Source organism: Plectropomus leopardus, chromosome 3 (assembly GCF_026936395.1).
Source record: "Plectropomus leopardus strain MGB_pleo_1.0 chromosome 3, ASM2693639v1, whole genome shotgun sequence".
NCBI lineage: Eukaryota > Metazoa > Chordata > Actinopteri > Perciformes > Serranidae > Plectropomus > Plectropomus leopardus.
In genome coordinates this window covers 17,092,738-17,236,569 of record NC_142178.1, presented here as the reverse complement: position 1 = coordinate 17,236,569, position 143,832 = coordinate 17,092,738, and the positions used below count along the sequence as shown (strand labels likewise).

At 39.5% G+C, this 143,832-nt stretch overlaps 9 protein-coding genes across 14 annotated transcripts; 5 read left to right on the top strand and 4 right to left on the bottom strand.

Annotated features, from left to right (window-relative positions):
• The first annotated feature begins 32,019 nt into the window (after positions 1 to 32,019).
• On the top strand, positions 32,020 to 34,869 carry lbx1b (ladybird homeobox 1b). Its single transcript, XM_042484287.2, has 2 exons — positions 32,020 to 33,084; positions 33,585 to 34,869. The coding sequence occupies exons 1-2, from the start codon at positions 32,757 to 32,759 to the stop codon at positions 34,070 to 34,072; spliced, it is 816 nt and encodes a 271-aa protein (XP_042340221.1). The 5' UTR covers positions 32,020 to 32,756; the 3' UTR covers positions 34,073 to 34,869.
• A 5,885-nt stretch (positions 34,870 to 40,754) lies between these two features.
• cenpk (centromere protein K) lies at positions 40,755 to 47,004 on the top strand (the record flags this gene model as incomplete). The annotated part of the gene is given in 11 exon segments (XM_042485805.2): positions 40,755 to 40,910; positions 40,912 to 40,944; positions 41,211 to 41,312; positions 41,399 to 41,455; positions 43,315 to 43,378; positions 43,698 to 43,744; positions 43,959 to 44,041; positions 44,153 to 44,251; positions 44,455 to 44,590; positions 44,682 to 44,735; positions 45,387 to 47,004. Coding segments are annotated over 11 exon segments (987 nt in total), but the record flags the coding sequence as incomplete, so codon positions are not given.
• Positions 47,005 to 47,659: 655 nt separating this feature from the next.
• Positions 47,660 to 59,387, top strand: LOC121942609 (stromal membrane-associated protein 1-like). The gene is made up of 10 exons (XM_042485864.2): positions 47,660 to 47,939; positions 48,413 to 48,546; positions 50,414 to 50,499; positions 50,619 to 50,694; positions 50,834 to 50,896; positions 51,002 to 51,077; positions 53,249 to 53,379; positions 54,674 to 54,890; positions 56,693 to 57,030; positions 58,717 to 59,387. The coding sequence occupies exons 1-10, from the start codon at positions 47,822 to 47,824 to the stop codon at positions 58,849 to 58,851; spliced, it is 1,374 nt and encodes a 457-aa protein (XP_042341798.1). The 5' UTR covers positions 47,660 to 47,821; the 3' UTR covers positions 58,852 to 59,387.
• A 4,302-nt stretch (positions 59,388 to 63,689) lies between these two features.
• On the top strand, positions 63,690 to 92,072 carry krt98 (keratin 98). The gene is made up of 8 exons (XM_088075768.1): positions 63,690 to 63,845; positions 88,317 to 88,700; positions 89,403 to 89,485; positions 89,634 to 89,790; positions 90,433 to 90,594; positions 90,736 to 90,861; positions 91,415 to 91,802; positions 91,925 to 92,072. Exons 2-7 carry the CDS (start codon positions 88,362 to 88,364, stop codon positions 91,637 to 91,639), a joined length of 1,092 nt encoding a protein of 363 aa, XP_087931894.1. The 5' UTR covers positions 63,690 to 63,845; positions 88,317 to 88,361; the 3' UTR covers positions 91,640 to 91,802; positions 91,925 to 92,072.
• LOC121941775 (keratin, type I cytoskeletal 19) lies at positions 67,985 to 71,136 on the bottom strand. The gene is made up of 8 exons (XM_042484643.2): positions 70,619 to 71,136; positions 70,118 to 70,200; positions 69,844 to 70,000; positions 69,583 to 69,744; positions 69,300 to 69,425; positions 68,485 to 68,705; positions 68,352 to 68,365; positions 67,985 to 68,249 (listed from the first exon to the last, which is right to left on the bottom strand). Exons 1-8 carry the CDS (start codon positions 71,042 to 71,044, stop codon positions 68,200 to 68,202), a joined length of 1,239 nt encoding a protein of 412 aa, XP_042340577.2. The 5' UTR covers positions 71,045 to 71,136; the 3' UTR covers positions 67,985 to 68,199.
• Positions 92,073 to 94,061: 1,989 nt separating the features above from the next.
• On the bottom strand, positions 94,062 to 96,439 carry krt15 (keratin 15). Its single transcript, XM_042484644.2, has 7 exons — positions 95,916 to 96,439; positions 95,569 to 95,651; positions 95,275 to 95,431; positions 94,989 to 95,150; positions 94,742 to 94,867; positions 94,408 to 94,625; positions 94,062 to 94,297 (listed from the first exon to the last, which is right to left on the bottom strand). Exons 1-7 carry the CDS (start codon positions 96,369 to 96,371, stop codon positions 94,180 to 94,182), a joined length of 1,320 nt encoding a protein of 439 aa, XP_042340578.2. The 5' UTR covers positions 96,372 to 96,439; the 3' UTR covers positions 94,062 to 94,179.
• Positions 96,440 to 102,225: 5,786 nt separating this feature from the next.
• On the bottom strand, positions 102,226 to 114,196 carry LOC121942033 (keratin, type I cytoskeletal 19-like). 5 transcript variants are annotated; one of them, XM_088075764.1, is made up of 12 exons: positions 114,047 to 114,196; positions 111,766 to 111,822; positions 109,485 to 109,541; positions 106,991 to 107,257; positions 106,266 to 106,394; positions 105,768 to 105,850; positions 105,378 to 105,534; positions 104,961 to 105,122; positions 104,706 to 104,831; positions 103,222 to 103,451; positions 103,026 to 103,060; positions 102,226 to 102,910 (listed from the first exon to the last, which is right to left on the bottom strand). In XM_088075764.1, exons 1-12 carry the CDS (start codon positions 114,125 to 114,127, stop codon positions 102,804 to 102,806), a joined length of 1,491 nt encoding a protein of 496 aa, XP_087931890.1. In that variant the 5' UTR covers positions 114,128 to 114,196; the 3' UTR covers positions 102,226 to 102,803. The 5 variants fall into 5 exon arrangements, with proteins under 5 accessions (XP_087931890.1, XP_087931891.1, XP_042341040.2 ...); XM_088075765.1 differs by lacking the exon at positions 109,485 to 109,541 and having other exon boundaries at positions 114,047 to 114,195; XM_042485106.2 differs by lacking the exon at positions 111,766 to 111,822 and having other exon boundaries at positions 114,047 to 114,195.
• Positions 114,197 to 118,039: 3,843 nt separating this feature from the next.
• LOC121942144 (uncharacterized) lies at positions 118,040 to 119,380 on the top strand. 2 transcript variants are annotated; one of them, XM_088075763.1, is made up of 3 exons: positions 118,040 to 118,388; positions 118,479 to 118,724; positions 118,880 to 119,380. In XM_088075763.1, exons 2-3 carry the CDS (start codon positions 118,481 to 118,483, stop codon positions 118,954 to 118,956), a joined length of 321 nt encoding a protein of 106 aa, XP_087931889.1. In that variant the 5' UTR covers positions 118,040 to 118,388; positions 118,479 to 118,480; the 3' UTR covers positions 118,957 to 119,380. The 2 variants fall into 2 exon arrangements, with proteins under 2 accessions (XP_087931889.1, XP_042341204.2); XM_042485270.2 differs by having other exon boundaries at positions 118,040 to 118,724.
• On the bottom strand, positions 119,125 to 143,275 carry hap1 (huntingtin associated protein 1; the record flags this gene model as incomplete). Its single annotated transcript, XM_042484483.2, has 15 exons — positions 119,125 to 120,991; positions 122,396 to 122,498; positions 122,743 to 122,931; positions 124,018 to 124,349; positions 124,511 to 124,729; positions 128,427 to 128,638; positions 130,021 to 130,095; positions 130,325 to 130,455; positions 130,545 to 130,623; positions 131,132 to 131,240; positions 131,792 to 131,886; positions 131,969 to 132,085; positions 132,264 to 132,340; positions 142,386 to 142,574; positions 142,963 to 143,275. Coding segments are annotated over 15 exons (2,631 nt in total), but the record flags the coding sequence as incomplete, so codon positions are not given.
• Positions 143,276 to 143,832: the final 557 nt, after the last annotated feature.

Genomic DNA, 143,832 nt, shown 5'->3' with positions numbered 1-143,832 from the left:
TTAAATAAATCTTGCAGAAAATTAAATTAAGCAGGTAGAAAAGAAATATACAAATAAACAACAGACTCTTTCTTTTTGCAATAGGGCTGGTGGTTAATGGGACCTGACTGTTTAGGCTATGGTCCTATAAAAAAGTTTAGTCTGACAAGGATTTAAGACAGTGTCCTGGTAACTGTGGATAATCAACAGGCCTCACTGTGAACATTTTTTTATTTGAACTGCTTTCCATAGTCCCTATTATTGTCTTAGTTTACGGGCAAAAAAACCTCAAAATGTGTTTACATAAAACCAAAGTTTTCTGCATGGATACATAAACCAGAATGAGAGAATGCATGAAAGTCTATTTGTAGATTGGGTAAACTGACCCTTTAAGGTTACACTGAAGCATTGTTTCACATTAGCTTTCATAAGTGCTGTGAAGTGTGTAAGAGTGTGTGCGAGAGTGAAAAAGAAAGTGCACCTTCTGACCTTCCACACTTTGACCTTCGACCTTAGACCTCTGCTGTAAATCTCGTGGTTTTCGGTCTTTTCATCGCGCATTACCACAAACCTCTGACCACTAACTTATGTGGAGTCCTCAGCACAAGCTGCTGAAAACCTGGCAGCTGCTGGCCTCCTGTGAAGGAGGACCCTCTCCATCATGGCGGTGACACCTTAACTGTCCTGCTCTCGCTCAGTGAGGAAGGCCCCCTGCTACCGTGCACACACCACACACGCAGCAGCACACACACTTTCTCTTGTGGTGGTGAAAGGACAAACACAATGACACAAAGTACGCTCTGTCACTTTCTTTTCTGACACAGGTGCAAATGTAAATGCGTGCATGTGTACTTCGGGTGCAAAAACACACACTTTCACAAACTGTTTCTGTTATTCACACAAACTGTCTTTGAATCTTAGTTCTCACACCTCACACTATCTAAACGAGCAACAGAAACAATTCTCCTTTTGACTCCCTTTTTCACATGCACACACACACGAATACACACACACTAGAGCTCACCCATTATGCCTTAATGTACTCTGGCCTGTCCCTGCAGGTGACCTGACCCTTACTGTCCTGTCTGTCAGAGAGAGAGGAGCCAATTCAGCCAGATGGCAGCGGAGCAGAATAGCTTCGAACAACAGGCCGAGTTAATGTGTAGCTTTAACCATTGTCTCCTCTGCCTGACAATGGAGCGAGCGGGGAGGGAGGAGCACTCGCTGGAGCTGCGGCTAAAGATGGACTCGGCATGTATTCTTGGAGGAGTTCATAAAAATGGAGCTAAAACCCACTTGATTCATCACTGTCTCATTTGGGCAGGAAAGCAAATGGACAAGAAGGAGGGGTGCACTGTGCTGGGGTGTTCAGTGGGGAGGTTTGAATGTGGAGTCAGCAGTGGAAAGGTGCAAAAACACCTCTGTTTATTTGTTTCCATGTTAGCTATTAAATCCATTCATCACATCTGAAATGTAAGAAGAAGTTTGTTTTTAAAGGTGCATGGAATACAATGCAATCAAATCTTCTAATTACGCTCCAACCGTCGAGTTAAATACAAAAAACAGAGATCAAAGTGCTTTCTTCCCTCAATAACCGCCGCAACAACGCCAGCTAACATCCCCATTGTCAGCCTCTGTTCCTTGGCACTATCACTTTCCTAAAGATGAGGGTAATTTTCTATGCAAATGGGCCGCCGTCATTGTCCCCGCCTCGTTAATCTGGGCCTGGGCTCCTTTGACAAACCCCTCTCTGATTGATGAGGCCCTGACAGCTCCAATGTGTGCGTGCATTTTCACAGATTGACATCATCATTAAGGAGCGAGAGCAGGGCCTGAATCACTGCAGATTTACCCCCACCACCACCACCACCACCAACACGTCCTCCCCTCCCACACACACACACCTCGCCTTAGCATACACACGCAAAGAGTTGATGCAGGAAGACACACAAAAGCAGCCCCACCATCCGTCTAACAGCTGAGGTTTCCCTTCTGTACCCACAGAGTCGGGGCAGGCGGCAGAATGCAAAGCCCTCACTCATTGGCTGCCTGAATCTGTCATGTTGAAGTTAATTGGTGTAGGCTTTAAGCAAATCTCCAGCAGCACCCCCCGAGTCACCGCGCCACTTGATGGGTGAGCCACTGTCATATGGCACCTATTGATTCACCCAGGGGATGAGATGACTCCCATAATGCTCGCTATGTCAGTGTCACCCTCTCACAGAGCGGCCAATAGCCTCTTCTCCTCCCCGTCCGTTGATGTAGATCCGAGACAAGAGTATTTTAAATCACGCTTTATTCATATTCATTCAATCTGGAGGGGATCTACAGGCTGGATTTTTAGTGTTTCAATCGGCTAAAGTCCATTTTGGAGTTCATTTGAAAATGGAAAAATCGTTACCTAATCCTATTGCTTTGGCCCCCAAGCTACAACATAAGAAACATGGCGTGTGCTGGCAGAGCAGAAAAAAAAAGACAAGAGACACAAACACTGACTGAGTGGAGGCAGCTGCAGATGAGCAAATAAAGCATTCAATATTTATGACTGAAATTAAAACCAGATAAAGATGTCACATATTACCGCGTCCCCGCCCTCCTCTCCTCCCCTCCCAGGCCTCTGGCCCTGACTCTGGTGCTCACAACTCTCTGCTCCCTCTCAGTGCGAGTGAAAGGGAAGCATTATTCCTTCCCAGCCCAATGTCTTCAAAGACAGTAATGAATGCAATGCAGTGACCCAGAAAATGGACTTTAGAGAAGGAGAGGGAGAAAAAAAAGCAATCTTGCGTTTGTGGCGGAGCATTATCACTTTACTCCCCTCCCCTCATCCTCTCCCCTCCCGGGCTGGTGTGTGCGTTTATATATATGCGTGTGTGTGTGTGTGTGTGTGTGTGTGTGTGTGTGTGTGTGCACCTGCCATTACATGTGTCTCCAAGGGCCTATGTGCCTGACTGTGTTCATGTGAATTTGTATGGGTGTGCACACTCTGATTGTGTGTGTGCATGCATATAAATATATATGTATGTGTGAGTGTATGTGTGTGTGTGTGTGTGTGTGTGTGTGTGTGTGTGTGTGTATGTGTGTGAGAGACGGTGGGTGAGCTCAAGTCTCCATCAAGAGGGAATGGGCACGGGCTGACAGGCAGGCCCATTGTGGGGTTAATTAAACACTTCAGGTTTAACACCCCGTCCCTGTCGTTAACCCAAACACTGGCTCATCACTCATTCCCGCCACACTTCAGTTAGAGAGCGGGTGGGGGGGGGGGGACAATGGAGATGTCACTGCGGGTGGGGGTGTGTTGGGTGACGTGAGGGTATCAGAGATGGTGAGTATCAGAAAGAGTCTTTTTAAGTGTTTTGGCAGGGATAATAAAAGGGTCCATTATAAACATGATCTGATACAACTAACCAGTGTGTAATTTACCTCGCAGGAAAACAACTGCCATAGAAGAAATCTGGCTGCGGTGTTTCATTAAAGAGCTGCTGTCCCAGATGTTTCATCAAACAAAGCCTCCAACACTTTACAAGGATTATAAGAGTGTGTGTAAGGTGTGATGTGATTCCTGTCTTAGTAATAGTTGTTCATAGTGATAGAAAATACAGATGGGTTACAGAGAGACTGTCATAGAAAGGTTTTGGGACGCCAGGAGTCACCAGAACAAACATAACCTAATACCACAGTTTATATGATAACTTACTAAAATGCAGATGCAAGGACTTGTGTGATATCTAATAAATTTGCGCCCTAAGAATGGCATTGTCATGTTACATTCCTAATGTTTTGTAACATACTTAATGTAAGGTTACTTAGGTTAGGTTTAGGCAAGTGAGGTTATGTTTGGTTGAGGAGGAGAAACATAGTGATAACGTAACTTAAAATAAGTTCACACAAGACAGAAACACCAGTCTCCTGGTGGATAATCCTTTGTTTAGGAAAAACAGCAGCGTGCAAAACTCTACTCAAGTCTTTAAAAATGTAAAAGAAAATATGCACAGCTGAGAGGAAAATCAGATATAGACAGCAGCACTCATATCAAATCACTTATTCATTCTGAGGGGAAAAAAATATGTGAAGTCTTACGAGTGCCGGTGTTCTTCCTCTTTTCTAAAGTCCTGTGTTGGTTTGACCCATCCATCACTCAAACCTGCCTCTTTAGGCGGACTTAAGCTCTTTATACTACTTTCTTCTTTAATCCCGTCAGCATGTCCTGTATGAAAATATCTAAATATGTTAAAGGCTTTGACAACCAATTTTTTCTCAATCAGCAAATGGATCAGCAATAGATTTTTTTTTGTCCTCACTCTTCTTAGAGGTTTGAAGTTCGTATGGTATTTCTGTGCACCAATTAGACTTAAGCATTTACTTAAACTTTTAATTAATATATGACGACAGTTTGGGGGTTGTTTAAATGTGCTTACAGGTTGCTGTTAATCAGATGTGATCAGACCACACCCAAACAATCTTGATGAAGCAATTTTTTATTTTATTTTATGTTAAACGCTTGATGGATATGACCTGATGATGTATAAAACTTTGATTGCTGCTTATTTAGTCACAAGTACTTAATCTAAAAAATATCATCTGAGAGTTTTACATTTTCAGGGGCTTTAATAGTTATTTATCAAGTTTTTTCTTACTTTAATAGGTCCCCTGTATCAAAATTACAGTTCAGTATAGTGTCACGAGGGTGGGAAGAAAAACTAGCATCAGCATTTTACTGTTCTTTATTTGTTATTGTCGTTGTTGGAGGTGTTTTTTTTTTGCTTTGTTTTTTTTTGTTGCTCATTTACAACATGATTAAAAACAATAAAAATGTATACAATAAGTATCTTACATTACACTCCACTGATTTCAACACATAAGATAAATGCATAGTAAAGCTGTGGTGACTCTGGTCATCTGTGGGAGAAAGTAACTCTGCCTGCAGTGTAATGGATCCTCACACCACTAGGTAGCAGTACTTAACACCTCTGACAGCTTAACCAGTCCACTCAGTTAGTCCAGAGCCATCCACATCAACCACTGAATAAATGAATGAGTTAAATTCATGAATGGAGGGATTTTTAAGGGTTTTAAGAGCCTCAAAGTGTTTATAATAACACTATCTTACTCAGCTACAAAAGCAGATACCATTAAATAAATGAAAAATTAATGAGGCAAAATTAGGTTGAAGTAATCTGATGTATTACTGTGGTTGTATGTTAACAGTTGCTATGAAAGCGCAAAAACTTAACATATCTTTAATGATTTGAGAGACTTAATCAGGTTCATAGACTGCAGATGACTGGATTTGTTGGATAAGTTGTCAGTCATGTTGCACATAACTTTACTGTGTCATTACTATTAATAATGTAAAACAAAATGATGCAAAGTAGAAAATAGGTGCCACTTTCTAAAGAGGGCATCCTTTATATAGCCTTATAAGCTTAAAGTATAACATTGTGGACATCAATAAATATTTTTGTATTATTGCTTTATAGATAAGTCATAAATAGGAAAAACTTTTGTTTTCATATTGTGAAATATGTTTATACAATTTGAATTGGGTATTAATGCAGTTAAAAATTTTGTTATTAAATAATTTCATAAATATGACATAAAATGGCTGTCCGAGGAAGCCTGCCGGAATAAGCTCTAAATTATTCCAGATCTTCCACACACCTTTATAAGTGGTCTAGTCTTCAAAACATGCTTTTCCTAACCATGCAACACAAAAGTAGGTTATCAGTGGCTTATAATTGATTATAATATATAATCTATAAAGGATTAGTAAATGATTTACAAACCGTTACTAAAGCTTTTGGTTACAATTTAGCTAGATTGTAAATTAGTCTTAATAGAAAGTGGTAGTCCATTAGGAATTGCATCTGCTATTGACATCTTAATGCACAGTATAACTATGCATTATTTGGGTTAGCAAAGAAGCGGTTAAGCTGCACAAAAGCTAGCTTCTTTTCCCCACCACGCATGTGAGATGAGGCTTTTTGCAGGTTTACAGGTTGTTCAACTGGTGAAGCCATAAAAAGTAAACTGGGGACTGTAAACAAGTAAATTAATCAACTGAGCCACATTTCAATGTTCTTTCTCGAGCATAATTAAAATTAGCTGGGCAGATGTTAGCAAAACAGGCTTACACGTCTAATTCTGGTATTCCCACAGATTCATTAATGATAGCACAGTTTTTGTTGCCATGTTGTCGTGCGTCTGTATTATCGTGCAGGTTTGGTGAGACGGAGCCCGCGCCCATGATGCAGTCTTTCCATTAGCCATTAGCCCATTAGCCCGTTAGCGCTCAGGCTGTTGGAACAGCTTGAATGTGTGATGCTAATGCTTCAAGGGATCCAACCCAAACTGGAGCCTTGGAAAAAGGCCAAACAGGAGGAGAAGTGCGACGACTTCCTGTACCTATCCTCCATCGCCTCCCCTCTCTCTCTCATATTATCACTTCACACTCTTCTCTCATTGTTTTGCCTTGTTTGTCTGCTGTGAATTCCTATAACATGCGGCGTGCTTTAGCATCTTTAAGCTACACTTTTCATTGGACGAGCAGCTCTGTTTCATCCCGGTGCCATATGTTAGTAAGCAAGACTAATGAACATGTCTATCCAAATGCGGTGGAGATATTTTTCTCCTTCAGTTCACTCGCCGTTGCCCACCGCAGTTTATCCCCGGTTTGTTTTCCAAGCATTTCTCATAAAAGTGATTTATCAAAAACACTTAATACCGAACTGCCGATGTTTCATCCTGAATGATTCCAAAGGCTGCTGAAGCTGGTGCTTTTTATGGCTCGGGCTGAAAAGGGTACCTCTCGGGGGCATGTTGTGTTAGCGTCTTGTAAAGTAGTAAGACACACACACATACTCTCTACCCCCATTGGTGTTGACTGGGGATGGGCGGTGGGGAAATGTCAGGAGGGATAGAGGTCATTGCCTTCCAAAGGGATAAACACACATTCCACATGGCTCCCTACTGCGTTATCATTTACTGCCCTATCGGACACGTTTTGCCGCCTCTGAATGTATTTATATTTATAAACATATTCTTTATTTATTTTCTCCGAGGCCACTGCGCGGAAGGAAATGATACTGAAATCTAACATTTGGAGAGCCATCGTGACTGCCAGGATGCAATTTGTGTTCTATCTCCGTGGAAAAAAGGGGGCCGTGATGCCCCGGGGCGGCCATTTCGTTCCCTGCAGTGACATTTTTAACAGGGTGCCTGCAGGACACTGGGGCGCAGCCTGAGCTACGCGCTCCTCGTCATGGCAGACGGCCTGTGCACTGCACCGTGGACGCACTGACTGTCTTTCTTTGGTTTGACTCAATATGCTGGACCAAAGTTGGTTTCGGAAAAGGCTACGGATGCAGTTTAGAATCTCTATGGGTTCAAAGGATTTACAGGTCGTTCTGTGTGTTACAGTGTGTGAGTGCATTATGAGTTTAGCGTGCTTGTTATAAAAGTGAGTTCTGTTCTCATTTTAATCATGCAATAGGGTCAAATCGCACGCCCTTTGACACTGCGTTTGATCTTGGCAGTTCGACGCTTCATTCGTTTTCTTTGTCACCGCTCCGCGTTTCCCAGCGTCTGTAAGCAGACCTCCATCAGCAGCCAGGAGACTTTAATGGCCACAGTTGCTTCTTTTCATTAACAATGATATATACCAGTTTTGTGTGAGTTCCCTGTTCCTGCCTATATTTATCAAAGCAACATTAGGAGTGTATCAGCATCAATTTGCCATCATGAAGCATGGAGCTGCATTCCACTCATGTGTGACCATTATACTAATGAGGTTAATGGTTCAGCTGTGCTTACCATAAGATGGATGCCCCCCAGTGGAACCTGCCCCTTTGTATGTGTGTGTGTGTGTGTGTGTGTGTGTGTGTGTGTGTGTGTGTGTGTGTGCATCTGTGAGCCTTGCTTTCGCGGTGCACAGAACGAGGAAGCGAGCGTTTAAAAGTTTTTATTCTTTCTTCGACAAACAGGTTCGTACATTTCATCTCCATCAACACCTCTCTTAGCTGGAGCCTCATTATCAGTCAGAGCTATGTATGGATCTCTCCGTCGTCCAGAATTATCTTTGAACTTTACAAACTAATGTGATGAACTAATGACTTCTTGTAGGCTATTACAAGAGGGCGAATTACTGGTGTCTATTTTTTGCTAATTACAAATGGTAAAACCAGTGAAGCCTTTTATAAGCTAGGATACTGTTTATGTCCTGCCACATGCTATTCAGTCTAAAAGTGAAACAACCCTCAGGATTGAGATTGCACCATTTCTTTAACAGATGGGATGCCCAAGCCATCTGTATTGAGTGTGTTTTTTTTTCTCTAGCATTTTAAATGTGTTTAGGTTGAGAAATGCTCTATCTGACTCCATAACAGTCTACCTGCTAACTCTTCCTCAGCTGCTTTAAAATAACACCAGGGACATTCAGAGATATGAGCCCCACAATTCAAACAAAGTGAGTGGAAAGTGATTAAACGAATAAACACCCTCGTTATTGATTTTAACGTCTCGACATAAACAATTACGAGGGCTCGGATTTGTTTGTTTTACTTTTGTTTCTAATTTCAATTTCTACATCCACAACGGTATCATGGGCCAATACTTATTTGCACACAACCCCAAAACCACAGTATTGCTTCTTAATTAGATTTACAGGATATTAAAAACACAGTAGGTGCTCCTAAACGATGATCATTGGAGACAGTGCTGAAATAGCAGGCTATCATACGTCTTTTTTATATTGCTAGTCGAACCGTAACAATATCTGTTTTTGTTTTTATAAATGTATTCAATTACCACCACCAATCTCCTGAAATATGAAAAATGTCAAATTAAGAGCGCAAATTTGGAATAACATGCTGCTGACTATTATCAATTTTATCATCTTCAGAATGGCGCTTTAATGAACAAAGCGAACAAAACGTTGGCCTCATTTACTGTTAATGCAGTCAAATGCTTTTTCTCAGTGGGTGCTGCCCAATAAGCTGAGGAGAGGAAGGGCATTGGGTCTCTGGAGGGGTACAACTTTAATTGGATGATCTGGAAGTCCTTTTTCCCAATTCCAAATGTAAACAAGGCGTGTCATGGCACATCTAACACCAAATGAAGAAACCTCCTAAAAAATGCCTTGCAGAAGTTTAACTGTTTTTATTTATTTATTTTTTATTTTTTGGTTTCTTTGTGTGGTGTAGGGGGATCACATATTAATGTATTGTGTGTGTTTATCTGGAAAATGGTAAAGCAGTAAAAGAACAAATTGAGGCAGGACTCTGCTCACTCTGAAATTCAAACCACAGGGTCAAATGTAACCCTAAATTTAGTGCTTGATGTTATCTTAGGAGAATAAGGGAGTAAATGTGAACAGGGCTGCATCTAATAATTATTATCAGTATTGATTTACCGAGTTGTTGTTAAGTCTATTAAATGCCTGAAATTTGTGAAATATGACCATCCAAAGATTTTCCATCTACAGTGGCATAAAGGGAAATGTTGTAAATCCTCTCACATAATTTGCTTCACAAATGACTTTAATTTGATAAATATACAACTAATCAATTAAGGACTGGTTGAAAAATCCATTTGTCTAAATGTTTTTTTGTTTGTTTGCTATGCATATATCATGATTTTTTTTTGTGGGAAGAAATGAACTGCTACATGAGCATTGTACTTTTGTGGATGCACAGAATTATTTTAAATTTATCATTAAAAAATGCAGTCTGTTTCTTATAAAAAAACTGTACAATAACAACAACATTTTATAATAATAATAATTATATGGGGGGGCGTTCTAAAATGGTCATGTTGGGCCTGCCCCATTGATATATCATTATGTCATAGATTTAAATGAACTTTGATAGTGTAAAAACATATTTAAAAATGTGATTATTTGGTAGGTTGCTTTAAAAGTAACATGAAGATGAATTAGCAATACCAATGCGAAATGTGAAAATATACAGTTCACAAATTGTGAACAAATTGTGAGTGGAATAAGGCATTTAGGAATATATATATGAATGAACATATAGGAATGAAAATCTTTACATTTTCAGACGTACATTATGGAAAACAATGTCCCTGTGATCAAAAACAGAAAAAAATCATTTAATCTCCAATGGCTAAAATTGTAAAAATGAATTTTGTTTGTTTTAAGCAGAAGTCGGTGGGGAAAAGGCTAGACAACAAATCTTCAAAGTTTACACTTTTTGACTTTTTTTAATGAATCCCACCGACACAAACTTCTGTGTTAGTGATTCATTAACTAAATTTGTACGACGTTACTGTTCTGTTATAACTTATCCACTTATGGCAGAAGAGACTTTAAAATCACAAAACCACAAACAGGAGAAAATGCTCTATAATCACTTAACTACCAGCTGCATGGGTAATTTTCTCCTGGAGGCATTTAACACCAATGATGCTGAAATTTAATTTGAGAAGGTTTTTTTGTTGTTGTTTGAGACTCAGACCTTGATTTGACTGAAAGCTTATTTGAGCTCGGCAGCCAAGAATGAAACTCAAATAAGGATGAGTGGAATGTAAATCACAGTCTCTCTTGACCTCTCAAGGTTTTACTAAAAAGTTTGCATCAGCTGGTATGCATCATCAAAGTGAATAGATTATAAAGCACTCCACACATATTACATTTTCCTGTAAAATACAAGCACTAAAACCCAAAGAACATTGCAAAAGAAGCTACGTGTTCAAAATACTCTGCTATAAAGTCAAAGCTCGATGCACGTGTACCTCTTGTGCAGCCTAAGATCTGCCAGCTTGCAGAAAAACACTGGTTCCACTAAGGATAACAACAAATGTCTCCTGTGCTGTTGTGTTGCTCTCCTCGTCTACATATGGGTGATAATATTGGGCCTTTAAGTTTGTTTCCCAGTGCCTCAGCGAATGTGTTGAGGAGCTGAGCTAAAGAGTGCTGAGGCAGTGAGTTAGCTTAGCCGACCCTTGGGCCTTTAAAGCTGCTGAGCACAGCACAGCACTTTGCACGCACACACATACACATACACACGGCCCTGATAGCACATAAAAAGTTTTCAACCCCTGAAAACACTCGTGTATGCACAGCTCCATCTCAGCTGAGTAATTTAACAAGACTTATATCAACGTCTCAAGGATGTGAAATATGCAATCGACAGACAACCAATTGTACAGGAAGAAAAGTGTTCCATAAAGTTCACGCTGGTGCCTGGTTTATTGGCTCTTTTAGGATCAGTGAAACTCATAGCCAATGGGAGCGCTGGAACACAGACGGCATATTAATTCATCGCTATTCGTTAGGACCTCCGCATGTGCTAAAGATGGTAATCTTAAGTAATTTGTTAGTGCTGCATCGGCGCTTTGACTTTTTAGAGAGCTACTTGACAGAAGCGTTAGCCCCTGGGCTCCCGTCTCAGGAAAAAAAAAACGATGCTCCAATTTGCAATTCATACACATTGGGGGAAATGTTTAATTCCATGGCCGTTATTCAACTCAGTTCATTAATTAAAGAAAAAACGCTACCATTCTCTTCCCTGCTTTCCCGCCATCTTTTTGATGAGCTTTCTTCAGGAGTAATTGAGTCCGTTAATTAGACAGAATTAGGCTCTAATTATTCCAAAGGCCCAGTGCCGGGGGAGAGAAGAAACCAAATGTGCCATATTTCACCGCCTCGCCACTCCAGCAGCTCTCACTGAATCCCCTTTAACTCTCTTTGATGTCCTCTACACCGCCGGTTTCACAGGAAATGGATTAGATATCAGGCCTCTTAATTCTGCCGCTCTGCTCAACAGGAGAGCTCTTTTGACATTTGTGCTCACTTCTGCCTGATTTCAAGCCTGTGCTGCAGTAAATGCATTTCATTACGACGGGGTGTTTTATTTTCTCCAGCTCAGTCTTTATGTTATATTAAAGGGGACGGGCATCCGTCTTGTTTATGTCCTCCCTCAGCCTCTCAGTCAGTGGCAGTCCTTTGCTATATCACATTTTTACGGCCTTACCTTTAAGCGGCTCTTTGTCACGCCGAGCCTTGGATTTAAAGATACTGAATTAATCCTTTGCAGCAATATTCAAAAGATAAGCCATCTATGTGTGTTGCATATCACCACTGCTGTAAGAAGACCTGGTGGCTCAGCTTAAAAAACTCTGCACTTAAGCATGATTGTAAAGCTCTTTTTGTACATTTTTTCATAAAGATTGGTGTCCTGCACGTGAAAATAAATTTATGCCCTCACAAACTTTAGGGGTCTTCAGTAGCCTCAAATACACATAACTTATTCTGAATGTTAACACCTGTCTTAGCAGCAAGGGTGTAGGGTTTATGTCAAATTAGGGGGGAAATATATGAAATGGGGTATTTGGGTTTCCTTCGCCAAAAATTTTGAGCATCAACTTAGTTTTCTCTAATTTGGTGTTTTTACAAAAAACGTACAAAAATGTGCATTTTTGCATCAATGTACAGTGTACATGTCTTTAATTTTGTCAAGGTAAAAGTCCACTGCTACTTTTATGTTTTTATTAGCTGAAAAATACCTATGTTCTAAATATTAAAAAGGACATGTCCCCCACAAATCTAGACAAATGGTGAGCTGTACATGCAAATTAAAAGACACACATGCAAATTCTTCAGTCTGCAGTAGCATAAAATACACATAACTTATTTTAAATGTTTACACCTGTCTTAGCAGCAAAGTTGTGCAACAAAAAAGAAGTCTCTTTTTCCAATTTGTGAAATTCAGACATTTTTGAAATCACACAGATAAAATCATAGTTTCTTTTGTTTTTGCATAACTTGTTCTAAATGTTTAGAACTGTCATAGCAGGAAACTTAGTCCAGACAGCTTAAAATGCCATCACGCAAGCTGTAAAGTCAGTCACCCTTTGCTCTAATGCAACTATTGATTTTCAACATCATAAATTGAAAGATACTAGAAAAACAAGACATTGCAATCTCTGCTCACTCTCCTCCCTCCTCCTTTCCTTCCTCCTGTGTTAATCTAGGCAATGCTTTATTAATGGTGTAATATTGCACTCCAGTTTCTACCCTTTCAGAGGCCAAACGGTAACAATGCAGCACTTTAACACCAAAACAACTAGGACACACACACAAACACACACAGGAGCAGCCCCGTACACAGCTGCTCTGCCTCTCATGCAGATGTTGAATTGGACAGACCACCCTGAAGCGCGGGGGCTGTACAGTACCACGAGTCACACTGTCGCCAAACCTGCAGTGATGGATCGGCCCACTCTCATGCCAACTACGACAAGTGAGAGATGGCTCGCTCCCATTGGTCCAACTCCAAGCGTTAATGGTTGTTCCCAGAATGTAGCATGAAAAGGCCCTTTAGCTGCTCTCATAAATATGGTAAAGAGGTAAAAAAAAAAAAAAATAAGACTGATCCATCACAGGAGTTATGAAGGTTGCACACACATGGGCTCCAATTATAAGCGCTGGTGATGTTGTAAAGAGGGAGAATACAATAAAAATAGTTGTTGGGTGAAATAAAATACAGTGTTTTATTTTGATAACTCAAGTTTTCTGATTCAAAAATGGTAGGATGCTTCCCCCAGAGCCAAAAGATTACAGTGAGGCTTGTATATCAGCCTTTTATAGTGCTTTGATCCAAGCTTTCCCTTATGTTCAAGGGTAAAACTGTCGCCCAGTATGAAAACAACCATAAACCAAGCATTGTTCAGAGGTATTTTCCTCTATTTTCTGATGCCAGATGCCGCATGTTATATGAAATGCCCCCGTCGTATTTTTCACGGTGACAGCGCCATAGCTTACTCTAAGGGGACTGGGGTTAGTTTATCCTCAACTGGTGTATTACTCTTTGAATGTCTCTAAGTTAAACTGCTGGTGACAGCTTATCAGTCAATGTAATGCACAATGCCTCTATGTGTGCGGAGCAGGGGAGTAATTCAATATCCCTATATGATTCAAGGCAAAAAGAGGGAAAAAAGAGATTTATGCCTCCAACGGTGGCAAGGGACGTTAATGTTGGCGGAGTCTGAACTTCCCGCAAGAAAAATCCATCCCAGGCATCAGTCTTCCATTTGTAATTTATTCTAATATTAAATTGTGTTTACCAGCAGAGACAAATGGAGAGCTCAAACACATGCAAATCTGGGGGAGAACAGGGATGGGAAAATAAGGACAGTAAATAATATTAATATTTTTACTTCTTTCTGTATTTGTGCTAGATGCTTTTTTTTTCTGTTTTGTCCGTTGAGATTTTGTTTGTATTTTAGGACTTTTCTTCACTGAGAGATTGAAAATACTATTTGTCTTTTCTCCAGGAAGGTGTCCCCTTTTTTTTCTTCTGTTTGTCCAATGTGTTCATTTGGTATTCTCTTTGTTTTTGCACCTCTGCGAGGCCACGCTCTTTCACAAGTGGCCCAGTCTCTTCTTTAACCATGAAATCCCACAGCCACGACCTCTGACCTGCGACTAAGCCCTTTCCCCAAGTTTTAGGGAGCGCTTCACTGTGGAGCTGTGTGTTCATAAGTTGGTGCATGCCTGCACAACTCCACATTTCTCCGTTTGTATGTTCTATGTCCTGTTGCATGTAATCGGATTCAAAACTTTGCACGTGTATCCACCAAAAACTGACTGCAGACTGAAATAGCACACACAGGGCGAATGCACATACCAACACAAGCACACCAGGCTTCTCCATCACTTCCAAACGTGAATTTCTGACATTTTTTTTCATCTGCTGCACCTCTGAGTTTACGAGCAGGGTCAAGATCGTTCGTCTCATTGGAATGACCTTCTCCCTTCTCACGATTTCTGACTCAGAGAGAGAAGCGATAAGAATGAGCTGCTCTTGTTTGAAAGTCTGCACCTGTTCCACAACATGTATAAACATAAAAGCCCGATTATCTATTTTTACATGCAACTTGTGCATAATTGGAATAGTAGTGCTAAACTAGATCATGCATAGGAGTTTTTTTACGTGAAGCATTCAATGAGTGTTACGCCCCACACTGGGGCGGCTCTATGAGGTGAGCAGCACTCCACCACTGACCCAAAATAATAACAATCACACTCAAACACCTTTAAAACAGCCAGAACAGGAGCGCTTCAGCAGCTCCTTCTCAGGCCAGGTGCACCTCGCTAACAGTGCACCTCTTTAGGCAATGCAGCACACCTGGACAGAGCTGCAGCAGAGAAAAGGGACAACATCAAGAACATCGTAGCTCATTTCTACAATTTGCTCACCAATGTTTTCTTATTTTTGCTCTCTCTTGGGTAAGAGAAATTTTTCAAGTGGTCAATAGCACCAAGATAAGAGACATCATCTTGTTTTCACAGTCCATAAATTGTTGCCCAGCACAAGGGAAAATGAGTTTTACATAAGGAAAATGTTCAGTCTTTTAAAATATATTTATTAATCATTTATTAATATTTACATTTATTGTAGCGAGGATTGAGTTTAGGACTGAGTGCCACAGGCAGACTGGGGAGATCAGAAAAGTATGCAGGGATGAACTAAGACATTGCCAGTTTTGGTTTTGTTTTGTTTTTTAGGGCATTTGTGTATGATATGATATGAAAAACCAAGGCAAGCTTAATCTTTCATTAAGTGGCTCCACAGCTAAGATAATACATTAAAAAGAAGGTAGGTGATCAAACAAGAATTATTAATATTAGTTTACAATTTTAAGTTAGGACATATTTTATATGTGATTGGATAAATCAGCTTCAGTGCCTTGGAAACACGAAACCCACAACAGCAGGATAAAGAAGTCAGTTTTAGGTACTCTGATGATGCAGCAAGACACACACACACACACACACACACACACACACACACACACACAAACACAACCCACCCAGTGAGTATGCAGGTGTTTGTAAGCACAGCAGCGTTAACTGTGTGGTTCCTCTCAGCAGCTGATGAAACACAGCCAGCCTCCACCTTCAAGAGTCAGTGATGAACTCCACGTAATCCGATTAGCTAGCTTCCCTTATCTAAACATCTACAAGTGTTACTGACTAAACTAATGCCACCTTATAGCCTGAGAAAAAACACCCAGGCTCAAGTTCTTTAAAGTGGCCATTGTCCATTTCCAGGCCATTTTAAATAATCGTGGTTAATACACATTTGCAAAGGACTTTTTGGAGAGCATGCCTGAAAGGAAAGCAGATACTCTCTTAATCCAGCTGCCACAGAAGCATCATTAATTCCCTTAATGAACCTGTAACCTGAGAAAACTTAACCTGTGAACTTGTCATCCTGAACACACATTTTGTGGTGAATCACAAAAAAACAGGCTTATCTCTCATTCGTAAGGAACTGGTGGCGGAGCGGCTTTGTTTTCCGGGGGATATGAGCGCGGTGCGGTCACGGCCATTAGTGAAGGCATTAGCAGAGTGGTGCAGCAAGGCCGCTTCCTGCCACGCAGGGTTACGGTGTCACGCCTTGAGCTCTGATTGAGTTACAGTCCAGAGAGAGAAGGTCACGGTGCCTCTCCAACACGGCTGCCACTCACATTTGCTCCGACTCCTGAGGTACAACAGTCTCATATGTGGAAATTACATACACACACACACACACACACACACACACACACACACACACCTTACAGTCCCTGAAGGAAACCTGAGGTCATTTGAAACTGGTGTATGTATACTCTGTTTGTTTGGAGGCTGTTTTACAATGGTGCCATGTTAAATCAGAGCAGAATATTGCAGGTTATCAAACCTTCATACATTGTGGATACTGGCTAAACGTGTCCATAGCATCAATTATCTACAGCTATCAAGTATCCAAAGTTGGCTTCAAATTAGATTTGTAGTCTCGTATACTTCTTTGATCAGATAGTACCAAACTACTACTGTACTCAAAACTACAATAAATCTTTGTTTGAATATCAAGCACTCACCGTTTTCAAACAGTAAAATAAGTGTTCAGCTCGCTCCTTCTTCAGTTACAATCAATTCAAACAGTGAACAGTAAAATTGCAATTTCCACAGAAACTTAAATTCCAATGTTTGTCTATATTCAACACTTGTTTTATCAAAAAATATTCCTAATGGCATGCTCATATCATATCACACCATATTTACAGATGCTAAGTGGGAAAAAACATTTTTGTCAGCCCTCATAATGGGTTAACATTATGTGCTGGAATGCTTGCTTGTTTTAAAAACGTATGTAACATTGTTAAGCAGTCGCAGGTTGTAGTTTTGCTACTTTTGTCACAAGACCAACAACTTAACATTACATCACGTAACATAAGTACTGTTGTGGTTTGTGTTTTTTGTGTTCGGCTTTTTGTGTTTTCTCTTTCCCTTCCCCTCCCTGTTCTGCTTCTCTCCCTGCAGTGTGTGTGACAGGAGGCGTGGCTGACACACTCTCACCTGAGTTGGCAACGAGGCACACCTGGTCTCAATCCTCAGCAATCAGCTCCTCCATAAAAGCCTGCTCTTCACCCTACTACCCTGCCAGATACCTCTGTCTCATTCGGGTAGCGCTCCTCAATGTTCTCCCCCCCCCCCACCACTGTTTTTTCCTGTGCATGCCTTTCAGTGTTTTCAGTGTTTTTGATGCTTACTTGAAGCATGTGTCTTTCCTGCTTTTGTTCCCACTGGACTTACCAGTGTTTTTCTGGCTTTTTTCAGTGTGCCTTGCTGCTTTGCCAGCCATGCTGTGCCTAGTACTTTCACCCGGGGACTCAATTGCTCAGTTTGCCGACATCTTCGCAATTCTTCACCAGTGCCAGCCTGCCCTCTGCCACCATTGCGTGCATATTTTTCTTTTTTAATAAAATAAATCATAACAAAATAACTTAAATCTGCTCCTTGTTTCTGTCTCTGCCATTTTGGGTCCAGAACACAAGAACCCACACATCAGTGTGATACATTACACAATAGAAGTACATGAAGTATGAAGTACTTTAAGTTAAAATAACTCAATGTTGACCTCTGGTTTTACACAGGACACAAACAGTGTTCTCATGGGTTAAAGTCTTGTGTTTGTTTAAACTTCCTACCACCCTAACTTATTTTTAAAACAAATTTTAAAAGGTAAAATATTGATATGACACCCTGCTGTTTTGTGATTAAAAAAAACCTACCAGTGACACAGTTCAGCTACAGTTTAACTTTGTGAAAATTATTAATGATGTTGCGAAGGAGCAAAGGCAAAAGTAGCATGATATTGGCGTGGCGTGTGATATTAACACTAAAGGTACCCTTTAGTCTTTATGAGACCCAACAGGCATTAAGCTAACTCCAATGTAAACCCTTCGGTGGCAATTTGATGCTGAGAGCAATTAATATAGCATTAAAAATAAAGAGTAAAAAACCATGTAGTCAGTTTAATTCACACGTTTATTTACGTCATTGAGCACTGACGTGTCACGTTACCTAACAAACATTCTTATTGTAACCCAAAACATGATCTTTTTTCTGTACCTTACCAGGTAGTTTTGTTGCTTCAATCTTATCACAATTGTTCCTCAATATTAACCTTGAAGTATTTTTCAGCTGTGCGTCACATAGAGATGCTAAAGGGCGCCGTGCGTTGCTATGAAATGCTGAGAGGCATGAAAAAGCATCAGTGTCTGACAACCTATGGGAATGAGAACGGGTTGGTGTTTTGGAAGGCGGTGAGAAACAATGTATTTTCATGACTTGTTTGTTGGCAAATGAATAGGTTAGACTGTTCTGGCGAAGGCCTCAACTTGTGCGGGACTTACATGTTCGAATAAAGAACAAGAACAACAGTTTATTCCACAGTCAAACAAACAAGGCATAAAGCATCTGCATCTGTTCACACAGAGAAGATGCAAATTCTCACACTTGTACAGCTGCACCTGCGCATGTGCACACACACAAATGCACACACACACACAATCAGATGATTGAGTTCTCTCCCCTTAATAAACCACTGATTCAGCATAAGTATAACCATTGATTGGTGACTTAATTCCCAATTCAAATTATCATCCTGGGTCCCTATCCAAGGTTGACATGAGCCTTGAGCTTTGGTGCGACTAAATTATACTCCACTCCCTGTTAGCCACCCCCATCCTCTCTCTCTCTTCTCTCTCTCTCTCTCTCTCTCTCTCTTTTCTCTCTGTTTCTCTTTCTCTCTCACACACACACACACACACACACACACACACACACACACACACACACACACACACAGACTCCCAGTTCCCCCATCTTTCTCCCCTGTATACCTCTCTCTCAGTGCAGCCCAGGTGCTGATACAAGCAGAAATCCTCCACGCCCCATCGCTCCCAGAACACATACACACTTACAGACACACACACATACAAAGTAAACACACACAAATACATACACACACCTCCTTTCACTACACCTCTTCGGAAAAGCCGAGGGGAGGCAGCATTCGTCTCCTCTCTATTTGCTGTGTTAGCATGGACGCAATATGAAACACAGGAACACTGTAGTTTTTGCTGTTGAGGGACGATGCTGCTGCATGCTGGCTGTGGTGTGTGTGTGTGTGTGTGTGTGTGTGTGGGAGGGAGAAAATAAGAGATTATCACTGTGATGCATTGGTGGCGGTAGTCTTAAGTCACCCAAGGTTGTGGCCCTTCTCTCTCAATGAGGATGTAGTGGCCAATAACGGCGCTTTGTCAGTCCAAAGATGGAGAGAGTTGAAGGAGACAGAGGAGAAAAGACGAGCAGAGGAAGAGTGAAAAGTAGTAAACAAGAGAAAGGAGGCAAAAAGAGGAAGAGGAGTGGATTGAGTCTGCTATTGTCTCTGCTTCATCAATATCCTCTTATATAAATGTCAGCTGTACCATTTCCCTCATCACTGTTTCACCACCCCACTGGCTTTATCCTCTAGTACAAGGGGAGGGACATCACTCTCTCTCGTCTCTCTTTATCGTTTTTCTCCCTCCCCACTCCCTAAATCGCTTTCTCCCTCCTTTTTTCCCGTCTTCTTCTGTTCTTCGTGTTCCTTTCCCTCCTTCTTCTTCTCTCCATGTGCCCTCTCTCTTTATCATTCTTTATCTCTCCTTCCTTCCCTCCCTCCCTCTTGTCTCTTTGCCTCTCATGGCGATGCGTCACTAGCCTGCCCCCATGAAACAAGTCAATTTTCTGCCAGCTCGGCGGATGAATAAATCTCCCTGGCTCTGCTCAGAGCGATGGGGATATTTATCTAAGTGGAGTGTGTCCTCCTCGGCTCAACGCCACCGACTTCTCGTCTAAGGCCCCCCTTTCTTTTTTTTTCTAAGGAGGAGAAGAAGGAGATGGAGGAGGCAAAGGGAAGGATGTTAGAGGTAAATGAAAGCACAAGGGAAAAGGGGAGAAGGTAGGTGATGAGAGGACAGACACAAAGATTATGGCTACTAGGGAGAGAATTAGGAGGTGAAAAATATGAAAAAGGTGGATGGAGGGGGAAATAAAGGAGCTGCCTCGAACAAAGCCTATAAAGCAGCGGCGCGGCGGAGGAGTGAGGCAGGGGCATTAGTCGAGCCTGCTCGGGTTTAAACGGCAGGAACAGGCACAGATCTGGATGAATGGCAGCCCTCTTCCTTCAGGCCACACTCATCTGTTGGGGAGAAAGAGAGAAGCAGGTTATTGGGCTTGCCTGTGCAAAACACGCTGCACTGTGAGACCAAAACAGAAAAAGAGAAAATCATGATTGATGGATGAGGATGTATTTTTCCCTCCTTAATAATAAAAAAGAGTGAGGCATGGCAGGCAGCAGCAGTAGAAAGCAGATGTTGTGTTGCACTGATTAGCAGGATAATCACTACGAGGTGAATCCGTCTGGGCTCGACTCGTGTGTCTTAAATTTTTAATGCAATGTTGTATTTTGCAGTGTAACAAGTCTGAAGATTTAAAAAGCTTTGGGCAGCAGCGGGGGTATTTGCAGGAAGGAGGGGGGTCATGCTAGCGACTTGCCACAGCATTAAAGCAAAGTAAATAGCTGTTGTGTCTCATTAACATTCATTTTTAAGGGGGACTGTTAGTATAATGAATGCCCAGGCTATCTTCTCCGGGTCCTCCTCCTCCTTCAATATTAAGAAGAGTGATACTATCTTTCACGCTAGATAAAGTGCAAGCAAATATTTCCTTTGCAATTAAAATGGTCAATTTTGCTTATGCACAACGGGCACCGTATAACACCGAGTTTTTGGACTTAATTACCCACAATAACAGCGTGATATATTGGGTATATGGTCCTTTGCTGGGAGAGCATGATACAAAACAAGAAGCTTTTAATAAACTCATAAAGACAAGCCCAGGCCCCATGGAGCATGTAATGTGTGAGTGTGTGTGGGAGTGTGCACTCTTTAATTTGTTTGCACACAAAGATGAGCACCTGCACACACACAAAAAGTCACAAAAAGGGATTTTTGATTCAGAAACTGGCTCTGTGTGCCATTTTTTATACCTTAGTGTCAATTTTAAACAATCCATTTTGAATTCTTGTGTAACCAACCAACACGGACATGTTTTTCAATTATGTCAGGGTTAAAGGTTGAAGACCCACCTCACCCCTCTCGCCTCAGGTTTTCTGTTGTTTATGTTCTCGCTAGTAGTTATTACCATTAATGCCTTTATGGAGGATGCCATCAAATCCTGTTTAAATTGGTAGTAAAATTAGTGCTGATTCTGTTGATTCTGTCAAGGCCAATACTGGATTAAGTCATTTTACACAAATCTGATTTCACATTAGAGAGAAGCTCCATGACTGTTTAAAGGGTCTTTTTTGCAAATTACAATAAGACAAATCTTTTTCATTTATTTCTCACCATGCAGATAATTTTTATCTCCAGGTTTTGAATTTTGAGTTTCTCATAAATTTCAGCCACCACACCAATAATTTTACGGTGTATGGAATTGCGTTTGTTGTGCTTAGAGCATTGACATTTTTCAGCAGCAGTGTGTCTTTTCAAAAACAATTCATGGACTTTAACGGCAACACCTTTAATTTGTACTACTTTAAAACAAGGAAACAGTCCCTGTGAAAACGTTGACGTTTTTTCAGTTGATTATCCAAAGTAACGAAGAAGAAAGGAAACTCTTTTTTAAAAAGAATCCACTGCATAAATATCAACAGTGAAGGAGGTGCGACTGCATTGGGGACCGTGGGGTGGGGGGCCTGTAAAGAGTTCGCCCTCCAATAATATGTTGGCAGAAATGGGGCCTTTGCCAGTAATTCAGAATATATAAAACATTTAAACATGTGACCATATTCAAAGAACTTACAAAAATTTAAAATGTTGCGATTTGCTATAAATTTCTCCTCAAAGGTGAACCATCTCTGTCATGGTTTTCATTTCATTTGGTAAAACAGACAGTAGCTATAATAAAATCTATTTTAAAAAATGATATGCTTATTCTACATAAACTAGCCTGTAAAAAAATATAAATAAACAATTAAAAAAAGCAATGTATCAAATTAAATAAATACTTTCTTATTTTTGTCATATACAAACATGCGATAATGACTGATGGATATTACACTATGTTGATTTTGTCCAATGGCAAGTCTCTATATGATCATGTGACAAGATGATACAATATATAAAAGCTAGTTCAGGCGCAAAAGCTGCTAATGATTACCAGGGGCCTTTCTATAATTTAAGGATATTTGGGCTTTATCCTGAGCCTCAGTGGTGGGTCCAGGGGGATCCTTCCCAAATTATGTCTTTTATTTGTTGTGTTTGTTTGTCTTTTATTTATATATTGATTTGTTTTCATGAACAAGCTCAATTTTTTGCTGTTTCAATTATTTTGGCTCCTTATTTATCCTTAAAATTGTTGTTTGTTTGTTTGTTTGTTTGTTTTACTTTCAAGATTAATTATGAATTATGATAAAATATTAGTAACTCTTAGTAACTAGAATACTTTACAAATAAATCGTATCATTAAAAACTAGAGATGGAAAAAAAGTTAAATGTATTTATTTATGTAAGCAGTTATGGAATGTAACTAATTAGATTCATTCAAGTACAAGTACCTTTTTGGCTGAAACACTGAATGTCCAGGCCTATAGATCTGATAATGAAGGCCCATCATAACAGCACACTGGGGCCCATCATATCTTATGTGACTGGAATGAACATTGTTGTTCAAGTTCCATTTACCTCCATTTTATTGGATTGCAGCGAATAGATCTAACATATATGAGAGACTCTAGAAATTACCCACAAGTAATAAAATATGTTTTTGTTATCTGGTTAAACTAAGCCTTTATTTTTTTACACATTAAGGGAAATTAAATGATTTATTATCAGCCAGACACAAGCAGGCAGGACATATGTTTCTCACACATGTTAAATGTTTAAGAAGGCACTATATGTTGCCACGTGTGATATTTATGTTGTCACTGCATTAGCATGATGAATGCAGACACTTTTCATTAGAGACAAATGAAAGCTATTCTGACACAATTATGGCAAAAACAATAACAGCGCAGTGTGAGCCACTCCATGATTGATAATACTGCAGGGGGGATTCAGTGGTGCTGGGCTTAACCAGGCTTTCCCTGAGGGGTTTTCCCTAGGCATTAGTCAGACAAATCCCTTTGTCAACCTCTCCACTTGCCATTTTTATTCATAAGCATTTGGCCCTAAGAAAGACATCAAACCAAGAATACAACGAGAGGTCAACATCGTCTTTGCGCAATGTTAACCTCTGCATTGATGAAGCTAATTCACATTTCCTCAGTTCAGCCTACGGGGGTTCAGAAAAGGAGGGGGAGGAGGAGCAGAGGGAGGCAGCAGGGTGTGTGTGTATGTGTAAATTCATGCATGTGTATGTGTGTGTGTGTGTGTGCTTGTGCCTCTCTGCGTGTCAGCGGCCACTTTGTAGTGAGTCTTCCTCTTGACCCAGGCCCCTCCACATGGGGTTTGCATTGATAGCGTTTGCTGAAAGGAGGGTAAAGTGAATGTTGTCCGGACTCATTGGAATGACAATAGGGGCATATGGTTGTGTGTGTGTGTCGTGGTATGGTCATGGCAGCCACCATATTCTTCTGTGCAGGGTTGCCAGGTGCTTCATGAACGGACCCACTGAGAGTCGACAAATCATACACAGACGCAATAGACTGGCCCGTGGCTCCTCTGTCCATCAGGGGGTTCTCTGTAGCTGTCTGTCTCTTTTTCTTTCTTTCACTGCTCTCTCCTCTCCAACATCAAAATCACACAACCAACCATAACAACTTAAAGGTTCACTTCATCCTTTCATCCCGGCGCTTGTTTTTAGTTTTTGTGTCTAAGTGACCAAGAGGAACAACAATTTTTGAAAAATTTCCAGTGTGAGATGCCTGTGGCTGGCAGGTGCAAAACAGGCTGCTATGTAACCACTCGGGGCGCGTTCACAACATCGTTTTACTTTCATAAAAGTGCTTGTTTTTGCCACTGACAGGCTCAGATTATTATCATAGGTGTCTGACAACATCCTACAGAGACAGACCTTTTGTTAGAGAGTGCAATACTCTTTGTCTAAACAGAATCCGCCCCAGACTTCGCTATCATCAAACCCACCATACTCGCTTCAAATAAACACTTATTTCATCATGTAAAACACTCTTTATTGCAGGTTGACAGAAACAAAATAAAAACGTACAAAAACGTTTCCACCGTTTCTCTTTCCACTGTTTCAACAATCACCAACTCTGGTTTGGTTTAAATAAACCCTTAAATCACACAGTAAAATTTTTTTAAAAAATGCTGCCTCCATTCATGCTGAAAATACTCTGTTTTTAAATGGAGTCTGGTGGAATTGGTGACAGAAATTTTTATTGTGTTTCAGGTTAAACAAAAAGGATTTCACTCTTTAACAAAATGGCCTATCCCTGTAGGGATCGCTTCCATAAGTTGTCAAACAATCTGAGCCTGTCAGTGGCAAAAAAGGACTCTATTTAAATATACAGTAATTTTAGTAATTTTAGCCTGTATAAAACCAAAATGAATTGAAATTAATAAATTAATCAATTTGAACCAAACCAGAGTTGGTGACTGATGGAACCGTGGAAATGCAAGGCAAGGTGGCTTTATTTGTATAGCTAATTTCATACAACCAGGCAATTCAAAGTGCTTTACATAGCAATAAAATATAAAACATAATAATAATAATAATAATAATAATAATAATAATAATAATAATAATGAATAATGTTTTTTTTATTATTTAAAATGAAGTTTAAAAAAGTTTGCAGTCATTACTGGGTAGAGCAGGCAGTATAAAAAGCTTTTTAGCTTTGACTTAAAAGTGCAAAGCGAGATGGCTTTTTTTTTTTTAATTTTTTGAGTCTAAATGCCGTGAGTCTACTGATTACAAAATTTGTTTATTAAATTGAGTCTGGAGGGGTACTGTTATTGTGATTTTGGGGGTGTTATTGGTCATACAAAAAGGATCTTACCCATTATCAAATAGGTCTATCTCTGTAGGGTCTTTTCTATAACCTTGGCAGATACTTATGATTATAATCTGAACCTGTCAGTGGCAAAACCAACTGCTTTTAGTTGACGTACATTAACATTGCAAACATGCCCTAGGTTTTTGCACTGCTGGTGCTATTCACTTGACACTGGACTAACTTTAAAGTTTTTGTTTCCATTTGTCACTTAAACACAAAAACATGAGCAAACAGGGCTTAAAAATACATAAGTTAACCTTTAACAATTAAAACACTTGATGATTATCACCATCCATTATCTGTCCTCTTAATCCGAGCCTTTTGCTTTGAACACTGTAAAAACACACACAGTGAACAAGAGAATAAAGATAACCTGATGTAGCAGCATCCCCTCCCACACAAAGCCACTTCTTCTGTCATGAATAGTCAGCTCCACCCTAATGACTATTCAATACAGTCTGCAGGCTGCAGATGAACGGCCAATCCACAGCAGCATCTGCTGCGGGCCTAACTCGCCAGACGCCAGCCTTGTAAGAGGGCCATTGGAGGCTAATTGAAAGACAGAGGCCATCTCTCAAAGACAGTGTTTGTGTATGTGTGTGTGTGTGTGTGTGTGTGTGTGTGTGTGTGTGTGTGTGTGTGTGTGTGTGTATGTGTGTGTGTGTGTGTGTGTGTGTGTGTTGGGAGGGGAGACCTGACAGAAAGAGGAGTGAGAGAAAGAAAAAAGGAAAGGGAGGAAAGTAATTGACAAAGGATGGAGAGAATGAAGAAGAGGGAGTGAGGAGGAGAAAGAGAGACATTCCTCTCCTCACAGGGAGAACAGCTGACCTGTCAGCATTTGTTCCCATGCGGCCATATTGGAAAAGCCCCTATGGGCATTGAATTAACACAACCCAAACCCACTTCATGTAATTAGAGTGGCCTGGTGGTCTTATCTTATTTTAAATACTTGTTTGAAATACATAAGCTGCTCTCTGTTTGTTTTTCTTTAAAGCAGACACATACCTCTACATAGCTGATGATCCTAAATGACTATATTTTGAGTTGATATCACAGGTTAGAAAATGAAGATAATTGCAGCCTGCAATCAACAGCAAGTAATAAGTAATAAAATCCAGTTTGATCTATAATTTTACATATGAGTAATCAACAGAAATGCAGCTGGTGTTTACACTTCTGAATGTGACAAATTGGATTTTCTGTTGTTTTTCACCTCAAGGTCTCTTTATTCTCTTTGCATCAGAAAAAAAAACAGCCTCCACAAACGAAAAACTAAAGGATTGCTGTCATAATTCTCCCCAGTTCTCCTCCGGCAGTTTTTATTACCAAAGGCAGTGAATAATCTTTTCCACTCTGGCCATCCCAAATAACACAATCCTTCAGCATCGCCGCTTACTGTGTTAGGGTGAAGTGTAGATGAGAAGGGAAGAACATTCAAATGAAGCACTATTTAGTGCTGTGCTGTGGCATTCATAGTGCAGAGGAGGGATTCATCAGCAGCCTGTGAATATAGAGAAGCAAAGGGGGGAAACTGTTCACTGAGGGCAGTGACTCCTGAACAGATTGTGAGAGGAAGAGCAAAAACGAGGTGAAACACGTTTTCAGAGACGGGTTAATGGTCAACACACTCATATCCGTTGGCCACATATGTGCCGTTTCAAAGTGTGCTTTCTGTAAATTAGGGGTGCTTATGTTCAGCCCGCGCCAACAACAAGTGTACAGGCCCCAAACCACACCAGTATGATCAGGGGCGTGCAGCCAGTCTGTTACTGGCTGGCAGAGGAGTGTGAGAGGAGCAACTGCTCCACCAGGTAACACACAGTGAACACATCTCATGGGGTTCAGATTCAGGAATCACTCTTATCATATAGAGAAAAAAAACACATCTGCAGCCTCTTTGTATTAAAACATTTGTGTCAAACTATTTATTGAGTGGATGGTTCTGTATAGAGTGCAGAGCAGCGAGGATATTTTGTATTACTTCAGCCACAGACCCATGAAAAGGTTCCTTTAAGGAGAGAGTAACTCTGCATTATACTCTCCCCATGGGGTGACTTTAGCACTTCTTGTATTTCTTGAGAGACTGTGCACCTGTTTTTGCTTTTCCATGCACGGGGATCATGTCATGACATGTTAATTTATTGGCTGTTGGGTTGGACTCAATTTCTCAGTTTCTTTTTTTTATTTATTGTTGTCGTTTAAGTGTTGGAAGCTTTGAGTTAGTCATGCTTTTAATTTATTTTTTCATTTGATATTCATTTATGTATCTATTTATTAATTAAATCATACATTCACATCCTATGAAAGACAACAAATTTCTTTTTATTTTGGTGAGAAGCAGTCTGGAGGTGATCTTTAATTTTTAAAGGGTTAGTTCACCCAAATTAAAAAATGATCAAGTACCATTGACTAGTTTTTTTCTATTTCCTTCTGCTTTATATCTACTCCATCCCAGGAGAAAATATTGTGCTTTTTACTCTCCTGCATTTGACATCTGTAATTGCTACTTACTTTGCAGATTCAAAATTTAAAACACATGATTAGATTATAAAATGTATAGCATTTTTAAAGAAAAAAGACACAAAAAAAGCAATTAAAATGAGCTCCACCTCAGTGCTGACATACAGAGTACTCTTACTTTTAATATTACAATATGCTGACACACATTCTTTAGTTAATAATATTTTTGAATGCAAAACTTTTACTTGGAATGGAGTATTTATTTATTTATTCTTTTTATGGCTTTATTTTTTGTGTGTCTGAATACTTTTTCCACCACCTATATGTTCAAATCTTTTGAAGTATCCAACCATGCAGATAGTTTTAAATGTATCCTTAAAGGCTCTCTCCAGGATTTCTGCCTCTTACTCAACACAACAGAGGTCAATAAAGTTTTGTCTGTGGTGCTCAAAATACTGAGGGAAAAAATACATTAAACAGTCTCTATCCTCACTCTCACTTGCATCAGATTTTACATACATACATTATTTACATATAAGAAGTGCAAGTAAATAAATACTAAATGGATATACACATGAACTGGATAATTAATTACAGTGTGTTATTACGGGAGGACTTATATTGACATTTACAGATGGTAAAATTATAATGATAGACATAAATCTGTGATAACCAACAGGGAGATGTATTTGCCAGTGAACTACTTAAACTGTTTAAGCTAATTTAAGCCAAAACAATGTTTTACCTCTGTCATGGTGCACCAGTGTAGCTTTTGCTAAACAGTAGCCACTAAGGCCACATGTAACAATTATGAGATGTTGATAAATGCTAATGATGTCACTAAATATCTACCTACATTTTGCTACTATAACATTAGACACCATATACTGGTCATAGCGGACCAAGTGAGGCTGTAGCAGCAAAACCCCTGAGTCTGTCACACTAAACAGGAGTGTTTTCTATTGTTTTTCAGTTCAACTTTTCATTTCTAAGAAGAGTATGTATCATTTCTTCCTTTTAAAACTAGTCTCACTGTAGAGCATTTTTGTACATTATTTCTACCGGATGCTATTGTTTTGCCATTATTCTCTTGTAATTATAATTATGGTCTTGAGTCAATAAAAATGTGGATCTGAATCTGAACTCTCAGAGGTGAATATTTGGGCACATAAAAACCAAACTGCATGACTAGATACCACCAGAGGTAAATGAGAGAATTGTGTATTATGATTTGGTTGAACTAACCCTTTAACAAGACCCCAGTGAAAATCAAAGCGCTCCCAACCCTGGAGAGAACAGTTTGCACTGCGGTCCACGTGTATCACAGTGATAATGGTGCTGCTTATGTGGTGCTGTTGGAGCAGAAGCAGCACTGGCACTGCACTGCATTGCGAGGCAGGAGACGCTGGGCCGTCAGGGATTTGTCAGAGGCCTGTTATTACATCTCTAGTCACATAAAATATGGCTGCCTCTCCAGAGATCTCACCGCTAGATAAATCCACTCTCCTCCAACCAGACTGGCCGTCGCGATGAAACCATCCAATGGTGTACCTCAGCCAGTGACCTCTGGTAATGACGTGTGATTTATACAGTACATGTTTTAAACTGAGAGACACATCCGAGTCAGGCTATCTCTCCCCCTCTCTCTGTATCTATATCTGGTGTCATGTGAGATAACAGCCAGGCCTTTGGGACAAGGTAGACATGACACCCATCTTTGGGGTCTCACAAAATGGCTACAATGTGGATAGTTTCCCCTGCAGCTGTCTAATCGCAGTCTAAGCCTGCAGTGAATGCTGTGTCTCCTCCTGCATGAGGTCACAATCGCATATTGCAGGGAGGCCAATTTAAGCTAACAGACCGCAGTGTGGAAGGCCTAAATCAACACCTGGTTGGTAAGAAAAAGGGGCTCTTGTGTTCTGTAAATGCATTTAAGTGGCAGATTACTGTAGTGTTGTAAAAAATATTCTACAGTAACACTGCTGGATTATGATTAGCAGAGCTTTTGGGGGTTTATTACAGATATAAATTTAATACACATCCATCAAAACTAGAAAAAAAACATCCATCACACCCTCCAAAGCACAAACTAGACACCAGAAGCGATAGTATATCAGTGAATAGAGTATCAGAGAGTCATTTTCTAGACAGTCAGTGATGTGGTGTGTACTGTCCCCTGCCAGGGAACGTCCCCTGCACAGTCTAGTAGCTTAAGAGATTAAGTTCTGTGGCTAAAGGAGAGCTGAGAGGCAGGTCCGTGTCGTTGACCTTGGCAAGCGGGATGCAGAGACAATGACACACCACTACAAATATCTGTCTTTAATAAACAGGCACTGAACACCAGGATGTAAACAGCTGGCTGCAAACACACACACACACACACACACACACACACACACACACACACACACACACACACACACACACACATTAAATGTTAAGTAATTATTTATTTATTTATTTATTGTTACATTTTATAATGTATTTTCCCATAATAGAACAACATGTGTTTCGTGTATATTTTATAGTTTGATTATTTAAAATGTTTGCTAAAGAAAAATATCACATTATAATTTTAATGCTCATTTGTTATTTGATTTTTTAAAAATGCTTTAGTGTGTTATAAATGTGTGTTAATAATAAACAATATTGCCTGTTTGTGAGGCTACAATAGTGTTTTAATAATAATAATTATTATTATTGTTGTTGTTTTTAATATTTTCAGGTTTTCCATCATGCATCTTAATTTTGTTTGCCCACATAAATGCTAAATAAACTCTATTTTATAGGCATTTTAGTCTAGCACCTTAAATGTGTATGATTAATTGTGTTTTACTTTTCCAATTTGTTTTTTATATTTTTTTTCCCTTTTTGTTATTTTTTCTAAACCCTGATGTCTTTTTTTATGTTTTTTGAAAGTAATTGGGGCGCTATAATAAACTCCTGACAAATGTGAAAGAAACGTGTTCAAAAGTTAAAGGTTATATTTCAATACCCAGAGAACAGTTACCTCTGAAATCAGATCTCACCCCCCACCAGCAGCAACTATAAACTGGCTGGCTGCTTTTTTTCTCCATAACCTGAAAAGGTTCAACTAGATATATACCTTCAGAAGCCTTTGGCAAACTGACAGACAAAAACCCATTGCTTTCACACTTATGAACTAAAAATAAACAATACCAATGAAAGTTTGTTTAAAATGCATAAAATGTTAATGTGTTATTTCTATTGTTTTCAGTCCTCTCTCTCCACTATAAAAAACTAAACCCAGTGTATAATGTTACGGCTAAATGGCCCAAGTAACAAGCTATATGACACCAATGGGCTGGACTTGGCTGATTAAATACAGTCATCCAATATTTTAATGAAATAATATAGGAGAAAAAATATACGAGAATGGGAGACATTTAAATAACTTGTTTAAATCAAATAAAATCATCAAAATTACATATGAATAACTAACTAGGATGAAAACGAATATTAAAATAAAACCATGCATTTATCCTATACCGCCCCTTCACCCCCTTATTATCATCATCATCAACTTTGTTGATATTTACTTTTTAATGGCGCGTCCATCAGTGTCTTAAAGCTAACCATTAAAATATTGACTAAAACATCCACAACATGCATTCATTATTAATATAGATAAATATGATATCCTTAAATAACAACATTATTATATTAGCACCAAGGACAACAAACATGGTGAAATAATAATGGGCTTGTAGGCCTAATAATAATTTGCCAATAATAATAAGAATGATGATACATCGCTATTGGCTTGCCTCACAATTTCCCTTTTCTGCAGAAAAAAAAATATCGGCACTTTATTATTATATTAAAACCCAGATGAAAAAAAAACATTTCTTTTGATCGGCACTTAATTGTTTTTAGTTTCGATGGGGACCAAAATCATATATTTTGTCCTGCTGCGTAAAATCGTTTTCCTATGCAAATAGCCTGTCGCCAATCCGTCAAACTAGCAGCACCAAAATAAACTCATCATGTCAAACCTGGAGGACGCGGGGAAATTTGAGAGGAGATGAAATATTTCTCGGATGATATAAAAGGAGCCCTTTCGCCTGAGTTATGGCCCGGATTTGGCGTTGCTGAGAGGGATGCATGCTGCTCCTTCTCTCCCGCCCCAGAGGAGGTATCATCAGAGCTGATATATGGCCCAGCTCAACATTACCTTTACAAAACAAAGGATCATCCAACGCTTTGGGTCGAGGAAAAATATCCTTCTGACTATCTGCGACAACTAAGATAACACCGGAGTCGACTTGTCTTTTAGCAGCATCCGAATAATCCAAATACTTTTTGAATAAAAGCCTAGAAACTCCTGCTGAACTGAAAGTTTTACGCATAAAAACGCTTAAATAGCTCTACGGATCGTGATCTCTACCTCCATCTTTCCCTCTCTCTCTTTCTCTCTCTCTCTCTGCTTCCCCTCATTTACCCCATATACCTATTCTGGTATCTCACCACACGACTAAATTAGACCAAAGATGATAAGAGCACAAAGCATTATAATAATTCCGCCGGGCTCCTCCTCCTTCCAGCCATGCGTCCTAATTAATGGGACACCCCCAGTCGCAAAAAGCCCCGCACTGGACTGCAACATAGTCAAAGAGTGAAAGGGAAGAGGGCGAAAGTGCCACTGGAGATAATTGATTACCTACCAATCAATGATAACTTGTTAGTAATCGTCAACTCTTTGGACCTCGCCATTTTCAGGGAGGCATCTCACTCCTGCGGACTTGCTGCTCCCGAGGATCGACACTTTGAAGACATCCCGTTTTGGAATAAGATTTTCTTTTCTTCATTCTCTCCTCCGCATCCTTTTTTAACCTCCTAACTGTTATGTGACTTTTTTTTAATTCCTCTAAAGCGTCGCTCGTTTTTAACCGCTTTGACTAATTCAACCAAGTCCTTTATAAACTCTGCGCACAACCAATGATGACATCCAAAGAAGTGGCCAAATGTGATGCAGTGGAAAACAGGAGGCGAAGTCCGCTGGACCACTTGCCGCCTCCTGCCAACTCCAACAAGCCGCTGACTCCCTTCAGCATCGAGGACATCCTCAACAAACCGTCTGTGAAACGAAGTTACACAATTTGCGGCACAGCGCATCTCATCTCGTCCTCTGAGAAGCACCGTCCGTCCAGCATCCCTCTGTCCAGCCGGGCTCTTCTCAACCAAACCTCCCCGCTCTGCGCGCTGGAGGAGCTGGCCAGCAAGACCTTCAAGGGGCTGGAAGTCAGCGTTTTACAGGCTGCCGAAGGTAAATCCATATCACCAGAAAAAAAAGCAATTCAGATACACATTTTTAGAATGTAACATTAGACGTTTTCTCGGTTTTGGCCTGCACAAGATAGAAAATTTAATTTTGCAGCCTGCCATGCAATATATTCATCAGATGTGCTTCTTTAAGAGCAAAAAAAAAGTATTTCATTTTCTGCTCACCAGTCCATATTAGTCCTCTAAAATAGTCTCATCGAACAAAGGCGTGTTAATTTTCTAGGCTGGGCTGGACGACATAAATCGCCACCGCTTTTCTTTAATATTAGGGTCTCGTGTGTGTGGTGCTCAATATTTCCCAGTGGTGTCTGTGTAATTTTCTTGTAATTACCTCTTCCCACAAGAGCCACTGTTTCACATATAGGATCACTTTCACTGTTATTTTTGCGTTCGGGTCACTTTTACGCGCACACTGCAACCGCAGAGGAAGCTGCACCTGCAGGAGTCACTGATTCTCTCTCGGCCTCTGTCTCTCCCTCACAGGCCGGGACGGGATGACTCTGTTCGGCCAGAGGAGCACCCCGAAGAAGCGTCGGAAGTCTCGGACGGCGTTCACCAATCACCAAATCTACGAGCTGGAAAAGCGCTTCTTGTACCAGAAGTACCTGTCCCCGGCCGACCGGGACCAGATCGCGCAGCAGCTGGGCCTGACTAACGCGCAGGTCATCACGTGGTTTCAGAACCGGAGGGCCAAGCTAAAACGGGACCTGGAGGAGATGAAGGCCGACGTGGAGTCGGCCAAGGCCATCGGCCAGGTCCCCTTGGACAAGCTCGCCAAGCTGGCGGACCTGGAGAAATGCGCCAACGGCACGCTGGGCCACCCGCGTGCCGATTCCCCCGCGCGGGGCGGCCAGCAGGAGCTCGAGCTCGCTCAGAAACTGCGGAACTCGCCGCTGTCTCCGTTCTCAGACCACACAACTAGTAAAGAGTGCTCAGAGGACGAGGACGTGGAGATTGATGTGGATGACTGATGGCGCAGCGTGGGGGCCGAGAGGTCGACAAACACAAAAAGACGATTTCAAAAAATCCTCGCGAGGACTTGTAACTTACTGCTTATATTGTATACCATATCTCAGAACATGTACCAAAATGTAATGACTTTTATATCGGCACAGATAGACCTATTCATAGTGAAGCATGAACACAGAACAAGAAATATGCAGTGGTATTTTACAATGTATCCATTAACAAACTGTTACTTCTTGCAATCAAAGCAATATGGTCTAAAATGACATGAGTAACTTATTATTTTTTTACACTATAGGCCGACACACACGCAAACACATACACACACTTCAACACACACCTGTTCCATCGCTTCTCCTATAAGGCCTATAACCTCACACACACCACAATGAAAGTGCTCTAGTTTTTCATATTTTTTGCATGTAAATGCATGATTTGATTTGTGATCATTATCTATTTATTTCTACTTTTTTTTTTTTTTTATTTAATTGTTTTTGTGTTTTCTGTGAGCCAAATCGCCATTGAGTCACTTTGTCACTGCCGGCTCTCCTCCTCTTCTTCTTCCTCCTCATCACCTGACTGGACCCCCCTTGACTTCAGTTCATATTTGGCGTCCCGATGCTGCAGTGCATGATGATGATGATGATGATGATCGGAAAGGCAAACTCGGACATTCACAGTTATGCGTTTTATGGGAATGCTCACGCGACCGGCGAAAATTGAATATTGCGGTGATTTTGACAAGTTATAGGCTACTTTTTAGATTTATTGTTTGGATACAATAGATTTACAGTTATAAATTTGTTATGTTTTGTACACCTGTAAGTGCCTTTCTAAAATCAGGACATTATTTGAAAAACCAATGCACAGACTGTAATGTATATAGGCTACTATGGGAATAAAATGGCTTTTCTGAATTATTCTTTTATGTTGTAATTCTTGAATTAATATCGACTTTTTATTATTTAAATAATAGCCTGGGGGTTTTCTTCTAGCGAGGACAAAAAAAATCATTTTGCAAACACACTCTCCTTGCCAAATCTGGGTGTGTAAGCCTATCAAAAGCGGCCCATTTAGAGTTATTATACTGAACTATTTTGTCCCCTTTGTGTCCTTTTCTATTAGGATACTCTAAACATTTTGTGGCCCGGAATCTCACATCTCCTTTCACGTCCTAAATGCGTATCATGGCTTCTTGACCCTTAGACGTGTTTCTCCATTCGTGGCAAAAATTTATGTGAGAAACACAAATCTGGTGCCGGGGGGAAAAAAGACGAGGATGCCACAAAAACACAAAGTTTTGGGCCAGTTTCTCCGGGCCTTTATAGACCTTTTTTGTTCTGCGGGACTGGGGCCGTAATTTTGAGCGTAAAGCATGAAAAGTGGGGACAAATGAGCAGCGTTCCCTGATGGGACAAGCCACAAAGGAGCAGGGCCGGTCCCCCGCAGGCTGCAATACTGAGACAAGTGTGTCCCACCGCACAAAAAGGACGCAAACGTTTGGAGGCCATATGGTTTTTGAAATTTCCTCACAATTTCAGACAATTTGATGGATTGAGTTAACCCTCCTTTTAAACAGTTTAACTGGGTGCGAACAAAGGCCATAATGCCTACATAGACTCTCCCTTCATGAGGGCATCTGCGGCTATTAATGTCTGGCCCTTTTCTTTGCCTGGCGTTTTGAACAAGTCAATGAATTACAATGAAACTGCCCCTTTTTTGTGAGCCGCTTGTCTCTCTCCGCTTTTTAGCTCTGGAATAATATGTTTGACTTCAGTCCAAGAGCGTTTTCTAAACAAGAAATGGATTTTGTTGGAAGTGTTTTTAATGTTAAGTAGGGAGCCCATAAAGAGTTTCGACTGTGACATTTATGCCAAAGTCTGGTTAGGGAGTCTTTTGTTTGTTTTCTTCTCATCTCTTTTTTTCTCCTTCTTTTTTTTCTTCTTCTTCTTCTGCCTCTTTTATTTCTTTTGTCTTTAAAGAGTTTAATGAAGCTGAAAACATGGTGATGTGAGAAAGAGAGAGTGTCCAAAAGGCTACCTCCCGTTTAACTCTCTTTGTTCAAAGAAATGATAAGTAGGGCTGTCTTCTTGTCACTTGTTTTATAGTGTTTGGTTTTTATTTTCTAACTTTTTACTTCTTTTTTTTTAAGATTTAGAACAACCTGAATTAGTTTATAGACCTGTAAGCACATAATATGGCCACAGCTATTGTAAATTCTCTGTAGGCAAATTAGTTCTACAGTAAAAATGTAAAATTCAGTATCAATCTAACCCCTTATTTAGCATTTATAAGCAGCATTTAATGGTTTATAACATATTATAATGTAGTTGTGAGCAGTTATCAGTGTTTACCCTTAATTGTTTGTAAAAACACAACCTCCCACTGCTCCCATAATGGAGGCTAAGAAAATGAATGAAAAACACAGTTGCAATTATATAAAATGTCTTATTTTAATAGAATTATAATAGCTATCAGAAACTGCATATTATTAACACGTCTTTTTAAATGTCCTTATATCTGCTTACAACTGCATTATAGTGTGTTAGAAACCATTTATTAAATATTTATGCACTGATTAGAAATGTTAAACAGGAGATTGAAGTGTTTCCTCTAATTCATATTTATTAAGGTTAAGTCAATTGAATGTAACACTTGATTTTAAAGGTAGAAAAATTCAATTATTTTTAATCCAATTTTGGAAACTGACCTACAAATATGGACATGTTGATTTAAAACTTATTTCTAAAAATGAATTATTTTTACGTGTATAACACTGAGTCAGTGTGTGTGTGTGTGTGTGTGTGTGTGTGTATGTCTTTTGCAGCCTATTCTGAATCAAGCATATTTATGAAGGGAGAGAGTGTTAAGGCAGGCTAAGTTTATGGATTTCACTTGCTTATTTTATGAGGGCTTGTCAGGCGGGCCCAGCGATAAGTAATACTACAGTCTGTGGGACCACTTCGTGGTAATTAATCTGGAGGTCTTAAGTGTATTTCAGTATTTCACTTCAAGATGGAAAAAATCACTACTTCAATCGTCCGGAAAATTGAAGTTTGATGCATGAGTCCCTACTGAAACAATAGTACAGCCCTCTCTCTTTTCATCTCTCCCCCTCCCCTTTTTATACTCCCCCTCCCTGTCTCCCCCTCCCTGTCTCTCTCTATTTTATTATTATTTGCACCTTGTCGAAGACAGTCTCAGGTGCAAAGTGTAAATTAATATTTGAGACACTGGTCAAGTGACAGTATTAAGGACAAGCTTTAAAGTGAATTCATTAGTCTAATGTTTCAGGTTTGTCTTCTAAAAAGTAATACAACAAAAAAAGAAAACAATGAACATATATTATTATCATTATTACTGAATACGTATAAAAAGGGAGATCTGTAAATGACTTTATATTTGCCTGGATTGCCTGAATTGTAGAGTTTTAATCATAGCCTTCCTGTGGAGCCAGTTAATACTTCAAACTTCAATTTTACGGGCGATTGAACTAAGCATGTTCCTGACAGAATTGATGTATGTATTAATTTCCTTTAACTGTTGATTAATTAGGCTGCGCTGAAGGCTCAAATGGAACAGTTTGTTCGGAAATTTGCATATTAATCAAATTCTAGTTGATCATTCAAATAATCCAGGCTATGTGATTTTGGGGGAAATCACTAAATATGTACATGTACTATATTTTCTACTGCTGCTGCTGCTGCTGCTGCAAGTCCACTGTATTAAAATCAAACACTCAGAGAGATTCCTCCTCTCCATTTGGACTCATTTTTCTGAACCCAGTGCTCTGAAAGATTAAAATCATTGCAACCAGAAAGAAAGCCTTTATGCTGGTTTATCTAATACAAAACTGGCGTATGTGTGTGTGTCTGTGTGTGTGAGAGAGAGAGAGAGAGAAAGAGAGAGAAAGAGAAAAAGAAATGCAGATTGCATTTGTATTTTGTTGTACTTTGAACATTTCTGTTGTTGATTTTTGTTTTGGGTTTTTTTTTGTTGATATGAGAGTTAATCTGCCTCACTGCTACAGTTTTGGTGCCAGCAGCAGGCTTCAGATCACAGGCAGATGAAGTTTGGGGGATTATAAATACTACAGATATAGGCAGCAGAATGAGTTTAAAAAAAAAAAAGTTAATAGATGTTAAAAAAAGCTCCAAATTAATCACTGTGAGATGTCAGGTTAACAAAAGGTTAAAATAATCTGCAGTAATACAACTATAACTGTGCTGAGTTATTAAATGGTTCTTGAATTATTTATTTATTTATTAATTAATTTATTATTATTATTATTATTATTATTATTATTATTATTATTATTATTATTATTATTTGAATTGCTGAGGAATGGTAATCACCTAAGCCTTCGCAAAAAAAAAAATAAATAAAAATGGACAAAACTATATCAGGATTATTATTCAGCAGGGCTGTAAATAAAGAATGTAAAAAACAATCACATGCATTAAAAAAAATCCTAAAAGTCAGATGAACATAAATATGATTTGGATAGAAAATATTTTGGATAAATATGGGTGTATAGGAAAGAAATAAAGTGGGTAAGAATGCTATTATTATGTGCTCAGGTGATAAACTTCCTATGTATAAGTGATGGAACACTTAATTTCATATTAGCACAGAGCAAAAAAATAAAATAAAATAAAGAGATGAATCAATAAATACAGTGAAATTAGCCTGAGGTGTCCCTGATGGTGCTGCTGTCATGTTGAAGCACATCCACATCTGATGGATTCATTCAATCACATATCAGACCACACGTGCTGGTTATGGAAATGGTTAATGTTCAGACTGTGACTGACATTCTGAACTACATAAAAATAAAAAGGAAGAAAGAGGAAAAGGAAAATGAAATTAGTTGTTTCCAAGCTTGAAACTCGAGCTTGAAAGAGAGAAGCAGAGACACCTGCTGGTGTTCACAGGACAGTGTACGCCACTACAGTGAGCAGTTAACCAGCCATGGTGTCTTATGTGTGTGCGTGTGTGCGCGTGTGTGTGTGTGTGTGTGTGTGTGTGTGTGTGTGTGTGTGTGTGTGTGTGTGTGTGTAATATGAAAAATAAAATATATTTAAACAAAATGTATATGTAACTAAAATAAATACTGCAAAGTAGGTTGTTGCTGTATGGAATGATTGACACATTTTGGCTTTTCTTTCTCTCCCTACACACACACACACACACACACACACACACACACACACACATAATCACACACACACACTAACTCTCTCTCTCTCTCTCACTCTCTCGCTCTCTTTTTCTCAATTCAATTCAATTTTTTTTCATTTCAATTGGCTTTATTGGCATGGCGTAATATTGTAATACTGTAAATATTGCCAAAGCACATTTAAATGATCTCTCTCTATCTGTCTTTCATTTTTCCTTAAATGTAACTGCAAACTTGCTTATTTGCACAACCATAAATAGGCCTCTGCTAAGATTTACAACATAATAATGAAAGGAAAGGTAAAAACAAACGGCGGTTTGCACATATTATAATGAAAGGGGAAAAAAAACACTGCAAAACAAAAACCATACATGTGATAAGATGACATATGTCACAATTGGATGTAATGGTAATGGTGGTGATTAGAAGAAAACAAATAAAATCTAAATCATAAAAAGGAGGCTGGTTGACTTGTTCCCTTCTACCTCTCATATGCTCCGACAGAGTTTACTGCTTCCATAGTTATGTCAATTTTTCATCAGGGAAACCGTGAACTGTATGAAAATCTAATAAATTCTTGATAATTTAGTTTGATCTGGATAAGAACTATTAATGCGGGCAATGGTGTAAAGCTGACAATTTTATTGTTGTTTACTGTTGTTGTAAACATGTCTTATTAGAGACTTATTGGAGAGCTAATGACACTGTCTTCTGTGTAATACTTTTATAATTTTCTGGTGTCCTACTGTGCAATACTACATTACTGAACAACACGTTTGACTTATAATGATATTGACACTTGCCCCCTTACTAGACCCTTAAAACCTCACTGTAACATCCACTTAACATACCACATGTACGCTACACGTTTTAGGTTGGGTGTAATAAAAAGACAACAAACAAGACGCAGACAAAAATTTATATAATCTATGTAGAACTACCATCTATCAGAAGTGGAAATTTACAGACTGAGTTTTGATCTTTTACTAAGCCCTTTAAGTAGAAGTAGGCTACCTCAATGCAAGTAAAAGTCAGACATTTAAAACCTTAGTTTGGTGAAAGTATGGAAGTAATATGACCAAAATGTTGCCTCGTCAATGTATCAAAAGTAAAATATAGTGTTATAATGGTAGTATTACTACTGCATCAACATAGCAACAGAATATTGTAGCTGGTTGAGAAAAAGCTCGTTTTAACTTTGCATCATTTTATAAGATGAGTAGCTGGAAATGGAAATACTCGAGTAAATGACCACAAAGTCATGCGTAGTAGTACTTATTTTTGTCTGTGTGTTTATTTTACTTCTAGGCTATTACTTAAATCACATGTCTTCAATTATACTAAAACTGACTTTGTTGGAAATATTTTTATATGTTAAAGAGAGGAAAAGTGCAGAATTATCGTTTCTTAATCGCTGCAGGGCTTCTGCGTCTTTTAAAAGATTTTTCGTGTTTTCTGCATTGTCACATCGTCAGAATTACCACATTTAATTATTTTATTCTGTTCACTTACCCACATCCCCCGAGAATAAACCAACCCACCGGTTCACAGGATTGATCGCACTGCACATGCGCAGTCTCGCGCAGCATCAGCTCTGTCGCAGACGTTACGTCATCAGAGTTGGCGGTATTTTGAAAAAGGAGCGTCTGTTGTTTTTGTCGGCGTGTTGAAGAAAAACGGTTAAATTTACAAATTATGGTAAGACTACATGTCCTTTGACTACTCGTTGTAGTGCGTACATGTTCACAGTTAAGTAAAGTGCCGTGTTTTCACGTTCATTACAGAGATAATCGGCGCCGCTAACGTAAACAAGCTAATATCTACTTTTTATTGCTCCTTTCCGGGGCCATAACTATCCGACAGCTACAAAGAGCTCATCCTTGCATTGTGACATCTTTGTCCGACTGCAAAACATACTCAAATCCAAATCCACACACTTTGTCCTTTTGTGTTTTTGTGTTCAGGGTGAGGTGAAGTCAGGCGGGCAGGAAGCAGCTGAGCTGTCAGAGGCTGCTCAGACTGAGCTGCTGGAGCTGTGTGAGGATCAGTTTGCTCAGCTGGAAAAGGTAAACTCATGTTAATATCCTCTCGGACCGGTCACTGGATGTGCAAAGAAAGTCCAAACTGCAGACTGTTTCTCTTTGTTTTGCAGCTCCAAAATGAGATTATTCTGTGTGAACCAGATTTTTGTGAGGATCCTCAAGAGCAGGTGAGATGGCTGCACGTATTCATTCATGGCTGTGCTTCTCAGTTTATATGCAGTACCCCCTAAATGTTACTGATACAGCATGAACAACCCCAAAGTGGGTTTCTGACAACAGTTTATACTCTTTAAGTCATTGTGGTTACACTATTTAAAAAAGAAACATTTCAACGAAATTATTTAAAATGGTTAAGACAACATTTTTGGTTTCCATTACTGTAATTCACAAACATTATCTTCAAAACTTTATATTCATATTAACCTTTATAGGCAGGGGTAGATTAAGTATTCAAATCTTTTACTTTAGTAAAAGTAGCAATACTACAGTGTTAGAAATCTCTGTTAAGGTTCTGCATACAAATTCTTAATTAAGTAAAAGTACAGTATTATAAGCAACAAAATACAGTGGTGGATGGAGTACTTATATAATTTTATGATATTAAATGTGTTTTCAGTATTGAAACTAAAAGTACAAGTAACTGCTGGTGATTAAAAAAAGCAAGCGGTCAGAATTTTGAGAAATATGATATAATAATAATATACATCACATTCAAAATGGAAACTATAATACACTTGAAGAAAAAGAATGTCTTTTTTTACAGCTGTGTTTTTTACAATTTTTTCCTCCCAAGCCTTCGATTGTCTATTCCCTTCCACCCTTGCCTATTCAGTAGTAAGTAACAAAAATGCATAGGGGAAAAGCTGTCGAGTAAAAGTATTTATTGTATTTTGGAAATGTAGTGGAGTGAAGTGAAAGTTGACAAAATATAAAAACTCAAGTAAAGTACAGATACTCTCAAAAAATACTTAAATACTGCAAGAAAGTATCATTACTTTGTTACATTACATCACTGTCACAATATACTTAAAGTACCAAAAGTAATGCAAATAATGTATGATAGCCCATTTCAGAATCTTAAACTTTATATTATTGAATTATTATTACTGATACAGTTATGTGTTCATCACTGTAATTTTGCAGTTGGCAAAGGTGGAGTTACTTTAAACTGCTCTATATACTGCCAGTTGTCTTAACCTATAAAAACATATGATAACTTATTTGCAAATTTAGATTAAGTAGAAAGAAGCGCTGAATAAAAATACTCAAGAAAAGTACTTAAAATTTGTATTTAAGCACAGTACTTGAGTAAATGTTCCACCACTGATTCTAAGCATAATATACATCAAATAACTTTACAGAAGCAGGCAGTATGAACTATTTATCTGACTCATCAACAATCAATTAAAAAATAAGATGATGGTGTACAGGGAAGAAAAGAATACATAAGAACAGTTTGGACGGCCATAAAAATAAAAAGCTCATAAAATCCAGCTTTTCTAGCACTACCAACTGTAAGCATGCATTAAGGGAAAACTCCATAAAACACAATGGGAGAGAGCTGCAGACCACAATAACAACCCATAAGTGTGTTATAAATGTTTACAACTAATGGAGCATTTCGAAGTTGGTTCATCTAAGTGTCTTGCGTCACACAGACACGATTCTCATCCGTTAGATGCATCCCTATGGGTATGACATCACCAAAAACAAACGCCGCGCTGCCTTACTGGGACTCGTTGGACCTCATCTCCACTGGCCACAGTTTAGCTGAACTTGTCCACAAGCCAACCTTACCAACTTCCACAAACTAGAATTGCCTCACCTCATGTACAGATGTACTGAAGTCCTGTTAACATATCACCACATCTATTCAAACCTTGTTTAAATGTATATTATTGACATTGACATATGACATTTGTGCATGTCAATAACATAACTGAATAACTTAATCATCCTTTATAAATATGGTGTTTTTTTTGTTGTTGTTTTTTGTATGTGCATTGTGAATAATCATCTCCAATAGTCTGTAAATCGACTGATGGCAACAGAGGCTGAACTGAAGCAATGGCTGACGGAGGAGCCGAAATGTAAGTCCTCCATTCACACAGTGATTGAAGTTGTAACCATGATGTAGTATAAGTATTTACAACTGAAGTATGAGCATCACAAATCAGCACCACAGTTACAGTTTAATATCGTTCCACATTTCAAAATAAACAATTTTATGTAGTGTGTAATTGGTGCAACAATTTCATATCAGACTTTGTGACTTCATAAAAAATGTGATTCCAGGCTTTCACATCAAATGTAGACAGTTAGGCCTATATTTGCTGGGTCTAATGTTTATATTACAAAATTCGCATTTTAGAAACATATTTATTTATATTTATTTTTGCTCCATCCAAGTGCTGGCGTCAAATCCAGAAGTTTTACTTCAAGCTGGAAGAGAGGAGGTACTTATGTGCCTGTGTGCGTCTGTACACGTGTGTGTGTGTGTGTGTGTGTGTGTGTGTGTGTGTGTGTGTGTGTGTGTGTGTGTGTGTGTGTGTGTGTGTGTGTGTGTGTGTGTGTGTAAGATGGAACATTGAAAAGTATATCTTATTGAAATTCCTTACATAAATGCATTGCTCCAGCTATGCTATCCATTTTCCACTTTGTTTTTCACAGATGCTCAAGCTGTGCTCTGAACTGGAGATGGTTGTTTCTTGCCATGAAGCAAAGAGAGACAAACTGAGAGAAACTAAAGAGCTGTGCGTAGCCTTTTGGTTGTAGTACAGGCCTACTATCTTTCCTTAGAGCACATAAACACTTTTCAAAAGTGCTTTGCCCTGTGTACTGTTCTCAAAGTATCTGTTTTTTAGTGAACTGAAGTGGTTGGAGGAGAAGAAACAGGTGCTGATAGCTGCAGATGACCATGTCAAACGACTTCAGATGGAAAAGGGGAAATCAACAGAGCACAGGTGAGTGTCATGGCAAAGTCACACTAAACCAGAAGAGTTTGAATTTTTAAGGAGCATTCCTACTGGAGCAGAGCATGTAACAAGAAACAAGTAAAAAATGCAGTTCTCCAAAAATAAACAACGGCGAAAAACTCAAATTTTACTGTAGAAAATTGTATTGATCAACTAAAATGTGTGTCTGTGCGTTCCTTTGCTTTCCGCAGCATATTGCAGGACACCAAAGAGAAAATCCAGAAAATGAAGATGTACCAGGAAAGGTTGATGGAGTCTCTGGGGGACGTTCTGGAGGAGCATGTCCCTCAACTTCAGAATGAATCCAGTGCAAACAAGAAAAAGAAGGTGCAGTGACCTGTTTTCTTTCTCGTCTGTGATTTTGCAGCCTGTGTTACTACTCCAGCGCGGCTAACCATCTTTTGTTTTTAATTTTCAGAATGTTACTCAGGAGTTAGATGAAGACTTGATTTCACTTAATGAAATTCTTGAGGTGGGTTTTGATGTCCATTAATTTCCCTTACGCTCAAAATGAAAGCAGTCAGTACTGGAAGTCATAATACAGGTTTATTGCTAAGGAAGAGTTCACATACAAGGTCTTGGTGTTGCGGTGCATAATGGTCAAAATATACACCTAAAAAGATCAATATCAGTTAAAGTGTACACTATATTTAGAATATTTTCATCGCTTTACCAGCTTTACATCAGGCAGTGATTTCCAATGAGGAAAGTGTTGTTGACGGTGTTGTATTCTACAAAGCCAGACTCCATCGAGAAGAACGTTTAACATTACTGAACACAGGAGCTGCTGGTCTATCACGGGCGTGATTGGTTAGTTTTAATTTTTATGTGACTTTGGCATTTAAAAGGGTTAGTTTTGATTAAACAAAGTACACAAAGACACAAATAAACGGACCAGCAGTTTCTGTGTCCAGCGAGCCAAAACAACTGTTTTTCTCAATGGAGTCTGGTGGCATCAGTGAGAGCATAGATGAGGAACCGATGCCGTGAACGCCTTCCGCATCAGAGCAGGCTCTCTGATGGTAAAGGGGCGAAAATAATCTCAATATAGAGTACAGTTAAGTTGTGTCCCCTTGCGCCATTACTTAACCCCAGTTTCCCTCTATCTTCTGCGCCGCCACAGCTGCTCATGAACAAGGTCCTGACGACACCCCACGACCCCTACGTAACCATGGACAACACATTCTGGCCCCCGTACATAGAGATGCTGCTCCGCTATGGCATTGCAGTGCGACACCAAGAGAATAACTGCAAGATCCGCCTGGAAACCTTTTGTTAAGGCAATGTTGCATTAGGACTCTCGAGCACCACTTATCTGCTAGTGTTTCTAATTTCAGTCTGCTTATATAGTGCTATTTATATTAATGCAAGCTGATATGAATTATAGAGTGCCTGAGGAGTGAGTCCTAAAATCTGGAAATGAGTGAGTACTTTAGCACTCCCAGTTCCCTTGTCTCGAAGTCAATGGGTTTTTGGTCAGATGCCTGAAATAAGGTCTGTGGTTGACACAAGCTTAAGAGACTTTCACATTTTGTCATGCAGCATAAAATACGTCAGTAAATACCCAATTGGTGAACTTTGAAGCTTTTACGTGTCTTGCAAAAGATGGTTGCTAACAAGTGGCTAAATGAGACTACAGAGTGTTGCCATGCTGAACCATTTCGAGCAAAACTGAACAGCCTTGTATTGGCGGCGGTCAGCCATGTGACCACTGTGCAGCTCGTTTATAGCCAAACGTTAGCGTTTTACATCTCCCATTGGATTTGACTTCAAAAATCCTAAAGGTTGTGTTCATTTTTAAAGATTATCTTACTGTGCTAAACTTTTAAGTATTATAAAGATTTGTTGACCACAAAGCTTATTTTCTGCAGAAAATCTTCCAAAAGCCAATGGAAAAATCCCAAAAGACTTTTTGACAAGAGAACCAGGGCAGCGCTAACTTCTGCACTGGGCTACAGAAAAACATCATCCCAGTGGCACTCTATAGCTGTGCTGGGATTGATTCATGTAAACTCATATTAATAGTCCTGAGACTTTTCTCTTTCTCCTCAACTACATAGTTTCCTTTATCCTATTTTCATGGCAAGGATTAACCCTTTAAAATCTGGATTGACATCACTTGTCTTGTGATGCTTTCAGATGCCTTTTACAAGTTTATAATACTTTGAGCCCTGAGCGCATTGTTGTGATTTCTTTTACAAACATGGGGGGAAAGACGATTAGCAATTTGGTAAGAAATGTCACACATATTGCAAGAAATAAGATGGTTTAGAATTTTTATTTTTTACAGCTAGGGAAAAGCAAAAAATGGTGTAGAAAAACGTATGTATATTACATGTTTAAAATTATTTTAAGCACATTTCCAGGTCATTTCCTTGTTTGTTTTTTGTATACTTTTTTTTCATTGTGTTTATTAATTTTGCTCATTTTAGATAATTGTACATTTCCCTAATTTCTTGCCAATTTTTAGGTAATTTCTTGTTGCCTACTTCCCAAGTTTTTGAACAAAATTAAGCCAATTTGCTCAGGTTTCAAAGGGTTAATCAGCAGTGAGAGATGTGTTTATAGTTTATATTTATGTCTTTAAATTTGTTTCCTTTTTTAACAAATTAAAGTGTAAAATGTACTTAAAATATACATTTCTGGAGATTTCACATAGCCCAGTTGTAATGTACATATGTAGATTTTGTTAAATTGTTTGTTTTTATATATTTTCTTGCTCAATAAACTTGGGAACTGCAGATGTGAAGAAAAAAAATTTGTTTTTATTTTGTGGATTTTAAAATTTCTATCCTTCCCAGTAAGAGTCACATGTGTATTAAAAAAACATGGGTGCTATAAAATGCCACCTGACACCTAAATTAGAATAATAACGGTATTTGAATATATTCGAAATACATTTTGAGAACAAAGCGTGTTTGTTTCATGCTAACTCATATTAATAATCAGGTTTAAAGAATTTCTCTTTCTCTTCAGCTAATTTACACATTTCCCTTTATCCTATTTTCATAGCCGTTTTTATTTTTAAGGTTAATCAGCGTTGAGGAATACATGTTTATATTTATGTATTTTAAGCAACTTTCATTTTCATCCTAATTACTTAAAAGATGACTTTCTGACGATTTCCCATAGTTCAGTGTTGTACCAAACATATTTTGTTAACTTGAATAAATTCTCTTAATATAAAATACACTTTTCATCTTTCCAGTATAAATAAAGGCAGCCATTAGGTATCTTTCCTGCCCAAATTACTGATGGAGGCTTTTAGATTGACTTTTAATGAAAATAGTGAATTTTTTATGAAAATGTAAAACTTGATTCATAGGAAAGCGTTTGCGTCAACTGACGTCAGAACCGTCGTCCAATCCGGTGCATCCGCCGCGTCAGCTTTAGGATTCCTGTGGGCGGAGAGGGGATTCCGGTTCCGGGTGTTTTCATATCCAACTCGGAGGCGTTCATCACTCTGATTATGGTCTTTTATCACAAAACTTATTTCGATTGACGACCGATTGTAGCATAGCGCTTTTTTATTAAGGAAGTCTTACTATAGCCGTAACTATGGCGACCCGCTCGGAGAGAGAGAAGGCCCAGAAACTCAACGAGCAGCACCAGGCCATCCTGTCCAAAATGCTGAGAGAGGAAGACAACAAGTACTGCGCCGACTGCGAGGCGAAAGGTGCGACATTCACACTATCGAAAATGGTTCAGTTTCACTTCACAAAGTTAACATTTTCACTCAGACTCAGCGGCTAACGCTAACTAACAACGTAGCATATGCGCTGGTTAGCACAGCGAAGCTAACTGGCTGGTGTGTGTAACTGGCTCAGGCTAGTCAGCTGACATCTCTTCCCCTTAAGCTAAACTAAGTGGCTAACTAGCAAGCTAACTTCTCTAAATCTACATAAGCTCCCCACTGTGCCTCTCCCTCACCGCCGCCTCCAGCTCTGTTGACGGGTTTTGCAAGTGTTCAACAAACTGTGGCAGATCCTCCTCATGAGCTTGGCTCGTATTTTTCATGTTAGGTCATTGGTAAAGAATGCAGCTTGCTTTTGGCACTTGAAGTCACTACAAGATCGTGCATGTCCATGTCTAAATGTCGGATATCTTTTTATATTCTAATCTGGGTTGTGTTCTGTTTTGCTTTATCAGGTCCGAGATGGGCATCCTGGAATCTGGGAGTATTTATCTGCATCCGGTGTGCTGGCATCCACAGGAACCTTGGAGTACACATATCCAGAGTCAAATCAGTCAACCTGGACCAATGGACCTCAGAACAAATCCAGGTATTATTTTGTGTTTTATATATACTTTGATTCATTTGCAGAAAAATATACATTTTATCACCCGGATACTGAATCAATTTATTTCATTTTGGTGAGACATTATTGCCATAACTGTTATACGGGACATAAGGAGACTGATCTCTACATTTTTTTTACTTGGGCATAGCTGTCCTCTGTTGACAGCCAGCTTTTCTATTTCAGTGCCTTAGACGTGTGACAATATTGTAATTTTTCTTTTTAAAGGGGTGCTTTCAAATAGGGTTGCAGTGGTATACCGTTTCAAGGTATACTGTAGAATGAAAATTGTGTATTTGGTTATCTGCAGTACTGAAATAAATGAAATTGGATTGAAAATCTTTATTTAATATATTTCAATCATATACTTCCATTAAAAGAAGTTTCAAGTTCCAATTATGGAATAAAATGTTTGTTCAACTTAACTAAACCCTTCTGATCCCTTAAGGGTTACTGAGAATGATAATAATAATGATTCTGTAATACCGTGAAACAGCAGTATTTTCTGAGACAGTAATCATACCATGAAAATCTCATATCCGCGGGTGGCCTCTAGCTCAGTAAGTAGAGCATCCATCCCATGTAGGTTGAGTCTTTAGCAGCGGTCCAGGTTTGATTCTGGCGTGTAGTCCTTTGCTGCGTGTCATCCCCAGTCTCTCTCCCCTCTCCTGTCACTTTGTAACTGCACTGTAATAAAAGCAAGAAAAGCCAAAAAATAATCTTTAAAAAAGAAATTTTCATACCGTTGCAACCCTACTCTCAGTGATTTAGCACTGCACCTTAATAAACTCAGCAGGCTCGGAAGAACATTAACTCTGCACAGCAGAGGTTCAGAGATCCTAGCTTCATGTTTCTAGTAGGGCTGAGTGTCGGCTCTCAATGACTTTAAGGTATCCACAAAAATATCTCGATACCAAGTATTACTGAGACTTCTCCAGTTGCCCAGATATAGAAAAAAAAATTATATTTTTGCTTGCAGACGATCACAGGCAGCATTCTTCAATTTAATGCAGTATGGGATTTGCCCACCACAGCAGCAGCTACAACCCCCTACAATCTGGGAGTGAACTTGAGTGCAGTGTAATTGATGTTAGCAGTTCAGCATGCCGAGATGCCCCTCACAAGTATAGTTATACTAAACATTTCTGGCATCTGGTGGCATTTTATGCTGCTAAATTCTTCCGTTCAAATATTGGGTATAGAATGAACCACTCCAATGGTGGTGGCATCACTTTCAGGGTACTGGTTTTGATTTTTATTTTTTAAACAATACCCAGCTTTTGTCCCCGGTGTGGGGAGTTTCAAGTTTCAAATGTACCTGATCCTACACTTCCTATAATGCAAGTTGATAGAGTCCATAAGAATGCCTCAATCATGTGATTTGGAAGTTACCATAATAACCAGTTTTCAACTTGCAAGTCACTGTTAGCATAAATATCAAAAGCAGAATTTTAACTAGAACGCACTTTTGGGAAACCCCCATTATATGTGACTTGGTACTTTTGTAATACAAAGTTCCTAAAAGGGTAACCCCCAGCCTTTCACTCACCATGCCTAATACACACCCACCTGTCAAACTCCACATCCCTAGTCTATAACACAGGTTTTGTTATTAACAGTTTGAGCTCTAAAAGCTGAGATAAACATGATGACATCATCAGGGTTATTTTCTTATACGTGAATAAGCTCCACTTAAGCCACAGAAGACATTATACTGCTGCACTCAGCCTGTATTTGCAGGCTGAGTGGTACTCTTTATGACGAGCAAACAATTCATAAATTCGTCAATTCAATTAAAATGTTTCAGCATGTTTCTGTTTTCAGCTTACCCATGTGTCCTTTCTTGTTTCAGAGTATACAGGATATGGGTAACACCAAGGCCAGGCAGCTTTACGAAGCCAACCTCCCAGAAAGCTTCAGAAGACCTCAAACAGACCAGTATCCTTCACTGTGGGCAAACATACTTAAAACGACTTAATCGCACCATACTGTACACACTTAACCTGTTTACTTTTTGGCTTGTTTGCTGCCTGTTTTTCACTTAACTCTGACCTCAGAGCTGTTGAATTCTTCATCAGGGATAAATATGAGAAGAAGAAATACTACAGCAAGAATGTGACCAATGGCAGCAGTGTATGTATCAGTTTTCATATACTCTGTAGCTCTTAGGCACATGCCTATAAAAGTAGTGTACACACTATTACAGAGTTTTAAGATGGCATTGGTTCTCCTGTTGTTATTTTGACTTTCTTTTGTTCCTTTTTTTTCTCAGCCAAAAGATGCTAAAAAAGAGAGAGAGCCAGACAAAGCGAGCAAGGTGTCATCCTACACCAAGGTAAGGATCTCACGCACATGAGTAGAGCTGTATAAGCACACACGTTACTATTGTTTTTGTACTTATTTTACCCTACTTATTTTGTGTATTTTCATTTTTTTAAAGAGTGAAGACCCCAGGCCAGTTCCCAAAATCAGCCCCGCTAAGACTTCAGAACCTTCTGTGAACCTACTAGGCCTTGGTGAGCACCTCTTTGTTCTTGTGCTCACAGAAAATAAAAATCATCTGAAACGTACCTTGTGAATGTGCTGACAGAGATATTTATGGAATCAGGTTAAATAAGGTTTCAGCTTGTGATTGTTTTCCTTTTATTGCCACTTCTGCAGAACTTATAAATGACTGGATGACTATAAACCCATTGAGCCAGGAGTTTGGAGGCTTTATGAGCTTACGGTGCTGTGTATTTTCAGATCACTGATATTTAGTATGTATTTAAATGAATCGTATATATGATGAGAGCAGAGTGCCTGTAACGCTTGCTTGGTAGGTTTTTAACGCATCCTCACAGAAGGGGATAGCTGCGCTGAACCAAGACACCGTGGTCTTGTGAGGCACAGGGCCAAACCATGACTGTCTCCGTCTTAATCTTGTGTCTCTGTAAACTTGTTGGCTCGATGTGTATTAATCAAGCAGTGGGCTTGGAGGAAAATGTCATGTTCCTCTTCAGTTAGTTTCCAGCAGTTGTGTAACAAGAGTCACGGTGACTGTTCTTTCCTTCTACTTTCACTGACGGGCAGCAGACGAACCACTCTCAGATCTGCTATGCTGTCTGTATCTGAACTGGAATGAGGTCTGTTGTTCTTTTAAGTTGCTGTTAATGGAAACTACAAAATCTTCTTCTGCTCTACAGTAAATTACCAGTGCGCATCCGCAAGGCTTCTTTCTTTTCTTTTTTTTTTTTTTGAGATAGTCAGAGGAAGTGCCAAAGCTGCTGACTCAGTCACTGAGGTCTGCAACTAACTTCTTGTTTTTTGTATCCGCATTTTGATTTTCTTCAATTGTTTTATTACAAGAGAAAAACCACAAAATAATATGCAGTGAACTGCATAAAAAAGAGTCGGGCTGGGTATTGACTACAGGTTATCTTTACAAACCTAATAGGAATCAGGCTACTTTGTACTATTTTATTGCAAAATTGGTCTTAAATTTTATTACGAGTGGCATTAAAACGTCTTAAATCAAGCTTTTCTTAAGCTGTAGAAGCCTTGGTTAAATGTCTTCCTGGTTATTACAAGCTGACACTGCAGTGGTGGCTAACATCCGACACTGACACGTTAGATAGTCCCAATTAACTCACACCAAAATGGCTGGACTCAGTCATTCAATCGGTTAATAACCCTCATACAACTCTTACAACTGTCCTCATGGCGGAGCTCCTGCAGCATCGCTACAGCCCATACCATCTGCGGTGTTGGGAAGTGGAGCGCACTGTCTTTGATAGGCCATTTGAGGTGTCAGTTCAAAGTGCCGATCGCCACCAAAGCATTGAATAGTACATGTATACTACACCCCAATAGATTTACATTATGGGTATAGAATTAAGTACTAAATTGGTATCTGTATCACTGTAAGGGTATTGGTATTGTAATTTTTATTTTAAAGGATACCCAGCCCTAATGAAGAGGGACCGATCGCAAATGGGGGCGACATCTGATCGTTTGTTCATGTCACAAATACGCCAACCGTGTGGAAAAGCTCTTCTACATGGCTCCATTGCAGCGGGCCTTGAAGTGTACAAGTTGGATGTTATATGGATATTTCTGCATTCGTATATAGACAGCTGTGCTTCAAATTGTTTCTTTTTGTCAAATGAAGGGGTTAGTTACAGGTTATTCGGTTTATTAGCGTACATTGACACGGCTGTGACTGAATGCAGATACAGAGGAATAATTAATAAGAGCAATTTCATCTCCAGTTTAATAAGATGTCATATTTATGCTGCAGGTTGGCTTGGAGTGGCATTGCTGTATTCGGATGACATGTTAACTGTTATTTTAGTTTTGTGGCCAATGAGCTTATGAGGGTAAGCTGATAAATGTTTTATTGCGCTAACTGTTATGCTTACTGTGCGGGCAGTTCTGCATCTGCAGGAGGGCATTTCAATTAAATAAATAGAGAGACAACATATTCTCACGTCAGCAAACATAAGATCTGTTTGTTTTACAGCACTTTCACAGCAATTACAGATTGTATTAGGTTTTATTTATGATCTTTCATAAGTTATTTGTAAGATCATTGGGAGGCTGTTAGTGAGTTTTGCTTCATTCTGTTAGAATAGTCACAGTGTTGTTTTCACTAACTGCGTGAGCTCATTTTTCACCTGTAAAACCAGTTTCTCCACCTTTCTTTCAGACGTACCGGCAGCTGCATCCACTAACAATGGTAGCACGAGCACAAGCCAGAGCAGCAATGACCTGGATATATTCGGCCCCATGGTGTCCAACCCCCTTCCTGCGTCCTCATCCGCAGTTCAGTTTCCTCAGGTAAAATGCAGCAAGAATTCCCCTGTCCTGATTTAGTACTAATTCCTAAATGCAGCTCAGGAGGGCTTGACGGTAATGGTTGTCTAGTTGTAAAACTGAAATTAAGTGTCCTGTAGAAAATAAAAAGTCAAATGATAACTACCAACATCAATAGCCCACAAGACAGCAACAGCGTTGCTGTGGAAGAAAGGCAGACAGGAAATGAATGCAGCTAATAAGGCAACCATTTGGATAAACATTTAAGTAGGGCTGCCATCAGTGAATATATCCATTACAATTCATTTGTTGTTGATTTGATTTGTGAAAATGGTTATGAATGCCCGTCATCAAGATGAACTCATGGTGATGTATGTTTCGTTCCGCCAACATAAACCCAGAGACAGGAACAATAAAAGGAAGTTTGTGTTATTAGATATAGATTCTTGAGGTGTTGTTATTGCTTTGTTACAGCACAGGTAGTCCTGGTAAAATAACTTGTTTTTAGGTCGAGGGGATTTAACTGCCTACCAACTAGGCTTTGGCAATATCAAGGTTTTATGGGGTATTTAGAAACCCCGAAGGTATGATTTACAGACACTCCTCTTTCTATTAACCCTCTAACACCTGCATCAGCATCAGTTTTTTATTGCTGTGTTAAGACACTTTTTAGTATTTAAACGTGAAACCTGAAATCTTTCAAAATCATGGGAAAAAAAATATTAAGCAACTTGGCAAAAAACAAAAAAAACATTCCACAAATGGCAAATGAAATAATAAAAGGTATAAGGAAATGGCCTTAAAAGATTAGCTGGGGGTATTATTGGATCATGTCAAAAAATTAGGGAAAATATCCATAAAACTATATTTATAATTCTTATAATAAAAAAATACATATCACAGAGAACCACCCAGCAGACCTCCACCAACAGGCCACAAGTGAAATATCCGGTACTGTAACGCAGGACAGGCCATTATCACTCCATTTACAAATGCATAAAATATAGAAACTTTTCTGTCAAATTTAGCAAGCAACAGCCAGTAAGGCTGTTTGCCAGTAAGGCAACTAGATCATAAACTTTAATTAAATGTAATTTAATTTAATTAGAGAGTCTTTGTTGATGATAATTTGGCTCATTTGAAACCTGTTCAGTCAGGACAGTACCCTGGTAGTGAACCTTGACCACCAAGAATACAAGGACACTTTTTTTGTTTTTTCAAATTGAGCTGTTCATGTTTCAGATGCATTTCAAAAATGTGAATCACAGTTATTTCATACTTTCATTTCTAAGATTTCAAAAACTTTTCCTCCCGTCAGGTGAGCTCCAGTAATGCGGCCAGCACTCCGACACAAGCTCCAGCAGCAGGAGCAGCAGGAGTCGGGGCCAGCTCAGGGTCAGGGCAGGGAGACCTCGACTTGTTCAGTGACAGCAGTAGCACCACTAAACCTGAAGACACGACCAAGAAGCCCCTGTCCAAGGACTCCATCCTGTCCCTGTACGGAACCAACAGCATGTCTCAACAGGCCCCCGCTGGTGAGGACGCATGTGTTTCAAAATAACGTGAAATGTCACCAAAGTCATTTATTTTCATTATAATGTCTTAGTTACAACCTCTAATAATTTTCTTGTTGTAATGTTATTTGTCACTTTTCTGAATACCTTGAGGATTGCAAACGTTTTTAAAACATTTTTCTTTTTATTTAACAGAAGAAGTCAATGTTCTCCTTTGTTAAATATATGTCTAAATATAAGCAGCCAAACAAGATTTTTGCCTAAAATTGGCAGTCACTTGGAATTAAATCAGGAGCTATCTAATCGAAGACTGAGCAAGAAAAGACTGCGAATCTGAACAGACATTTGCTGCCAGCTTTTGGAACTTGATAATCGTGCTAAAACGCGTAGCCAAACAATCTTTGGCGGTCATAAATATTACCTGAGCAGCTTGCCCAGGTAATGTCCATGTGAGAGAAACACCGATAAATAACTTTCAAGCCAGTATTTGAATGAGTGAGGTGTGGGATGTTTGTTTAAAGAGCCTGTTAATCAGAATGAGAAGTTAGGAAAGCTCGGTGAGACTGTGTTGGGACATAAAAGCAGGTGTTGCTCCTTGTGGATTCATCTTACGACATCCACAGACCTGAACATTAGCTTGATGAGGAAAATGTTACTCTAGCCAGGCTGTTTTCTCAGTCTGAGACTGTGAGCCTCCACAACTGCGGGACAACTACACCTTCCAAGTTTTGGAACTACAGTTCCCAAAAGTGGAGGTTTTGAGTGAGTGTAAACAGGAGGTATAATGTTGCCACAGAGTTTGTTGTGGGCTTCAACTTGAGCTCTGTTTTTTAAATCTATATTTCTTTACATTTTGGCAAACAGGAGTTCTTGTTTCTGGATTACTTTGAAACTGAACAAAGCCTGACAATGTGGTGATTACGTTCTAAAGCTATGAGGAGCAAATTTTTTCCCTATGATTTCTATGAAGGCTTAATAATGCAATGGAGTTAGGGTTGGGTATGAAACCTCAATATTTTTTGAATATTTTTTTCTCTCAATCTGAGACAACAAGTAGACAATCTCCCCTCATTCCAGCGGTAATCCTCCCGTACCTGTTCATTTTGCGAGCCCCAGTGTTGTGTAGAAGTATGTTCTCTTGCCAAATAGTGTTTTCCTCCAGTAAAAATGATGCTTCCCCCCTCCGAGGTTGGTTCAGACTATAGTACCTTAAGACACACACTTCGATGAGGTCTTGAAACAACACCTGTGATCTGCAGCGCTAGTTTTTCCTGTGAGCAAATCTGACAAGATAAAACACAGATAATAAATTATGATTGATGATCAATTATACAAGATATAAAGGGCATACTTTGTATGATATCCATCTTCAATTGATAAATGATAAAGTATGCATCACATGCTCACCAGACCCTCTGATTGTCCTGCCCCTCTCCTTGATGTTCTTCTGGAGTTTCAGTTTCTCAGATTTTTCCCTCCATACGACAAAATTATGATATAAAATCTGCTCTTCCGCTATATCCGTTAGAAAAAGTCTGGCATTACTGCTGTTTGTGACTGTGTTTTTTTAAATGGCGTAGCCAACTTATCCCACATATTAATCAGTTGTGCGTATAAACGGAGAGCGAGAGAGATAAGCAGACATGCGCATGCATGTAGACAGGGGGCAACAAGAATGATAAAGATAAACTCAACATGTGCCGTGATAATGAAGTAATGTATATAAAATCTAAAGAAATATTAAATGAATTAAAATATTGTGTAAATTTTTTATACTCATAACGTTCTTTCTTTTTGTTTTGCACTCCTTCTTCCCCCCTCAGCTGGCATGTTCATGGGCCCCTCACAGATGCAGTTTCCTGTCCAGGCCACTGGTGGTTATCAGGCCTTCCCTGGCATGGGCACGGCCATGCCACCTACAACCGTCATGGGTGCCATGATGGCTCAGAGCGGGGCAGCCATGATGGGGCCCAGTCCAGGCATGATGGTTGGGATGACAATGCCTAATGGCTTCATGGGGAACGCGCCAGCCACTGGTGTGATGGGCATGGCTCCGAGGATGATGGGACCACAGGGCGGTGCGTTGCCTGCAGGCATGGTGCCTGCTCAGGGCATGTACGCCATCCAGCCTGGGCAGCAGGCGCAGTGGAACATGGGTCAGGTATGTCGACTATGAGTCTGTAGTTTTGTAAGAAATTATTTGAACAGCAACTCCACATTAAATCTTTTTTTTTAGAGTGTGTGTCAGGTGTGATTAGTTTGACATGTGACCGCACTAATCTATGATCATGTATTGCATCATTGTGCATCGTGAAGTGTTTTGCTAAACAGGGTGTGGACAGAGCACCCAGCGGCCACCAGATGGCAGCACAAGCCTGACTTTAAAACAAGTGGTGTTTTCTGCAAAATAGTGTTCTCTAAACAACCAGACAGCATGCAAGAAGAGCGTAATTCAGAGTGTTCGGTCAGTAGACACAGTTCTCCCACAATGCATTGCACAAAAGAAATGAAAGACCTGCTCGAAGCTGGAAAAAAACTGTGTATGTGGTGACAAAACAGCACCACGAACATAGAAAACACAAGATATCGATTACATTTTGTGAAAACGTGTTTCTTTCTCTATGAAAGTCAATAAGCGGTTGCTCTCTGTTGTGTACTACTGTTGTGTCATTTCCTATCAGTATAAACAGTTCAGTATGATGAGTTTGTGTATACTCACTGCAAACACTGCACTATAAGGATAATTGCATGGTAAATAGTAGAGCTTGGTTCGATTTCCTGTTTTGCTGGTCTGATATACTAGCTTAAAGCAGTTTGATTTTACGCAAACCTGCCGAACCACTATATCATTATGACACCTCTGGGCAAATTAAAAAGTAGCCTACATCAGCAACCTGTTACAACGGCATCACAGCACTAAATCCATCTCATATGGCATTTGTAATAAGCAATATGATAATTATTATATTATTTTGATAAATTGACTAAGATCATATTTTAGTAGATAGAGTTAGAGGGAGAGTGGTAAAACCTGTGTTTTTTTCTAGAATGTTCAAGGTTTTTTTGGAGTGACATGAGAAGACATGGACACAGTTAGTCTCTCAAAAAAATGAAAACTGTCCCAATATGATAACTTTTGGATCTGAAGCTGACAAAACTAGCTAAACTGAGCTAAACTTTTGTCGGACAAGTTGTTTCTGTTTTTTACTGTTGTCTGCTTTGAAAGTGTAACAATGGACAAAGAACAACTGAATCGTGAAGTTGAAATGAGGAACTATCTACACGATGCCCTCTGATTTCAGTATAATTTAGGAGTAGGCTACTCATCCAGCTTGTACGTGGCTACGTCTCCAGCCCGATCTCAAGAGCACAGCTGATAGGTATATGGTTTGTTTATATGATGTAGCAGATATACATATTTAATGAATTCACAGTCCTGTCCTTTGTTTGGCTTAATACAAAAGCAGTCAAAAGATTTTCACACTGAACCAACTCCAGTAAATAATGTCCACACTTAGGTTTGTAACATGGGATTGCGACACAGCTAAGGAATAGATTCTTTATGGAGCTGCAGTGATTTGTTCCTGACCTCTAGAGGGCAGAAAGGAGACACAAAAGCAGGCCAGCAAGCAGTGAGGTGAAATGAAGAGGTCGTGCAGGTGGAGTGTTATTTCATCTCGACTTTGACCACAGTGTTTTTTAGAAGCATACTTTCACTTCCTGTTGTCTCAGTCAGACTACAGAGAACATGAACTAGTCTTAGGACAGAGTCAGAAGTCAAATATTGCATTTTTCAATCCATGATGTTATGCTCTGACGTTAACACAGATCTTTCTTAAATCTTCAGGTTAATCAACAGATGTCAGGGTTGACTCTGAACGGCGCAGGCGGCCAGATGGCCTTCGGTCAGCCGCCGTCGGCTATGGGTGGGTGGGCCGCCGCTGGATCAGGCCAGACTCTGAGCACACAGCTATGGAAATGAGCCTTTGAGCGGGTTGATGGTCGGGCAGAGTCAGAGTCGAGGTTGCAGAAAGTGCAAAAATATATCTTGTGCTTCTCTGCACCTCACTATGAACTGATGCCCATTTCCATCATGGACCAGCCTTCAGAACATGAAAATTGTATCTCCTTTTTTTCCTTCTCCCTTTCTCTGTCTCTCTTTCTCTCTATTGTGTGAGTGAATTGGGAGTCATACAGGATTACAGCCTGGCAGTTTCTGCCTGTCATATGGTTTTTGATCATAGCTTTCATTTTCCTTTTTTGGAAAAAAATGACAAGGAAATAACAGTCCCAACAAAAATGATATCGACATATCAGAAAAGCTGCAGGACCAGTTACACAAGCTTTTATTGTATCACTGTATCATTATAATAATATAGAACATTTAAATGAATAGTATTTAATGGGAGACGATATGACTATCAAGTCTGTCAGTACTGCTCCCAGATGTACAGCGCTGTATAACCTTCTTTTAAAGTACTTGTGGTTCCCCTATAAAATTAAAGTGACAATAAATGACTCGATGCGTCTTTTATGATCTAGTGTTGCAGTTTTTAAAGGCTTGAAATAGGGGAAAATTTCGGATTGAGGTTATTAGAGGGCCTTAACCTACATTTAAAAAATGTTATGCATGTATGTGTTAACCACAACATACTGAACAGAAGGAGTGAATAGTATGTTTTTCATTTAATTGTAAATGCTTAAAGGTTTTGTATGTGACATTCAGACTAGTAATATAGCAGCAAAACAACTACTTGCTATGTAAAAATAATAATGGCGTCCTGAGCAGAGAATGAAGTCACACGACCTCTGTGAGAGTTGTAATCTTAGCTTCTTCTGATTCAGAAGCACTGAAACTAACAAACATAGTAATATACTCTGAGATCAAAGCATCCTCTTTTGGAAAGTGATGAAAAAATGCTTTTACTAAATGTTGTTTAAAATTGCAGATAACAGAAGATATTTGAAAGAGGTAAGTAGATAATAAAATATATTTTTGAGAACTAACCAAATCATGAAAAAACATGACGCAAACTGACTACAACATTGAGCCATATCAAACCACCAGAGGAGCCTCATTAAAAACTTCAAGTTCTTTTTTTCACATTTGGGTGTTTTGAAGATGAGGATGGAAGAACTTGTCCAATGTGCAGCTTCTGTTACATTTTTGTAGTTTTTATGCTGAGGACAGCCCATTACTGCTCCTGCCCTCTTGGTGGCGGTGTTGTCGCATGCAAAAAGTCCAGCAAGAGTGAAACATTGCACAGCGTGAATATGATCGCAGAATTGATTTGCAGAACTTTCTAACCTGGCACCATAATATAGTCAGCTCTGATCGTAGCTGTAGTCAGTGAGTACCTGTTAACTTGAAGAGTTTTTCTGCTTTTATCACACTGATCTGCTTGCAGAGAACAGAAGGAAAGAAACTGACTTTTAACAGTCAGCTGATGTCTGAGTTGCTTATTTGTTTTACTTTGTGTACTCTTGTTGAGTTGAGTAGTCTATTGTTACCACCACTAGCAATCCCTTAACAATTACTACTGTCTCACTGAAACTTTATATTCTTGCAAGGCATAGTAGTTGAACATATGGAAACATCCACATTGTGAAAAAAATGGTAAAGACAACGCCATAATTCAGTATGTAGACTGATATTAACACAAAACTCCATGGGTGATTCAGCCTTTTTTTTAAAAAATATATATATTTTAATGTATATAAAAACTTTTTTTTAAATTGTAGCTGTACTTAAACTGTCTACAAACATCTTAACTGGATTTTTCCATCAAACCAACACACTAGCAAATTCTGAATAGTATAAAGTATGAATATATAGAGTATGAATTGCCACAATATTGAGAAAGGGTGCTGATTTATGATGTTCATTTTGGAAAGCTCTTGCATATAATGAGATATGATAAACGGCTGTGGTTCTGGCTCCAACAAGATGCAGCAAACTAGTCCTCTCTTGTTGAATATGTGACACGCTGATTCTTAACCCTCGTCATGGGGACCCCAAGAGTAAACTATGAGTAAGAAACAGTTATCATATCCTCAAGAACCCCAGTATATGGGTACTTTTGGGAAACACTAATTAAAACAGAAATAAAAAACCATGATATTACATTATTAGGAACAAATTGACAAAGTCATGAAAGACTGAAATGATAGAATAAAGCACTTGTGAGATATGACAAAAAAAAGTACACCTCTGGGGTCTGCACGAAACCTGGTCAGTAGGATCAGTAGATAGCACTGGGTGGCAGTAGTGCACTAATTTATATAAGAACAGGGAGTTGCCCAGTTCAGTCTTTGGGCCAAAATGACGTAAATGTTAATATGCTGTCTTCTTATTGTTCAGTGCCAACATTCACATACAATTTTCATTTCTGTCTCATTTATTTATATCTATTCTATCTCTTCATTTATACATTCACTTGTTGCTGAGGTTTTTCCTCTTCCAAACTTTGGTTATAAAATGCTGTGTACAGAGCATCAAGTTTATTATTTGTACTGCCTTTTTTTAATGGCTGGAGCAATGAAAGCACCTTTGTTGAAGTTTATTGTGAGCCTCTTAGGCACATTCACACAAACTTACAGAATTTGGAAAATCAGAGTCATACAGGAGGTGTTTACAGTCAGTAGCAGTTTTGTGGGGAAAATGTGCATCACCCTGCCTCTGAGTGGTTTTTGATCAGTAGCTCTTTCACTGGGTAGTTGCTCTCAGAGTTTTGTATGTCTTAACAGGGATTTCAACAGAATGTGCTTCTTAAAACATATCTAGTTTGGGGTTTATCCACCCAGTGCATGCTGAAATGTACTCCAATACACATCCACCCAGCCCATGGGAAGCTTTTATAAAGTGAATGTGGTCATTTTTACAGTCACTGCAGAAAAATGCAAAGCAACAAACCTATTCTTTGTATGGACTCACTCTTTCATGATAACTTACATTGTATATAAAAGGCTACTAAGCTGTGGTAAGCACTATAGTGAGCCCTGCCCAAGTAGATCCGTCCATCTTCAGGATCTCGCAATTGTATGTAGGGTGTGGTTTCACAAACCAGCCCTACCTGTTAAGCTCCCACCTTTTAGCTACCCTACAGTTAGAGCCATGGACTTTCTTATAGAAAATAATATTAAATGTTTCTGTGTTTAAATGTTGGGAATGGACTGACAGGAGTACCAAACTCAAAGTCCTGCAGATGGAGGAAAAAAATCACATCTATCTCATGCTTGGCAGGACCTGAAATCCCCTTTGTGGTATTTGGTCTTGTTCCACTCGCTACCTCTCAACTGTTCCTACGCCTCGCTGCAGCTCAGGCACAGTTTGAAAACTTTCACAGTGAGGTCTGATGCCATACAGCGTCTGAGACCTTTAGCAAAGAGGTTAGGCATTCCTCTCTGCTTGTGTGTCAAACCTAACACTGCTCCAGAATAGAGTCCACCAGTTGAGTGAAGAATGTTCCTTCTCTCCGCAGCCCCTTAATGGACTTTTTGACCCAGAGACATCAACATTCCTGCAGATATGGACGTCAGCGTCCAGTTCAACTGTTGCCAACATGACTAATACTTATATAAACATTTCACTGATACGAATGATTACTGTGATTTTATAAAAGTCCACATAGAAATAAAGCAGGCCACATTTGAGTGGAATTTGCTGATTAGACTTTTAACATTGTAAAGAAATAGTTCAATATTTTGGGGATATGATTTACTTTCTTTAAGAGAGTTCAGTGTTTGCAGAGTAAATATGAAGTATTCTTCAGCTGGTTAGTTTGGTTTGGCACAAAGATAGAAACAGAGGAAGACACCTAGCTTGTCCAGGGGTAACAAAATCCACTAACCGGTACCATTAAAACGAAAACATTATATCTTTATTTATTTTTTTAATTATTTTTGTTGTCTTTTTTTATCTGTACAAAACTAAATGCGTTCCCACAAGTTTCTAACCAATGAATTTTCGAAAAATTTCAATAAATTTTCCATAACATTTCAACTCATTTCCATGACTTTTCAAAGTAGTTTAACATGGGTAGGACTACAAACAAGCACTTGCGGATAAGCAAACTGCTACCACTGGCTATCTTTACTTTGAAGTCAGACTTTCTCTGTGCCAGCTAACACTTATTAGTACTTTTCAAAACATCATGTCTGTGCTCCTTTTGGGGGATGGATAACATAAGATCAATGGTTACACAGTGCAGCAATAGGCTTAAAATAAATAATTATATTATGTATAATCATGTCATGACCATGGCAACCCTGCGAATGATAAAAATAACACCTGCCCCTCTTTCCAGTATTTCTGCTATGGCTAGGTTTAGAGTAGCCCACTGTAGAAAAAAATGATTAAAAAATTCATAGATAAATAAATAAAGCCTTAATAATTTAACCATAGTGATGATGATGTGTGGTTAAAGGCTTGAAGAGCCATAATTAATAAACAAACAGGGTAAATTCAAGTGTTTAAATATTATGATGTATAATTTTTCGTGCATTGTTTATTTTGATGAGCAACCAACTGTTATCTGGTTTTGTTGTCCAATGAGCTTGTTTATCCCGCCCGCCACGCATCAAGTTAGGTTACATTGTGAGGTGAAAGTTCAGGCAGAGAATCAGTGTTGGTTGAGTCTGAAGGAAAAAAGTTTTTCTCTCTTTAAAAAAAAATTCTGGTTAGGCCTGTGAAATATTTTTATACGAGATAAACGATGAAATTATCGAATGTACGCGTGTTGAACATTTTCAATAAAGTTTGGGGGACCTGTAGTCGCTAGTTCCTGTAGTGGGCGTGGTTACGGCGGTTCTGCAACCCTTCACCTGGATATACTTACAGAAAAGTCAGTTTAAGTTAATGCTGTGCCTCCACGTGCTAATTTATGATTTATATTGACGATGTAAACCACAGTGCGGATTATAAAAAGACCGTAAACCCCCTGTCGTTTGCACCGAGGCTGACGAATTTGCCCACAGGTGAGTTGAATCAGCCGCTAGCCGTTATGCTAATTTTCGCTATGTTAAACTCAATATACAAGTGCTAAAAACGTTAGCGTCTGTTGTCCGCTAGCTTCAGTGCTAGATTAGCGCAATTTAAATGCTGTCAATAAGCAGTGTGTTTTGTTATGTTGGTATAGTAAGAAGCCTGTCACTTATTTTGCTTTCATGCATCTTAATGCTATCTTGAGGTAATTGCTGCCGGCTAGCAGCATGGTATTTAAAACCACACCTTCAGGATTTCTAAAAACCCTGGTATAGGCGTGATACAATGATACTGCCCATGCCTGCATTAAACCACATACCTGGGTCTTTAAGACATACGTTTTTTTGAGGGCACACAGTTGATTTTTTTTGCTGTTATTTTCTAAATGAATCTTTGAATGCATCTACATTGCAATTTTAACTTAGCTTTCAGACTTACCTTACCTCCACCTGTTTATCACTTTGCTAAGATTTCAGTAGGTGCAAACATCTATGTTTGAGACCTGTGTATCTGTCCATTATGGTCTTACATCCTCTTTGCTCCTGTCATTTCAAGAGTTTTCCGAGTCTGGTCTAATCTTTACATGTACTTGTAACATCCCTTTTATGTACTTAGGGGTAACCCATACTGGTTATAAGCCAAACTTGCTGCTGGTAGCTTCATATTTAGAGATAAAAAGTAAAAAAAAAAAAAACAGCTTGAAAACCAGGGATTTAGTTGCAGGATGAGGAAAGATCATAGACATTGTGGGAAAGTCCCTGTTGCTTCAATTGCAGAAAACACAAAGAATCCAAAGTATCCTGAACTCCTCATAAACTGAACTGAACTGAACTTTTTATATGTCAAGTATTTCATGACATCAAGTGCGTCTTCGTTTCCTCTCTGATCTCGCTCTGTGTTAGCCTCAGGCTAGCCTTGGATGGCGGACAGCCATGACAGGAAGAAATTACAGAAATGACTGTTGGCAGTTTGGCACCGCTTCCATATCGTATTCCTTTGTGCACCCACGTGCAGACAGTCTGCCAGTTCACGTTGTAAATTATAACTTAACTACCACTCATTATCGGTGTCTTGCTTTCTTCTCTTGTCTTTCCCTGATCTCCTTATCTATTAAACCCATCATTTACCCAAATTTCCTTATATTCATGGCAGCTCATTATTATGCCCAGAGGGTCCACCGCAAATTAAAGCAAATCCTCTACGTGCTACCACTCCAGTTGTGAGGGCAAGGCGTTGGTGCAGAGTTCATTCTTAATGCTGACGTAAAATAATTTCCATCAAGAAGATAGGTGGCAGTGAAGTCAAGGCGCTCTTGAAATCCTCCACAAACTCCTTCAGATTAGTCCATGATGAGCTGCCGATTCTCCTGCACCACTCAACATACGTAATTATCTTTAGAGCAAATGCATTGGTAAATGAATATGGTGTATTAGCACTCCTGGTTCTCTCATCTAGAAATCAATAGATTTTTTTGTTGTTTTTTGGTCAGATGCCTGAAAAAAGGTCTGTGGTTAACACAAGCTGAAGAGACATTAACGTTTTGTTCTGCGACATGAAATGCATCAGTAATACTCAACTCGTTAATTATGAAGCTTTTATTAAAAAGGGAGTTGCTAACAAGTGGCTAAATGAGACTACAAACGTCATCATGCTAAACATGGTTTTAGCCATATTGTGGTGGTGATATGAAGTCATGCAACTGGTGTTGTTCTGGGCAGCTGTGGTTCAGGAGGTAGAGCAGGTCTACTAACCGAAAGATGGGTGTCTTGGTCCTCAACTCCTCCACTCCGCATGTTGTAGTATGCATACTGAACCCCAAATTGCTAACTGAGTAGCAGGTGGCGTCTTGTATGGTAGCGTTGGCTTCCAGTGTGTGAATGGTTAAATGTGACATGTAGTGTTAAAGGGGTTTGTGTGGTCTGAAAACTATAAAGGTGCTGTTCAAGTGTATAGACCATCTAGGCCCATATTTTGTGTACAGGATAACGTTATAACATTTCACTAATACATGAGGTGACTCCTACTTCCACACGAGCCTGTTAATAAACATCATCCCTAGAGGACTCTATAGCCTGAGATCATTAAAATGTAACAACTCCTCCATTGTAGGTCTGTAGGTTACTGTCAGTTTATAGGGGGCTGTGTGCAGGACTCCTAAATTGTCATTTTTACACAATGGCATAGGTGTTAACGTGAAATTTTTCACCTTTTGACATAGTCAGGCTAGCACTTTTCTTGTGTTTGAAGTGTTGAGCAATGCTAAGCTTGGCTAATGCGTCTTGGTGTTAGCTTCACATTTAGTGCACAGACATGAGAGTGGAATCAATCTTATCATCTAACTCTTGGCATAAAGGTACATTAGCAGCAGTTTCACAAAATGCCAAATCATTCTTTTATATTCACATTTTGTTAAACCATCATGCAGTTCATTATGGAAAACCCTGAATCATCTGAGTCATATGTGAGTGTAATGCAATTACTCAGGGAAAAAAAATCTGTTTGTCCCGTTTTTCTGAATTAACAAGATCAGTCTATTATATCAGAGTTATGGGGAAACGTTAAAAGGAAAACAGTTTCCTTTTTTTAGTTTTCTCTGAATTTTGAGGTAATCTCATTAATTCAGGAAAAACCAGAACAGAATTTCTGTCTTAATTGGAAACATTTCGCTTCCATTGAATGAACCAAGAGGGCCTTTGTGAATCCTCTTTTTATCTGTTCATTATGATATATTCAGGAGCAACAGCAGATGCACTTATATTATTAGATTATATTTTTTGATAAATATAATATTGCCTTTCTGTACAAACTGTCTTTAATAGGGATTTGGACCGTCATTTTGAAGATTGCTGTGAACATTAGAGGAACTTTAGCAATTGCGCTGTATCTCCTCCAGAGAGAATTGAAATAAATGCCATCATGGCACATTTTAAACAGGAAAAGACGCGAGAAAGAGAAAGAAAAATGCATAATATTCAAATACATCTAAAATGTTGGAAAGTGACACCATCAAAGAACTCATAAGGTTTGGCATTAGCTCGCTCGTAAACAGATGTTCAGTTATTGCTTTGCACAGTTTGCTCTCGATAGGCCCGCTGCGTTAAACACTGAAAAATGGTCTGATGTTGGTGCGACATCTTTGTTATGACCTCTACTCTGAATTTTCATGTCAAATTACAAGCATAACTGGAAGGGCTTTGTCATCAGCTATCATTATAATAGTGTGGAGGAGACGCTGATGTGCAACAAAATGGACCCAAATATGGGTGAGTGAAGCTCCTCAGAGGGGGTTGGATTTTGCAATTTGATCCTCTCTATAATCTCTCTCCTCTCCAAAACCAACATTACACCATCGTACGAGAATTACGAACTCTTCACAGGATTACACTGTAATTTTAGAGGCTGTAACTGCTGACCTGTACAGAGTGCAAAGGCTCAAATGCTACTTTTCGCTCCCTCTCTGACTCTCCCACACACAAACACACACCACACTAACATATAACTATTTCCTGCCTCTCTTTTACATAAAACATACATTAAATCAACATCAGCCGAGGAGCCGCGCCCTTCACGATATCATAGCAGCTCATTGGTCATCTGCCATCAATCATTGTTGATAAAAGAGGCCAAAGTGCACTAACTGATAGCACCTGTTTCCACAATGGCCCTCTTTGTTCAGTTAGTCAGTGTTTGCATTCCCACTCAGTATTTCTGTCCTGAACCATGTGTGTTCTTGTTACTAGGTGACAGAACAGACGTCATGTGTGTTGTAAGCTCCCAGGGCAAAGATTAGTCAGCCATTTGGGTGTGTCTTGTTTAAAAAACCTCTTAGAGCAAAGCCCAGGAGCATTCACTTTATTTAGTCACATAACTTTTCTTCAAGTTGTCTTGTTTGAGTACTGAGAGCATCAAGTTCAGCTCAGCTCCCTCCAAGCTGCCTTTTAAAGCTTTCCACACTGGAGCTGTTAACTATTGTTCACCCTTTCCTGACAACAGCCCCATTACGTAACAGATTTCCGCAACTCCACATCCTACCTCCCTGAATGTCATACGGTTGCCATGGCCACTGCATAAACAGAGCCATGTTATTGCAAAAGATGAAAACTTTTCCTGTGAAGTCATGAAACAACACAACTTGTATTCACCAGCAGATTTATTTTTCAGACAGGTCACACACAAACGCACACAGGGAGTTCTTCTAAACTGAAACTTTAACACGGGCTCCACTTTCAACATATCTTTTTTCAGTACAGTTTCGGTCATCTCGTGTAACAGCTTTTATTAGTTGGAGTATGTGTGTGTGGGTGTGTGTGAATGTCTGAGAACAGCTTGTCCTGCCAGTTGGACCTCCTAGCTGGAACTGCGCACAGTGGTGGTTGTGATTGTGGTTTTTGAGCCCCCTGTAAAAAAGATGGAAAAATCATGATGGCAGTGCTTCAAGTTTGTGTTACACTGACTAGACTGCTGTTATGTAATGTTGTGATAAAACAGACATCACTTACCTGTACCAACAGGTCTACAATGAGGGAAAGGGAAGAGAAATAAAAACAGTGAGCGGAGTGGGCTTTCATTTCTTATTAAATGAGCACTTATTTTGGTCTAAATGGCCTTATGATCTTGTGTTATTGCATCTACCTGGACTCCTCTGTTTCCAACAGACTTCTGTATGTGGCGATCTCCTGCTCCAGCCTCGTCTTGATGTCCAGCAGCATCCTGTATTCCTGACCCTGCTGCTCGATGCTCGAGCGTACATTGGCTAGTTCGGCCTCAAGCATGTTGATTGTGTTCTGGAAGCCGGCGAGCATGGCACTGTAACGTGCCTCTGTTTCTGCTAATGTCGACTCTAGAGCCCCTTTCTGTTAGAGAGTGGGAAGAAAAAGGAGCTGATTTAATATACAACAATGTAGACACATGCAGCTTTTTGCTCATACTTGCAAACGCCTTGGATTTATATTTGTCAGACACAAAAGCATTTTGCCCTTACTTTATGAATGCAGAGGCGTATGTGTTAGGTTTTGAATGTGTCGTTTAGCTGCTTCTCCACTGTTATATGGAAGTAGTACTGTTCTTGCAGGGAGTGTTACATGATTTACTCCAGATGGGCACTGATAATCCATGGGGGTATGACTTTTGGGTCATCCAGTTCAACATTCCTTCAGCTTTCTCCAAGCTCTTTTATGTCTTCCAGAGTTTGAGCAGATGTCTGTGAAATGTTTCCCCAGCGGGACCCCTTCCCTCCCTTCTCGTCAGCACCCATCACTCTTATCTTTCTCTCCCTCCCTTCTTTCTTTCAATAAAGCCTCCCTCTGTCTACCTCCCTTCTGCTCTTTCACACTCTATCACTGTTTCTCCATTCCCCCCCTGACAAGACAGCGATCCAGGGATCTTGCTCATATAAGGCAAGATCAGTGAGATGTGAACAGTTGTTTTGGGTGTTTTTTTTTCCTCACCATGCTTAGCTGAGACTGTAGCTCAATCTCCAGGCCCTGCAGTGTGCGTCGAAGGTCACCGATCTCTGTTTTGGATGTCTGGATTGTCTCTGTGCTGATTGCCACCTCTTTGGTCAGGGCTGCAGACTGGAGCAACAACAAAAAAAAAAATACAGAAGTCTTGTTGATTGCTTATCTTAGTTTCACAGAAGATAATGCTTAATTACAGCTTAGGCTTTTCAGGGTGTAAACCCAGTCAACTGCGCTGTGTGGGATATGATTGTTTATGGAAAAGTTTTCTGACCTTCTCATTAAACCAGCCCTCCTGGTCGCGACGATGTTTGTCAGTGATGGCCTCGTACTGCGCGCGGATGTCCTCCAGGACTTTGTTGAGGTCTTGCTGGGGTGCAGCATCCACCTCCACATTGACTGTGCCGGTCAGCTGAGAGCGCAGTGCCGCCAGCTCCTGAACAACGTAAGGGGGGGGTCAGAATTGAGATCTATTTCAAACAGTTCTACATGTGTGATGAAGCACTCTCCTGTTCTTATAGCGAGCATCACTCACCTCTGCGTGATTCTTTTTGAGGTATGCCAGCTCATCCTGCAAGCCCTCGATCTGCATCTCCAGGTCAGCCTTCGTCAGGGTGGTCTGGTCAAGCAAACGGCGCAGGTTGGCGATGTCAGCCTCAACCGACTGGCGCATCATCAGCTCATGATCGAATCTAAGTAGTTTGGAGAGTAGAGAACACAGATGTGAGACAGGTGTAGCCTTTGAGGCTTTATGTTTGACATTAACATGATGGAGGTGGGTCAAAGTAAGTATGAAGATTCACGCTCACTTGGTTTTGAAGTCATCAGCAGCCAGTTTGGAGTTGTCAATCTGGAGCAGGATGTTGGCATTGCCGATGGTGGCAGCTGCAATCTTTAGAGAAAAAGAACAATGGGAGTGGGTCAGAGGGCAAAAGTCTTAGTTGATCCTTTGATTGTGCAGTTGCATGAACTCTTTGCTCTGTTGCCAGAAAAACACACACAAATACATCTGCTTCCTTCACATGCAGCACCTCTCAGCTGCATCAGAAGCATCACTGAGTGATAACTGCCATGCACAGTATTCCCCTACACACTGAACAACTTTTTTGTTCATTTTGAGCTTTTACAAATTGTACACCTTCATTAATTGTCCATCAAAACACCAAGGATTCGATTCGGGAGCACACGAGATCATGCAGACTCTGGTTATGTCTCTGCCCTTTTAAAACCCTCCATTGATAATCATTAACAGTACAGCAAACATTTGACTTGTCTAATGTTCAACCTGCCGAGGCCGGCGCACACTTTACCTTGTCCTTCAGGTCATTGATGATGGCCCAATAGTTGCTGTAGTCCCTCTCTGCTGCAGGCCCCTTCTGCTCGTAGTACTCTCTGATCTGTATCTCCAGCTTGGAGTTGGCCGCCTCCAGAGAGCGGACCTTTTCCAGGTAGGAGGCCAGACGGTCATTCAGGTTCTGCATGGTAGCCTTCTCGTTCAGATGCACGGAGCTCTGGTCCAGGGCGTTGGACAGGTCGAACCCACCACCGCCCATCCCCATGCTGCCTCCATACCCAGAGGAGACGGTGCGAAAGGAGCTGGAGGATATGCGTGGGGCTCCTCGGAAGCTGACTCCTGTCACACTGTGAGCCTTGTGGGGAGCAGAACTTTGTGTGTAGCTGCGGCTCTGCCTGATGAGCATGGGTCCACCGGATATCATGCTGCTTTGGCTATACATGATGGCTGACTGTCTGCTGGTCAAGAGAGAACACGAGGAGAGAGGACCGTTGTACAGCTGAGGACTGTAGCAGGACTGTGGAGCTTGATAGAGGGAGGCAGGCTCTTGATATAGTGCTGGACCTGGGGCGGGTCTGGCTGTGAGGAGGGAGGTGGAGATGGTAGGAGGGAGTTTTCCTTTACAGTTCAGCCATGGACTTGGCAGAACATCCATTTGTTTTCCTTTAAGGACTAGGGTTTGGTTTCTTTCCACTCCTGTGAGGAAACTGTTATGGAATGTGTGTGTGTGTGTGTGTAACCGTGTGTTACTGTGTGTGTTAAGGTTCTGGAGACATATATGTGTGTGTCTCCACCTGCATGTATGAGTTCTGTCTGCTTTTGTAAGTACCAGCAGGTCTAGTATTAATCTTACCACCCATTAATAATGCAAATAGAAAAGGCGTGTCATTGTTTTAGTGTCCCACCATGAGTAAACATTCATAATAAGCTCTTTGCAAATAATGTCTTTCATCAGTGCAACCCATGATGATAAGGTTGCGCTACAGGCAAGTTGGTCCAAATTAAACATTTCACAGACAATCTTACAGTCATTATGTATTTAAAACAAAAAATACTACCAAGCTGTGTTCATGAATCACTTCTTTGCAAAACGATTATTTGTAGCATCATGCTAAACAATTACGATTTATAGTAAGGGATATTTCATCAAATGCTAACTTTATCTGCATTGTAGTTTGATCCTTCAGATAAAATGAGTCTGTAATTAATAAAGTTGTTACTGATTGACAGCTGAAGTAAGATTTTGTTGCCTTGAGCAACAGTACAGTGTTGTTTTCTCCATTTCAGTCAAAACCAGTTAAGGGATTTCGTCAGACCCCATTGTTCACCATATCACACACAACATCCCCCCTCAGTCCTGTATCCTGTGTGTGTGTGTGTGTGTGCGTGTGTCTGCGCAGTCCATTTTGTTGGATTTGGCCTCGGTCACAGGCTGTGAGAGGGATGAGACAAAGCACCTCAAGGGATTCTGTGTAGTTTCTCTGTGTGTGTGTGTGTGTGTGTGTGTGTGTGTGTGTGTGTGTGTGTGTGTGTGTGTGTGTGTCCTGAACTCAGAATTGGGCTATGTTTAATTTCTGTGCCCTTGTAGCATAACATGTGGTGTCAGCTGGGGGGAGGGGAGGGAGGCGCATGGGGGTCACCGCTCAGCCAGAGGGAGAAGTGAATCATGCTTCTTATGTACTGGGTGTATACTCAACTGCATTACATAATCTCCCTAAAAATATGGGATCTTGATCACAGATACTTGTGAACAAATTAGAGGATTCTATCTAGAATAAGATATAAAGTGTGAACCAAAAAGAAAATTCAGCTTTTAAACTTTTCTATGCAAACCAGAAACACGTTCTGAACCTTTACCGTCGTTATGTCTGATAATCAGACGTCTCTCTGAATACATTTCTGATTTCAGTTAATCACGCCGATGACTGTAATGCAGTTATTTAGGTCACAAGTAACTTTAAAGTGAACATTTTAAAGAAAAACTTGTGAAATAATAATATCCAGGTCTTTCTGAAAGTTAGATGAGTGAAAATATCTTTACATTTGAATGACTCCTGATGGACCACTACAACTTTCAAAGGGACGGTCCAGCCCACGCCTATTCCCAACTTGTTGAATTCCGCTGCTTGCACGATGATTTTGGCGTCAGATACTGACGCAGAAAGGCGTGGGCTGTCGGGCGGCCTCAGTTCCTATGGTGGCTGGACAACAACTTTCATGGTGGTAGGATTCGCTGAACCACAGCATCATTTTGTTGTGGTGGGAGGGTGGGAGGAGAGGCGGATAGGAGAGGTGGATGGGTCCAACAAACCCTGGACTTTCACTCAGGCCCCCAGGAAGTGCGCCACCCTCTGAAGCAAAATTTACATAGTGGCCAAAAATGGAATTACAGCATCATGTTTTTACCATTTTACAACACATCCATACGCTGTTGGCTGTAAAGCCTGTAATATGGACGTCTTATGTTATGTTACGCTATGTTTCCCTGATAAGTTGTATGTATATTTGTGTGTGTGTGTGTGCTTGTGAAAGAGCGTTGTTCGCTTCAAGCACTCGGGTAACTTGTGTGAGCGAGCCAGCGAGTTGGAGTCAATGCTTGGATACACTCGACCGCACTTGGCCACGTTCGGCTGTCGTTAATCACTTCTATGCATGCTCTATGGGCCAGTAGATCCGGGTATTTTACACTTTCTTAAACACGGAAAAAGAGTTTCCTCTGCTTCATGCGCCACTGAGCAGCTCTTGTAGGAATGAATGAGGCCCTGCCCCCAAGGCTGTATTCAAATTTATAATAGATCCATGCTTTCGCCCTGGAGCCCAGTGTTCGCTTCCTGTTTATTTTGAAAAAGACGGTATGCATCGAGCAAGTAGAAACTGTACATATCCTGTGAAAACATTGAAAAGACACAATGCATTTAACATGTATAAACTGACACGGTGTCCCTGAACATCAACAACAGACAGTTAGGTATCTAGTGCGTCATATGTAGAGTTGAATAGCACTGACCAGGCAGCAATGTTTGTCCTGTTGGGATGAGAATGTGTTGGAGGGTCACATGACCAACAGAAGAAGCCAAGTTAGCATTTGTTAGCCTATTTATTGCAGTGGCATTTAGCTGTGTCTTTGGGACTATACCTTGATGTTTGAGGAGAACCAGATACAATATTGGATGCTTGGTTCCATTAATTCCTATAAAAGTTTCTTAGATGTGTATGAAGCCAAAAAAAAGCTTGATTTTCACAGTATGAAATTATCCTGATCTTCCACAATGCCGGGCCCATAAATCTTCTGCCGGCCGAGCAGTTAACTTTAGGTTTAGCGGTCCTCTAACTTGGATGGGGATAAATTTGACGTAATTGTGTGGCCCTTTAAGACTGTCATCAGATCGCATTGTTCAAATCTCAATAGTGAACAAATCATTTCCTTGGGATTATGAGGCTAAAAAAATGTATCCATTGGTTTGCATCTGTTTCTCAATTAAAATCTATGGGACAAAGTCTTTTTGTGCTCCATGGTGTCACATAACCAACCCTGAAGATGTAATTCCATGTTTGGCCACTGTGTAAAATTTACTTCAAAACCCGTCTCTTTTTCAGGGGTCTAAACACTATCTGGTATTTCTTTAGACACTGTGAACAAATATGTTGGAACTGTTTTTCTAAATCGACCCACATATTAAAAATTAGAGAAGATTCTTTTATTATATCACAGTAAAAAAAGAAGTATAAAAGCAACTTATATTTAAGGGTTTCTACACCAGAAAATATTTGTTTAACTCACAATTTATTGGTTATTTGACAAGCTTAGTTTGTTCATTATGTGAAGAAAGTAGTCACTACACTGTTTCCCATAGTTATGCTAAGCTAAGCTAACTGGTTGCTGGCTCTAGCTTCATATTAGCCTACAGTCATGAGAGTGGTGTTAATCTTATCATCTAACCTTCAGCAAGAAAGCGTTGGTATATCTCCCAAAAAGTTAAACTATTCTTGTAAGTGACTCATACAACTCCAAGTATGAGTGCACTGCAGCATCTCATGCCAGACACATTCCTTTCTGTATTATTCTTGACTATTTTAGACTTCTGTACATAGTTTGATATAGCAAATGTCTTTTTTTAAAGCGAAATAAGTTTTATAACAAGAAATAAATCAATTTTTGTAGAAGCCTCTTGTGGGTTTAGGGAGTTGAAATAGTCTAAAAATATAAAGAGGGTAAGACTGATATGCTCAACGTGTGGGTCCGAAGTTGCTCTTGCTTTGATTTGAGTTAAAAACAAGTCAAGTGCATTTCTGTAGCCCTTAATCACTGTTATGCATAATCTCAGCGGGACTGTCAGCACCCACATTATGAAAACAGTGATTGAAAAAAATGACTCCTCCAAACTAAGACCCCCTCTGAGAAGAAGAAAAAACTCCCACTAGGGGATCAGAGGGGGAAAATACACAAAACTGTAGGAGGTCCTGCCAGTTGTCTCATGGGTGCAGAAAAGGGGCAAAGATTCTGGACACTAAAGCAATGTTTATCTAAAGTTAACATCCATGTGAGATTACTGCTCATTTTCCACAACACGCTATGTACATTAATTCGTCACAGATTTAGGGGACATTTTTGCACAGGGACTTTATTTCAGTTTAATCAAATCTTGGCACAGGTGCTGAGAAATGGGGAGGGATGGGCAAATACCTTACTGGTTGGGTTGTCGTGTGAAACGTAGCTTTGTGTACATAAGGTCGAAGACAAACGACTGCCTGACATTAACAGTGTGTCAAAGCAGAGTGAAGAAGTTCATGTCTTCATGGGCTGGAGACCATAGATGGGTGTTTTCACTGAAACCAACGTCATGATTCATGCACACAGTTGACTGAAATCCCCTCTACAATCTTACAAGAAACTCTTCCACTGTGTTGTTTCCATGTATTTTAGTTATAGTATCAATACAACCATTTCAGTTAGGTTGTAATTACTCTGGTCAATGAGTAAGACATGTAATGACTATGTGTTTACAGCTTCTCATGACAGTTTCAAACCCAGATTAGGCTACTTTTTGGTATCTAACTCAGCAGGACTGAGAGCAACGTCTGTGATACTCATTAATTATACAAAACAAAGGAGCCTGCAAGACTTCCAGTAACACTGAAGCTTTAAATAAACACACATTATCTGATATGTAATCACTGATTTAGACAGTTAAATCCTATGACTCTTTGAGAGCTTTACTTTTAACTTTATCTAAATCTTGAAGTCTGCACTTGTCCTTTGTGGGAGCTCTTTTATGCATAATGGGTAATAAACTGTATGACTCAGGAGAAATACTACTCCACCCACTCTCCCCTTAAAATATGTCTGCTTGCTGAGCCATGTTGAGTAAAACTGAAGATAAGCTAATTCAATAAAGAGACTTCAACCTTTAGTAAAGGAGATGAAGCAATCTGCTGTCCAACAATTTAACATTGATTTTTCCTTTCATGGTGCCGCTTGTTAATTCCTATGTGTAATGTAATGCTGCAATATGTTAAATACAGTGCACTCTGCTATAACTAACAAGGTGTGCAGCAATTTTCAAAGTGTCTGAAACACTGTTGTAAATCACCAGTGATTGATCACTGATTCTTGGCAGCACGGTGGCACTGTGAAGTAGCCTCAGCCAGGGATTAATTAACAGGCCTACTGGACGGTGTCAGGTTCCCCCTGGCCTTCACCTGCAAAATCTCCTAGATAAATGCAGACCACAAAAAACATAAAATGACAATAAAGAGATGAAAAACACCAGCAAAGAGACACAGAGGCTCACAGCAGGTTTTAAAAGTGGCAAAACAATAACATACACAAGATGTCTGTAGGAAGATGCAAAGCAACTACAAAGAGACTCAAAATGATCACAAATTAACACAAAAATATTACAAAAAGTCCCCAGAAGGACACTGAATGTCTACACAGACATGTAAAACAGCTGAGATGTAAAACAACAGATACAAAAAAGGGAAAAATCATAAACAGACACAAAATGACTACAAAGAAATGTAAAGCAACTGCAAAGAAATCAAAAATGTTCTCAGAGACTCAAAATGACCACAGAGAAATGACCACCAAGAGACGCAAAACAAAAACAGTGTGATGCAGAAAAGCTGCAAAGCGACAGAGACTAATAATTACAAAAAGGGGCAAAACAACCACAGAAACTGCAAAGACACACAAAACTACCATGAAGAGACCAAAACCACAGAGGAATGCATAACAACTACAAAGAGACGCACACATAACAACAACAAAAAGTGTGTCTGTGTGTCTGGGTCCTTTGTAGGGGAGATGTTTGGGCATGCAGCATGTCTGTGCCCAAGGTCTCATTGTCTCATAATCCTCCCAAGATTCGACTCAGATGAACTATAACAAGAAGATTACCTACAGTAATACCAGTTAAATACTTTATCCATCCAACATGCTCTGTTTGAGTTTCCATGCTTCACCTTAAAGAATAGAGGGCTGGTGCCTATTGAATGCAAAAACAAAGAGAGTCTAGACCTAAGGAGACGCGAAGGGAAGTCTGCTGTTCTGTTTTTTTACCTTTAGCATATCGCCCTAAAGTAACCATAGTCTCAAAACAGCATCAAAATAATCCACTATTTGTTTGCAGGCACCATAGCAACTACCAGGATGACAGTGTGTGTGTGTGTGTGTGTGTGTGTGTGTGTGTGTGTGTGTGTGTGTGTGTGTGTGTGTGTGTCACTCTTGAAGCTTCTCTATTGTCTTGAGGTCTGGATGGTCTGGATTCCTGCACCTGAGCGCAGACGGATGCAGTGTCCTCACCGTCAGTTCTTGTCAGGCAGTGGGAATGAGCGTTGCTTGATTTTCCCATGTCGTTCACAAACTAGTCACTTCCTTTATGAAATATTAACACGCTGTGTCTAGATGGCACATAGGTGCACCTTTGTTCTTTTGTTTCAGCACGTTGACGTTTGTCACTGCTGCTTGCACATGCAGAGCTCCGACTCTCACCGATAATGTGCATTTGTCGATTGCATATGTTGCATTGCCATCTAAAGGTAACAGTTTAATCTTTACCTCAGTACCAGTTAGTTTTTTTTTTAGTTTTTCTTATCAGTGTTGAATACAATATGATGTCTTACGTGTTATTACAACACAGAGTAGACAAATGACACTGTTCGTAGGAGTAAACGGGTTTGTTCTCCGCGGCCCATGAATGAAGACGGTGTCCTTGCTGCAGCATCGTCGGGTTCGACTTCTGCTCGATGCCCTTACCTGCATTTGGTCCCCTCTCTCTGTCCCCCTTTTCACGCTATTAATCTGTCCTATCCAATAAAGGCGAAAATGCCAAAAAATAATCTTTAAAAAAATAATAACTGCAATGTGTTTGTTTTCCCCTAAACAGAGAAGAACATTCAAGCAGTATTTTAAAATAATAAGAATAGGAAAAAGTAGCCCCATGTTTTGTTATTTAGATGAAGTAACATTTTTTTCATCTAACACCAATCATCAGGTCAAAATTTCTGATATGTCCAAAATATTTGTTTCTGACTAAATATCTGCCAAACTGATCATTAATCATTAATACACCATAAGCAATATGTTTCTGTATATTTATTTTGCGCCTCTTGCAAATTTATGATATGGTTGGTGGGTGTAGTTTCTGGAAAGAGACATTGCTGTTGAGGTTTTTGGGTTTTTTTTTTCAAATTTTTTTTTTTCCCATTTTTTTGGCACTTTGAACACCACAAGCTGTATGCCATTAAGTTTCATTAAATTTGAGAGAAGACAGACATCTCTACAGCTGATTCAGTACTCAGAAACTCACACCAAAATAATCTAGATTGATGAATAGCGCTCCGGCTTAGAGGAAAAATATGTATTTTTGACTTTGGCGTGAACTGTCCCTTTAACTTGCATTTTCACATCTTTGATTCTCATTGTGTTTTTTTTTTACTTAATTTTTACTTTTTATGTGTCGTTTTTATGCATATTTATTTATCATTGAGAGAGACCCACAATTTGCATTGACAATTACAGCTTCTGTGTTTTTTGGTTTTTTTTTGCATTTTATAGTAAATAACCTGAAACTTGGATTCACTATCAGCCTCACTTGTACTCAGTGTTAAGTGCTAATTAGCAAAAGTCAGCGTGCTTAGCGCTAACAAGTTAAACTAAGACGGAGGATTATTTTGTTGTGATCATGTTAACTAAAAGAACTTCTAAGACTAACTAAACTAATAGAAGTTAAACAATGAAATAATAGTTTTTTTGATGTATATTTTTTTGTTGAATCTGTCTGAGTAGTGACCTCCGAGCCGCCCGTTGCACCACATTCTGGGGTAACAGTCACAGCAGTTAACCAGGACTGACCTCGTGGGCCAGTAATAGAGGGTTTGCCCTTCGATGTGTTCTGTGAGTCAGTCTGAAAGTTATATGACTCTTAGTGAGAAGCCACTTCCACCCTTGTGTGAAAAAGTTAATCAGGTCATCCTTGCTCAATATCCACCCATATAAATTTCAAGATAATTTATGGTGAATCTTTTGAAATGTCTTGCTTACAGAGAGACAGATGTGCAAAAACAGCAGCGAAAGCAGCTCTGTGCAAAGTTCGTAGCTGTGAGTCACAGATGTGAGCCTGTAACCGAGTCATCGGAGCCTCCTCCTGATGCACCACACCCCTCCAAAGGCCATATCAAATCCTGCTCACCGATTCAGCATGCACTGTGCAATCACATCCCAGCATGCAACATTTCTGGCAAAGGTTCTGGATTGATTTATTGAACATTCACACTAAAATGTGCTGAGAGGTCAGATTATGTTTATCTCTGTGTTTGTGTGTGTGTGTGTGTGTGTGTGTGTTTCTGCAGACAAAGTTAAACATTCACTTGCACATTGCGCATTGAATTAATCAGTTGAGCATATTGACATTCATTTATCCACTGAAGCTCAGGCAAACAAAAGCCTGTCGTGTCAATAGACCTACCTTGGCTTATTCCAGTAGTTCTATCAATAAAGATATATTAGAGCGAAGCTTGTTCTGTCTGCTTCAGATGCATACTGATGCTTTTGCTGGAAATTAAAAGGATAAATCAAGTACGCAGGAATAAAGGGCGTATATGCTAAAGAATGTGTCATAGTATGGTGCAAGAGATAAAATGACAATGTAATAAGGTCCTCGGGGGTTGATATATATCCCTCAGTCGAGTGCAACAGATTATCACACAGCCACACCCTGTGTGATACCACACCAGACCTCTGAGTTGTGGAGGTGAGAATCACAGCTGAAGTGCACCATCTAGTGAGAGAGCCACTGCAAAAACAGCTAACCATTGAGAAGGGGCATGTATGCTGTGCAGGAGTCACCAATGAATCACCATGCCACACCAAGTTGAGTAGAGTTGTGAAAGTTGTGCGAATTGAGAGTTTAAATGCAATTTGCTGACTATTGCGATAACAGTATAGTGCAATATATTGTGATTTATTACCGTTTTTTCAGCTGCAAATGATGAAAAACCTCTTTCAAAATTTGTTTTATCTAATAAGATAAAGTTTTAGTCTGTTAATTTCACTGAAGCCATATTTGTTTTTCTGCAAAATAGCAGACTATATGTACTATATATATATATACTATATATATTAGACTGAAAAAGCACTTGATTTTATTATTCAAGTGGGCTACCAAAAGTTTAATTTGTATTTACAGTATTAGCCTCGAGTCTCCCCTAAAAATTCGAAAGGGCTTATACACAGTAAATGCTTTGTTCCTTCCAACAAATGTACCTCTTCAAATTAAAGCTGTATATTTGTCTTTTTAAGGAAAAGGCCAACCAGCCAGATACATGACACATTAAAAACAAGATTGTTGTGTTAACTGTACTCGCATTAGTCTCTGCACATCACATTAATAGCAACGTTATGAAACCAAAGTGTATCAGTCTGTGATTCCTTAACATAGCAGTTTGTATATTACAATAGTGAAGTAAAATTCCTGAAATTCAGCTATAGATTTTGATTTCGGTGTGACACCAAAGAGTCTAAGTAGCCCCGTCTGGCCACCCCTGTGACAATTTTTTTAAGGATGCCACTGCTCACATCATGACACTATTTCAGTGCATGGCACAGTTGTCTCACTGTTCAGATTAAAGCTAGATTAGCTAGACTATTTGCATATCCGCTCAAAGACTGTGGTTCAAATGTTTGGGACAAGTTTTCAGCTTGCTTGTATTAAAAGAGTATTTTGTCTGGCAGGTAATGTTACATCTGATCCCTCTCACCTCTCATTTGGAGAATGAAGAAAATCAGCTTTTGCCTTCACACAGAGGATTTAGAGTCCCACAGGCTCCTTTGAACAGGCTGAGGAACTCATTCATTCCTCAGTCTGTAAACCTATTAAATCAAAGTATGGCTTCTGAGAAGTACAGTGTACCTGGGTCAAACACTGAACTAATTTGTTGCCCTAAATCAACTTTTCCTAATGTCTGTTGTGATATTTAGCGTTTGTAGTTGTTGTTAGGTAAAATGTTGTTTTGTATTTATGTGAAACAGCTGACGTCCCAGAACACAAGGCGCATTTAAGATTTTTTTTAAAATTATATAAAGAACGATTTGTCTAATAATAACAAAGACTTATGAATGCAATAATAAAGAAAGATTTTTTTTCACACGTCAGTAGGCTACAGGATGTTTAACTGAATGCTCCCACAGAAAGGCCGGCCCACATTTTTTTCTCTGTTTAACACACAGACAGACACCAAGTATGTGGCTAGTCAGTGCACATAGCTGCATATGCATGCATGCACACCCACAGGACAGTAATCAGCTGCAGGATCTGTCTGAATGGCTGACTATGTTTTTCTGCTCACTCAATCAGTCTAGATTCCTTCAGTGTAATTTTTCTAGTTCTTTTCCATGTCCTCGTTCATGTCCTCGATCTTGGTAACACATCATTTTGTGTCCACTTCGATCTCTCTGCCCACTGCTCTGTTCTGTGAGAGTTAAAGGAAGCGGGTGTGGAGAGCTTATGGGAGGTGGTGAGTTGTTGCTTCAGGATTGGTCCAAGTGTAACTTTTCTTAAATTTTATATCTTGAGCCATTTTTTTCTTTAGCTCATCTGCATCTCTTAACACTGAATGTATTTTAACAACCCAAGGATGAATCCAGGTTGTGAGACAAATACAGCAGCTGCACACTTATGGACATTTTAGAATAGAACTAAATTTCTGGATTTTTTTCAATGGACTGCTTTCATCGTGATCTGCAGGGATGTCTCTTTTAAATAAGAACTGATACCATTCATAATTACACTTGGATTTATCATTCATTATATGCAATCAATTATTTTCACCACAAAAAAAACTCATTGTACGTTGGACCAATGCATCACTGGACACTGAGTAAACAGCCTAAATCCCACAGAGGGTCCATGCTCTTCATGTTTTTCACTGTCTAGGGCTGGGCAATATGGCCTAAAAAAAAATAATTTACAATTTTTTCCTCCTTAAAACTACACAAGATTTAGTATGTCCCAAAACAGTAGTATGTCAAATACAGTATGCCCCAAATACCAAGTACTACATTCAGTCACATTTTGCAGTATGCAAAGTAGCATTCTTTTTCTGGCTATTCTGACCCACAATCCTTTGCGCAGCGGAAGATTAGTCACACCAACTGAGCTGCAAACAAATGACAGCTTGTTGACAGCTTGTTGACAGCTTGTTTACAGCTGACAGAGGCTGCAAGACAGATAACAGTGTATTCAAGTGGCTGGTGACCAGTCGAATAGTATTAATGGGATTATTCATATTTTTAATTGAACAAAATAATCAAAAAGAATACCAACAACAAAAGGACGTAATTATGAAAATAACAGGAATGCATACAATTTCATTGTAGTGAATATATGATATGTTAGTCTACAATGCGTGCAGTTATTACTTAAAAGTTAGAACTACACACATTGCAAAGTAACAATAGCAGAGCTCTCCGTGTTAACCACATCTCTGGAAAACTTGGCAAATGGCGTTTTTTTTTTTTTTTAATCTCCAAAGTAACCGATGTATGAGTTAGAGGGTCAAAGTTTGGGGTGCAGTGCTATGAGGAAGAAATATGTCCCAACTGTGTGCATGCACCCCTCCCCCCCCATGCAATAATACAGTCTTTGTTAGGGCAGCCGCAGTACCTACTAAAAGTAGAAAGAAAAGTATGTGATGTGGAATGCAGCTAGCCCCTGTTTTGCATAGAAAGTGAATACTTATGTGGTCAGTTGTTTATTTTTCACATATTATTCATTTACATGTATTTGTAAAAGATGTTGAAGTATATTTCCTGTTTATTAGTGTAGAAAACTCCTAATTGTATCCACTGTAGTTCACTGTTAAAAGCAACATTTATTGTAGACGCTTCATGTCCCTTTACACTAAGTGTTACAGCCTCATGTCCCTGAACTGATGATGTGTCACTTTGTGTTTCTGTCTTAGACATTTATAACAGTTGTCATCTCAACTGAAACTCTGAGTTTCAATGATTCAGTTGTACGCTTTTTCCCAAGTACGGTTACTTTTCTGAGTAGTCAGCAGAAAAATGTTGCCACATATAAAACATTGTTTGCACAAGCCCTGAGCACATAAAAGAGTGTTACAACACCTCAAATACCTCTTATCAATGCAAACGCACCACCAGCATTGGTGTGGCACCAAGGAAGCAGGTGGGGACACATTTTTGTCTGAAGTGTTTGAGAAAACAAAAGCCCTTTTCTGTTATGAAGTAAAGATGTTGAAAGGATTAAGGTGAAATCGAGAAAGTTGTTTTTCGGGCCATCAGGTTTACTGAAGGATTGAAAGGTGGTTAGGCCTGCAGAGCTCTGGGAAAAAAGTTAAAGCTGTAAGCCTCATTAGAAGTCAAAAGAATTAAAATGATGCATAGATCCTACAATAAAAACACATTGCTTTGATTAAGTTTATTCAATAGGTGTTAATATAAAACCAGATTTCGCCTCGGGTGATGTTGTACTTGTGTTGACCTGAGTAAGTGTGCAGACAGTTTGACATGTTGAAGCAGGAAAATCGGAGGTGTAACTAAAAACACTAATCTCTGGTATTACGCATGCTGTCTTACTGGGACATTTAGTGGAACAGATCCATCCTTGATTAATTACACTCATGTTTCACCTGCAGGGACAAAATCTGGTTTTATATTAACAACTAAATGCTGTGGAAAAACCCTACACCTACAGCATGGAACAAGCTGTAGATTGATCTTAAGCTTCAACACATGGTGACCTTTAATCAGTTTAAAACCACGGTGAAATCTATTGATTACAGGCTGTGTGCTTCTGTTTTATGTAGTAATTCTATGTCACCTAAATCTATGTGCTTTTACGTAAATTTTATTTCTTGTTGAAACTCTTGGATGCTGCTATTCTCTGCCAGGACTCCCTTGTGAAGAGATTTTTGATCTCAGTGGGACAAATCTGGTTAGATTAAGAATCAATGAAAAAAATAAATAAATAAATAATAGAAAGGGGAAAAAAGTGAGTTTTATGTGACACCATCTTTGTTACCATCATCAAGGATGTAGTTGTTTTGTCATGTTTCGTCATCCTTTGGGTGGAACCATTGAGTGATGTGGGTCTTGCCCAGTTTTGAGATTTAAGCATTTCATTTCCTGTATTTTGTTGATTTTTTAAAGCATCAATTTGTGCCTTTTTGGCAGTAGTTTATGATGGAAAAGTCATGGCATCTCCTTGACTTATTGGTTTCTGTGTGATCACGGGGACATGTCCAACACAGTTGTGGACTTTCATGCAATTACTGGCTGTACTTAAGCACTGTGTCACTTTGTGATGTTTAAATATGTCTTGAGAAAGATCCATGTGACCGAATGTTTTTTTGTTTACATACTTTCTTTTTTCCTTTAAAATTTGATCCTCAGGTGATTAGTTCTGCTTCACAACAAAGGAGACAAGGATTGTGCGTGTTGCCTTTCACTCACTTTCTTCGTTCAATGGTGCATAGTTGCAGGTTTTTTTTCCATTTCATGGTAGATTGCAACCATTGCTTTTAAATCTACAAACTGCCACCACTTACTTTACAGGAAGCATTGTTCTGTCTATGATTCACATTCTACAAGTGAATCAAGATAAAAGTCCTCAGATACTTTCATGGTGGTATTGGCAGTTGGCCAAATACAAGTCCAATCATTGCAGAGGAAATTTTTTTAAATCACAATAGTCTTTTCTTTGTCTCATCAGAAATAAATCGAAATAACCGCCCCTTTGGTGACATAAGGAGCAAAAGAATCAGCAGTTCTTCTGCTGTGCTTGTGGGCTTCTCAGAAGTCTGACAAGTCTGAGAACAAATAAAATACACAGCTGAGACTTAAATTTGATCCCTGAGACAGAAGAAATTGTGCAGGCTTATTGTAAGCCTAGTCGTTATCGTAACCACGTTATGACTGACGTTTCAGCCAACCAAAATAGTTTCGCTAAACAATGACATAAATTCTGTATTTTGTCTTTGCTCCCTGATTCACCTTTTTTCCAATCACATCTCAGTATTTTAATGCTTAATTTTAAGATAAAACACAGTGTAAAGAATTTCAAACAGGCATCATCCCTCACTGATCATTTTACTACTTGACATCTGTAAGTGGAGTAAAATGTCTGCCAGTTTCCCTATAACACTATTTTTCCACATCATATGATGTTTGAAGAATAGGTTGATTGAAATTCTTCAGATGCAATCAAACCATCAGTCATCCCTTTCTCAGGCCTCACCCTGCTTATCAGTGTGACTGCGGAGTGAAGGGTTGTGAAATGACAGCAGAGGTAAACCGTGGGTTCAGCCTGGCTCTGTGTATGACTGAGACAACAGGAAGGTGATTATTTTTTACTGGCATGACGGTGTGCTTCTGTTATGTGCAGGCTGCAATGATAATTAAAGCAATAAAACACTCTGGCACATTTTTGCTAAGTTAGACATTAAGTAGTTGTTTGTGATTATTCCAGGTCGTTTTTACGTTGTTTCCATCTCTTGTGATAGGTTTAATGATGGCCTGTGACGATGGGGAGTGCAGTTTCACAAGCAAAACAAGTTTAGTTTATCAGTAACTCGTCCGGCTTGCCCTACAATTTTCAGAGAGGAAACAAACAAAGAGGACCACTTTTCCTTTGTATTTATTCACATGAATGTCTCCTCCTCAGTCGGAAAGTCAGATAACTGCAGAAGTAGAAGAACTGCTTAGATCTTTTAATTAAGTAGTAGAACTATAGAGTAAAAATACTCTTTACAAGGAAAAGTCTGATATTCAGAATGTCATTTAAGTAAAAGTACAACAGTATTAGCATTGAAATATACTTGAGTACCATAAGTATGAGTACTCGTGTCCAGAATGACCCATTTTACATGACTAGAGAATATTTGTATCCATTATTGTGTACATCACTTTAATGTTGCTGCTATTAAAGGTGGGGCTTATTTAAACAATTTCATATACTGTAACTTTACTGATTATAATACATCATAATTTAGTAGATCATTTATATTTATATTTTTAGTCTAAATCTGAAAAGTATCCTAATTAGTATCTTATCAAATAAATGTAATGGAAGTAAAAAGTACAATATTTGCCTGTAAAATTTTAAGAAGTAGGGGTATAAAGTAGCATAAAATGGAATTACCCTAGTAAAATACAAATACTGCAAAGTTGTACTTAATTACTGTACTTTAGTGGATGTACTTAGAGACTTTTCACCACTGGATAATAGGTACATATTTTTGGTGAAGAATAAATAATAATTAATTATCTGCATGCATGCCATATTAAAAGAAATCAAGCTTCACAGACCATTTAAAGCAATTAGTATGTATAATACAAGCGTTATCGTCACTTAAGGCATTTATGTTTTTGTAGTATCAAAATAAGTGAAAAACAAATGATGTTCTTGACTGCTAAGCACATATAAGGAAGCAGCACATAAACAGATTTTCCAGAATGCTTGCATGAGGTGCATGTGCGTAAGAGCTCATACAAAGTCATATTTTTTTTATAAAACTGGCTTTATGGGGTGGTATTTCAGGGATATTTTCAAGGTTTGGTTTACTTTATATGTAATGTAAAATAAGTTGCCTTAATCACAGGGCCTAGACACACCAAATAGACATTAAATAATCAGTGGCATTGAAGGCTGACTGTTATGTCACCTTACATCACCTGTGTCTCAGCCTAAAAATTACATTTGAACACAGCAAAGACTACAGCCAACGGTAAACTAGATGTACGTTCTGTGCATGCGCGAGAGGAAATAATCCCCAAACACGCCACAAAAATTCTATGCAGGGCAACAGATGCTCACTATTATACTGATACACATTATTGTGCTATTAAGCACATTTACAATGAAGATCCCCAGAGGACATAAGGTGTCACCTGTGTAATTTGGATGATGTTGGAAAAAAATATGTTCATTCTAACATGATGTTTGTGTTCAGCTTTTCGTGTTTCAGTTGATGAATGTAGATGACAGAGCATGTTTACATACATGTTTGACTTTGCTCAGTTTTTGTTCAAGGCTAACCATCATGGCATGAAAGCAGTGTGTGATTAATTTAAGTTTATGACTGAAATGTTCTGACACATTGATGCAGTACAGCAGGGACACTCAACTTGCACTCAACTTGCTTTGCCATTGAGCCACTTTTGCAAAAAGACAATATGCCAGGAGCAGTCCTGCACAGGTCAGGTATATGTAATGGATGTTTCTAGGATTGAGGACATTTGGGGTTTAGCCTGGACCTCTGTTGGATGTCAGGGGATCCTCCCCTGCCACTATTTTTTTTTTTTCAAATAAGCTCTGTTTTAATGTTTTTATCCTCTTTGGCACCTTAATGACATTAAAAGTACAAAAGAAATCCCAGTGTAAACCAATTTATGTTCATTACTTATTATAAAATGGTCAGCGGCCATCCAGCACCCCTATCATGGGCCAGATTAGGCACTGGGGCAATAAGTTGACTATCACTGCATTATGGTGCCCTCTTACTCTCTTTTCACTCGTCCATGTGGGTAATTTAAGTATCTTCTTGCAAGAATAAGTTGGCTGGGCACCTATAACACTTTATTAAACTGTAATAAAAATCTAAATTCTTTCATTATTGCAGTTATATTGTCTAAATATTAATTATCACAATCTTGAACATCTTGCCTAGATGCGTACATGACAAAAATAACTTTGCCTTAACTTTAACTGCCTTGCCCTCAACATTTGGCCCCAAGTTTCACTGAGGTGACATTGTCGCTGGTATGTGCCATTTCTGTCACTTCAGTGAGTAAATATTTTACAAGATAGTTACACATTGCAGTTTCTTCTATAGGAACACATTATTTAAGAATATATATGACCTAGGCTTCTAAACCTGCCTTCAAAACAAGAAACTCTGTAATTACAAACTTCTAGTGGTTCAAGACTCCAGAATAAGTGAAGCGAGCAGTATTCGAGGAATGCCCTTTCATAGAGAAACTGTAAAATGTGGAATCACGAGTTCGACCTGAAACAAGGCGGATGAACACCTGCCCACCAGTCACCGCACCCATGCTGATGAAGAGATTGCATAGAGGAGTGGGGGGTTAGCCACATTCTTCCCTTTCAACTACCCCCCCCCAGGCCCTTCCCACTTTGCAGCTTTTGACAGCTATATAACCAAGGAGACCACGGTGATGCTTTCAACTGCAGATCATCTCCAGTGATCCTTCCTGATCCTGATCCAGACCTCCCAGCATGTCTCTCAGCACCAGATCCTACGGCCAGAGGACCATGAGTGTCTACGGTGGAGCAGGCGGCCGTGGCACCCGCATCTCCTCAACCCAGCAGAGCTTTGCACCATCCTCCGGAGGCTTCAACCTGGCCGATGGCCTGGACCTCCACGTCAGTGCCAACGAGAAGGCCACCATGCAGAACCTAAACGACCGCCTGGCCTCCTACCTGGAGAAGGTGCGCACCCTGGAGAAGGAGAATGACCGTCTGGACAAACAGATCAGAGACTGGTACCAGACCAGGACAGTCATCTGCCACGACTACACCAGCTACTTCGCCATCATCGATGACCTGAAGGACAAGGTAAGAGAATGGACACAAATATGTGTGTGTGTATTTTCTGTTATCCGCCTCTTCTCATCTTTAACTGCGAGTGTGTTGGGAGATGTAGGTATGTACAATATGTGGGGATATGACAGTTGACATTGTAGTTAGAGAGCCAGGAGGGCCATCTCTAGCATAGTGTGGAAATAGTGTGATGTGTCTATCAGAAAGCACATCACACAAACAGAAAGGACTACGGTGCGATTCAGTTGTGCGTCACATCCTGTCGACAGGGTTCAGTGTCACAGTAACGCTTACAAAAGGATGCAGTGTAGGTTTACAGCAAAGTCCAACTGAAATATATAAAATGTTGTATCATTAGCCAGTATTTCAGAGTACATCAATTATGCACATGCTGTATGTGTATTTTTTCAGTCAATCTTAAAAAATAATTGTATATGATTATGTGTTAATGTGCATGTTAATAATAAAGTTTTGTGTTGTGTACAGCACTAAAAGAGCCACATTTTTAAGAAATCCTTTTCCAAAAAGCGTAAAAATTGAATATCAACCATTTGATGAATTAGTACATCAGGGGCTGGGGTTTTTTTTTTTGTTTTTTAAATCTCGAGACATTGGTAATCATATCTGTCTAAAAACTGCTATATTGGAGATACTTGTAAACAAAACTGTATGAAACATAAGCTTGATGGTACTTTTTTCCCTGATTTTGTTTTTCAGATTCGCATTGCCTCAAGGCTTAATGCCAAGACAATTCTGGACATTGACAATGCAAAACTGGCTGCTGATGATTTCAAAATGAAGTGAGTGTATTCCCCTGCCCCTCTCTATGATGCCAAATAAATGAACTTTCATGTGCACATCACAGCATGAACTCATGTCTCACAGACAACTCCAAATCTAAATGAGCCACTGAAACCTCTCTGACCTGTTTGCCACCCTCTTCTTTAGGTATGAGAACGAGCTGGCCATGAGGATGACCGTGGAGGCTGACATCGCTGGGCTGAAGAAGGTGCTGGATGAGATGAATCTGGCCAGAATGGACCTGGAGACTCAATATGAGAACCTGAAGGACGAGCTCATCATGCTCAAGAGGAATCACGAAGAGGTGAGAGTGTATAGATGTGGGAGTAGTCGTGCAAACATTTTAACCAATCCAAGGTTTGTGGACGTCAGGCTTTCAAGCAGCAAAACTGATTCGTGTACAATACCCCTAATACATTCCTGCACACAGGCCAACACCCTCTCTGTATGCACAGAACCTGAGAGTGATTTAGTAAACTGGTGATTGATTTAACTCATCATTATCCATCTTTTCAGCAGCTTAGAGACAAACACAAACAGCTATTCGCTGTAAGACAAAGCTGTCACCATTTATTATAGCCATCTATAGAGGCCTAAGCTGGTCAGAGTTTGTACATATGACCTCTGCATCACCTCTGATACCACTGAGGAAATTCCATGTTGGGTTAGTGTTTTTACAAACAGGTCTGTCGTCTTCTTCCTTTGTCCCAACCCGGCCCCTTTTCCTTCTGCAAACTTCCTTGTATTCTTCTTTCCCTCCATTAGCTCACTGCTACTGTTACACACACACACACACACACACACACACACACACACACGCACACACGCACACACACATAGATCAAAGGTCCAAATCCATCAGGTGCTATTGTAATAATTAAAAAATAGTGAATTATTTGAGGTTATTGCACAGACTGATTGAGGTGTTGTCATTTGACCCCTGCAGGAGTTGGCTCTGCTGAGGAGCCAGATGGGGGGACAGGTCAACGTGGCCGTGGATGCTACTCCCTCTACAGACCTGAACCAGGCTATGTCAGATATCAGAGACCACTATGAGGGTGTCATCGGCAAGAACCGCAAGGATCTTGAGTCCTGGTACCAGAACAAGGTGACAAGTTATAGTTATTCAGAACACAGCCACCTCTGCGAACCCTTAAGAGTTAAATTGAGCTTAATTTTCTGAATGGAATATCAGTAATCTACTATAATTGTGGAGTAAAAGAGTTGTTTGTTTGTCTGATCGCTGCAGATGGCAGTAGTGGAACAGGAAGTGATCACACACACAGAGACACTGATGTCATCCCGCTCAGAGATTAAGGACCTGAAGAGCACCCTCCAGAGGCTTCAGATCGACCTGCAGTCCAATTTGAGCATGGTATGTCAACATATGTTCACATCAGTTTGATGTGACACCGGGATGCTACTACATATAATAACCACTCTGTCGATGGTCTAAAAATGCTTATTTTTTGTCAAGAGTTAGCTAGCCAATATACAGTATCTATATCAGTCTAAATGTAACAAAATCGACTTACCAGAATCTTCAAAGCTAATAAAAAAAATCATGTTAGATCTTGAATTTTTACAGCCAGCGTAAAAGCTACCACCACCTGTGTGGTAGTAGCTGTCCATTGATTTTAAATCTACAGCCTGCAGCTGATTAGCTTAGCAGTTAGCAACTTCCAGGAGTCTGCAAGGTGTCACTTTAATGCTGGCACTAAACATAAAACATAAAATGTGACTTTATTAGTTTTTAAGATGCTGGTAGGCAGATGATATTACCTTTAGATGCAGAACCACGTGATATTAGTAAAACACGCCAAACTACAAAAGCCTTGCAGCAACTCCTTGCTGGCAACAAGTAACATCTCATAATGTGATTAATTACTGCTGACTCACCATACAATTTCCTCCTTCAACGACAACAGAAAGCATCGTTGGAGGGCACCCTGGCAGAGACTCAGGCAAGGTATGCTGCACAGTTAGCAAGTCTCCAGAACATGGTCACAAGTCTGGAGGCTCAGTTGTCTCAGCTCCACGCAAACATCGCCAGCAACAAACAGGAGTACGACATGCTGCTGGACCTCAAGACCCGGCTGGAGAGGGAGATCGCAGAGTACAGGAGGCTGCTGGATGGGGAGGATGACAGGTGAGACTTGGTGAAAAAGGGGGAAATGGATTGTATGGGGGGATATATATATATAAATAAATATATAAAACATGTCAACTTCAGTTGAAAACATTTAATGGCAATTTAGATGTTGTGGACTGATGTTTTCTGTCTTCTTTTTCTCTCCATTACCAGCTCAAAACAAGGTAATGCATTTTTCCCATAATATAATTCACATTTAATCAATAAAGTGCAACTTGAGTTTTAACTGGATTTAAGAAATGTGATGCCATCTGCTAATGAGTATTGTATCTTTTCTTTTCCTCAGTGGTCACAAAGGTCATCACAGTGGTGGAGACAGTTGTGGATGGAAAGGTGGTCGACAGCAGCAAGACTGTTGATGTGGACGTGGATCAGATTGAGTGATAAATTGCAAGTATTTGCAAAAAATAATAAAGATCATGCAGTTGAATTAAGCATTCTTGTGTGTGTTTTTTTAAATCATTTATAATGAATAAAAGATCGCACATTTCTATTATTTTCCCTCACTGATAATTACTGAACATTTTGTACAGTAGGCTACATATCATGTGATTCCAATAACTTACATACTTTCCTTGTGTTGTGTGTTAATTAATGTTTCTATGCAAAGATGGGATAAAATACATGTATGAAAGGGATCGCTCGTAGGAACAAACCCCACAAAGAATTATTCCCAAATTCTGCATCTTTAAGGGCTATTTTTCAGCCTTGTTAAGCTTATTTTTTTGGCTTGTATTGTTCCATGTCAATGCTTTTTAACAAGTTGTTTATATAACAAACTCTAATAAACCTCATGTACACTACCTACCTGATACCAAACGGTCATCAAAGTTTCAAAAAAGTCAAATACTGTACACTACCAGTATAAGACTACCCACTTCCTGTACATCTAGTATTTAAGACCCAAACATTCGAAAAAGACCAAACCAAAGCTAAATGGTCCGTTAACACTGGTTTTATATAACTAAGGTGGCTGTATGGCTTCAATAGGATTATGTTGCTGTGTTTCTGATGGATGCAAAGGCATCATTTGCTAACATATCATGCCAAATGTATTAGGACTGTGTTTGATCATTTGAGAGTTCCTCTGCTCAGTGTTGTAGTCACGACCACCTAAACCAAGACCAAGTCAGGGCTAAGACTAGAGTACATGTAATTGAGTGACATCCATCAGTTGTGACCTTGACTGGTGAAACTGAGATTTTAAGGTGAGAATGAGAATTTCAAAATGTGGTTTCAGGACCAACACTACCTCTGTCTCATGGAAATACAATATTAAAAGAGCTTATTAAGATGTGGCAAATGGGAAGGGGCTCTTACCCTCCGATGCACTTTAATTCTGAAAGAAACTTTTTTTTTCAACTGTGGCAAGATTAACTGGGTTTAAGGGATGACCTCCGTTGTGGCATCCTGTACTGCCTAATGTTTTTTTTCTGTACCCATTCCATAACAAAATCACAAAAAAAAATATTTGCCAATTTCTTCATGAAAAAAAAAAGATATGGCAAATCAGCCTTCCTGCCTATTTGACTTTGTAGACAACTGTGGTAGTGCAACCTTGTTAAGTTAAATTGTTAGTCTTTTATTTGTGTTTAAGTTAATTTTTATTGTTTTTCTAGAGCCTTAAAAGCTCAACTTTCACTGGAATAAATGTGCACCATTTATGTTTGTTTTTTCAGTTTCATTATATGCTCTACCCGCTGGGGGCCAAACATTGATTGATGTAGCTTTAATCAGTGTAATGAAGGACTGGGAACAATCCCAGCATGCATTGAGTGAAAGTATAGCAAACAGCGTTGACAAGTTGCCAATCCAGTTTAGCACCCAGAGAGTGGAATTCATGCTCACATCAAAATTTGCATGAGTACTGCTGGAGGAAACAGATTCAAACCCATGACTTGACTGTTGTGAGGTATTTACGATACGTTGCCACATTGGAGGTACAGTGGAGTGGTATAAAAGTATATAATGTATTTATTGGAGCATGCATGCTGTTTGTGCTCTGCTTTAGAGCTGTACAACTGCTGTGTTGTTAAACACAGTGTATCCCCTGGGGCTTCAGTCCTGAACTCACTGGTATCTCAGCGGAAATTGTTGAGGAGAGGGGAGAGCATTATTACTCTTTGCTCTGATTTTACCAACTAACCTCAGGATGCATATTAGCAACTTTATATTGACAGATCCAGTTTCTCTCTCCTTTTACATTCAGGACATAATGTGGCTACAGCTACAAGCTGTTATGATTTTATTAGTCATATCTCAGACCCTCTAAATCCTCTCTTGTCAGTGACTGTCAGAAATATGTAATTTTATAAGACATTTGTTTCATCCACTTATGTTTTTGTGGTTTTATCTCAAAACCATACCACTATCAGGACATCATTTGGAACTGACACACAAATAAGTCAAAAAGGACACATGAGTAGGTATCAAACTGGCAGCCTTTTATTGTATTCACATGTGTATGTGAAGGAAATATTGGCAAGTGTTTCTGCTTGTGGTCCTCAGGCCCCTTGTGTTGCGTTTTCTGCATGAGAACGATTAGGAGGTGGTGGTAGTAGAGGAGGACACCACCTTTCCGTCCTTCAGTTCCTCTGTGATCACTACCACCTTGGAAGACTTAGTCATGGTAGAGTCAAACCCACGGGGAAAGGGAGTACTGTGAAGGGGAAGAATTACATTGCTTGTATTAAATAAAAATTATGCTTAATTTTACACAGTTATTTGTTTATAATGAAAGAATAGAACTGTTCTTTGCAGACAAATTACCTGCCCTCTCCGTCCAACAGCCTCCTGTATTCTGCGATCTCCATCTCCAGCCGTGTCTTTATGTCGAGCAGCATATTGTATTCTTGGCTCTGTTGTTCAATGTCAGCGCGCAGACACATCAGTTGCTCTTCCAGGGACGTCACCTGACACTGGAGGCCTTGGAGCTGCATGGCATACCGTGCCTCTGTGTCAGCTAAAGTGCCTTCAAGGGCTGCTTTCTGGAGAGGGACAGTGAAGACAAAAAGGACGAAGACGAGGAGGCATGAATAAACTGAAAAGTACTCTGGGTGCTTCAAATAGTTTGTAAGATTTGCCCGAGGTTATTATCGTTTACCATGCTCAGTTGGGACTGCAGCTCAATCTCCAGGCCCTGTAGTGTGCGACGGAGTTCAGTGATTTCTGTCTTGGTAGTTGAGAGGGTTTCTGTGCTGGCTGCCACCTCCTTGTTCAGAGTCTCTGTCTGCAGTAGACATTGAGAACACCAGTGTTAAATAAATATGTTACATACATAACACCCCAAAAAGGCAATGACAAATGCTTAGTCAATTAATATCACTAATATGGTTTGGGTCCAGTCTTACCTTTGTTTGGAACCAGGTTTCGAGTTCTTTCTGGTTCTTGTTAGCCAGTTGCTCGTACTGCTCACGAATCTCAGCCATAATGTTGCTCAGGTCCGGCTGGTTTTTGGCTTCCACCTCCACATTGATCTGTCCACTCATCTGGCTTCTCAAGGCTTCCAATTCCTGTTGCATAAGAGGAGTTTGGTTAAAGGTGGATGTTTCCTGAGTTGTGTGAAGAAAATTTAACCTACATTCAAATGAGCAAAATAAATAAAGATCCATTCAGATAGCTGTTAGGTTTTTGCACCTCCTCGTGGTTCTTTTTCAGGAAGATGAGCTCCTCCCTGAGGCCTTCTATCTGCATCTCCAGGTCTGATCTGGCCAGTGTCAGCTCATCCAACAGTCTCTTAAGACCGGCGATATCTGCCTCCACTGATTGACGCATGGCAAGCTCATTCTCGTACCTGTGAGGCAGCAAGCGATCAGACATTTGCACATCATCAATGTGTACATCTTTCATGTATTGCCTCAGAGTAATTTAACTTTTTTTTTCCATTTTACTACATTTGAGACAATTTCTGGTCCTCGTTCTGATACTTACTTGGTTCTGAAGTCGTCTGCTGCCAGTTTTGCATTGTCAATGGCCAGATAGATGCCTCCATTGACTCGGGTGGCATCCTGGATCTGTGTGATGAAACAAGGTTTTAGTGAGTTCATGCATTTCTTTCATCCAGCTGTCTCCAACTTCAAAGAGACCTGGCAAACATTAAATATGCTGCTAACAACACTTCTCAAAAGCACTGAATGCAATGCAAGCACAGTACAAAATCATGCATTTGTGTATGCTTTTCTACTTAGGTAAGTTAAAGTTCCAACATATCATTTCTATGATAAATAACAGAGTGACCTGCTTTGGTATCTCATTCAGAAGTTGTGTGAGTGTCATACCTTTCCTTGCAGGTCAGCAATGGTGGCCTCAAAAGCAGAGTAGTCACGGGCACTGGGGGAGCTCTTACTGTCCAAGAAATTGCGGATCTTGAGCTCCAACTCGGCGTTGGCCTTCTCAAGGTTGCGCACCTTATCCAGGTAGGAGGCCAGACGGTCGTTCAGGTTCTGCATGGTGGCCTTCTCATTGGCCCCAACATGGAGGTCCAGGCCCTCACTTCCACAAAAACCTGCACCCCCTCCATAGCCATAACCAAAACCGACACCGGCACCTCCACCTCCACCTCCACTTCTTCCACCACCAAAACTGGAAACAGAGATTTTGGCCCCGGAGCCACCTGCACCACCACACACACTGGAAGAATAAAACTTTCGCGCTGAGCCTCCTCCAAAGCCTCTTCCACCACTTCCACTTGAACCTCCAAAGGAGGAATAACTCAGGCTCATTCTTGAGGACATCTTTAAGACTGCTTAGGAGCTCTTGCTGCCTTGGAGATGATGAGATGGACTGAGATACACAGCTCTACCTCTGTCCCCTTTTTATCCTTCTGCTTCTGCCTCCGGTGAGGGTGAGGGTGTGCAGGGCTGAAGGGAGGAGCATTACCTAAAATGGTAGCTCTGCCCCACCCATCACACACACCTTCAGGATCATTTTGTGTAAGGAGAAGGAGAATAAGGGATTTAACTTGATCCAATCTTATTAGGGAATTTACTGAATTCATTCGAACCTCACAACTACCTGCAGTCCTCAGTGGCTTCATTATTCCATTTGTCCTTTATTCCCATGCTCCACATTAGTGTGCACAAAGGCAGAGCATCTATGTGAACCGTCATCTTTTATTTCTATAAAGTATACTATAAAATGTAAAACAGCTACACCCGTTACTGTAAGCCTCACTTAAGGTATTCAATCAAATCTGGCAAGTTTTCAACTTCAGGGTCAAACCATGCTGGCCAGACCTGTTATGTTACCAAGGCAACACGTGTTGTAAACACTGTGAAATGGATCAGTGAGATAGTTGTTTTTTGACTCTCAGCCAGCACACTTCTTCACACACACATCTTTGTCTTTTTGCTCTGTTATCTTCCATGAAATCAGCTTTTAGGTGTTGGCCTTTTTATCATAGTTTCTGTTATTTTTTTACATCCTCTTCTTAAAATTGTATACATATACTTAAGTGTACAGGTTTTATGTTTTGCTCAACAGCAGATTGCAGAGTTAGAAACAGTTTTCGAAGACGTCCATAACGTCAGTCAATACCTGGCCTCATTCAAGACTGGGCAAAGCGCTGCTGGAAAGCTCACCGCAGATATGCCAGTATGTTCTTTACTTTCCTTGGCATTGTCCTTTGGCATGTGTATCATGCCCAAACAAGAACAAGCGCTTGCTTGTTTGCTTCCTTCCATTGCACCACAGTATTTCTTTCAATTTTTTACAGGCATTTCAACCTTCCCTCTCTGTTTTGGATTAATTTTCAAATAGTGACAATTATAGGAATAATGGATGTATTATTTTGAACATTTTGCTTCTGGTTAAGTCTCACAAAAAGTTGTTTTATTTCTCACCAACAAATTACTATTGCAGAGTATGCACATCCACAGCCTGCAGTAATACAAGCCAGATGTTGCTTTTTGCAGCTGCTTTTCATTCAGAGGTTTCAGACCCATCTCATGCGTGTGTCAAAATGCTATAAATAATGTCCAAGTGTTTGAAACCTCAAAATGAACTTTGAATAGTTTGAAACCCCGAGTAATACATGAGTGGATATACTCTCTTCCTCCGGAGAGAGCATTTTCACACCAACACACCAACCTCTTGTGCATACACACTGTAAGGTAGCTCTGCATAATAATTCATTGACGGTTTTACTGCTCCATTTGCAGATGCCCAGTCTTTTTAATGCACAAGTTTTCTGCAAGTATTCTATAGCATAGAATAATAGCAAAACTGTTTTTACAGCTGTAAGTAAATTTACAGGGGCACGGCGAAGAGGTGAATGTCATTGTCTCATGACATCTGTACCATTTCAAACATTTATCCTCTAATATCACTTCCTAAACATGGATCATTTTCACTACCAGCAGAAACAAGTGATGGTGTAAATGTGCGTTCACGAAATACAGCGTAACTCGACAAGACAGTACCCATTGTGCAATCAGACATACCTGTGATAGAATAACATAGGGTGTGGCACTGGAGAGGTTTAAACGGCATATTATTACAGCATTCTTGCTGAGTTAGCTTATGTTAAGTTTACTGTAAGTTAGTATCAGAATTAAAAGGGAAATTGTCTGTAATATTTTTAAGTGTGAGACACCGTGGCAAGGTGAAGAATATGCTTCACTGTGATAGACGAGTGCATAAGACTCCATAAAACTGTCTTCTGTAGATTGACAAAAGTTGTAAGAATACCTAAAAATTAGGGAAATATAATGCAGAACATATATTTTACAAGTAATAATGTGTGGGAGTCTGTATGCAAATTGTGTCCTATTTGTCCCCCACTTAGGTACCTGCTTTTGAAATAGATGTGCAAAGTGTCCTCTTCTCTGAATATACATTGCACAACTTGCCCATTACTGTGTCACTATAGTAATACAAAAAAATAGCAACAATGCGAATATGAAGAGCATTTATCTTTTAAAAAGACATTTTAACAGCAGTTGGCTGTCAGGTTGTCCTGAGGTAAAATGTTTGACATCATATAACTAAAGCATGACTGAGTAATTTTTCCGCAGGCAGTGGGTGACAGTTGCATGAGTCAAGATAAAACTTACTTTCAGAGATTTTCTCACATTGTTTTGCAGGTCTCAGAAGCTTCAGTGTGAGAATGTCAAATACACACAACAATGTCAATAAGGTTGAGCTGCAAAAAATCTAGTCTATTTTTCAATTTTTAAAAAAGACATAGGCTTCCGTTTTCTTAAATGAAATTTATGCTCTTGTAAAAAACAGCTGTTCATTTATTAAATCTATATCTAAATGTGATTAACATTATCATTACAGCTCCTGAATTACACGTCTTTTTTCAGTGACATGAAATCAGTCTTGCTTATGCTAGCATCTTCTAAGGTATACAGTTTGCTGTTAAGAGACTTTCACGTTTCGTACTATGACATAAAATAGGTCAGTAAATACCCCACTCATGAATTTCGAAGCTTTAATGCGTCTTTACAAAGGCAGTTTCTATCAAGTGGCTAAATGAGATTATAGAGCATCATCACACCGAACGCTGATTTACAGACAACATTAAGTCATGTGACTGCAGTGTAGTTTGTTTACAGTCTGATGTTAGCTTTTTACCTCTGACAATGGCCATTACATTTCAAAAATCATAAAGTGGTGTTCATCTGTAAAGATTTTCTTGCTGAACACAACATGAGTATCATGAACGTTTGTTTACCGCAAAAGTTATTTTCTGCAGTAATCCAAAAACCAATGGGAAAATCCCATCGTTTTTTTTTTCTCTTTCCTTTTAAATGAACCAGGGCAACATTACAGTAAAACACAAAAGAGACTTTATGTATGTGTTATGTTTCTAATTTAATTCTCTACACTTCACAGGTAGATTTTATTCAGTTCAAAAAAGAAATGAAGATATTAAAGTGTAACACAATGTTCTGTAACCAACAGATACTGTGCAAACTGCTCTGCTCTGTGGCTTTATGTGAGTCGAGTGATTTACGGTGCTGGTATGCGGTAATGCAAAGTGTGACTGTGGTTTCTGTGTGGATAGCAAAGTATAAATGAGGCGTGCTGCCATCAGTTAAGATATTTCTGCAAACTGGCTTATTTTCCATTCACCCAAAATTACTTATCAGATTTTCATATGACAAGATGTGTATCAAAACCACAGACTAATTGGTGCATGCCCTGCATCTATTGAGTGACACTGCTATGCACATGGTATGTGTGGGAGTTGTACCTGCACTTAAACTTGCAGGGCTTTTGCCAAAAACCATTTCAATAAGTCTTTTTGACACATTTACAGTGTCACGTACCCCATCCACTTTTCATGTTAGCGGGTGAAAGAATGCTTAAGGCCCATTTAAGTCTGAGTACGAAGTGCCTCTCTGGTACAAATAATAGACTTGTGTTGAAAACCATGTCGGAACAGTATGCTCAAAATGTGCTGTGACATGAGAAAGAGCCCCGAGCGCTTTTACCTGGGTGTGTAACTTAGGCTCTAAGCCAACATAAAGCAATATCTCCCTTTCAGTCCGCAGAGAGAAAGAGCACTGCGATTAATCACTGAAAGCTCAGGTGTTTTTTTGACAATGCTCTTCTGCCTTTGTGTTTATCTTATTTCAGGCACAGACTGGTTTCTATTGCATCTTGCAGTGTCCTGCCGCTATTAACCGCACCCTTTACAGTACTTATTCTTGCAACACTTCCACTGGTCAGGTGCACTGAGAGTTCTGGAAATTCACAACCAAACTCAGAACTGAACAGATTCCCTTTTTCTGCCACCAAAAAACATAAAAGTAGCTGATATCTCTATTGGAGATAGGAGCCGATTATGAGACAATGCAAGCAGACAGACATGCAGAAGGCCCCATCATCTCTGCTACGGAGCAAGACACTCAGAGTTTAGAGTTATTTAGCCTCTTTTTGTCATTACTTTGCATGTCTTTGCAGTCATTAAAGATCTCCCCGAAGTCTTGTGTCTCTTTTTAGGCCTTTTTTAGTCTCTTTGTAGTTGTTTTTCTGTCTCTCAGTAGTTAATAAGTGTCTTTTAGTGTTTGCTTTGCTGCCTTCCACAGTTGTGATGAGTCTCTTTGTGTCTCTTTGTAGCTATTATGCATTTTTTGTAGCTGTTTTGTCTCTCAGTGTGGTCATCTTGTGTCTCTTTGTAGTCATTTTTAGTCTGTTTGTAATGTTTTGGGGTTTTTTTTTGGTCCTTTTCCATAGTTGTAAGTCTTGAGTGTCCTTGCAGCTGTTTTACATTCTTTGTAGTTATTTGGGTCTTTGTTGACATTTTGTGTCTTTGTTGTACTTTGAGTCTCTGGTTGATTTGTGTTTGTTGCCCCTTTCTGTAGTAGTAGCGAGTCTTTTTATGTCTCTTTGCAGCTATTTTGCATTTCTTTGTAATCATTTTGTGTCTCTCTTTCGTAATTATGTGTCTCTTGTACTCTGTGTCTCTTTTGTGTCTCCTCATAGTCGTTTTGTGTCTCTTTGTGACTTTTTTTTTGTCCCTTTCCGGAGTTGTTATGAGTCTCTTTGTGTGTCTGGGCCTGTGCCCAGTGGGCCCATTTAATTTTTCATCCGTGACTACACGTTAACTGAACTGAACAAGGAGCCCATGTGCACAAAATTAAACCCCCAATTTCTTATATTTTGGTAATAATAATGATAATTCCAGTCAGCAGAGGGAAAACCTGTGTTCTCTTTTTCTGCTAATCCGATATCCTCAGAGTTAGTGCAACAAAAAAGCACATCTGTGGGGAATTTGCTCACCTTTTAGGAAAACGTTTTATTTAGGCTTAAAGCTTTGCACCAGGAGGGCGAATTTAAAGTAAGGATTTCATTTTAAACGGGACTCTCTGACTGTCTGTTAGGCGTGAATTGCAACGATGCAGTAATGCAGTAATGGTGCACATTTTTTTAGTATTTATTTTTTCCTGTAATCATCTAGAATAATTTTAATTGTTGGATTGAGACAGTAAGTGAAATGAATCCGGTCCTCTTTGCCAAAACTTGAACGTGCTCTGCTGCACAAAGCTGCTGAAACATGATCATGAGGGCTACTAATTAAATTTAATAACACTGCTGATGGATAGCATCAATGTCTTAACAAAGTGCTGCATGAAAGCAGTGAAAGGAAGGGAGTTTTTAATGCTGAGTCATTCTGACTAACGGATAAACTTAGTGATTCACTAAAGGTGAATCACTAGTGGTGTCTGTTTGAATCAACCCCACCCAAATAAAGAGGCCCTTTTTGACTAAGATGATCTGTAAACCTCACCAAAACCAAAGCTACACTTATACAATCTACTCTCTATATTAAGAGTACAATGTTCTTCTTAACTGTCTGTTTTTGTGAAATTCATTGTCACTTGATTATTTTTCCTACAGTGCACAACATGAGATCAATATTGTGCCTTGACTTTGTGTATTTTATGGACTAGTCTTCACTGTCCTGTGACTAAGTTAAAATAATTATGTTTCTAAAGGTCTTTTGCTGTAGCAACAATCTATTTCCTCTTAAGCAAAATGAGATTATGCAGTCCACTTAAGTTGTAGACTTTACTGTTAGAGAGAAACACAAACGTGACACCTGGTGGCGATGAGTAACATTTCAGAACTAAACAGTCAATGACAGATTTTGCTTTATTTTGGTGAATTGTGATTTTACAGCAGAGTTTCTGCTCAGGGGAAACACAGGAGACACTGACCTTGACCTCAGACAACAAAAAAGGTATCAAGTTTTTAACAGTAGTTTTGCATGACCTGAAGATGGCTTGAATCGCGACCTTTTTACGACTCGTGTCATGTCCAAAAATTGTACAAATTTGCAGATGATAATGCAGGCACAAACTCTAATCAAACTTTCTGAGTTGTAAAACACATTTTAGGTTTAGGAATACACATTGTTATCTGTGCTGTCTGGCTTTTTAATTCTGTTTTTGTCCGACACCTACCAAAATTAACATCCGTCAAGGAAAAAGCATCACCTGCTGCAACCTTTACCATATTAAAATCAAAAGAAAAGCTCTTTAAACCTCCTTAAAACACAAAAGTTCTTTTTGAAAATAGTTTTAAATTCATTAGAAACTATCATATAGCGAACTTGAAATTAGAAGTGAACAGCTGACTCTGGGGAATGATTCATTAAGCAAGTATTGCAACATTTAGGTGCCAAATCATCATTAAACTGTAAGTTTTAGGTATCACTGAATGTCTTCCACCTGGGTATCAACAGTGGAGGACACCACCTGCCCATCAACAATCTCCTCCACAATGGTCTTCACCCTCCGCTCAATGTGGGGTTTTTGCTCTGCAGCGGTAGAGAACAAATATAATGCATCATGAGACCACAGTGCAATGAGTCTAATTATATCATATTGTTACAAGATCAGAAAATTGGTTTCTTGACTGACTGGGATTCTTACCTTCCACTTCCACAACCTTGCTGATGACCACGGCTCTAAATGGAAAGAGGGAACATTGTTTAAAACCTTTTTTCTTTTTCATATTTTGCTTTAAAAAGTCATAGAATGCATGTCATTAAAACGTCACTAAAAAGTCATATATTAAAATGTCATAAAAAATGTCATTAGAAAAATGAAAAAGTTATGTGGATCTTACAGTCCTTTCTCCCGCGTCTCTCCATCCAGCAGCCTCCGGTACTCAGCAATCTCCAATTCCAGCCTCATCTTGATGTCCAGCAGCATGTCATACTCAGTTTGCTGCTGCTCCAGAGAGAGAATCAGCTGCTTCAGCTCTTCCTGCAGCATGTCGATGGTCCTCTGCAGCTGGCTGAGCTGGAGGTTGAATCGACTTTTTGTTTCGTCCACGCTTTGCTGCAGGCACTGAATCTACGGGACAGACGGGAGTGTGATCAGAAAAAAAGCTTGCCACAACGGTAATCGGTTCAATTTTTTTGGAATCAACAGATACCCAGCCTTAAGACTTTTTGCTTGCTATGAAGCATCACCAACCCTGGCTGCTGAAGCGTTTTATTAACTTTAGATAAACTTTGGAAAATAGTTTTGCGCAGAACAGGGATTGTGGATATTGTCCCCATCACAATGCATTAGGAAAAATCCAGTCTCACTCCCAACTTGTAAAATACCAGCCTTGATAAATGGTCCTTGGCGTCAGATAGTAACACAACTGGCACCCCTTTGCCGGAGTTTGAGACACACCGGGCAGTTTCATTTTCCGACACTGAGCAGCTGCTGTTGTATAAAGAGAATGGCCGCGTAGAGGATCAAACAAGCTCTGGACTTTCACCAAGAAAACCACTGTTCACAAACATGCTTATTTTAACCCAAGCTACTATGTTTTTTCTAAGCCAAAGGAGGTATCCCTAATAACAAAGTTATTTAACTACGATCTGTTTACTTTTGTTATGGGTGAAAGGTGGGTGTGCCCTTTATCAAGCCCATTCCCTGTGTTTTTTGCGTGTGTCTCTGAGTGCTTTTCCAAGTGCCACCCTACCCTCCTCCCCACCATGCAGAGATGGATTGAGCACACCTGTGCTTAATCTGCTCATTAGGAACATGGAGTATATAAAGACTGAAGAAGTGAAATGTTAGGGCCAGTGTTGCAGCGTGGCAGCATGAATGTTGTGTGCTGACTGTGCAGACTGAAGAAATTAAAGTTGCAGTCCACTGGATCAGTGATCTTTACGCCCATTTGGAGGGAGGCTCGTGAACCTTGTGTGTATTTATTGTTTTAGTCATCTAATTAATTGTCACTTTCTTTGCTATAATAAAGCAATTTTTTGTAAGATTTTCCAGTACTTCTTGTACACTTTTACTTCCTGTTTTTTCCCTTTGTTTTTTGCAAAAAATAACTTTTGTTTATACACCAGTTTCCCCTCGCTTCTGCTTCACTTTTTTTGCTACTCCCTTCATTCCCTGAGCCTCATCGGGAAATGTAACACTTTGAAAAGAGACTGTGTGCATTTGACGAGCAGAAACTCTACATTTACTCAAAGTACATAAGGACATGTGAGTGCTGTTTTAAGACAGACTGAAAAGCTGGTAACCTACCCTTTAATCTGAATACAATCAGCTAACCCTGCACAGTAAAATGTGTTTGTTTTTGCATTCTCCCAGTTTTACCTCTGTGATGACACTTTGTCGACTGATCTCCAAACTCTGGTAGGTTCTCTTCAGCTCTGACAGCTCTGTGTAGGAGGTTGTCACCTCTACTGAACATGTCTTGATTTTCGTCTCAAGAAGAGCCACCTTTTCTCACACACACACACACACACACACACACACACACACACACACACACACACAAACACAAAAAAATAAAATAAAATCCCCTGACATGCCATATCTTTGCAAAATCGTTTCAGGCCCCTGTCTCACCTTGGCTTGGAACCATTTCTCGAGCTCCTGCTTGTTCCTCAGCACCAGAGCTTCATACTGCTCCCTCATCTCCTGCAGGACCAATGTCAGATCAACAGACTCTGCACTGTCCACCTCTACATTAACCGTGCCAGTCTGCTGGATCCTCAGCTGCTGCAGCTCCTGCAACATGGACACTTTATTTAAAAAAAAAAAAAAAATCCCCTGCCCCTCTACAGGTGTGTGATATCATGGTGGCCCATCACCAGCAGATGGCGCCATTGAACATAAAAACAGATCATACAGCTTTTAACACCAGTCAGTGTCTTCTTCATGTTCTTTTCTATTCTATTGTTGTTGTTTTTTGTTTTTTTTTATTTTTTTTTACAAATTTTGTTTTCAACACTACAACAGAGAAAAATTCTGAATGTGTCTTACCTCCTCATGGTTTCTCTTGATGTACACAAGCTCCTCTTTCAAGCCTTCTATCTGCACTTCCAGATCACTGATGGCAATAGTCAGGCTGTCCCGGACCCCTCGGAGACGCAACACGTCGGCTTGCACCATCGTATGCATGTTCAACTCCGTCTCATACCTACAGAGGGAAGCCAGGTATAGTTAAAATTATATTAAATGAGTGAACAGTCATCGGCACCTTCAGTCTATAATGTAAATGTAATTCCACCCACATAATGTAAACCATTTTTTTCAGACTTTTTAAAAGAAAATTACAGAGTACAGTTTCAAAACATTCTTCAAATCTGACTGATGTATTATCCAATGAAATGACTGGAGAATGCATGTGGATTTTAGCATGAAGCAACCTACTTTATTTTAAAGTCGTCTGCAGCCAGTTGAGCATTGTCAACCTTCAGGATGATGCGTCGATTCTCTAAATGTTTCATCTTGATCTAAATGAGGACAAAAAGAAATTGACTTTATTTCATATATATATTTGTCACACTGGATTAATTCATCGTTTACATTTATGTGTCATGTGTCATTTTTACACAGCAGCGGACACCCAAAACATGATATTTCAAAAAACTCACTTTTGTATGTTGGGTTTTGATTGAAAGCAACTGTAGATGATTAAATTACAAGTTATTATACATCCCTAAGCATGCGCATAAATGTTCGGTGTTCTGCTTTGGTAACCTATTGTTTGTATGTCAGTGTGTGGGGGACGGGGTTGCCAGTGGCCCCATCTGGCCAGAAAATCTGGGGGCACTACTGCTCACTGTGTCTCCCGCTTATTGTTTTGTAGAATATTTTTTTCAGTGATATTTTTTTAATGTGTCATGATGTGTAAAATGTAAGTGGTACCTGATCTCGGAGATCAGCGATGATAGCGTAGTAGTGAGTGAAGTCTTGGGAAGCAGTAGGACCTCTCTTCTCATAATACTCTCTGATCTGCAGCTCCAGCTTCCTGTTGGCGGCCTCCAGGGAGCGCACCTGCATGCACAGCCAGAATTTAGTTCAGGTTCATATCACAAGGGTGATTTTTGGAGGCAAATTTCTTTTACTGTTTTTTGGCGTTTAGACGCTTTTCACAAGCTCTTTGACCCTTTAAATCCTGAGCATAGTAGTTTAATTTCTGTCAGAAACACTGGGGGAAATGCAAAATGACCAAATGGGCAAGAAATGTCCCACAAACTGCAAGAAATTTCTGACAAGAAAACTACCTAAAAATAGCTTAAAAAAGAGGGGAGGATTATTAGTGAATTAGACAAAACTATAGTTATAATTACAACAACCTTACATTTAAAATTATATTACAAAATAATAAAACATATACAGAATAAACACATTTTTACACTTTTTTTATAAGCAAATGTATTTATTATTTATTACAAATGTATTTTTTTCATGCCTTGTTGAGATGTTCATTGCCTTCATCTTTTTCAAGGAAATCAAACAAATTTGCTCAGGTTTTAAGAGATTCAAGCACACTAAAATCAATTACTTTGTTGCAGATTTAAAAAAAATCTATTACCCCAGTAGGGATGGTGCAGCATTTTGTAGGTATATTTCATCATCATAATCATTACCTTCTCCAGGTAGGAGGCCAGGCGGTCGTTGAGGTCCTGCATGGTCACCTTCTCATTGCTGATGACTGCAGACTCGCTAAACGGGGTCAGCAACCCAGTGGAGAAGGACCGGGAGACCCTGGTCCCGAAACCTCCCGCGCCCCCGTGCATGCTGGGCGCGTAGCTCTGGATGGTCCCGCCACTGGAAGTGAGGGTGTGACCACTTCCTACCATCGGCACCCCACTGCTCAGACTTCGGACGCTGCGGGAGCTGAAGCTGGCGCCATTCTGGCGGGAAAGAGAGAGAGACATGGTGAGAGGTGGAGGTGAGCTGGCCTGCAGGTGATGAACAGAGCTGGAGAGTCTCCGAGGAGTGCCTCTGCCTGAGACAACGGGACATTTTATAGGAGAGTGACAGAAGGATGCAGACTGGTCCCATGCCACAACAATGTGTGGTATGCAGATCATATGTGGGTGTTTTTAGGTGTATTCAGTTGCATTAGTGATACTCTGTGGTTGGCAGGTTGAACATCTAGTTAGGCAGCTTGATGCGTAACTGATAACCAGAGACACAAAGATAATTGTTTTTTTTTCCATTTAAATGCCAGTTATACTTCAACTGTGCCAGATTGTCTTCTCTGGTATTTATAACAACATACACTCCTACACTGCCTCTAGTATTTGAAATAAGTCATTTCAGCTGAGATGAATTAAGACTATGTCACTTCTGAAAAAAGGCATAAAAGAATCTTCCACTAATAAGTGGAAAAGTTTAACTTACAGCAATAAATCAAAGCCTTACTTAAAGGTGCAGCAGTTGGTTTTAGCCACAACATCACTGCGTTTTTCAGGCAGGAGACACAAAACATGTTTTTTTTTTTCACCAAGACATCAGTGCATTTCCAGCCAGGTTATTGCCACAAAACACAGGTGTTTTATTAAAGAGACATTGCATCATTTCCAGCTCCAGGATAGTGTCAAGAAAAGTGGTTGTTTTTTACAGTCATCACTGCATTTTCAGCCAGGATATTGTCAAAAAAGTGTCTGTTTTTCTTACAGAAACATTACTGCATTTCCATCCAGGAGACTACCACTAAACATGATTGTTTGTTTTTTTTTGTTTGTTTGGTTTTTTTTACCAATATATCACTGTGTTTCCAGCTGGAATAATGCCATGAAAAGCACTTGTTTTGTGAGATAGCACTGCAATTCTAGTCAGTGCCCCCAAAAGAGTCGCACTTTACTGAGGCATCGTCGCATTTCTACCGGAGATAGTTTCACTAGAACTGGGATATTTTAGCCAAAACATGATCTTTTCCTAACCATAACCAAGTGTTGTTGTTTTTTTTTCCCAAAATCTAACCACACATTAGCCAAAGCGTTCTTGAAAGATAAAGAAGCAGAAAGTTTCATTTTATCAGCTAGATAATAATGTAAAAAAGTTATATAGCTATGGTTTGCAGAAACATGCATCTTATTCTGGCATATGGGTTGATAATGATGCCTGTTTTCATCACATCCACACTTTCTACTATCTTTTCAATCTACTTGTACTGTGTAATTTACTTGCAACATCATCACTGTCATTATCAAACTAACCTAACCAAAAAGAATGGCTGGGAAACCAAGATGTAATTTGTTCTTTAAACATTGCAAACAGGTTCTTCTTAACTGTGTTGTTTTCTGTTGTTTTAATAAAAGGCCCTTTTAAAAGACCTTTTACCAACCTCACAAGCCCTGCAGCTCTAAAGAATTCTCCAAGTGTGAAAACAAAGAAAATCTGTGATGGGCATCAGCTGCTTCCCAACCTGATAACGAGGGTGTGTACACATTTCAACCCAACCTGGGCAACAGGTCACAAGAAACAAGCTGTGTACAGTCTGGTGTGTTTGGGATTTTTATCAGATTTCACTGGTGTGTGTGTGTTGCATCAGTGTATTAAGAGCATAAATGTCAAGAATGAGACCTGCAATTGTCTTTCCACCTCAGGATTATTAGGAATAATGACATGCGGTCAAATATAGTTTCCAAGAATTATTCTAACAACAGGCAAGTTCACGTCTCAGGTGCAGAATTTAGTTTGCTGAAATGCCGCCCATTACTGAGAACATCCTGACGTATTCACTACAGGTGAACAAATGCAGGTACATTTGCAGCTTTCCTTTATGTTGCTGTCACTTCTATTCATGTATAAAACTGTAGCACATAATCACTCAGTCGTTGCTAAATTAGATGAAAGTCAAGCTGACAGGTGATGCTTTCACTGTCTCGTAGGAAATATTATAAGATTATCAGATGACTTAGTATAGTATGTCGTATGTCTGAAAACAAAATATACAGCTTGTAGAGACACTTCATCATATAGCATGTCGACACAAGGCCAAAAACGCCATACTATTGTATTTTAAAAATGTCAAAATTTCACATGTCCAAAAGATGGTTAAGAATGACATATTATAGCATGTAGAGACACGTTATAGTATACAATTTGGAAAAAAAACAAATTTAGCATTACCATCGGCACCCCACTGCTCAGACTTCGGACGCTGCGGGAGCTGAAGCTGGCGCCATTCTGGCGGGAAAGAGAGAGAGACATGGTGAGAGGTGGAGGTGAGCTGGCCTGCAGGTGATGAACAGAGCTGGAGAGTCTCCGAGGAGTGCCTCTGCCTGAGACAACGGGACATTTTATAGGAGAGTGACAGAAGGATGCAGACTGGTCCCATGCCACAACAATGTGTGGTATGCAGATCATATGTGGGTGTTTTTAGGTGTATTCAGTTGCATTAGTGACACTCTGTGGTTGGCAGGTTGAACATCTAGTTAGGCAGCTTGATGCGTAACTGATAACCAGAGACACAAAGATAATTGTTTTTTTTTTCCATTTAAATGCCAGTTATACTTCAACTGTGCCAGAATGTCTTCTCTGGTATTTATAACAACATACACTCCTACACTGCCTCTAGTATTTGAAATAAGTCATTTCAGCTGAGATGAATTAAGACTATGTCACTTCTGAAAAAAGGCATAAAAGAATCTTCCACTAATAAGTGGAAAAGTTTAACTTACAGCAATAAATCAAAGCCTTACTTAAAGGTGCAGCAGTTGGTTTTAGCCACAACATCACTGCGTTTTTCAGGCAGGAGACACAAAACATGTTTTTTTTTTTTCACCAAGACATCAGTGCATTTCCAGCCAGGTTATTGCCACAAAACACAGGTGTTTTATTAAAGAGACATTGCATCATTTCCAGCTCCAGGATAGTGTCAAGAAAAGTGGTTGTTTTTTACAGTCATCACTGCATTTTCAGCCAGGATATTGTCAAAAAAGTGTCTGTTTTTCTTACAGAAACATTACTGCATTTCCATCCAGGAGACTACCACTAAACATGATTGTTTTTTTTTGTTTGTTTGGTTTTTTTTACCAATATATCACTGTGTTTCCAGCTGGAATAATGCCATGAAAAGCACTTGTTTTGTGAGATAGCACTGCAATTCTAGTCAGTGCCCCCAAAAGAGTCGCACTTTACTGAGGCATCGTCGCATTTCTACCGGAGATAGTTTCACTAGAACTGGGATATTTTAGCCAAAACATGATCTTTTCCTAACCATAACCAAGTGTTGTTGTTTTTTTTTCCCAAAATCTAACCACACATTAGCCAAAGCGTTCTTGAAAGATAAAGAAGCAGAAAGTTTCATTTTATCAGCTAGATAATAATGTAAAAAGTTATATAGCTATGGTTTGCAGAAACATGCATCTTATTCTGGCATATGGGTTGATAATGATGCCTGTTTTCATCACATCCACACTTTCTACTATCTTTTCAATCTACTTGTACTGTGTAATTTACTTGCAACATCATCACTGTCATTATCAAACTAACCTAACCAAAAAGAATGGCTGGGAAACCAAGATGTAATTTGTTCTTTAAACATTGCAAACAGGTTCTTCTTAACTGTGTTGTTTTCTGTTGTTTTAATAAAAGGCCCTTTTAAAAGACCTTTTACCAACCTCACAAGCCCTGCAGCTCTAAAGAATTCTCCAAGTGTGAAAACAAAGAAAATCTGTGATGGGCATCAGCTGCTTCCCAACCTGATAACGAGGGTGTGTACACATTTCAACCCAACCTGGGCAACAGGTCACAAGAAACAAGCTGTGTACAGTCTGGTGTGTTTGGGATTTTTATCAGATTTCACTGGTGTGTGTGTGTTGCATCAGTGTATTAAGAGCATAAATGTCAAGAATGAGACCTGCAATTGTCTTTCCACCTCAGGATTATTAGGAATAATGACATGCGGTCAAATATAGTTTCCAAGAATTATTCTAACAACAGGCAAGTTCACGTCTCAGGTGCAGAATTTAGTTTGCTGAAATGCCGCCCATTACTGAGAACATCCTGACGTATTCACTACAGGTGAACAAATGCAGGTACATTTGCAGCTTTCCTTTATGTTGCTGTCACTTCTATTCATGTATAAAACTGTAGCACATAATCACTCAGTCGTTGCTAAATTAGATGAAAGTCAAGCTGACAGGTGATGCTTTCACTGTCTCGTAGGAAATATTATAAGATTATCAGATGACTTAGTATAGTATGTCGTATGTCTGAAAACAAAATATACAGCTTGTAGAGACACTTCATCATATAGCATGTCGACACAAGGCCAAAAACGCCATACTATTGTATTTTAAAAATGTCAAAATTTCACATGTCCAAAAGATGGTTAAGAATGACATATTATAGCATGTAGAGACACGTTATAGTATACAATTTGGAAAAAAAACAAATTTAGCATTACCATCGGCACCCCACTGCTCAGACTTTGGATGCTGCGGGAGCTGAAGCTGGCGCCATTCTGGTGGGAAAGAGAGAGAGACATGGTGAGAGGTGGAGGTGAGTTGGCCTGCAGGTGATGAACAGAGCTGGAGAGTCTCCGAGGAGTGCCTCTGCCTGAGACAACGGGACATTTTATAGGAGAGTGACAGAAGGATGCAGACTGGTCCCATGCCACAACAATGTGTGGTATGCAGATCATATGTGGGTGTTTTTAGGTGTATTCAGTTGCATTAGTGACACTCTGTGGTTGGCAGGTTGAACATCTAGTTAGGCAGCTTGATGCGTAACTGATAACCAGAGACACAAAGATAATTGTTTTTTTTTCCATTTAAATGCCAGTTATACTTCAACTGTGCCAGATTGTCTTCTCTGGTATTTATAACAACATACACTCCTACACTGCCTCTAGTATTTGAAATAAGTCATTTCAGCTGAGATGAATTAAGACTATGTCACTTCTGAAAAAAGGCATAAAAGAATCTTCCACTAATAAGTGGAAAAGTTTAACTTATAGCAATAAATCAAAGCCTTACTTAAAGGTGCAGCAGTTGGTTTTAGCCACAACATCACTGCGTTTTTCAGGCAGGAGACACAAAACATGTTTTTTTTTTTCACCAAGACATCAGTGCATTTCCAGCCAGGTTATTGCCACAAAACACAGGTGTTTTATTAAAGAGACATTGCATCATTTCCAGCTCCAGGATAGTGTCAAGAAAAGTGGTTGTTTTTTACAGTCATCACTGCATTTTCAGCCAGGATATTGTCAAAAAAGTGTCTGTTTTTCTTACAGAAACATTACTGCATTTCCATCCAGGAGACTACCACTAAACATGATTGTTTGGTTTTTTTTTTTGTTTTTTTTTACCAATATATCACTGTGTTTCCAGCTGGAATAATGCCATGAAAAGCACTTGTTTTGTGAGATAGCACTGCAATTCTAGTCAGTGCCCCCAAAAGAGTCGCACTTTACTGAGGCATCGTCGCATTTCTACCGGAAGATAGTTCCACTAGAACTGGGATATTTTAGCCAAAACATGATCTTTTCCTAACCATAACCAAGTGTTGTTGTTTTTTTTCCCCAAAATCTAACCACACATTAGCCAAAGCGTTCTTGAAAGATAAAGAAGCAGAAAGTTTCATTTTATCAGCTAGATAATAATGTAAAAAAGTTATATAGCTATGGTTTGCAGAAACATGCATCTTATTCTGGCATATGGGTTGATAATGATGCCTGTTTTCATCACATCCACACTTTCTACTATCTTTTCAATCTACTTGTACTGTGTAATTTACTTGCAACATCATCACTGTCATTATCAAACTAACCTAACCAAAAAGAATGGCTGGGAAACCAAGATGTAATTTGTTCTTTAAACATTGCAAACAGGTTCTTCTTAACTGTGTTGTTTTCTGTTGTTTTAATAAAAGGCCCTTTTAAAAGACCTTTTACCAACCTCACAAGCCCTGCAGCTCTAAAGAATTCTCCAAGTGTGAAAACAAAGAAAACCAGTGATGGGCATCAGCTGCTGCCCAACCTGATAACGAGGGTGTGTACACATTTCAACCCAACCTGGGCAACAGGTCACAAGAAACAAGCTGTGTACAGTCTGGTGTGTTTGGGATTTTTTATCAGATTTCACTGGTGTGTGTGTGTTGCATCAGTGTATTAAGAGCATAAATGTCAAGAATGAGACCTGCAATTATCTTTCCACCTCAGGATTATTAGGAATAATGACATGCGGTCAAATATAGTTTCCAAGAATTATTCTAACAACAGGCAAGTTCACGTCTCAGGTGCAGAATTTAGTTTGCTGAAATGCCGCCCATTACTGAGAACATCCTGACGTATTCACTACAGGTGAACAAATGCAGGTACATTCGCAGCTTTCCTTTATGTTGCTGTCACTTCTATTCAAGTATAAAACTGTAGCACATAATCACTCAGTCATTGCTAAATTAGATGAAAGTCAAGCTGACAGGTGATGCTTTCACTGTCTCGTAGGAAATATTATAAGATTATCAGATGACTTAGTATAGTATGTCGTATGTCTGAAAACAAAATATACAGCTTGTAGAGACACTTCATCATATAGCATGTCGACACAAGGCTAAAAATGCCATACTATTGTATTTTAAAAATGTCAAAATTTCACATGTTCAAAAGATGGTTAAGAATGACATATTATAGCATGTAGAGACGCGTTATAGTATACAATTTGGAAAAAAAACAAATTTAGCATTACCATCGGCACCCCACTGCTCAGACTTTGGATGCTGCGGGAGCTGAAGCTGGCGCCATTCTGGCGGGAAAGAGAGAGAGACATGGTGAGAGGTGGAGGTGAGCTGGCCTGCAGGTGATGAACAGAGCTGGAGAGTCTCCGAGGAGTGCCTCTGCCTGAGACAACGGGACATTTTATAGGAGAGTGAAAGAAGGATGCAGACTGGTCCCATGCCACAACAATGTGTGGTATGCAGATCATATGTGGGTGTTTTTAGGTGTGTTCAGTTGCATTAGTGACACTCTGTGGTTGGCAGGTTGAACATCTAGTTAGGCAGCTTGATGCGTAACTGATAACCAGAGACACAAAGATAATTGTTTTTTTTTCCATTTAAATGCCAGTTATACTTCAACTGTGCCAGATTGTCTTCTCTGGTATTTATAACAACATACACTCCTACACTGCCTCTAGTATTTGAAATAAGTCATTTCAGCTGAGATGAATTAAGACTATGTCACTTCTGAAAAAAGGCATAAAAGAATCTTCCACTAATAAGTGGAAAAGTTTAACTTATAGCAATAAATCAAAGCCTTACTTAAAGGTGCAGCAGTTGGTTTTAGCCACAACATCACTGCGTTTTTCAGGCAGGAGACACAAAACATGTTTTTTTTTTTTCACCAAGACATCAGTGCATTTCCAGCCAGGTTATTGCCACAAAACACAGATGTTTTATTAAAGAGACATTGCATCATTTCCAGCTCCAGGATAGTGTCAAGAAAAGTGGTTGTTTTTTACAGCCATCACTGCATTTTCAGCCAGGATATTGTCAAAAAAGTGTCTGTTTTTCTTACAGAAACATTACTGCATTTCCATCCAGGAGACTACCACTAAACATGATTGTTTTTTTTGTTTTTTTTTACCAATATATCACTGTGTTTCCAGCTGGAATAATGCTCTGAAAAGCACTTGTTTTGTGAGATAGCACTGCATTTCTAGTCAGTGCCCCCAAAAGAGTCGCACTTTACTGAGGCATCGTCGCATTTCTACCGGAGATAGTTCCACTAGAACTGGGATATTTTAGCCAAAACATGATCTTTTCCTAACCATAACCAAGTGTTGTTGTTTTTTAGTTGTTGTTTTTTTTTGCCAAAATCTAACCACACATTAGCCACAGCGTTCTTGAAAGATAAAGAAGCAGAAAGTTTCATTTTATCAGCTAGATAATAATGTAAAAAAGTTATATAGCTATGGTTTGCAGAAACATGCATCTTATTCTGGCGTATGGGTTGATAATGATGCCTGTTTTCATCACATCCACACTTTCTACTATCTTTTCAATCTACTTGTACTGTGTAATTTACTTGCAACATCATCACTGTCATTATCAAACTAACCTAACCAAAAAGAATGGCTGGGAAACCAAGATGTAATTTGTTCTTTAAACATCGCAAACAGGTTCTTCTTAACTGTGTTGTTTTCTGTTGTTTTAATAAAAGGCCCTTTTAAAAGACCTTTTACCAACCTCACAAGCCCTGCAGCTCTAAAGAATTCTCCAAGTGTGAAAACAAAGAAAATCAGTGATGGGCATCAGCTGCCACCCAATCTGATAACGAGGGTGTGTACACATTTCAACCCAACCTGGGCAACAGATCACAAGAAACAAGTTGTGTACAGTCTGGTGTGTTTGGGATTTTTTATCAGATAAAACTGTAGCACATAATCACTCAGTCGTTGCTAAATTAGATGAAAGTCAAGCTGACAGGTGATGCTTTCACTGTCTGGTAGGAAATATAAGATTATCAGACGACTTAGTATAGTATGTCGAAAAATCTTGACATGTCAAAAAAATGTCTGAAAACAAAATTAGAGACACTTCATCATATAGCATGTCGAAATAAGGCCAAAAATGCCATACTATTGTATATTATGTAAAAATGTCAAAATTTCACATGTCCAAAAGATGGTTAAAAATGACATATTATAGCATGTAGAGACACTTTATAGTATACAATTTGGAAAAAAAACTAATTTAGTATGTCCGAAAAAATTGCAGAAAACACCATAGTATATTATGTTGAAAAATGTCATATTTTGACAGGTCACAAAAAAGGCCTGAAAAACAACATATTATTACTTGTAGAGACACATCATAGTTTACAAAGGGGGTAAAAAGGCCCAAAGCTTCATAATTAAGCATGTCCAAAAAATTGCAGAAAACGCCATAGTATAGTATGTCGAAAAATGTAGAGATGCATATGTTATGGACAAATTCACAAAGATCCTTTTGTGAACACATTTCCCAAAATCTAGGTAACAGGTCATCAGGAGCTATTGGGTGCACCTGAGATGTTCTCCTTCAGCTGACTGCAATCAGTCAGCTGGGAGGTTATATAAAGGGACTGCAGTTCCCCTGCTCAGTTGGTTGTGTGTGTCTGAGAGTCAACACATTCAGTTGGCTTTCTGTGTTTTTTGTTTTGAGTGAGAGTCTGAGTTGAGTGTGTTTGAGATTATTTCTCTGACCAGTTTTCATACACTTTGTTTCCCTCCCCGTCCATTGACTCCCGCTTCACCTTTGGCTTAGGGTCCAATCCTTGTGTTAGTCTATCATTTTGATAGTCAGTGGGAGGCTGTAGAGAGTTTAACTTCTGCTGCCACCTTTTAGAAACCAAGGAACCATTTTGTTTTGAGCCTTTTTGTGATTTGTGCAGTGTGTTGTTAAATTCCCAAGCTGCGACTCCTGACCTTCAGGTTTTGTTTAAAGGGGAAACGTAACACGTCATAGTATGCAAAGTGGGAAAAAAAAGGCCAAAAACGTCATAATTTGGGGCGGCCTCTAGCTCACCTGCTAGAGTGTGTGCCCCATATGCTGAGGCCTTTGCAGCAGCACAGATTCAATTCCAGCCTGTGGCCCTTTGCTGCGTGTCATTTCCCCTCTCTCTCCCACATTTCCTGTCAATCTACAACTGTCCTAAAAGAAATAAAGGAAAATCCCAAAAAGAAAATCTTAAAGAAAAACTTCAGAATTCAGCAGGTCCAAAAAATGCCTGAAAATGACACATTATAACTTGTAGAAACACAACATAGTATACAAAGTGGAAAAAACTTCATAATTTAGCATGTCTGAAAGAAGTATAGCATAGTAGCTACAATAGCTATAATAGTTACTAATCTCAGAGACACAACCAACTACAACATGATGCAAAACTACCTAAGACTCAAAATAAAAACATAATTACCACAGATAAACAAAGCAACAAAAAGTTGCAAAGACAAGCAAAACAACAACTACAAAAAAAACCCCAATGCAAATCCATTACAAAGTCTGTGTGTCTTCCTGCTATGATGGAGAGGGGGCCTCATAGCTGTTGGACCCATTCTCTCATAATCCACCCGTGGTTGTCAATGGCAACTGAATACATAATTACAAAGCCACTTGTAGAAAATCTATACAGTATGTAAACAGTGCTAAAGTCAACCACACTCTGTATTTTCACTAAAAGGGTAGAGTTTACGTCATCTGGAAAGTCCAGGCCACATCTTCACATGGTGAAGGCATAATCATCTCCAACCAAGCATTAAATTAAACACACTGGTTTTGTCTTTTTCAAATGAGGTTTTTCATCATCCAGCTCCACTTCCTTCAAATTAAAACTGATGTCTACAGCCCAAACAGTGTTGGAAAATTGGGGGGGCAAACCAGCTGGGGTGTCTGAGATCCTGCATTCATAAAATTATCATTTTTATCATTTTGTGGATGGTATCCACCGACAGCCTGTCTCTCAAAGCAGCCATGCTCTTAAATATGCATAACTTCAAGCCTTATTGAAGTGTTTCAGGTGAGGTATATAAAAATGCATCCCTGCACAGTTGTTTATGAATGTTGACATTAGCTACATAGACCAAAACTGTTGTTTTTTTGTTTTGTTTTGCATCATGTTTATTTCTGCTGTAAATTTTTAATATTATAATCTGATAAGAAGAAGCCAGATGAAAACACCAGTTTTCAGCAGCTTCACAGTTACATTTGATATTTTGCACTGGTCAAAAGAGCCTCCAAAGGAGTATTGGATTTCTTATGTAAACCCATTTACTGGTTTTATTGTTACTGCAGTTCAGAAAGAAGGTGCTTTTCCAGGTAAGTGAGAAGCATAATAATGGATTTTAGGATGTAGTCATCCATTGCTTCCTTTACGCACATCCTACCCAATGCATCCGTCTACCAATCAATCAGTGAACACTGTTATCTGTCTTTGATTTTAGGCCATATCACTCGCACTTCACATGCAGTATAAAAAGAGCCGATGTGCTCAGTGAGCATCAGAAGCATCACGTTTTGTTGTGCACTTCTTTCATACAGTCTTCACAGGTAACTTTTTTTATTTGTTTTAAACTTTTTAAACTTTAAACTTAGGTTCACTATATTTTACGTGACATAACTGTTTTTTCTTGTACACAGACATGTCAGGAAAAGGTATTGTGTTATGTGCGCTGTTGGTTGCACTCCTGGCATCCTGTGCAGCTGGAGAGTCCGACGAGACCAATCTGCTACAGAAGTTTCTTGCGAAGAGGGAAAAAGTGAGAGGCTCGGTTGTCAGACAGGAGTTGGCACCTCAGGCTCACTCCGCTCGGGTGGTGAGACGGGCGCACCTATCTGAGGATGAGCGGGAGATTGTGACCAAACAAATCATGCAAGCAATTTCAGGTATGCTGTGGGTCTGGGTGTGAAAGTGAAGTCTGTGCTTGTTGTTTGCTTCCTCTGTTAGGTGAGTGAGTGAGTGGGCAGAGATCCAGCGCTCAGATCTGTGTACTGAACCCTTGTGTGTGTGTGTGGTTCACGTAGGAATGGTTTGTTCACAGAAATGATGAACTCTGAGTGCATGTCGGATCGGGACTACCAGGGCTGGGTGGACTTTGGACGCCGGGATGCAGAATGAGACAATGCCAACAACAACCTGAGAGCTCAGATTCACTGCTTTTTGTTTGCATTTTATATGAAGTCAATGTTTTACTCTCAACTTTGTAAATAAAACTGTTTTGCAGAATTATCATAATCATCAAATCTGTCTTTATCCCTGGCATGAGGTAAAAGTGAGAAACTGTACTGGACGGAAATGCAAAGTTTTATTCACAGGTGGTACGATTGATACACTGACATATACAGCGGTGATGCTAACACAGAACAGAGCAAACAGTAGTTCAAAGAAACAGTGGTTTGGTTGATTTAAGTCCGAACACAAATCATTACAACCTGTGTTTTTGATTTCTTCCCTTTTTGATCCACGGTATCCTATGCCTTTTTTTGCTACAGTTAATTGTTCAGAAAGATTTCAAAGAAACATGCCCTTAAAATAATTAGGACCACACGACTTTAAATAAGGATTTCCCTAACATTGTGGGGAACTCACTTTGAATGCCCTAAATTGTTTTGATTTCATTTACATCCCAGACAGTTCAAAATTCCTGATGACATGAAATGCAGTAAAATTTGTACAAGTAAGATTTTCGGTCAACGCAGTGCACACATTTTCTTCTAAAGATAGCTGTCTTTGATGCTGCGTGGCAAACCTGATTTATTTTTGGTGAGGTTTTGGCTGAGGATAAAGCCGACGAGGTCAGAAATCCCAACAGCTCACAGGTGACACTATCAACATGTGTTACGTGAAAGCAGGTGGTGAACTGTGGGGCAGACAGCTGGAGGATGTTAATATCATCAACATTTTTTACTTCAGTCAGTGCATCATCTGTCAGCGCAAACACTTCTTGGATCAATTTCTCAAGTGTTTCATTCAGTACATTTGACAATCTTATATACAACATGCTTTTCTAAATGTAGCAGCTAGTAAGCAGAAAAACCAGAGTGTGTTTTAGTGCATTTGAAACTTCTTCAGTGTGACAGCATTAGGACTGGGTATCAGTACTCAATATATTTAAGGTATTGACCAAAATAACCCAGTACAAAGTAGTATCAAAACATCTCGAGTCACATAATATCTGCATTCCATCATTTTTATAGCCAGATCTAGAAAAACTGACGAGCTGACAGCATTGGTTTGCTTTGTGGTTTTGAGTAACAATAATTAACTGCAGTGTTTTTTTTTTTGTTTTTTTTTACTTTCCCAAATGACAACTTTGTTATATACACATAAGTAATGTTCCACTTTGGAAACTAAAAATGGGTGATGATGGGGTTTTTTTTTTAAAACCAGCAGCGAGGAAAATGTATACGATTACAATCATGAAACATGGTATAAAATTTATCTTCACGATGTTTCTTTTTTGTGTAAAAAGAAGCTAATTCTGCAGGTTGCAGTCAACAGAACGATGATTGGGTAATCAGGTAATTTTCCTGAGATGAAGATGTCACACACACTCAACTACTGTACACACATTCATAGAAAAGAATATTACTGTACACTACCGACAACTTAAAGTATGGCTCTAGCACATTCTGTGGCTTTAGTTTTCAAGACACCATAGCTGCGAGGTCCTGAACTGCCCAGTGGAGATCACATGTCTGGATACAAAGTCACTACGGTGAATGAGAGAGGAGGAAGTGATGAACAGTCCTCATCAAACTTTCAGTGGATCACTGACTTCTTCTCTCTCCCTCTGCGGCCCGTCATCCCCAAGGCTGCCACCCGGTGCAACCCCAGACCCTGAAGCTTCTCCACCAAGTTCAAACTGAAAATGTTCCCACTATCCTCCTTGTCCGAAGGCGAGCCCCCACCTTTGTCTTTTGCTGTGGAGAGTGAAGGTGCTGTGCTATGGCTGTGGTGCAGGTGGTGGTGGGGATAAGGAGATGCTGAGATGCCACGCTCTTGCAGCAGCTGCAGCAGTCCTGGTGATGATTTGGTTACATTTGTGGTGGTAGTGGTCTGGCATCCCGGGCCAAAGTGCTGCTGGTGGGATAGTGATGAAGTGCTCACGAGCTCACAGTTCCGACAAGATGGCAGGCCGAAAGAGTGAAGGCTGCCAACAGAAACAAAACAGTTATCAAAACAACCCATAAAATATAATGGATAGGCTGTTTCTTGTTGCACTAACATGCAGCAACATGCAAGCTTTTACACAAATAATAATTAAAAAAGAAAAAAAAGACAATATAAAAAGTTTCAGCTACTTCATTTGACGTTAGTGTCTGTCTATCATTGCTGTAAGATGGGTAAACATGATGTTAGTGTGGCGGCAGAGATGATACAGGATCTGGTGGTTTGCTGAAATGAAAACCTAGAGAGGGCAAGAGACGTTAAAACATTGTATAACAAGCCAGCGATATGTGGGGAGTACAAACACGTTAGAGCAGTGTTAGTAAGAGGTGACAGAAACACAGTGCGTGACAGACTAGCTGGGATCATTTAAACTCAGTCACAGCACAACACTGTAGTCCATGTCCTCATAGAGAGACTTCTTAAATCATTGAACTCTGTGTTTTAGTCAGTTCAAAAACACAACACTCTGCCTCTGTCTTTAATACTGAAATCCAGCATTCATTGAGCATCTTTGCAACCTCGACAACCTCGACTCTTACTTTGCCCTGTAGGCGACTTTTAGAGTTGGAGAAAGAGCCTCGACAGACGTTTTCTTCCACTGTGGGGGTAAAAAGCAGAAGTTGAGGGGAGAAAAAGCAGCATGCTAGACAGGAACTCAGGAAATATCACCTTAAAAAAATGTGGATTAATGAACATTGAATAAATTGTTCAAAGCTGGTATTTCAGGTGCATCACAGTGATACAAAATTAAGTTCAAGTTTAAACTTAAAGGGACCGTTCACCTTCTATCAAAATACATTTCTTTCCTCTTACCAGTAATGCTGGTAAGATTGTTTCGGTGTTGGTGTTGGAGATATAACCCATTAAGATATCTTCCTTTTCTTGACTACAGTGGAACGAGACGGCACTCGGCTTGTGGTACTCAAAGCGCCCCCCAAAAAAAATACATCTGAAAGACTTCTCTTTCCAGAAATCATGACCCGGTTACTCAAAATAGTCCAGACCTTGTTGTGAGCAGTTTCATTTAGGAGCTACTTTCTTTTTACCGAGCTACAGCCGCCAGCTGTATCACAGTGTTGAAGGACGCGTGCATATACTGCTAGCTCGCCTCGCACCACTGAGCCAGCTAAAGTTACAGTTCAGCCAAGGAGAATGTCATTAATGTTTACATCTTGCGCTATCACAAGAACGAGCCTCTCATCAGAAAAACACTTGGCAATTCACACCAAAACAATACGGATAGATACACAGCACTGTGGGTAAGAAAAAAAAACTCAGTTTGGATTATGGCCTGAACTTTACAGCTGTGAAAAAACACACAATATGCTCCAAAAAATCACAAAGGTACTGATACATTGCTTGTGTACCGTGAGTGTATTCTTACCTATTGGAGAAGGAGGGGAAGAGAAGGGAGGGTTGGAGGACTTGGCAGGTGGTAATGGTATGAGTGGGAGAGGTCTGAGGGAGGTTGGGACCAGATGGAGAGACTGCGACGTCACGGGGGGACAAAAAGCGCATTAAACTACACATGAAGAAAATGACATCTAATGAGAAACTACAAGAGCCAATAAAGCTGACGACTAATACTACACAGAATTACTACACAACTAATGGGATGTAAACAATGAGGAGGAGAAAGCTAGGAAACATGGATTTTAAGAGGGGTATAATAAAGCAAATAGAAATGATAACTGTTTATTATGAGTACAGTGTGTTTTACACGCGTCTTACCCATGCCATGTGCTCCAGAGAGCTGCGACAGGTCCGGTTCATCCTCTTCCAGGTCATTCAGACTGTAGACGTGCTGTATGTCGACCTCAAGTTCCCTGAAGTCTTTAGTCAGGACGCCCGGACGTGGATGCAGGATGCCTCCCAGGTTTGGTTTGGCCAACTGCTGCCACTGGTGCAGAGTCACCGAGCCTAACGACAAGAGTTTGAAAAATGTTGCAGTCGATGCAGTTACATGGTTTTTATACAACTGGATGAGGCAAGACACATGATGTATATAAATACATAATAAATCTAAATAAAGTCAAAGGAAGGAGGTGGATGGAGAAAGATGTTGGTAACTTTTGTTGTATGTGTCAGTGACTGAAGCATGGAGATAGCAATTACTTATATTTCAGAAGAGAACAAAGGGTTTCTGCAGGGTTTATATGTTAAATTCAAGACTTAACACATTTTTAATACCACAAAGAATACCACCTACGCCAACACGTAAAAGTATGATGGAAAACCTGAAGGGATGATGTGGTCCATAATTATATAAACACATTTCTCTACAAAAAGGATTGAACAGCATTCGGTTGTACAATCCACTGTCACAAAAATCCCACTTGAAGTTTCTACATGTGTGACATCAGCTGACAGCTCGCAGTCAGACACAAAAATATTTTTGAACCAAAAGAAATATAAAAAATACTTACGAAAAATACGTAAGTCTGGGACAAGAAAAAAATTAACATACAGACACGACAAAAAAGAAAACTTTTACTTTTAAACCTAATTTCAACTGACCCAAATTCAGTCAATAGATGTCAAAAGATGTGAATCAAAATCACAAATCATAAAGGTTTGTGACTTTACAAGGCATATGTTGATATGAAAATTGAGTGTTGGTATGTAATATTGTAATATGTTGCCTCAGTGGTTAAAGGGTCAGTGTGGAGTTTTTTCTTACGCAAACAAGTCATGTTTACATTCATTGTTTTCGTCCACATTTGCTTGGCTGTCAGTGTTACATGTATTTGAAAAACGTGGTACAAGAGTTTTACTTTGTGATCATGTAATTAAACTGTTTCTTGCTTCCTTTAAAAAATGTTTTAAATTTAAGAGGAGCACCGCTTTGCACCTGTGGCATTTAATTAGCATCACAGTGTAACAATCAGCTCTCTGTCTTGTTTGGATTTTTTCCAACACATTCTTATGCTCCATCGCTATTCCACATAAACCGTGATCATCTCCAAAAACAATTAATACAACACAGTATCATGGTTAAACTTTTACCTTCCAGAGGTTTGACGATCTGCAGGCGATCAGGCAGGTAGGACCTGGATCCTCCTGAGGAGCCACAGGAGTGCCGTGAGCTGCCGTTGGAGTAGTTGGTGCCCGTCGATGCTGCGGGGCTCGAGACCAGGCTGTCGTTTGGTGTCAGGAAGCCACTGGAGCCCTCTCCCTCCTCACAGTTTGCTGCCAAGGCATGAAGTTTACGCTCACGCTCCACCTCAAAGAAAGGCCGCTCAGAGGAGTGGTTCTGCTGGCGGGCTGACAGGCTGCGCAGGGCGGCTTCAAGGTCCTGGCCTCCTGGTGTGCCCGGCTGGCCCAGACGCTTTGGCCCACTAACACCGTGCAGACAGATGTAACAAAATTTCAGTTGCTTTAACCCTACTGACCATTAAGTAGGTGGATCCTCATAAACTCATGCTGCAAAAACATTTTAACTTGTAGTCAAGAAGGATTTTAAGTTCAAGCATGTGCACGAACACACACTCAGACAAACCTGTTGTCGTCTTTTTGAGCGTTATTGCAGCTGGACTTGTCCTCCAGAGTAAGGCTGGCATTGTCTGAGCCATAGTAGCTGGTTCGTGGGGTGCTGGTGCAACTGGAGCGAGTGGACGGAGGGCTGGAGCCTGGCAGACCCGGGGAGTGGCAGCGAGAGCGCAGCCTCACAGCCTTGTTCACCACCTTCACTGTTTCAAACACACGCCATGGATGGTTCCTGCCAGGAGAAAAAAGGACATGAGTTTTCATAACTTTTCACTGTTTCCTTTGTTCCTATTTCTTTATTGAAACAAGTAAACTGAAACTGTAGATGCCTTGGAAAACGATTAAGAGTCACAGCTCAATGGACAGCTAAAAGGCAGAGAGAGACCGCAGGGAGAAACAGCGTGCAGATCACATCTAACTCTGAATTAGATCAGATGACTAACATAACAAACTAACTAAGATGGTTTTGGTAAGTTTTTATGCCTCATATGAATGTAGTGTTTTATGAATTAAAAAGGCAATTAAGCTAAAGTTAATCTTATGTGAAAGAGAGAGATTTGGATTTTTAAGTTGTATTTTACCGTTTATTAGAAAATATAAGTTTGAGAATTGGCCAGGGTGGAGATAGTGAGTGTGAGTGTTTTCCACACAACTAAAAACAATCGAAAATCAATTTTCTTTTCTTTTTCTTCTAAACACGTCAAATGACCACGACACGGTCCTTTCCATTATCGTTATTTCTATGGGAGCCACCCATCAGGTGTGCTCAAGAGGAAACAGTTCATATGTTTAATATCCACTATGTTCAGTTCCAGTCAATAAAAACACTGTAGGTTTGCTCCATTTTTGCTAACTTTTTTTCTCACTTTCATTTAACTTCGGAAAAAAACCCATCTTTGGTTGTTTTTTTAAAACTTAGAATAATAAATGGTGTGGTTTGATCAGATTTGATGGACAGTTGCCTGGCAACATAAACAAATAAACCCCAAACTGTCATTAAATTTTCATTCAAATGTTGCAAAATCCAGATTGGTAAATGGAAATACTTGGACAAAACAGAGATGAAATACACAAATGCAGAAATCTCCAGTGTGAAACAATCAAAAGTGTGTTCATGTAGGACCCAGAGACTTCTCTTCCACTATCAACAAAAATAAAGTGCATTAAAGCCATCTGGAAATCTTAACTTCAACTGCTGTTTCTAAAGGACCGGACTTTAGAAACTCAATTCTAGATTCTTCAACTCTTCCTCTGCATTAAAATTCAAACGTAAACAAAAACACACAGACTGACAAACAGTCTACTTTAAATGAAAACAAACTGATGCTACAATCATTTGGTCAGCTAGCTACTTCCTCACACAGTGCACTGTAATATATTTGTCAAGTCAACATGAAAGGCAAGCAGAAGAAGAAGAAAAACACGGTAAGATTTTGTTAAATCTGTAAACAGAAGTCAACACATTCAGTGCACACAGCTTACCAAACAAACATTTTTCTAAAGGCTGAGGTGTAACAAAAGCTGTACTGTACCTTAACTTCCAACAAATTCAAATAAATGATCATGATTGTTAAACCAATTACAAATACCATAGACTTAAAGCTAAACTGTGCTGCTTTTAATCAAAAGTTGTTTTTCATTATTAAAGTTTTCTTTGATAACAGATGGAAAAGCCTGCAATACATTTACTGTGTGATTGTGAGTTTAACACTACTGGAATATTTCTGTCATTAAGGGAAAGCAGCGCGGTAATGCTGCAAAACAACACGGGCCACATGCAGACAGGCCAGCTGAGAACGCACAAGTGCTTGCACTTCAGCGGGAAATTCAATCAACTAATGAAAAATGTCAGAGGCTAATCTTGATGAAAAATAATCTGAGGAACCAGAATCAGGAATTAAAGCACAAGGAGGCCAGATTGAAGGAAGAAAAGGCTAAACTTCTGGATGAATACAGGAACATGCAGAGGACACTTGAGAGGAAATACTTGGCTGCTAAAGAGGAGATCAGCAGATTGGAGGAGGCTTTGAAGGCTGCTGAAATCAACAAAGCTTTCAGGAAGAAAGAGGATGAAGTGCCCCAAGCTTCTACTGCTAACAACTCAGAGGAGGAGGAAAGACCTGAAGAGGAACGCGTAGCCACGGAGCTTACAGACATACGTGTGGAGAGCCAGAGGCAGGAAAAAAGGAGACCTGGAGAGGAGCAAGCAGCCACAGAGCTTACAGAAGCACGTGAGGAGAGCCAGAAGCAGGAAGTGTTGATAGTAGAAAGCGAAACGCTGACTGAGAGGTTCCAGAGGCTGATGAGAAGAGTATTTACAAAGAGAGAATCCACATACTCAGAGCAAGAGACAGCAGAAAATACAATGGGAGGTCCTAGAGGTCAGGAGCAAGAAGGAGCAGACGAGGGAGAGGAGGTATGCTGTTTTATTTTAATTTATACTGATAGTTTTGCTCACTAGATCTAACAACTCATACTGTGAAAGCCATAATATAATCTAGTCTTTTTATTATTTTTTTTCCAGGACGTTGCCTCAAACAGGATGAAGTTTCCCTGCTTCCTCTGCTGCATCTCCTGTTTTTCACAGCAATGATTTGCTCTGCAGCCTCATGAGAAATAAAGGATACTAGTTTGTGACGAAGTACTGTCGTTTAGATGTTCTGTGTTTTAACCAGTGATTACAACATATTTCTTACAGGAATGAAAGGAGAGAATTAATATCAGAAAATATACACTTAAATATCAACACTTAAAGTCATTGTAAGTGATATTACAGTGACATTTTTGGACTGTCAATAGTGATGCATCAGTGTAGCAGCATTTTACTGTTATAGCAGGTCAAGACGGAGCTTGTTTATCTATTTTGGCTGGTTTACTTTAATTCACTTTTTAACCCGGTGCAATTATGCAGTAATTACAGCTGTCAGATGACAGTCATGGAGAAAAAAGTACCTCTAAAATCTTTGTAAAGTAAAATTAAAATTTAATTGAAAATAATCAAGTAAAATTTTAGGTTATTGTACTTGAACTAAATATATTTAAAGTGTGTGTTAATGCAGTTACTTTCCAAGACCTGGTGATGATGTTTACAATCAGAACAATCACAGTGCATGTCCAAAATATGAATTGTTTTCTGTGTATGTTACTTGGCGTATTTTACTGATATATATATCTACAACATTAAGCTTCATCTTGCATAATCTGTGAAATGTTATGCTTCAATGAGACAGTAGTATGTTCCTATGTTCTCAAATTATTGTATTTCTGACGTTCAATATAGTAAACTGAAAGATGTTAAATATATAAATATTGGTATCAGCTGTAAAATATTGACAAATTATTAACAAAATGCACCTCAATTCAAAAAGTAAAGATGCCTGTCTGCTGCCTCCACATGTCCTGTATACTATTAACACAGACAATTATATTTAACCTCAACTCTCATTGACATCATCTCAAAGTAAATTGGTTTTGATTTGGATCAACTCAAGACTTCATAATTGAGAACAGCAGCTTGATACTGTGTCCTGTCAGATCGGATCTACAGCAATAACAACAAATCTTTTTACCCACAAAAACGTCACAAAGCCAGTACTGCAGCATAATCCACTTTCTGCTTCCCGTCTGTATGCCCAGTTAGACAAAAACATATATTTCCACTAAAATATGACATGATAAAAAGCTGCCTGCTCAAGTCTTTTGCATGGAGACGATGGGCTTGCGCTAAACAGGCAGCAGGTTTCAAACTCCAAAGACAGATTATGAGTGGGGCTTTCATTTTACAAACAAAAAGGACCCATCAGGGTATTTCAGCATCAAGTTAGCCTTGGTGGCTCACATGAGCTAAATGTCCTGGGTTTTATCTAGCTAGAAATTGAGTGTTTTGGAGAAATTCAAGAAAAGTCTTCCACGCAGACAGTCACACTCACCTATACTCTGAGGGTGCCGGGGTGTCCAGGCCTTTTCGGAAGGTGCCCTCTATCTCGGCTGCCAGTGAGTCCATGGGGAGGACAGAGGCCAGTGCGGTGTACCGCTGCACCGTGCTGTTGGGTAGACTCTTATTCCGCAAGTTCTTAATGTCCTCTCGGGCCTCGCGGAGCATGTCTTCACACTGAGAGTACTTGTCCTGTAGGTCCTTGAGCTGCAGACAGAGGGAGACACATCTGTCAAAATGTAGTACAAAAAGGATACACTGTTCCATTAACAACGTCAGAGCTGAATATTGACATATTATGGGTAAAAAAAAACACACAGAGATTACATGCGTGTGGAAACGCAAATAAAAGGCTTTCTGTTTTCCATATGAAGGCTTTGAGAGTATCTGATTTTTAAATTAACAAAATCTCAATGACCGTAAAACTTCAAATAATAGCCCTGGCTATTGAACCACTGAACTCAACAGGCTTATATTTGGGACAGGCGTCTATACAGGACTGGCTTTTAATTCTCCTCACAAAAAAACTGTTCAGCAAAGATGAGAAATACAATGACATTGTTTCATTAAAAGTCTTTTTTTGCATCCCTCTTGTTTACTCTTGTTCACCATGCCTATTACTGCCTTCTTTAGTGCTTATGGTTTCAGCAAAATGAACTAAATGATTAAATTGTAGAGAAGTTTGTAGAGAGAAGAGAGTTTGTAGAGAAGTAGAGAAGCTTACCAAGCTAACCATATGCATAGTGTGTCCATATTGACAAACATTTATGTTTGCATGCGTTATCTGAGCAGCTAATTAACATTATCTCCAAAGAGTTGCCACCAACTTGGTTTTTTACATCCAAAGAACCTCTATAAAAAAGAACTGCATGGTAACCAGGCCTTTAATTGAGACAGGCCTTTGTTTGTGTTTATTTGTGTTGTGTAGTCACACCAGGCTGGTAAAAGGGACTGGGCATCTTGTTGGGAGGAAGTTTTACGGTATGCCTTGTTTGTATCTGCAGTGCTGTGTAAAACACAGGCCCGCTCATAAAACTCTCAAAGAGGTCTGGAGAGACAAAAAACTATTACTCTAGTGTGATCTTTGAAAATCAAAGTTTGATAGAAAATATAGGAATAAGACAGGAAGTTTTAAAAATGTCACATCTATAAACAGCTGCTGTATTTCTGCCCCTTTCTAACAAACATTGCCTTTCTCCAAATCTCCAGAGGATTGACAAGTGCTCCAGAGGTGTGGCGGCACAATGACTGGTTAAGTGATGAATGCCAATAAGTAGAATTTATGTTGGACTGATGTCCAACACAGAAAAACACTTTTGCTTGTGTTATTTATCTTCTGTTGCTGTATAATTCTAGAATTGAAAATAGGGTGCTGTATTAGGTGTTTTTCTGAATTTTGTGTTTTGTCAAGTGCCCACGACGACATATGGCAAAAGAAGGTTGGGTTTTCAAATGTTTACATACGACACCGAAGCATGTTTGAAGATACAAAAGTATGTTTTAGGTGTCCACATTTGGAGAGGAAAACAAAACTGAGCTACGGTAAGAATGTGAACTCTCAGTGAGTATATTTTGTCATAGTGCCTTGCCTCTGATTGGAGATTTAGCTGGCTCTCACGGGAGGCACTCAGGTGTTGGTTCAGCTCCTCATTCTCATGGGTCAGCTAGAGGAACACACACACAAAAGTTAGCAAAGTTTTATTGTGAAGTCCATGCGAAGAGAACATGGAAACATTTGAAAGCAAAGATAAGTATTCAAAGAGACCTAAAACAAAACTCTCTCCAGCTCCTGGACTGTAGAAATTTGTGTGTGTGTGTGTGTGTGTGTGTGTGTGTGTGTGTGTGTGTGTGTGTGTGTGTGTGTGTGTGTGTGTGTGTGTGTGTTTCCCTCACCACTTTACAACGAGCCTGCAGGTCAACAATCTGAGCGAGCAGTGAGCTGATCTCCTCCTGCTGTCGCAGAGAGTCCTCGACTTTCCGCGCAAGCTCCTCGGACAGGTCGACTACTTGCTTATTGACGGATGCTGAAACACACAAGTACCTGTGTGAATACACCTGTAAGTAATCATCTATGGAACATTTTCATGTACTGAAACAAGACGGTAAGACTTACAGAGTTCTTCCACACACACCATCATCAGCTCCTGTTCTTGCTCCTCGTAGTTAGTCGTCTCTGTTGTGAGCTCACTGGCCTGCAGAATGAATGCCAGTGTCAAAATATCATACTTTAATCCTTTTCCTTTTCTAATCGTTGCATCTCTAATCTGTGGCATTTTAAGGTTCTAAATCAATTTAATGCATGTGTTAATAACAGCACAATTGATTCAATCCTTAAATGCTTACACACATTTAAAAAGCCTGATGAAAAAACAACAGGGGGCATCCCAATAATGACTTATTTATGGTAAAAAATGTGGGGTTTTTTTTGCATTATGCAGTTTATAATGACATTGTATTTTGGTATTTTTAAGCTGTTTTTACAAATGTTTCTATATGAGTGAAAATGTTTAGAAAATAAAACAAAAGTCAGTTATTCCTGAAATATATATAATAATATAATATATAATATCATAAGTTAGATTATACAAACATGGCCAGAAAAAAGATGATGGGCATTTTCAAGTGTGCTATTTCATCTTGAATGAATGAGCAACTTTCCTTTTCTTTCATTCTGTGTGAGAACTTTGAAATGTTGGATACCTCCAATCGCAGTTTGCGGTTCTCGTCCTCCAAACCCTTCAGTTTCTGCTGCAGGAAGTCATAGTGGACGAAGTTGCTGAGAGAACTGCAGGATTCGTTCCTTTTTATTCTACGAAAAGAGAAAAAACATTTGACTGCATTTGACATCTTTGTGTTATCCTCACTGTGAGAAAGAAACTGAGCTTATAGAACACATCTGAGCAGTGGACAGTTATTAACTGAAGTAGCAAAACAAACATGTTTATTTTTCACTCCCAATTATCTTCTAACTAAGTGAATAGAAATGAATGTACTTAACATGTTTGAATAAGTTGCTGCAATGAGGAGAAATGTAAAGAGAGCAGTAAGGAACAGTCATTATGATTAACTGCTGATGGGAAAGCGTTTAGCTTAAAGCTTAGCTGGAAACTTTGAGAGGATCAATGGACACGTTCTGACGTACGTGTATTTACACACAGACTCAGTGCACTGATGATCCTAAGCCATTAGGGATCTCCTTTTTATCAGAGAATTACTGAAGCAGTGGACTGTTTTTCTACTGTTTTTTATGATAGAATTTTTAAACAGACTAATACTATATGTTTTCAAGCAGCTTGATATTTCCAAGTGGTATCAGTCCTAAGCCTCTGTGTGTGTGTGTGTGTGTGTGTGTAAACTCACTGTGAGTGCGATTCAGCGTTCTCGATCTCCTCAGTGCTCGCATAGAACTGAAGGAGATCGTCTCGCATCGAGAGCTCATGACGAAGTTGAGCAATCTGAAACATACAGTGAGGTGTCATCACCACATCGGTAACATCACAGATGTATTTTAGTGTGTTTTAAGGTTAAGGTTTCTACCTCTTCCTTTGCAATTTCAAGCTGTTCATCCAGCATTTCATTGCGTGCGGTTATTTCTTGGTTCTGTTTCAGGAGGGACTGACCGATCCGCGCTGCTAACTCAAGATCCCGCTCTTTCTGCAAAGTGATATATGAATATTGCATTTATTTCTCTGAACAATGCATAATGATTTCTTCTAAACACAAAGTCGGAAGAGAAATGGTGCCAATAAGGGTAACACACAGTGATGGTCAGTGAGGCAGATCATTTTAATCCTCCATAATCCCGTTCATCTGCTGCGTGTCTCTCTCTTACCTCCTCCAGTAGATGGCTGACTGCCTTGATGTCATGATACGTCTTGGTGACCTGGCCCACCCTGTCTGAGCACAGCACTGAGGGAGGAGGGGGAGAGGGGGTTAATTAATAGAGCAAGAGGCAGAGCTGTAGATGACACACTAGGTGTATTTTGACAACAACATCTTGCTGACTGTTTCACATGAGAGAGGGGTTATGAGCAATAATAACGAGCCAATAGGGAAGCTTTTCTTGCTCTTGACTGTACTCTTCTTCTATCTGTATTTTTCAAAAGCCACTGAACAAGCAAGCATTACTACAATAGAAAATGACAAGAAGAGCCCAGTTTTTACCTCTATGAGATATAAATGATTTATATTAAGTTATACTTTTGGTAAATAAGGTAGCATCACTGATTCTGACGTCAAGAATTAACCTCGTCTATTTCCCTTTGATTTTCTATAAAAGTTTTTTTTTCCATGTCTCTGATGAAAATGGATTATTGATTATAAATATCTAAAGATAGATGAACGCATGGAAAAAAGAGAGGCTTCCCTCATAAACATACCCTCTGTCAGACTTTTACTATTTCATAATAACCAGTAAAAACACCAACATAACACTCAGACTTAAAATATTATTCCTTATATGAATGAAACTTCAGAGTGGATCTTGTTTCCCCTTTAAGTTACCACAGCTACGGACATGCTGCTGTCCATGTAGTCAGCCAGATACTGATCCTCTTAGCTTGATCCCTGTTAGCCCAGATAAGACACCAATAAGGACCTCGTTCTCCTGGATACCAATATAGCTCATTGGGGACTGTGGAGGCTAAACTGACAAAGTATTCACACCAGCAGGACATGTACAGCATGGAGGGGATAACAGAGACTAACTCCTGACCTGCAACTTTGTTTACATCCTGGACAATGTTTTGTTTATGTCCACTTCAAAGCCAATAAGAGTGAAGCAGTGTGGAAGACCAATAAGTCATTTCCTCAGATCAGACTGATCTAGCATTGACGTGGTTCTTAACTGCAGCCAATGTACTGTACGTGAGCAAATCAGTGATGTTATAATCGTTAGTAATTTAAACATTACCCAAATATTAATTTTATGCATTTTTATAACACTATCTGCAGTTGTAAGTGTTGCGCTTTCAGAGTAGATTTAATGTGAATACCACCTTTTACCCACTGATTCATCTTTGTTCAAGGATGTACAAAATTTCCCCGGACTAGCGTTCAATTCTGAATGGCACTGCATGCCTCTATACCAAAATGTGTTGTGTAATCTTACTTTGGTACAAAGCTTAGCTGCACTAAAGAGATGGGAAGCTGCCAGAAAACGAAGCAATTAGATTGAGTTCCATTCGTTTGGCCTGGAAAGACCGTGATTGGATAGACTGGATTGTATCAGTGTCTAATCAGCCTAATGAAAAGGCTGAACCACAACACTGCACAGTATGAATTGTATAACATAAATCAGCTTTGTAGCAGTCTGATGTGATTTACTGTAAAGTTGGGGTCCAATTTTTATGTTTATGTTTCCATCTCCACTGAGTAGTTGCAAAAACAAAAAGTGTGATAGTGAAGAGTTTTTCACCCATCACAAATAATCACAATGAACATCATGAATCATGGACACTCCTGCAAATGCTGAATCGGGGACACAAAGGTGACACTGGTATTCTAATTTATTCAATTCATATCATAAAACAAAACACCAAATGTGATAGTCACAACAATCGTCAAATTCTTCATGTTATTTTTAAAGCCAACATGGATGAGATGTCCTTAAAGAATAATGACAAAAATGACATTTTTCCCATGTTCTCTACACATGGACTTTACAGTAAAACTCTAGTAACTTTAGTCTCTGTGTTGAGGAGCTGCGAATGAGGAGCTGATCCAGCACCTGGATTTACAATTCCAAAACCAATGGGCAAACTCCACTTGGGCTTGCTGATATGAAGAAACATTTTTTAAAATGCCAATATATTTTCCCCAATACCTCAATATTGTGACAACACCGTAGATGTGACTATTGATGATTTCCAAAATATTTACACTGTGATTTTTGTTAAAACATCATTAGCAATATACATATAATCACTCTGTGGGAACATTCAAATAACAGAATAGACTAAACAGTCTGGTAAATCACTTTACCGTAATTTAGCCTTTAACACGAGAAAAAGACTACATTTATGATATAAGAAATCGATATCCAAACTCTGAGACGACATCTACCTTCATATCATGATATCTATAATATCGATATACTGCCCAGCCCTAAACTCCACCTGATGATGAGGATCCTGTCATACGACCAAAAATTCTGATATTTCTGATCTTGTAAGCTGGTCATTAACATTCATTAAATTACTTAAAATCAGGGGGTACACCAAACTATCTTGTTAATGAACGATAAACAACAGCCTAAATTACACATAATTACATCTATGTTTGACTTCTTGAGCATTAAATGTGTGTAATTACCAAAATACATTCTATACATTGACAAAAGGTTAATCAGATAATAGCCCCACTTCCTTAAATCCTATTGTCCTTAAAGTGGATTGCAGCACTTCTACTAAAAGCTGTTTACTGAATGGCTTTTTTGCACTTGAATAAATGCCTCCTTGAACGAGCACCTGAACCGTCCATCCACATAGTCGCACCTGCCAAAATACCTGATCTATTTCCACCTGACCTGACTGCCACAGCGTATCAAACAGATCAAGGAGATGCTGTTTTGCCAGCTGGAGGTTTTAAGGTTTGGGTTGAGCTAAATCCAAGCAGTCCTGAAGTGCTGGTCTAATACTGTACCTATGGATGAACCTTGCCGACTTAGGTATACTTATGACGTCTGTTATGTTGTGCGGATCAGACAGACATGGATGAGCTCATAGTTTCACATTGATCCCCTATTGATCTCGACTGTTGTGAAGGTGCAGACTTGACAAGATTGGCAGGAGCTAAAATTCATCTCACAAAGCTTCCTGATGTAAATCTGTCTGGACATTTTTAGAGCAGTTAAAGAGTTAATAGTCTTACATGTATACACATTTTACCATACTTATATCATTTTTACTGTTAAGAAATAGGAGGTTGTGATTAACAATATCAGTGTCACATCCATCACTTATATAAAAAGAATTACACCTGGATTATAGCCGGAACATAACATGGTTGAATCAACACAATGCACAGCACACACAACAATGTGTTACAAAAAACAACTTAAGTATATGTGCACTGAAAAAATATTTATCCTATTGCATAACAGCGAGGCCAGGCATTAGGTTTTTTGAGTGTCCTGTTTTTTTTGGAGAGGTGCCTATGTCGCAGTATTCGTGCTGGTGCCAGCCACATGCCCATTTAGACAAAGAATGCCCGACACAGATGAGAAACAGAGCAGACTCCGCGCTCACTTTAGCTGCTCCGTTAAACATCAGTGCCAGCATCTTTTTAAATCTTAGATGTAAAACCATGTTCTTTATTATAAACACATAAATCAATTTGGAAAAAAAAGCTGTAACACGATTAAATTGTGCCAATAAAAATAGCTCTTCACAATAAACCAATTTACACCCTGAAATTATATTATTTATGGCACATTCTTTTACATGCATAAAAAGTCCGACATTGCACTACAAGAAAAGCAAATACAACTGACACTACAGGACTGAAACTAGGGCAGCAGCAGTTATGTACCTGCACTCTTTGTTCTTCTGAACCACAGATCACAAAGTAGAGGGTTTGGGAACCTTCACCAGCAGTCATTTGTTTGAAAGAGGATTTGGGTCGTTTATTACATCTTAATTAAACAATCTAATCTGTTTCCAAATATACAAACCCCCCTATGAGATCTAAACCGTATCAGAGAAGATGATATCGAAAAGGTGGACACTGAAGCATATAAATACTATTTTCTAATTTTATGGTTCTGACCTCCATATAATAAGAACAGAGGTGCAAAAGCAAACACAAATTCACCATGATAACTGCTGACATGTACGATGAACTTGACTGCGCTGCTGCAGTGTGCATGCACACACACACACACACACACACACACACACAGGCTGAGTGACCTTCACCACACAAGAGGAAACTGAATATATTTACAAAACTTAACACATCTCAGGGCACTTTCATGTTGAACTGAAGGAATCTCACTTCATAAGTTGCAAACAAGCATTTTCTTGAATGGTAAACATCAACTATGTGATGCACCTTCAATGACATCACTGCACCCTGCAGTACATGCAGTGCACTATAAAGTATTAAAGCGCTTAGATAACCCAGACCTGGACAACGTGACGCACAACAACACACGTCCAGAGGGCAATATTTGACTTGCAGGGCAGAGTGGCCATTAACCTTGACACTTTATGCTTTACATGTCATTTTTCTGAACTCTGTCTTCTAATCATGTGCTCTACAAATCACTGACCCTTCTCTTGTGCATGCCATTTCCTTTCCGCATCACGCACTGACTTATCTCACCTTGCGTCACCTCCCGGCAAAGGCTGTCCTTGTTGTTGTTGTTATTATTATTATTGCTGTTGAGGCATTTCTCCTCCTCCTCCTCCATTACTTCAACCACAAGAATGGAAGTGCTCTTCTCTTCTCCCTCCTCCTCAGATGCAGAGGTACTCCACACCTCCATGGTAATTGGAGAAAAAGTGCCCTCCACCTCTCCATCCATCGGTTAAATCCTCTCTTCTTCTGATTCTACTTCTGAGTGTACACTGCGCTGTCACACACCAGTTGTGTGTCTGGCATCATTCTGCTGGTCTGTGTGTTTGGGAAAAACAATATCCACTAGCCTGTGTAAGTGGGTGTGTGTACACCCGTGTTCCTGTGAGCAAGAGAATCTGAGCTGCTCTGTGTTAATATATAATCCCTCAGACTGGAAGGGACATCTGTCGTCATGCCTGCCTCCGTTCACCTGGCCACGTTGGACTACCGGGTAAGAAGAGAGGGGAGGAAGAGGAGGAGGGGTGAAGGAGGAAGAAAATCTAAACCAAAAGCCACAAAGGCTGATATTGATCACACTGACCGTGTCAAAGCACAAAAATACAAGTTTGATTAGCTATAATTGGAAAAAATCCTTAAGGATGGGGATGCTGATGCTGCTGAAAAGGATGCAGCATTAAACCCACCCACCCCTATGGAACTGAGGGAGATGGTAGGTTCCACCCCTGCCAATGGCAGCTCTTGATCTGTGCACATACGTAACAGCAGATAAAGAGAGAGGACTCTGCGTAATACTGGTGCAGACAGAGCCACACCCACTTTACAGGGGTCTGATGGGAGAAATAGAGTGATACAGTCTGAGGCTGACTATTCTGACTGGAGTCATTGAGAAAAAAATGTTAGTTTTTTTTATTTTCTCTGTATTAAAAGAATATTTCCTTTTTTGCAATACTCAAAGATGAAGTTGAATTGATAATAATATCTGTAAAAATGTGAGCAAATTATAAGAAAATGTTCTGTTTTCACCAGATTTTAATTCCAATCATATCCAAAAATGGAGTTTCCAATGAATTTTCCAGTGAACTCAATGAGCAGCAGTCATTGTCATCATATACACTGTCTTGTCTCTGTCCATCCCCTGCCCTTGCAGTCACTACCCGAGACACAACAGTTTTTTTTCACAATCAAATATTAACCTCCTCATTCATTTTTCAGCAACAAACTGACTCTTTTCAGGTCAAGTACAGCACGCAAGAGACAGCGGAGACTCCAATCAATCCCTGCGCTCTTTCTTTGTAAGCAGTTCTTGTTTGACATGTTTGCACATCTAGGCTGAATAAAACGCACATGCTTTATTGTGCTCTACAGAACACTTCAACCAGTTGAAGCTCACAGGCCAATGTTAGACCAGCACAACTAAAAGTGCTGAAAAGGAAAAGAGGTTATGAGGAAGTGCAGTCTCAAGTACTTTGCCCACAATAACAAGGTCTTTAAGTCACCTCCCAGTAATAAAATTCTGCACTCTGCTTTGATTCAATCTTTTTTAGGCATCATATCTTCTGGATCATTAAGATGAACATCATATTTACGAATATATTCACAAGGGGGAGTTTGTTACAAAACACAGGCAATTAAGAATCATTTCAATGAAGTCTTGATAAATCAAGTGAACTCACGATTGTAACTTAATGTGAAGATGTAATAAGCACCATATCACCAGTACGACAATCTGCAAACTGAGAGCTGATATCACAAGTCAATATTTGTCTCAGGAAACACCCTGTAAGGTCATTTACAACATTGTTTGACCCCTGAAGAAATACAGCGCTGCACAACAATTACGTAGTGCTCATATTTCTTTGCTAATGTACAAATAATCATTATTTATTAAAGATCAGACATGCACGCAGTCTGCCAACTTCTGACAAACTTCTAAGAGCAACACATGCTGCAAGAAATGCTTAAACCTGACATGCGAGCTCCCTTTGCTGCACTGCACGTCTAATTTGATTTGTAGGTATTTCCAGTGAACTGTTTGTTGTGGATCAGTAGTTTTACATGTCATTAATCATATTTGAGGTGTGACTGAAACATTTGCTGAAAAGTTTCCTTGTAATACTGGTTGTGCTTTCCATTGAATTGAGGTTTATACAATTGTAACTACAATCTTGTTAGGTTTTAAAAAAATGTTTCCCATGCTTTGTGAGAGAAAATGTGTTTGATTTCCATCTGTTATGGAAAATAAAATGTCTACATAATATAATATACATGTGCCTGTATAAAACTACTGAAATTGAGAATTTGGGAAAACAAGCAGCTATAGTCAAGCATTTAAAAAATCTACTTCAGCAAGAGATGTACCTTTAACCTGCATTAATAGAATTTTGGCCATTTTTATGCAACGCAACAAGCTGAAAACACAACATTAACCTATTATTACCTTTTAAAGTTCATATGAAAAATTCTTTAGCAAATAATTGCCTTATAGTCACAGCCACAAGACTCAAAGCAACCTCAGCATTAATTTAGAGTCATCTCCACTCGCTTCTGAGAGAAATATCTTGCTCTTCAGCTGCTAAATGCTCTGATGTGTTCACCAGGTAATCACTAAGGGTGTGTGTCTGCTGGACAGGTAGCACACAGTAGGTTTATCGGAGCTTTTTCACTGAAATCAACTGTTTGCTGTGATGAGAAACAAGGATGAGAAAAAAAAACTGAGACTGATTCACAACAGAAAGGCTGGGGCTATAAAACCAAAACAATCAACTGCCAAGTGTCAAAGCACACCATAGAGTGGAATGCAGCGAGTCAGGGGTGGGACGCAAACGCCATGCAAAACTAGAATTAAAACACAAACAGATGGTGCAGGAAGCAGTCAGCTAAAGTAAAGAGTACTAAAAACAAACAACACCATATGCCACCTGCCAAAAAGAGTCAAACACTGCAGCATGGCACAGCATGGCACAATCTGCATGGATCAAGTTAGTTTGTCCTGCTCCTGATAGGAACATGTGGCTTGGCACCAGCTGGGGACAGCCTATCTAGCATTATGAGGACGCAGACATAAAATCTCATGAAATCCTATCACTATAAAGCAAGGTCATCAGGAAGAAAAGGATATCTTGGAATAAAGTTCACATAGTCAGATCTTTCCTGAGAAACCTTTTAAACAGAGCTACATGCTAGTTGCCCTTCTTATTTACTAAAAAAACAAGAATGTAAATGGCTATGTAACAGGAGAAAGACGGTAAACAACTTATACTTACTACTTCTACTTACTTTCTGTTCTTTCAGATCAAAGTTTTTTAAAAGAGCTGTATGCAAAATTCAGAAAATATCTATGATTGGGGGGCTGATCCAGGATTGTTTCCACGTGGCTCTCAACATTTGGTGGCTGAGTCAGCCGCTAACAGCTAATGATGCTAACAGTGCAAAAAGGCAAACAGTGCTACAATGGCAACAGTGCTGACTGAGCTAACACTGTTAACCTGTGGGGGAACTGGAGGGTGGGCGGTGAGTGTACTACAGAGCGGCTGCGACTAGATAGTGAGATACATACACTTACATGCAATGACACACACAAACAGCCAGCGTCAACAAAAACAGAGAAGCTCGTTGTACAACACACATAGGTAGTGTGACTTTATTATCTGCTAAGGACGCCATTACTCCACTAAATAATTACATAGTAAAAAGTGGTATGCTGCTTTTCTATTGATGTTCTAAATGTCCCTAACAGCTCCTTCTCAGATATCATTGCAAAGTAAACATGGCAAATATTTGCACATTTACACTTGAATGTTATGTGTTGCTGACCAAACCACTGATTTACTGATTTTGCATCGTGAATATCAAAGGTGTTAACATTTAATATACATTCAAATGACTACAGAGCAGAACATCTCAGAGGTGTGTCTAAGCTAGAATAAAAAGGTGGTAAGCCTTATAGTAAATAGGGTGTGGATGCACACAACCTCCCATCACCCCACAGGTCTAGACAACCTATGCATCTAATCATAAACCCTTTCTGGGTTGCGGTGGCACCTAACTTGCCAACAATGTCATCATGGTGTCAGAGTGGCCAGTGGGATATGCTGTCTGTAGTGCTGCAGTGGAAACTGCTTAGGAGGCCAAGTGACGGCAGGTTAATCGGCTTGGTGACATTTTGACATCTGTGGCTCACAAATGTGGCAGAGTTTGTGGAGGAGAGATTATGCCTCACACACTCAGGCCATCAAAAATACACATACACTTAAGTTCATTGTCAATTCTAGGCAAAATATGAGAATAAAGGAATAGGCTTCAAGTAAGTGAGTGTAGTGACCAGGGCTGAAACTAACAATTTAGATATTTTCAACATCAATGTATCTTCTGATTAATTTCATGGTTAATCAATTATTCTTTATGTCTATAAAATGTCAGAAAATGTTTTTAACGCAATTTATTAAAAACTAAAGCAACATCATCAAGTTACTATTTTTTTTTATCAAAACAACTCTCCAAAATCTAAAAATATTAAGTTAACTACAGAATAACAAAGAAAACAGTGTGTCTATAGAACTGGGAAGCTAGAACAGAAGAATGATTGGCATTTGCTGTATGAATTACCGCTGAGTATTTTTCTGTTAATTGCCTCAATAGATAAATTATATAATTTCAGTGCAAATAGTGACTGCCTCTCAGTGTCAGGCTAGTAAGATGGCCTCTCATGAGAATCCTAAAAAGAACTTATTTGATGTAAAAACATCGCCAATACAACCTACTTTGCAATTATTTACTGATGGTGACTTTGATGATAGTAATATAATGTAATGGTTTTAGAATTCATTCTCTGGGGGAGCTGGTCTACCACAATTAAGTTTCTGGTGAAATAGAGGAGATAAAACCTGTGTATGAGTAAATGCACCTGATATATCAAAGATAGATTCAGTGAAATTCATTGATAAGTGGAATGATATCCCTTTATTTATCTTTTTAAATATAATTCTTATCCATAAAGATGACAAACAATGAGATGCACACCTTTAATGCTTTGAAACAATAAAGAACAGACCTGAAACTATCAGCAAAGATAACTAGTTTTTGCATTCAGTGCATACACCAGATCAGTTAGAATCCCTCTCCTCTTTACAAGAACAAGACTGGAAGTTTCGAAACAGCTGACAGAGATTGATGGGTGAAAACAATCTCCAAAATAGGCACACCCTCTTATTTGCATTCATGCCTTCTTTTTAAATTTATTCAAGCATCTGCCAAATATAAAGCTGCTGCCTTCAACTTCTTGGAAAACCATCAAAAGTGGCACATTAATTCTCAACTTCACCTACGCCAATACTGAACTTAGGCAAAACAAAGTCTAAAAATGAACACAAAGCAGCAGTTACACACATGGTAGATGAGGCTCAGTATAATGGCTGCATTATGGGAAAAGAAAACACAATGTAATGTACAGACACACTGCAAGAAAATCCCCGAAAACAAGGGTCAAATCATTTCAAGTTACACCTCCCCAGACTCTAATGTATCACACTGTCCCAAAATCTTCACATCAACTGTCAAAAGGTCATTTGTGAAGCATCAAGTGGAGCTTGATGTCAATTAAGCACACCATCACTACACACAATAGTGTTTGTTAAGTGTATAAAACAGTACTCACAGAAGTACTTGAGCGTCTCTTCAATCTGCTCATGTGTGAGTCCCAGAGCGACTGTTGGGGGCAGCAGAGGGGTGTGCAGCCAGTCGTCATTGTCGTATCCAAACACACTGTCTGCTCTAAGAGTGTAGTTGGGCTTCCCCTCTGATAGGAGGCTCACAATCTCCAACTCTGGCAGGTTTGAGCAAAGGTCTGAGTGTGGGGAGTGTGTGTTTGTACATGTGTGCATTTGTAAAAGATTCATGAGTGTATGGGTTTATGTATGGGGAAAGAAAAAGAAAGAAAAAGAAAGAAAGCAGCACTTTAGTAATCACAATTAGACTGACATGACGTCTACAGTGGCACACTGCCCTCTACTGATAAATGTATGGACCTACATTGCTCTCTTTCTCCAAGTACGCACTATTCAAAAGATATATGTGAAACTACCGTATGTCAGCATAATGAATTTGCAGACTGATAAGTGAGGTAAGTTTTCATTTATATATATACTGTGTATGTATATATATATATATATATATATATATATACAGTATGTATATAATATACTCATCATTTATAGTTATCTTTTTTTAAATACCTGTTAAAGTTGACACATCGTGACAGGATCGCTGTCCCAAGTCCCTGAAGTTCTCAGGTGAATCAAGATGAAGAGGCTGGGGGTCCACATCCAGGGCCCCCGGCGCCTCCCCCCGCCCCTCATGGAGGGAGAAGGCTGACTGGGAGTCCAGGTGGGCCTGTGGGGGCCAGGAGGGAGGAGAAAGAGGAGCAGTGGGAGAAGAAGAGAGGGGAGAGGAGGCAGGGTGGGACAGCTTGACAGGGGCTGGGGGGTTCAGGGTGAAGGCCAACTCAGAGTTGGATGTCCCGCTGTGGGACTGAGGCCCCCTGGTGGCTCACGGAGACAACGCAGGCTTCCAGGACATCAGGCTGTGATTGGCTGAGAGGTAATGACTAAAGAGAGGAAAATACAAAGAGGGAGTGAGGGGAAAGAAGAGAGTAGAAAGTCAAATGTTAATTAGAATGCTAAGAGAACTATATGCAGAAATATCTTTGATATTGCCCTTTAATATAACACTAATATTACTGATATTTTGCTAAACAATACAATGGTGTGATGACTGTGTGTTTTCAATCTTTCAGATTTTCCAGCAAATGAACATATCAAATGAACATATGAGACATTGCATAATGAATGTAAAGAGCATTTTTGTTTTACCATGGCCCTACCATAGACCCACAATAAGTCTGAAAACAAAGCACATAGCATCTCTCACAACTGCAGCCTCGTCTGATAGTTAGAAATTATTTCTTTTAGAAGAACTTTATTTGTCATTATATGAGCAACTAATGAGCAAGAATACAACAAAACAGCAAACTGTCCACAGTGTAACAAATACATTAACATTTACTTTTTTATTTTTTTCTGTTGAATTCAAAGCTCAAGAAAATC

Bases quoted from the DNA above. Each gene is read 5' to 3' on its own strand.
- lbx1b (XM_042484287.2), top strand. From the start codon at position 32,757: ATGATGACATCCAAAGAAGTGGCCAAATGTGATGCAGTGGAAAACAGG. The intron at 33,085-33,584 runs GTAAATCCATAT...TCTCCCTCACAG, and splicing joins CGTTTTACAGGCTGCCGAAG to GCCGGGACGGGATGACTCTG.
- LOC121942609 (XM_042485864.2), top strand. From the start codon at position 47,822: ATGGCGACCCGCTCGGAGAGAGAGAAGGCCCAGAAACTCAACGAGCAG. The intron at 47,940-48,412 runs GTGCGACATTCA...TTGCTTTATCAG, and splicing joins CGCCGACTGCGAGGCGAAAG to GTCCGAGATGGGCATCCTGG. The intron at 54,891-56,692 runs GTGAGGACGCAT...TTCCCCCCTCAG, and splicing joins GTCTCAACAGGCCCCCGCTG to CTGGCATGTTCATGGGCCCC.
- LOC121941775 (XM_042484643.2), bottom strand. From the start codon at position 71,044: ATGTATAGCCAAAGCAGCATGATATCCGGTGGACCCATGCTCATCAGG. The intron at 69,745-69,843 runs GTGAGTGATGCT...TACGTTGTTCAG, and splicing joins TCAAAAAGAATCACGCAGAG to GAGCTGGCGGCACTGCGCTC. The intron at 69,426-69,582 runs GTCAGAAAACTT...TTGTTGCTCCAG, and splicing joins AGGGCTGGTTTAATGAGAAG to TCTGCAGCCCTGACCAAAGA.
- krt98 (XM_088075768.1), top strand. From the start codon at position 88,362: ATGTCTCTCAGCACCAGATCCTACGGCCAGAGGACCATGAGTGTCTAC. The intron at 88,701-89,402 runs GTAAGAGAATGG...TTTGTTTTTCAG, and splicing joins TCGATGACCTGAAGGACAAG to ATTCGCATTGCCTCAAGGCT. The intron at 90,862-91,414 runs GTATGTCAACAT...CAACGACAACAG, and splicing joins TGCAGTCCAATTTGAGCATG to AAAGCATCGTTGGAGGGCAC.
- krt15 (XM_042484644.2), bottom strand. From the start codon at position 96,371: ATGTCCTCAAGAATGAGCCTGAGTTATTCCTCCTTTGGAGGTTCAAGT. The intron at 95,432-95,568 runs GTAAGTATCAGA...GCTGCCTCACAG, and splicing joins GCAGACGACTTCAGAACCAA to GTACGAGAATGAGCTTGCCA. The intron at 94,298-94,407 runs GTAATTTGTCTG...TCCCCTTCACAG, and splicing joins CTGTTGGACGGAGAGGGCAG to TACTCCCTTTCCCCGTGGGT.
- LOC121942033 (XM_088075764.1), bottom strand. From the start codon at position 114,127: ATGTCTCTCTCTCTTTCCCGCCAGAATGGCGCCAGCTTCAGCTCCCGC. The intron at 109,542-111,765 runs GTAATGCTAAAT...CTTTCCCGCCAG, and splicing joins TGAGCAGTGGGGTGCCGATG to AATGGCGCCAGCTTCAGCTC. The intron at 105,851-106,265 runs GTACCACTTACA...GTCCTCATTTAG, and splicing joins TCGCTGATCTCCGAGATCAG to ATCAAGATGAAACATTTAGA.
- LOC121942144 (XM_088075763.1), top strand. From the start codon at position 118,481: ATGTCAGGAAAAGGTATTGTGTTATGTGCGCTGTTGGTTGCACTCCTG. The intron at 118,725-118,879 runs GTATGCTGTGGG...GTTTGTTCACAG, and splicing joins AATCATGCAAGCAATTTCAG to AAATGATGAACTCTGAGTGC.